General features: G+C 40.4%; 2 protein-coding genes across 8 annotated transcripts; one reads left to right on the top strand and one right to left on the bottom strand.

Annotated features, from left to right (window-relative positions):
• Positions 1 to 244: 244 nt before the first annotated feature.
• LOC145449858 (cadherin-20-like) lies at positions 245 to 3,496 on the top strand. The gene has a single exon (XM_080328302.1). It carries the CDS (start codon positions 324 to 326, stop codon positions 2,172 to 2,174), a length of 1,851 nt encoding a protein of 616 aa, XP_080184428.1. The 5' UTR covers positions 245 to 323; the 3' UTR covers positions 2,175 to 3,496.
• Positions 3,497 to 17,029: 13,533 nt separating this feature from the next.
• LOC145449852 (spectrin alpha chain, non-erythrocytic 1-like) lies at positions 17,030 to 68,325 on the bottom strand. Of its 7 annotated transcripts, XM_080328282.1 has the most exons (51): positions 68,174 to 68,325; positions 67,010 to 67,165; positions 66,772 to 66,897; positions 64,996 to 65,136; positions 64,776 to 64,916; positions 62,952 to 63,094; positions 60,446 to 60,590; positions 59,339 to 59,494; positions 58,358 to 58,486; positions 58,116 to 58,294; positions 57,099 to 57,255; positions 56,297 to 56,488; positions 55,100 to 55,255; positions 54,409 to 54,613; positions 53,610 to 53,791; positions 52,146 to 52,262; positions 51,958 to 52,084; positions 51,250 to 51,372; positions 51,027 to 51,187; positions 50,417 to 50,566; positions 49,742 to 49,873; positions 48,950 to 49,182; positions 48,071 to 48,296; positions 47,678 to 47,821; positions 47,125 to 47,154; positions 44,934 to 44,984; positions 44,734 to 44,825; positions 43,518 to 43,944; positions 43,124 to 43,272; positions 42,129 to 42,253; positions 41,201 to 41,381; positions 40,912 to 41,074; positions 40,814 to 40,831; positions 38,923 to 39,054; positions 38,731 to 38,868; positions 37,631 to 37,848; positions 36,425 to 36,532; positions 35,847 to 35,976; positions 35,122 to 35,276; positions 33,887 to 34,076; positions 33,089 to 33,223; positions 32,819 to 32,920; positions 31,977 to 32,113; positions 31,268 to 31,457; positions 29,837 to 30,138; positions 28,497 to 28,514; positions 26,801 to 26,885; positions 26,279 to 26,445; positions 19,722 to 19,922; positions 18,883 to 19,030; positions 17,030 to 17,273 (listed from the first exon to the last, which is right to left on the bottom strand). In XM_080328282.1, exons 1-51 carry the CDS (start codon positions 68,261 to 68,263, stop codon positions 17,148 to 17,150), a joined length of 7,629 nt encoding a protein of 2,542 aa, XP_080184408.1. In that variant the 5' UTR covers positions 68,264 to 68,325; the 3' UTR covers positions 17,030 to 17,147. The 7 variants fall into 7 exon arrangements, with proteins under 7 accessions (XP_080184408.1, XP_080184411.1, XP_080184410.1 ...); XM_080328285.1 differs by lacking the exon at positions 28,497 to 28,514; XM_080328284.1 differs by lacking the exon at positions 40,814 to 40,831.
• Positions 68,326 to 121,896: the final 53,571 nt, after the last annotated feature.

Below are 121,896 nucleotides of genomic sequence, written 5' to 3'. Positions count from 1 at the left end.
GCAGGTCTCTTTACCTAAAGAGGAGAACTGAGGCCAAGGAATGCTATTTTCTTTTGCAGTCGTTCAAGTTATTATAACTCAATAATCTATCGCAATTTTAATTCTGTGTGATTTGGTTAGTATTGATATAAAACTCAGTATAGACGTGAAAGCTATATGTTCTTTTATGCAACTTCGGAGAATTAGTAAATTGTAAAGGATATTGTTGTGATTAAAAAGTAATAGTGGTTGTTTCTTTTTTATTCATGATGTATAGCTATCTCGTGAAAATAGAGTCGACAAATATATAAATCATCCGAGAGGCTCACAAGCTGTTTGGTAGTATGGGACCGCGAATATTCCTCATAATTAGCACTGCGTTGCTGCTTGCTGTTAACTATGCAGAAGGAAAATGGAGTTATCCTGACCAAAGAATCTCTGAAGGACCCCTTAATGAGAAGATGAAAGTGGTAAAAATTCATTCAAAGGATAATTCAACCGCGACGTATGATATATCTGGTGATTTTGGTACCAAATTCGAAATTGATCGCAAAACTGGACAGATCTGGCAGGTGGAAGCAGTGGATAGGGAAACCAAAGACAGGTATACGATTACAATCGAATCCGCTGATTCAAATGGAAATCCAACCGAGGATCCGTTTCTATTCGACATCGTCGTTGCTGATATAAATGATAATTATCCTGAATTTGAGGAATCCAGTTTGACCGGAAGCGTAGAAGAACTCCACGATAAAGGCCCGGATTCCACGCCTTTCATGCAAGTGAAAGCCACGGACGCAGATATAGGTTTCAATGCTGCGATCCGATTTTCCATCGAAGAAGGTAGAGATATTCCAGAATCGCCATCCGGGAATAGATTCATAATAGATCCAGTCTCAGGCTGGGTACGAGTCAATGGTGATGATCTAAACTATGAATTCAACCCAGTGGTGAGATTCATTGTGATTGCCGTTGATAGCAATGGTGGTGCAGGTTCTAATGCAAGATCAAGAGAAGTCGTAGTCTCTGTCAGAGACTCCAATGACCACGCCCCCGAATTTGGTCCTTTAGCGGATATATCACTGTCGGAATTATCAGGACTTTATACGCCACTGTATATTATGTACGCCAGTGACATTGACGAGGGTGTTAATAAGAAGGTTTACTTTGAAATACTTAACGGGAACACAGGCGGACCATTCACAATTGTCTCGCAGCAGTCAGAAATCGACAAAAATCTCGGAGAACTGCAACTCGTCAAACCTTTAGACTTTGAAAGTGGTGTCGTTAGCTACGAATTGAAAATTAAGGCGTATAATAAGGATGCGTCGAATGCAGCCGATGTGACGTATGCTTCTGAATCAACTTTATCGATCACAGTGATAGATGCAAACGAACCCCCTATTTTCAGAGACACTCCTTACAATTATAGAATCACAGAAGGTCCTGCTCCAGCCCAGCCTGTTCCCATCATACAAGTACACGCGGAAGACATTGATTTCAACAAAACTCAAACTGTCACGTATAGTTTGGAGGATCCTGAGAATTGGTTTGATATAGTTGCAACAACAGGGCAAATTACTCTGAAAGGGGCTGTAGATCGTGAAGCGACCGCAGACGGTGTGTACCATCTTAAAGTCATAGCCACTGATAATTACGACCATGGACATCCAGCGAGTGGCAGTGAGGAAGTAGCTATTACGATCGAAGACATCAATGATAACCCGCCTGCGCCTGATTGGGGTCCAGAAGGTGCTACTACGTATGTTTGCGAGAAGCCACGAAACAGAACAGCGAGACATATCAAGGCTACTGATCCGGATTCGGCCGTAAATGGACCCCCGTTCACGTTCCGCCTTCATGACTCCGTGGATCAAACCAAGTGGAGTTTGGAAACAGTTGATGATGAAAGTGTAAACCTAATTGCTGAGTTTTCTGACTATGGTTTGAGTTCGAACGTTTCGCTCATATTCACAGTTGCAGATTCAGGGACTGTTTCAAAGACTGGCACAGCCACTTTAACTGCGACTATATGCAAGTGTGGTGACGATGGTGAATGTACCAACCATTATGCATTCCCATACACCCGGGGTCCGCAACCTTTTACTAGTCACGGGCCAACAATTGAGTGTACAACTCTTTGGCGGGCCGAAATTTTCATTTTCCCCATAATTTACACTCACTTCAGCATATAACGCTACATTGCTGTAATCTCAATAATACCAATCATAAAAAGAGCAAAAATATATGCAGTAACGCCACAACAACACGGCATTAATGTGACTCCTTATGCTGCCTGCTTTGTGAAAAATTTTAACATCCGGTAACAAGTCAGATGAAACAACAGCAAGAAGGGAAAGGGAAGGACGAAGTTTATTTTTGTCCTTGATGTTGTTTTTTTTGCGGCATATACACCGACTCATGATACACATACACACGATCTGCGCACATTCATGCCATGCGTGCATGATGTGCATATGCCGCTGGACAAGGAAGTGCCTTTACAGCTTTCTAAGTCATGCACCACCCCTATCCCAGTAATGCATGAGCGCGAAGCAGGGAAGTCATGGATACCAGTGTTACTAATCAGGTCTTTGGTCCGACCTGGCCGGGGATCGAACCCACGACCTACCGATCAACAAGCCGGACGCTTCACCATTACGCTATCTTGTGGTAACATTTTGTAAATGGGCGTCGCTCCATTCGACGTTGCAATGCGTTTCAATTAGTTCCATTTGAAATCTTCTGGAAATGGTATTAACGTCCACACCAAACTCAGTACTGTACTGAATAGACTGAATTAATTTTGTAGTAAATGAATGTCGTACTAAACGTGAGGAAAATTCAGTAATCAAATTTCGTATCAGAGTGACAATGCAGTGTTTCTACTAGTTTTGCTCTCTTCCAGTATAGGAAAGTGAGCATAATTTTCCGAGTCCAGTTGACATTCTCAGAGTCGCAGTTCTGTTTCAAATATATGTATATTATTCTGCCTATTTATTGGAATAGCAAGTTATAGGCCTAATGTAATGCGGTATATGATATAGTGGTACACCCTTTAAAAATTAAGGCACACTTTCCGGTGTACGATACTCCCCGATGAAGAGCACCGGTCTAATTTACGAATTTCCTCCACAGACAATCTCGTACTTATACTATCTATACGTCCTACGAGATGCTTACATACCGCCTGTGTCGATCAGACAGTTTTATGGCGTGACAATAGACTGTTATGACGTATTTATATTGTAAAAATGCCCTACTATTTCCAAACAGTGCTAACACTGCAGTTCGGAACTCGATGAGAAACGGCGGGCCGAATTCTCGGACGATTTCGCTTGGCGGGCCGAATCCGGCCCGCGGGCCGTATGTTGCCGACCCTTGCCATATACACGATGGTTACCGTTGTTGCTATTTGTGTGTTGCGTTCTCTTAACCAGTGGTTCTCAACCGCCGGTCAGCGACTACTTTTCTGCCGGTCCGCGAGGAATACTAACATTTTATACCTTAATTTCAAGATGCAAGATGTTGAAGGCTTGTCCAGTGGTAAAATAAATTAGGCGTCATATTTTAAACTGCTGCAGAACTTCGTGAGGTAAGATTAGGCTCGGAAACATGTTGGATTTGACTTGAAGTTCAAGCTGTCTCCGGTGACGACATGCGAGCGACTCGCCAAGTACCAGCTGACTGGCTAAACCGCGATCATCATTCGTTTTCGATTCATAAATTTTGTGGCCAGGTTCAGGTTTGTTCAGGTGCCATGTGTTTTCGTGCGGCGCATTGTACTCGTAGTAGGCAACGGCTGATAGTAGCGGGAAATGAGCAAGATACCTCGACAAGGTACTTGGTCTTACTCCAATACGCTCTCTGGATATTGTCGAAGCGAGGAATATTATTCTAGTTGGCGCGGTCGATTAATCCATGGCCTGCGGCGCAATATTAGCCTATGTTTATTTGTGCAAGTCAATTTTACCTCGATTCGGCACTCAACAGACACTACCATAAAATCACACAAATACCATCATAAACATATTCAATTACGAACAAAACCCTCAAAATGTCACTCTCTAGTACAGGAGTGGCCAACTTGCGGCCGTGGACACGTAATTCAATTAGTGTGTGTTGGCGGCCGTCGACATGAAAATTGAATTCACGAATTGACTCCCGAATATTTGAGATATTTTAATTATTCTTGAAATTCTTTTCGCGCTGGGCGCGATTCAATGCGAATTCATTTTTCGATTTTAATATAGTCGTAGCGCCATTTGCTATCTGAGCCCCACAGTACAGATGCAAACAGCGGAGGAAAATGATGCATCCCATATACAAATATCAATTGGGAATCATGCTCTCCTCACGAAAGAAATTTGTTTCTGGTACGTTTGGGAGATTCCAATGTCTTTCCACTATACCGAAAATCCTGATGGGAGGTCAAGAAATAACCTGAGGTGGTCAAAGTAGTCAAGAAAGCTACGCAAGTAGAAGTAGAAGTAGCGACGAAAAAATCTACTCAAGTACGAGTAGAAGTACTTCTTCCATAAGCAACCTAAAACTACTTGAAGTAGAAGTATAATTAACTGACTTTAAATCTACTCAAGTAAGTAAGTAGTTGTTAAAACGATCGTAATTCGTTCGCATGGATTATCAAAAGGTGCACATTGAGCTATGCGAAAGGTGCCGAGCTTGATTCATATTGATGCCTACCTGGAGGTATCCAATTTTCCACAGCATAAGTATTCGTCCGCATCATGGGATGAAAATGATAGTATTGATATGGAAATGCGATACTAATCCTCTGTTTACTCGAACAGCACGTTTAAGAAAATATCATGGTATGGGGCACTCCCCCATATTATAAGACTCGTGGTTTAGTCAAAGAACAATACAGAGAATTTACATAGGATATGGTGTAAACACTTTGCGCGATTAGTAAACGTTAATAAAAAATATGGTGGACCGTTAAAATGCCATATTGTGTAGCTTTATTTCCAGAAATTGAAGGCATTACTACACTTGCTTTTATACTTCAACATGTATGTTATCCAGAAAGAAGAACTGATATTAATTAGAACTCCAAGTATATGATACTGGCAATTGAAAGCGAAATATGAATACTACTTCTAAAAGCGGGAAATGTATTTCATGTCTTTAGACCAGAAAGTTTCCAAGGGGGTATGCTAAAACAGCTCTAAAACTAAAAAACAATTACAGTCCACTTTTCCAGATTAGGACACGCCACGAACTGCTGGATTACGATATGATAAGTAAATGCTAGATTACGAAACATCAGTTTCAAACGTTATGATGAGCCATATATACTGTGAGGAAATATTTCATTTGGGCGAAGGGTGACAATGCGGTCTGAACGGAACCACGCCAACCCGTTACCTTAATTATATTCACCGATACTTTTGTGAAATCAAACTGATTATTCCGTATCCACTGAGCGCGACGAAAATTCTGGGCTTTACTCAACTTTTATGAAAATTAAATGTTAATACCATTCCATACACAGACAAACGATGTTCACATCACTACCTCTTCAAATATCCTGAAATTTGGTACACGCAGAGATGAGCTTATTCCAGACAGGATGGACTTTATTTTATGAAAATTGGACTGTGCGGTCAAAAGTTACGTCACTTTGAAAATTGACAATTTTCTGCTAATTTCGGGTCTGCACATCTCAGGTTTTATTAATGAAATATTCAAGAAGGATTGCTCAAAAACGTATTGAAATATTTTGGAAAAAAACGATCTTAAATGAAAGTATGCTTCAAGGAGAATTCGTTCATAGCTGCTTGATTTTGGTTTTGAAACTGTGAAGTGATGAAATTGCAGTTTTAAGAGCACACTTACTTCATTTGTACATGGAAATGCAGTACTAGTAGGGCGTGTTCGGACATCGAGTCTGGGGTGTGTGCGGGCAACATGTCTGGGGTGTATTCGGACTGTGTTCCCATTCGGACATCATATCTGGGGTGAGTTCGGACTGTTTTGCCCCTCGGACATCGTGTATGGGGTGTGTTCGGGACATCATGTCTTGGGTGCGTTTGGACAGTTTTGCAACTCGGATATCATGCCTAGGCTGTGTTCGTAATGTGTTGCCATTCGAACATGGTGTCTAGGGCGTGTTCGGACATCATGTCTGGAGTGTTAGGACTGTGCTGCCACTCGGACATCGTGTCTGGGGGTGTTCGGACATTATGCCTGGGGTGTGTTCGGATTGTATTGTGACTCGGACATCGTGTCTGGGGGGTGTTCGGACATCATGCCTGGGATGTGTTCGGACTGTGTTGCCATTCGGACATCGTGTCTGGGATATGTTCGTGCTGCGCCAGACATGCCTCAGACCTGATATCTGCGCACTATTTTTATCCGGACATATGCTTCGGTGCTGATATCTGCGCACTAAATACCTCCAGGCATGGTCCGGACCGGATATCTGCGCGCTTAATGGACGACAGACATGCGTCAGACGTGATACCTGCGTCCTAAACGACGCATGACCTATATGCAGGGTTGCCATACCGTCCTTATTTCTAAGATTTGTCCTTATTTTGAAGAGTCACGCCTTAGAAAACTCAACTGTCCTTATTTCTAAGAAATGTCCTTGTTTTCGACTTGCGTCCTTATTTTGTCTTATTTTCAACAACTACAGAACTTCAATCATTTTCCTCTGGTATCTGTGTTGCAATATCTGCAATTGTGACATAGACCTGGAGGCCATATGAAAAGACCGATATTTCAACTTATGTTGATACCCCAAAACGCAAGAAGTGTGTCAGCTGCTGCTGAGGATACCTGGGGCATTCCACGCTGACAAAAACCAGCAATTATTCCTCACCAACGATTGCACATCGCAATATTCCCCGATTATAACATCGCAAGGAGTTTGCTTCGGTCAAGACCAAGACTACAAGCTTTGTTACTGGAGGTCTTGCTCCATACACTCATAAATGGTTTTGTCTGAACTTGGTGTACAGCCTTTTCCCATATTGGTTGACGCCTCCAATCACAGCGACGTGAAGGCGTTTGGTTTATCACCCTATGGGGGCCCAATACCATCGTATTGCTTGTTTTTTTGGGGGGGGCAGGGTGGGTGACGAAGTGCTGTTTCGGCCCTGAGTAAAGGTAAACCTAGACCTGAGCGGTCGTGAGATCAATGAAGCACTTTCTGATAACAAGGAGTTGCTGGAGCAGATTGTTTCTGGCGAAAGTATGGAAAATGATATGCCACGCCTCGTATGAAAAGACAGTCCGAACACACCCCGGGCATGATGTCCGAACAACTCCCTCCAGACGCGATGTCCCAGTGGCAACACAGTCCTAATAACACCCAAGACATGATGTACGAACACGCCCTAGACACGATGTCCAAATGGCAACACATTCCGAACACACCCTAGGCACGATGTCCGAGTTGCAAAACTGTCCGAACGCACCCAAGACATGATGTCCGAATACACCCCAGACACGATATCCGAGGGGAAAAACAGTCCGAACTCACCGCAGACACGATGTCTGAATGGCAACACATTCCAAACACACGCCAGGCATGATGTCCAAACACCCCCCTGACACGATGTCCAAGTGACAATACAATCCGAACACACCCAGACACGATATCCGAGTGGCAGCACAGTCGTAGCACCCCAGACATGATGTCCGAACACGCCCTAGACACGATCTCCGAATGGCAACACATTACGAACACAGCCTAGGCGCGATATTCTATAGTTGCAAAACTGTCCAAACGCACCCAAGACGTGATGTCCCGAACACACCCTAGACACGATGTCCGAGGGGCAAAACAATCCGAACTCACCCCAGATACGATGTCCGAATGGCAACACAGTCCGAACACACCCCAGACATGTTGCCCGCACACACCCCAGACTCGATGTCCGAACACGCCCTACTAGTACTGCATTTCCATGCACAAATGAAGTGCGCGCTTAAAACTGCAATTTCATCACTTTACAGTTTCAAAACCAAAATCAAACAGCTATGAACGAATTCTCCTTGAAGCAAACTTTCATTTAAGATCGTTTTTTCCAAAATATTTTAATATGTTTTTGAGCAATCCGCTGTCTAAATCGTGTAACGCCTGACTGATTTTAGATTTCCCCCTCAATTTAACCTTTGACCCTAACCTTCAGGGTATTAAATTTCACTTGGATATATAGACGATCAGACATGCTTCAGATAAATCCAAGGGCCGTATCTCAACTGTCGTTCAACATCTAGCTACATCTTCTTGAATATTTCAATAATAAGACCTGAGATGTGCAGACCCGAAATTAGCAGAAAATTGTCAATTTTCAAAGTGACGTAAATTTTGACCCCAAAGTCCAATTTTCATAAAATAAAGTTCACCCTGTTTGGAATAAGCTCATCTCTGCGTGTACCAAATTTCAAGAGATTTGAAGAGGTAGTGATGTGAACATCGTTTGTCTGTGTATGGAATGGCCCTCCGTGAAAACAGCCCCGAAATTCCTCAGTCTGTCTTCTTGATTGGAGGATCAAACGACTTCTACTTGACAAACTGAAAATAGCGAAAAGTAAGGAAGTAGATCACAAAGTATTACGAAGTAGAAGTAGCGAAAATTAGATCTACTTGAGTAAGTACCAGAAGTAGATGAAAACTACTTGAGTACTTCGAAAAAGTAGAAGTACTTCGTTACTGATCACCTCTGGAAACAACACACGCCACAAAGTGACTACACTAACAACTGGCCCAGCCGAAAATGCATCATCATTTATAAGTTGCCCTAAATTTTCGAAAACACTCCCTCCATCAACTTTACCGATGAATCTGGTCGCTTTGGCTGAGAAAAGATAAATATTTGATAGTAATATGTGAAACTACGAATATTAATGACGAAATTCATTCGTACGACCATAAAATCGATCCCATTAATTACACTGGTCAACACATATTTTTAGGCAGACTAAGTAAGAGTGGTTTTGGGGGTTCTGAAGGGCACTGATTCCGAATATGACCTTAGTTTTTTCAAATTGGCTATTGTTGTGGAAATAACCCATGGGGCTATTTTGACCAAAATCTCCCATTTTCGCGGTAATGACTAGATATAAAATCGGCTTAGTCGTACTATAAAGTTTAGAAATTCAATCTACTTGTTATTTTTACACACAGAAGACTATTTTAAATCAAAATACAGCAACACCACTATATTTAGGGGTATTAGATTTATCATAGTTACATACTTTTACTGATATCATGTACATAAATAAACTCCAGTCATGTATATGAGTATTTACCTAGATACACAAATAACGTGGCGTTAGTTCAATCAGTTTTACGTCCACCACCTATTGTAAATTTGAAATGATCAGTTGGAATACAATATTATTGATATATTTTAAATCGAAATTGTTTTTGTACGATTTTCGCCTGTAAGCTATTTAGTGCAGTTTCTTGAAAGGTTCCGCAATGGTCTGACATAATATGTTCAATGGTTCATCTCATCTGCCTTGGTATCTTTCTTTTGTTGTTCTGACGTCTTGTTTGAACCTCTCCCCTTGCTAATCTACGAGGTGATCGGAAAATATATCAAGATGACTGAACAGGAAGTGAACTTTTATGCTCATGTTTGTTCCAAGTTTATGATATGCAGATACGAATTTTCGGACCAACTGTTTGCAGTTAAGTGCTTTGTGATCAGCTAAAAAGTTTTATTTACTACATCTTAGTAGAAATTACATGCCGTGAACTACTCGTAATGTGAAATTGGAATCTTTCATCGGTATTCGAATATACCAGATACCAGATACATGCTTCTCGTTTGATAGGGTTACTAGGTATACCCACTTTGTTGACTCGGTGGAAAATTATCCATTTACCAGTCAAAAGAAATGAGACACATATGAGTATAGTAGTTAAGCCTTTCAAGGACAAATTTTATAGTTTTATACTCCTCTTCAATCTTGGTAGAATAACCAATTGATACAGGAGAAGATGAATTTCCGTTTTGGAAAAGTACAATTTTTAGGCTTGACAAACTGCCTTTTTGACAAACAAATATTTCGCATCATGCCATGTTAATATTGATAGATTGACTTGGAATGACATGAGGGCTCTTCATGGTCAGTTGGCCATTTATGCGCTGTATAAAATTAGAAAAAACTGCGATTTTTTCTCCTACCAAGGGAAATATTTGAGGGTAAATACAGTACTTTTGGGATTTTTTAGGGGTATAAATATATCTTCTGACAGAGAGCCAATCTAACAAAACTAATGTGATATTCGTAATCAGCAACCTCAAAAACCACAGAAACGGCTCTCAGATGTTCTGCCTAAAAAATTATTTTTCATTTTGTTGACCAGTGTTATCAGTGTTGGGATCAAGTCACTACCTTCGAGTCACGAGTCATTTCGAGTCATTGCACATTTTGACTCGAGTCAAGTCAAGTCAATCGATTTTCGAAGGTGACTCGAGTCAAGTCAAGCCACTCGATTTTTGGAGGTGACTCGAGTCAAGTCGAGTCAAGTCAAGTCAAGTTTCGAGTCAAGTCAAATTTCAAGTCAAGTTGCCTTTTCGAAGTATTAGGCATGCTTACGCCATTTCATTTTGCTAGCTCTCTGAAATACAGATTGACTGGTCATTGATTCTGAACCGATAAACGAATATGAAGGTATATGTATGTATACACGTAAGAAGGCGCTGTATCGCTTACATGTACGTAGAAATGCTAAACTGCGTTAAGTAATTGCATAGCCTCAGTTTATAGTTACCAGCCAAAATAGAGAATAGATAAATGAATTGATAAGATGCAATACATTACCCATTTACAAATTGATGATTCAATTCGAGCCTGCGACAATGGTCGAGGACTATATAAACTATATTCGAATTCAATTTCAATAAAACAAAAGGTTTGGTTCAGGTACAGAAAACAGTAATAGACATTTTTCTATTAAATTGCTTCACTATACCAGTTTACGACAGCGTAAGCTGTAAGCTTCGATCACTTCGTAAGCGGCCAATTTATTTGTGAGAGAACAATGGAATAAGTGGTCGCTCTCACGCGGGTTCCACCATCGTTTCGCGAACAATCCGATTGCAAGATACAGTGATTCTTATCGACATCGATTGCTTGATGACTTGAAATTGACTCGTGAATTTTGCTTCGAGTCACGAGTCAATCCACATTTTTGATACGCTGAGTCAAGTCAAGTCATACGAAAAAGGTGACTCGAGTCTGACTCGAGTCAACTCATGACTCGAGTCATCCCAACACTGCTAATTATTCATAACATCACCACGAGATAGCGCTGTGGTATAATCCGCGGCTGCAACACCAATGGGTGCGGGTTCGAGTCCGACCGAGGTCGACTTCCGAATTCCGATACCTAAGTGTTGGTGGTTTACCTAGGCTCCTCCTCGCCACCTCATCCGCGTCAGCGGTGTCTTACAAAAGCCTAGAGGTGGGCCGTGCTATAAGTCGGCAGTTACGGAAAATGTGAAGAATATCGGCCTGGTGTAAATGACCATAGCAGTCGACAAACACCATGAATACCCCAAAACAAACAAACAATCACCCACCACTATGTAGCGATTTCGGTGCGTATAGCAAGACGACATGAAAAAGGTGATTAATCTAGAGTTCACCAGAAATGGACAATGGACATGGACAGTATAACATAAGTCTAGAGCAGGGGTGTCAAACTCAAATTGCGTCGCGGGCCGGATTCATGTCTTGAAATCGCTCGCGGGCCGGACCAATTGACTGAATCCAAAACTCTGAACTGCGTGCGCACTTTTTGCCTTCTCGAAATTGGGTGTCAATGTCACCGACTTGTTTCCAGTGGTCACTAGAGTGAAACCACGAGGCCGTAGTCGGGTGGTTATAATGTGACCTATTAAACAAGCTCGGCATTTGCTATCTTGAGGAATATTTGAAGGAAGTATTCCTTGCAAATCTCAACATTTGTTACTAATGTGATGGATATAATATTTGTTCTTTCTACTCAGAATTGCTTCGCGGTCCGGATGAAATCGTCTGGAGGGCCGGATGCGACCCACGGGCCGTAGTTCGACATCCCTGGTAAAGAGTGTCCAGTTAGTACATCGCGACCATGTCTTGGAATAACGCCATATAAGTAATCGAAATGCGGCCGTGAATAGCAAGAAAGGTTGAACACCCCTGCTCTAGTATCATACTTGCAAAAAAAAACGGCTGCATACATCACCTTTGGGGTTGATTTCAATTATCTAAGGTCCACCGGTCCGCCAAATATATTTTGAAATTTTATCGGTCCGCGAGGTGTAAAAAGTTGAGAACCACTGCTGCTCTTAACCATCATGCTTTACTGTGCGAAATCTACGTCGGTGGCTCTCAAACGGGGACCCTGGTACATAGGGCACTCATGATTTGCGGTAATGGTGAATTGGATTCTGAAATAAATACTATGAAATCCGTTTTTCATGCCAATGGCTATCCAGAACACATTGTGAAAGTAACCATAGAACGTGTAATGCAAGATTTGCGTGAAGAAAAAGCCTTTTGGACCGAGACGGTGCCCAGTTTTTTTGCATCTGCCGTGGATTGGCACAGTTTTTAACTGTGTGAAAAACAAATTAGGTGAATCATTGTTTGCCACATGTGGAACCCCGTGTCGTATTTACTATCCGCAACGCGAAAGGATGTGCATCCTAGCTGCGATTGATCAGGATAACATAATTTACCAATATAGCCTTCGTGCCGATGCGACAGTCGGTATGTGGGTCGCACGTCTCAGCGTTTGCAACAAAGAATTCGTCAACATGTTCTACATCAAATTAGAAAATCGCAGGATGATGACATATTTCTTCATCATCACAGTCTCTATTAGTAACCATGCGGGATTATGAACAAGTAACAGCATTTAATTCTGCCTTCAAACAGCACCTTTTGAAACACCCCGAGTGTGCAAAACATAATCGTTATCAGTTTTCCATAGTTGTTCGTGGTCGGTCTCGTCCTCATTTAAGGCCGTCGAATCTACAATTATACAACTGCTAAAGCCGATCCTCTGCCGCCAGAAGTAGCATCTGCATACCCTGCAAATATTTGATTAGTGTTGTGTTGTCATTCGGCTATTTTGCAGTCGGATATATGTCTGATATACCGTATTGTGCATTGCTATGTACCGTTCGCGACTCTGTGTACTTGTCATGATTACGTCACAGCGACAAAATTCGAATTTGATTAGGCGAATTTCTGACGTTCGCTCCTGATGAGAGTCAGTCGAAAAGCTTCGAGTGAAATAAAATTGGCAACTTGAACGTATTGTTTGCTGCAATATGATAACTAGGGCGATTTTTTGACATTGCAAAAAAGCGAAAATTTTGTCAAAATTATAGCATTAGGTCAAAATATTGTCAAAATTGTTTACCAAGTCCAATTTTTTTTTGCAACCTGCATTTCGTTGGTATCGTAGATGTTTGCACTGTCGGTGAACTTATCATTTGACATTTTACAACAGGGGTCGGCAGCCCCGGGCACAAATGGCACGCGACATGATTTTTTATGGCACGCCAAATGATTTAACGCAAACGACATATAATAACAATGTTTTTGAAAAAAGGGGAATAGAAGTTTTTAAGATGAATAAAGCTGGTAGGCGACCAAACTGATCTCGTAAATCAACATAAACCAGTGTCTTTAGGGGAAGATGTTATTTATCTTGAAAATTTTTACGCGCTTCGCGCGATTTATTGGTGCCTGATTTCTTGATGTTAATTTGGAAACCCCAATATATATATAGAAAATAATTTTCAAAAGTATTCATAATGTACATAAATTAGGGTTGCCATACGTCCGGAATTTCCCGGACATGTCCGGAATTTGACTGTTCAAGCTAGCGTCCGGGAGGAATTTCTAAAATATGCCAAATGTCCGGAATTTTGAAGAATTGACGTAGGCTCATAATTTTTTCGTAAATCAACATATAAACATTATTTTATGGGACTATTTATGCTGATGCATGATATTTTTCTTCGCGCTGCGCGCGATTTACTATCACATATATTGATTTTAATATGGAGACTATAACCCCCGCAAAAACTGCAATAAAATATAAATAAAAATAAGCTTCATTTACTGGAATAAGCCTTTTTGTAATCGCAATTATAGGAGAACGGTATATTCCTTCGTTAAGGCCATTAAAAAATGCTTTATTCAAATATAGTGGTTCCAAACATGGGGGTCGTTTGCATTTATTCTGGGGTTTACTAATATGTTGAACGTAATCTGATTCCAAAATAGCCGGTGAGTAAGTTTGGGCAAAGGTGCTGATTTCATTCAGTAATCAGCTCGTCAAATTTTGATCTGGGGCACGGAACGTTTTCCAATTGGAGATGGAGTCGCGACCATAAAAGATTGGAAACCACTGGATCCTGGATCAGGGGTGGTAATAAAGCTCCGTGGTGTGCACCGGCATAAGGCTGATAAACAATCTTATCATAGGACATGAACTGACATATTTGAACTCATCATCCTCCACCAGCTCTATCGCTAACTCTGATCATGTGGGCGGAGAGTAGTATCTATGTAGTAATACATGGAACAACCAATATTATTGACAGAAATCAGTCAAATAATTGAACGACAAGATGCATATAGAAACCAGATTCATATAGCAAGCACCCCCCCCCCTCCAGAAGTTGCATCTATTACCCCATAGTGTGGGCTCAAAATCATTGTTTATTTGGGCGGGACTGGGCTGAAAACATTTGCTTTCGGTCCCGGTTACACAACACACAGCCACATACTCCTGAACCGGGTCGTCACCATCTTTGGTCTATGGGGAAAGCTTTGCTAGTGTGACGTCATAAATATTTTTTAAATCCGCTAGGGGCGCTGAAGAGTGTCCGGAATTTAGGTCGCGGAAATATGGTAACCCTAACATAAATCAGGCAAACCGTATTACCAATTACCAATTTTGAAAGAACACCAACCTAATATCGTATGATTCCGTTTGGGTGCTTTATAGTAGTGTGCAGCCTGCAGGAGCGTGACTCTTATATGAACCGGCATTTCGGTACTGGGCATTTTCACGCCACAGAAGACACGACCTAAACATAAGGTTTCGGACAACATGCGACTCCATGCGGTGTGTGCGCCGTCAAAATCATTGGCGGCGATAAAACCTTGAAATAAAACAAGCCGCCGCACGTTGGCCAAAACGCTTGACATCAATATGTCCACTGTCTAGTTATAGATAACTAACCGTAGGTTAGATATCTATAGTCTAGTGCGGCAGCGACCAAAATGAATAACCTTCGCGACTAATACTATAAGAATCACTGACTTAATTGACGCCGTTGCCAGCTGCAGAAAAGCGGTTGGTGGGATTCAAAATGTATGGAACGCCAGTTGGTGATAATGTGACATTTTGGCACGCTTCATACAGAACGTTGCCGATCCCTGTTTTACAGCTTGTAGTCTAAGGTCTACCGTTGTAGACGACCCATTGTTTACTCATTTTGAATCAGAAAGCGTAATGGTGAAGCGTCTGGCTTCTTGATCTGTAGGTCGTGGGTTCGATCCCCGGCCGGGTCAGACCAAAGACTTGGTTAGTAACACTGGTATCCACGACTTCCCTGCTTGGCGCTCATGCATTACTGGGATAGCATGGAGGGGTGGTGCATGACTTAGAAAGCCGTAAAGGCTATATCTGCACTTCCTTGTCCAGCGGCATATGCACATCATGCACTCATGGTATGCATAATTGCATATGCAATATGCACAGATCGTGTGTATGTGCATCGTGAGTCGGTGTATATGCCGCAAAAAACATCAAGGACAAAAATAAACTTCGTCCTTTCCTAAACGGTCAAATGAAACGAATAGGTTGACATGGTGGTATGCTTAACGTACTTCAATATCCTAAGCGCCAACAATTGCTGCTGTTGAACGTTCTTTCTCCATTCTTCGCAAGCTACTTAGTAAGGACAGACACTTCCTACCGGAGATCGTATGAAAGTATGTTTCTTTGTAATCCGAAAAACTTTAATTATAATGCGTATGTACTACTGGTATTCTTCATAGGGCCAAATTTCGTTCAATACACCACAAAAATTGCGATACAATGAAAAGATAGGCAGTTGTCGAAACAACTTACATGGAGTTGTCTTTGTAATCAGATACCCACCTTGGCCTAGCCCAGGGACGGGCAACATGCGGCCCGCGAAGGGATTTTGACCGGCCCCCCGGGGAGTTTATACCCTGAAAGTGAAATTGATAGCAATATACATGCAATTCCCGATCATATTGACCGATTCAATCATGGAGTGTAGAAATTTTTCGCGCCGAAGCCCTCCTCCTTCCCGAAGTTTGGTGTTTATCACCCTACAGGAGGGGCCAATACCAACGTTTTTGGGGCTGACGAAGTGCTGTTACGGTTCTGAGCATAACCCACAGTGTCGGCATCAATAGCTAACCCACCGTCTGATCTCCATAATTGGCTTTATTGTGAGTTCAAAAAACAATGTTTTTACTCTGCTTCAAACTACCGCTGTTGAATTCGCAATGACCTCATTTTATTAATGTTATTTCCAATTTTTCAATGCTGCTGTGTCGTTGTTCCTGTGCTTGCATTTTAAATTATTTTTCATTAGGTAATCTCTATGGTTAATCTTAAGTTTTGAGGGCGATGCTCCTGGCATGGGCGGCTAAGCTTTGATGACCTTGTTTTATGAGTCTTCCGTCTATCTCTATACCATGCCCATGTAGATATCGCATTTCACCGCAACGTATTTTTGTCATGTATGTCATTGACTTGCAAGATTCCCGAATATAATTCTCTCTCTAAATCTTCACACACCACACTGTTCCAAATCGTTTCGACTCCGATATCTTTTCATTCTATCGCTATCCAATGGTGTCATGCGCTGATGGAATTCTTTTCTTTCTTATTTTCATTGTGTCGCAGTCTTGTGGTGTTTAGAACTGATGAAATTATTAATAATCTGATACTGACTGATACAGATAATAAACTAAACTACAGTCTGGCTTCCAGGACACCAATTCGACACGCAAGTAAAGGATACACACAATTTATTAATCCTATTACTACTCCTATTAGTACACGATTACACTATTTTTATGCAGAGACTCCACATACGTGTGCGACACAGCTACAGATTTGTGGATTTTCGCTAATCCATAAACAACTGCCTTGTGAAAGCGGCGTAGTCGTAAGCGTTGAGAACCTCGATACCGTGCGAATCGGTGTAAGGTGGCATGTGCTTGATACAGAAGTCGGCCTGTTCGCGGGATAGGTTCTGAAAAAATACAACCCAATCAAGAAACATCGCCGATGTCACAGGATGAGAATCGGAAAGTCCCAGGGTTGTAACCAAGTCACAAGGCTCCGAGACACCAGTCAATCGCACTTTTACAGTTTTGACTCAAGTCAAGCCGAGTCATTTTCAGTTCATCACAGAGTGAAGTCAGCGAGCAGAGGGCAGAGTCTGAGTCATTGCGTTGACTGCTACAGCCTCGAGTTAAAGTCTTGGTAAAACCACTTTTTATAACTCTGTTTAGTGATATCGAATGGTTCACATTTAAAATCTACTAATTTTCCTCACTTTTAACAGCTTCTGGTCGCAGTTTCCAATACCAATAGGCGAAATACCAACAGTGTGGTTACTTTGCTATTCTTAGAAATTACAACGAAATGTCGGTCTTAGCCGTCTGAGTCTCCAGTCATATGACTTGGATCGAGTCATGAGTCCAAGTCGAGTCAATACACAGATTGAGTCAAGTCGAGTCATTTCCGTATTTTGAAAAAATGACTCGAGTGAAGTCGAGTCATCAGAAAATTATGACTCGTGTCGAGTCATTAAAAGCCTGGAAAGTCACTATTAAGCAGCTTTTAACACAGATGGATCAGCGAGCTAGAGCAGTTTTGTATTGGCCAATTTTGGTTAAACAGATTCCGGTAGCATTGCGAAATGTCCATGAAGCGGAAGTGTGTGTATGGGAGTGGTAGAAATTACTTGATATTACTTGAACAGACGAACAGTATTTACACATTTGATATCGAACAAATAACTATACAAATGAACCGCAGAGAAAATACCAAAAATTACCGATAAATACATTTTTGAGTAATCAAGAAGGTTTCTCTTTCTTGTACTGCACACTCGGATGGTGGTATTTCCAGACTAATTCTACTTGATATTTTTATGGCAAAACCACTCACTTTCCTTTTGTAAATTTGTAATTCTGCAAGTTTTCGTTCCTTGTAAGGGTGATCGAAATGCCCCTATATTGCAGTAACCGAAAAGATTTTCGAAAGCTGCACTCATTTTGTAGTGGCACTTTGTCGTTTTGTGTTAGTCGCCGAAATCCATCCCGCAATTTCAGATGCAGCGAACTCAGAGCAACTGCTTCGTCGTTATCTACTCTCTGAAACTAACTCTGTCGAGTACTTTAATTTTAACCTGGAATTCCAAACTCTTACTTGTACAAGACTTCAGTAGATAAACAGTTTAAACACACTCACAGCCGAACAAAAATCTATTCAAACAAACCGTGGAAACGCACCGATACCATAGTCGTTTGACGCCTACCTCCGCATAAAACTAGCTTTTTACCGTTTGAATGCCTACTGGTTGCTGACGAGTTTCAGCCGCAAACATTTGGGCTCATTTCAATAGTAATATTTTGTTCCATTGTATATTGAAGTATTATTCCTCCAAGACTCTTTACAATACGCATGTTGATGTACAAAGTTCTTTGAATTCTCTACTAGCTGCTGACGATTACCTCTTTTTGGGTTCATTTCAACATGAATATATCATTCAAAATACATAATTTCGGCATAGCATCGACGAAAAAATTCGAATTTCGCAGTACGAGTGCAGAACAATGAAACGCGATAATCACCTGACGCAATTCCTCCCTGGTAACGTACGGCTTGCCTTCGGCGCTAAGCGCGGAAAAGGCGCTTTCCACCTCCTGCAGAGACTTTACGTTCTCCGTTTCCCTGCTGATCATGAAGCCCATGTACTCTTGCAGCGATACCACGCCGTCCCTGAAAAGAGATAGGGTGACTATCAGACAACTAGATCATTCGAATTAGACACTTTAAAGCAAAATACCGGTAATCTAGTTCTAATCTAACCTGTGAAATGTTTCTATGCTCTAATTTCAATTCTAATCAAATTTGAGAACTGTTTCAACGCTCTAATTTTACTTCGGTTTTCCGGAAAACGCTACAGGAGAACTCTATAGTGCGAAGAGCGAAAGTGCGAATGCGAATAAACTCTAATTTAATGAACTGAGCTTAAATTGCGTTGTATGTCTCTCCAATTTGGAATTAAGTTCAAAGTGTTTACAAATTAGATTAGAATTACTGAATTCGTAAAGACTTTGAACTTCATTCCAAATTGGAAATGCACACAACACAATTTCGTAAAGTCTTTCTACGCTCGCCTTTTAGTGCTTATCTAATTACTGGTTTTCCAGAAAATGGTACAGCAGAACTGTATGGCGCGAAACCAGCCAACCTCGGTGTATTCGCTATTCTCGTGCTTTCAAGAATATACTACGATTTGATCGAAAATTGAACTGTGTTGTATTTCTTTCCCATTCGGCATTAAATTCAATTACAAAGTTTTTGTGAATTTAGTAATTCAAATTCTAATGTTATTTGGAAAAGCGGAAGATTTTCTAGTTGTCCGACTCTGGCCACTGTCTCAGCCTGGCGGCGGTATAAAGCCCACCTGTTAGGGTCGACCATGTCGAGAATGGCCTGAAATTCGGGGTCGTCGACGCCCTCGTCCACCATGGGCAGGTCGTACCCGAGCGAGCGCAGGCACGACTTGAACTCGTGATGCTCGAGCTTGCCCGTCTTGTCCTTGTCAAAGTGCTTGAACATCATCGAGATCTCCTTCAACGTCTCCTCGCTGACTCCCGTCATGTTTCTGAAAAAGAAAACCTTGTAGTTAGTATGATAACGCAAGTTTAACGACTAGAGCTGGGCGCAATGATTTGAGTACCTAAATGATACGCTCCTTGCTAGTAATAGCTGATTTATTACCGTGTAGTATTTTCAATGCTGTTTTCCAGTGAGAAAGACAGTGAACCTCAATTGGTTGCAACGCAGCATGCGAAACATGTAGCAAAAAGTAGAGTTCAGCAGCGGAAATGACATTTCTCTAAAGTCGTGATCAATCCACTGCATTGTCACAGAGTGCAATGAAATAAAGAACCTCGGCCTGGTGTAAATGACCAATGACCATGTAGTCGAAAAACACCATCAATACCACAAACAACAAGTGCAATGAAATAGGTATGATCGAAAATATACCCAATGTAATGCGGTGTACAACTGCCATGATATTTTATGCAGTCGCATACATATCTGAACGTTCCCCATCATTCATACTATTATGATGTCATCATGATACTTGACTACTAGACTCGAAGTCTAATATAGAACCGTAGCACTCAGATACGCGATTCGATACCGAGTCGAGTATTACCGTAATTTTCCAAGTATAGTACGCCCCCATGTATAATACGCACCCCTAAAATAACATGTAAATTCTGGGAAAAAGCATGTACCCATGTATAGTACGCACCCTGCATTTCAGTACATGAATAGTTCCGATTTCGTACACGATGTCATTTTGTTTTGCGATGTCACTCTTGAACAATCATTACACAACGATCGCTAATCATTATACAATTAGCGGGATTGTCTTTAAACGATAGTAGATAGCAGCCAAAGCCTGCGACGCGGGCGGCGCGATGGTTCAGGCTAGCGACACGACATCTTGAGCACGAGGAGACCTTTTACAGATGCGATTGCTAATCATTATACAATTAACCTTTACTGAACGGCGGGCCTCTATGCGAAAATTTGAGTGGATTCACAAAAATATTCATAAAATCCGAACGCCAGGACTTGAACCAACGACTAAAGTATCGCCAGAATCTGCGTTGCAATACGCAACCGACTGATCTAATTTGACGGCGCCTACGTCGGGATATCATAGTGTAATGATCCCGAGTGTTCTCGATTTCTCATCTGAGAAAAGAGAAAACTTGTATTCACTTGGTCGTGACGCCATTTCTAATCCTTATTATGTTATAGTGACCGCTTGACCGAATTCTCAGCTATATCATCTCTCGAAAGAGTCCTGAGTGACGTGTTAACCTTATGTAGTTCTCTAGTAATGAACTCAGAAGTACATGCGATTTGAGCGTGCGTGTTGCGGTTTGCGTAAGATGACCCACACCGCGTGTCGATTACACAACGCGGCAATCACTTCACAGTCACAGCTATTGTTTTTGTGATCAATGATAACTAATAAAGCATTGTTATCCATGACATTAGACATCTAGCAAATCTGCCTATTCGAAAGACAATCATAATACAGGGCATATTGTCTCACATAGGTGACACGCGGGCGTCGTTTCTACGCAGTACAGTGATGTTTTCTTTCATATCAATATGAAAGGCAATACACATCACCACGTGCGATTTATTGGCGTCAATATGATCAGCATATATCATTGCCGGGAACAGCTATAGTGTATGACATCCAGAACTTATGATATCGCTGTTTATTGCGCGTTATTATATACACTAGTCGGCTAAATTACGGCATAGTCTGCGGGCTCATTTGTACGGCCTCACTAGTCACGTTGGCAATGTTTTGTTACGCTAGTGTACAATAGATTGATAGTAATGAATTCTTTTGAATTGCGGCTATCTATTCGCATAATTTGCAAGTGCCTAAAACTCTCATAAAAGCAAATATGTTGCCATATCGGAAGGGTGTTTGTGAAAATTCAATCATGCCTGCCGTGGTCGTTAGCCGCGTAATGTTTTGCCGTATAGAACCTGCACATTGAACAGGTTTTATGATCATAAAATAGCTTATAAATGGCTTGATGCATGTGTGTCGATAGAAGCCATCCACTGCACAGTACTGCAACATCACAAGACCATTATAACGCATTATATTTCCGATTAGGTGAAGCGTGTTCAGGGAAGACTTTGCATGTCTGGTCTTGTCGACACGCGCAAAATTTGTTTTTCTGTATTCAACCAGCATTTGAACAGGTTATACATTGCTTGTGTTTATGATATATAGCTTGATGCACGTGTATTGATAAGAGTTATCATTACAAAAAGACTAACCGTCTATGACCGGTACAACGCCAGATATCTTAGATCAAAGGAGGCGTGTTAGTGAACAATTGCGTCCATCTCACGGCCGAGACACCGTATCGATCAGGTTAACGGTATTGTCTCTAAACGATAGTAGATAGCAGCCAAAGCCTGCGAGGCCGGCGGCGAGTCAGTTTAGGCCAACGAACCGACATCTTGCGCACGATGCCTATTACAGATGCGATTGCGCCTAGGCTAACGGTTATGTCATGCGCAACAGGTCTGTTGGAGATGCGACTGATTAGTGATTACGCAAGCGATTATATCTTGCGCACATGGCCTCTTGTATATGTATAAATTGCATATGCAATTGTTCGGGCCTGTCGTTGACGCGATGAATTGGCGAGAATTGCCGCGCGCGAGTGTCTCGTGACGTAATTTTGCTCGCGTACAAACGGCAAACCAACTCAGCAGGAGATCGCGTGCTTGTGCACACAACTCTCGTTAATTGGCAACACGCTTCCCACTAATTGGCAGCGCGTTACACTCTATGAGTGATAAGTGATGCGCGATTGGAAACAAACATGAAGATAGGTGTGATTTCAAGTTTTTTATCGAGGGAGATTTTTTCAAGGCTTGTTGTACCCATGTATAATACGCACCCCGCTATTTTAGGGCAAAAATTCGTGAAAATTTTGCGCATTATACATGGAAAAGTACGGTACTCACCATCACCCACAGAGAAAGAACTTATTCATCAAGATAACGTAATGGTGGAGACAAGGTTGTAACCAAGTCACAAGGCTCCGAGTCACTAGCAGACATGGGGTGATTACTTCATGATTGTAATCGATTGTGATTACGATTACTTCTGAATGACGCGATTACGATTACGATTACAGCAAAATCATGAAGTAGTCGATTACGATTACGATTACATTGGAAAAGTAATCACGATTACATTTATTTTGCATCTGGGAAGCTATGTTAGAAGACAATATATGGATTGCGCTGAAGAGGCCTGATGAGATAACAAACTCCCTTTAAAAGAGATGCTTCATTTGCTTTTTACGTCATAATGTACCCATTGCCCATATTTATAGAGTTCAATTTATCGCGCCCAATGATTTGCATTCTTGCCTGGGCCATAATTGCCGCACCCCAAATTTCCCAATAGGGTGGGGAGCGAGCTCGAAGGGGACTCAAAAAGTATTTCGTAAACCGTAAAGTTATAGACTATTTTCGAGTGATCTAATTAACTTGAAAATCCTCTCTAGATCGGTGATTCCCAACCGCGGCTCCGAGCTAGCCTACTTGCGGCTCCCATTCGCGTTGGAAAATCAAACAGAAATATTATAAAATCAATTAGGAACAAACAAAAAAATTAATATTCAAAAATTACACTTGCTTGGCTTGGAATCTGGAGTTTCTAATTAAGGGTGGAGACCAATTCCTTTGCTGTCGAGTAGCGATTGTCTATACTCAGCAACGATTTCGTTACTCAAATCACGTCAAAAAGTATGCTCACACTCAAATGCGTTTGGATCGTCACTCAAATTTAAGTCTGCTCATCATCAGACTAAATTAAGTGCAGGTGGTGTTGCAACACGTTTTACAACGCTATCTGACTATCAAACCAATGGATCATTTGACTTGATTGTTAAGTTCAACGGCCGCATTGACGGACTGAATGCTTTTTTTCCCATGATGAAAATGTTTTCCTGTCCTATTGTAGTTAATGTGGCCACTGACCATGGTAATTTACAACTTGAGTTGCTAGACATGCAGTCAGATATAAAGACATGACGATTTGTTTGTGCGTCTCACGAAAGTTTTTCTTCTAGTCTGCTACGCTTGAGTCACTACAATATCGTTTGATTATATAACAAACCGGAGGTCACGAATTAACAACATACACTAAAGTAATTATAACAAGATACCAGAGGTTATTATGAATTACGTGCCCCAGCTCTACATGTAGGTGATTCTGTGGCGAGATAGCGCAGTGGTATAATCCACGGCTGCAACGCCATTGGGTGGCGGGTTCGAGTCCGACCGAGGTCAAATACAGAATTCCTTTCTAAGTGATGGAGGTTTATCTAGGCTCCTCCTCGCCGCCTCATCCGTGTAAGCGGTGTCTTACAATAAGCCTAGAAGTGGGCCGTGCTACAAGTCGGCAGATTCGGAATCAATCATGCAGAAAATCGGCCTGGTGTAACTGACAGTTGTAGTCGACAAATACCAAGATTACCTCAAACAAACAAACGAACAAACTCTGCAGGGTAATCTGACCATTGGGGGCTGAGAGAGAATTAAAAATCAATAGCAATATAATGCAATTTGCGACGAAATTCAGTCATCAACTTGCGATTACCACCCTATAGGGGACGACTTGCTGTTTTGGTCCTGATTCCAGCTACAACCAATGCTAACATATATAAGCCCGTGGCCATGGCGGCAGGTCCCAATGTTGAGTAAAGAATTGTGAAATAACGATTGGCGCCCTTTCAAGTAGAGTCATATGAGAATTAGAACATAAAATTCTGCCTTCAACTTAATACAGATATTGTACTGCAAGCTGCCGTTACGAGAAACGACAAAAACGACTCGGTTTTCATGTATGTATATCACCAGCTGTTGATTTGTACTGCTTCGTTGTGGAAATCGCAATGATTTATTTGACGAATACTAAATTTCAAATCTTTGTCCGGTGTACGTACGTAGCCTACTAGATAGGCCTACTGCTCGCCAAGCAGCTACGGTCAAATTGCGTTTACCTAAGCATAAGCATAACCAAACATCAACCATAAGTTATTATTTGAAACTAGGCAGAGCGGAGATAAATTATGCTGCTGCGAGGTAGTGGCGTGTGAAACGTGTTGATAACCTGATATACAGCACGGCGGGTGTTCTTACAATGACACGAATGTACGACGTACGTATATCGAATATCTATTTAGTGTGGATACTTATTGCGTAATGACGCACAAAGCTAATAGGCTGTTTCCGACGTAATAATGAGCTCTGGCGTTTGAAAATCAGACGTTTGTGCTGTCACGAGCCTGGTATATCTCTTCCTTGTTCACGAATGTTCATTGTTCAATTTATGTCATAGTCCTTGCAAAAATAAAAAGTAATCGTTCTTTCACAGAGAAATCGATTAGATATGGGAAGTAGTCGATTACGATTGCGATTACGATTGCTTGAAAATGCTGTAATCGTCGTAATCGATTACGATTACTAATCGCGATTACCCCATGTCTGGTCACTAGTCAATCTCACTTTTATTGTTTTGACTCGAGTCAAGTCGACTCATTTTCAATTCACCACCGAGTCAAGTCTGAGTTCAAGTCGGCGAGCAGAGGGTCGAGTCCGAGTCATGGAATTATGACCCGAGTCCTAGTTCAAGTCATCGTTATGACTGCCTAGTTTCCAGCTAAACTCTTGTTAATCCCACTTTTATAACTCTGTTTAGTGATATCGAATGGTTCACATTTAAAATATACTAAATTTCACACGTTTAGCCGTTTCTGGTCGCACTTTCAAGTACCAGTACCAATACACGAAATCCCAATAGCGTGTTTATTTTACTATTCTACGAAATTACAATGAAATGTCGGTCTTGGCCGTCTGAGTCTCAGGTCATGACTTGTGTCGAGTCGAGTCATTTCCGTATTTTGAGAAAATGACTCGAGTCAAGTTGAGTCATCAGAAAATCTTGACTCGAGTCATTACAATCCTGGGTGGAGCATCAGGCTTCCTTATCGGTAGGTCGTGGGTCCGACCAAAGACCTGATTAATAACCATTAACCATGACTTCCACGCTTACCGCTCAGCATTTCTGGGGTAGCATGGAGGGGTGGTGCAAGACTTAGAAAGCCTTACAAGGCTATATCTGCACCTTCCTTGTCAAGCGGCATATGCAACATCATGCACTCCTGGTATGCATATGCACAGATTATCTGTATGTGTATCATGAGTCGGTGCATATGCCGCAAAAACATAAAGGACAAAAATATACATCAACATACATCCTATTCATCATCAGCACCTATTTGGTTACGTTCCAGATCCCTTTCTACTTATACTAAAAGTAATACAGGCATATTTGGGGAATCGCTATTCTACTTGCAATTGAATAATAATTTAAGCTATAACCTTGCTTGAATCTGCTGCTCCAGATTGTGCTGCATTCTCATGCCGAGCTGGTCCAGTTGATCCCACTGCTGCGCCAGTCCCACGGTGGAGTGTTCCGTGTGGCTGTTGTCCAGAATGAGGGCCTCTTCCATAAGGGCGCCAATTTCTTCCACCACGTCCAGTTGGCTCTGCACACAGAACGAAAAATATTATAAATCAAGAACCGAATGCCCCCTATACGTAACAAGAGTTTGGCTGAGCCGAATTTTTATAGTATTTTCTAAAACACACTCCTGAGTAAAACATGTTAAGAGTCATTTTTTGCCACAAGTGTCATCAAATAATGTTATTTCAAGAGTTTTAAAGTTTCAGCGCTCTGTTTTTCAAACACCTATTCAAGGGCTGCAATAAAAGTCACAAAGTCGAGTCGATACGAGTTGATTTCTTTTCCATCTTTATGGAATTGACTCGTGTCAGGTCGAGTCATTCAACTTAAACCATTCAACAAAATCGTGCAAAATGTTTAATATAATGCCGCGGTACCTTAGCTTCTTTCACTTCTTTTGATTTCAATTTGGTGGCTTCCAGCTGAGATTCCAGCGTCCCCGATTCTTCCACCATACTGATCCTGCGATGGTTTGTAAATTATAGCTCAGATTCCACATTAAAACAACAGTTAACGACAGAGGCGATCAGAAACGAAGCATTGCTTTTTCCCATTCCTATCATCGAACAGATCTGGACGCCTAGATAATTCTAGTTCTTTAATTAGACTATTTGAAGCGATAATATGCGATATGTTTGTATGCTTTAATTTTAATTCTGGTCTAATTTCTGGGTTTCTTGAAAATGCTACAAGAAAACCGTATAATGCCAAACGAGCCAAGCTTGGTGTACAATTGTACATACATTTGCAATTTTCATGTTTATATGGATGAACTCCGCTTTCATACCAGCTGAACATCATTTTGCTTGTATATCCTTCCAATTCGGAATGTAATTCAATTTCCAAGTTTTCGTGAATTCATTAATTCCAATCGTAAGCTAATTTGGAAATGCTGAAAATTTTCTAGTTTTCCAATTCTGGCATCGATCAATCGAAACAACTTATTCGAGTGGCTTTCTTTTGGGACACTTCTACTTCAGACTGGTTAAAAGCCAAAACACTTTCCAACATTCTAAATTTTGTGCCGAACTGAGCAGTTTCTGGACAAATTCAAATGATTTTCGTACTGAGAGATAGGGAGCAAATATAACCAATAACGAGCATAATGTCTGTATTGCGATATAATGCCTTTTAGGTAACACATCGTGAAAATTTATGTTGCCATCTACAGCGTTATTTCTTGTTGCGGAGCATCACTGAAAATCGGACCGCCTCTGATTAATATATCAAACGTACACGAAAAAAATTGATGTCGCTACATAGCATTCTAAACACACACACAAAATACAAGCAAAAGAGTTTTATTGCCAGGAAACGGGCCGCTTGGAGTGAGTTTGAAGAAGTTTTATCAGTTCTGATTAGTTTGAGGATTTTTATACAAATTATCTCATCGATAAAATAACAGGAATTGATCCAGCACAGTCAAGCCTAGTGGCGGTGCTGAATTTTTATAAACTTTTGCCTGCTACATAAAAATAGTAGGACTTGACGACATATCGTCGCTGTGGAATCAGAGTAGCTAAACTCGATTCATCACATTTCGAGAGAACCAAGTTTTTGTGAAGTTTCTTTTGGCAATATCTTTGAAACAATGTGACAAACATAAAAATGGCCAAGATAGGGCCAAAAAAATATGAAAATTTACAAACACTGGATTTTCTAGCAATTTGAAAATTGGATCTCGAAATTTGAAAAATGGATCCAAGCTACTTTGATTCCACATCGACGATATATATGCCAAGCTCGGTTAATTGAGATTACTCGTTAGGAGCAGAAAGAAAATTCAAACAACATGCAAAACTGAAGACCAGAGAGTTAATGCACTCTCGCCAAACTCTATCAACATGACACGGCAGAAAATATCGCGTCCATCTGTACCAAAGCCGTCTCTACACACATCGATTCCAAAGTAATTGTGCGTTACTTTACGCAAGAACACACGCATTCGCCCAGGCCTACATGCTCTGAGGCCGGCGTTAGTCTGTCGCAAAATAGAAGCTTCGACACGCATCAGCACAAATCTAGTTAGCAAACATTTTAAAAACATGCATCGGCAAATAAAACCAAGTATACCCATCGAGTAGCTGCAATCTGAGAAGACAAAAATATTCGTCATTGCGATACCAATATACCGACTCGTGTTGTGAACGAGCCTCAAAGTGAGCCGATCGAAACCAACGCGTATCTTAAATTACAACTCGGATATTGTACGCATCAGTAAAGCACCGCAACCAGCATTGATGTGACAGTAGCCCACCAAGGATATCAATCGGAACTCAAGCAAAGAGTCAGGATATTGGGGTCACTATCAGGATATTGAGAATAGCAAGTAAGTCAAATTTCGGATGTTGCAAAAAAATTATTCGGTGCCCGTAATCCTCAAGATTGCATACGATGTACCGTTTTGAAGGTTTACAGTGAATTCAGCACCTAATTCTTATCCTGACGTACCCATTCCCAAATACCAAGTTCCGAGTTCTAAATTGACATGTAGAATTCACCAAATATAAAACAATTAATGTTCGTATGTAGTCAAACATACATTTTCGAATTTATTAATACAATATTGATATGTTAGCTACATTATTGTTACAATGTCCTTTTCGATTCTCTACTAGTTGCTGACTGACTGATTGGAGTAGGGCGATTTTTATTACCTAAATAAGGGAAGATTTTGACCTAACAAATCAAATTATTTTCCTACACTCTCAGGCAGAAAGTGTCTGTCCTTACTAAGTAGCTTGCCAAGAATGGAGAAAGAATGTTCAACAGGAGCAGTTATTGGCTGACAACACCGAACTTGTGCGTACACTGCTGGTGACAAACCGTGTTGCTTCATTCTGGCAATGGTGTCTACATCACAATTTTTCATCATGCGCTTCTCGATATAAGAACCATGCAATGCCCACGCGGTCTTGCTTCAGTTAGGATATTGCGGTACGTTGAGCATAACACCATTTCAACCTTTTTGTTTCATTAAATCCGTTTATGATTCACATTGAGCAGATAATGGGCCGTCTACAACGGTAGGCCTAACGATAAGTTCACCAACAGTGTCACAAACATCTATGATACAAACAAAATGCAGGTCGCAAAAAAAATTTGACTTTGTAAACAATTTTGACAATTTTTTGACCTAACACTACAATTTTGACAAAATCTTGACTTATTTTGACATGTCATAAAGAAATCGCCCTTCTGATTACCTCTGAAGAGTGTCAGCCGAAACTATTCGGGTTCATTTCAATATGAATACACCGGTACATTTCAATATGAATACACCGGTACTTTTCAATTACGATATCGATGCATTGCTTTCGTACTAGTAACAGTTATTGCATTTCTAATGACAATTTTACCAAGTCACGAATTCAGCTTTGAATTCAGCGTTCGAAGTTAATGAAAATACAAACCTGGTCTCAGTGAGCCACTTATGAAACCCGTTGGCTTCATTCGCGAACCGCAACCTCAGCTTCTCGTTAGCCTCCTGTCTCACTCTCTCCTTTTCCAAGCCGCCGTCTCTCTCGTCCGCCAGGCGCTGCACGTCCTGCCACATCCCGTCCAGGTCTTTGGCGGTGAACCACGTGTACGGGTTCGATGGCGGGTGTTCGCCAGTCAATGCGGACAGACGCTCGTCAAGGTCCTGGAGGCTTTGCAGGTCGTCGCGGGCTTGCTTCAGGGAATCGCGGAAGTCTTGCTGCTTGCCAAGCATGCTCTGAAATCGAAAGGAAAGTCTTGACTGCAGTTAGACAACTAGAAAATTTTCAGCATTTCCTAACCATAGATTAAAAATAGAATTAGCATTATAGCTAGTAGCTACAAGGGTCGTTCATTTTTACATTAAGTCCAACAAGTGGTGTATGATTACTAAGGTGATTTTTTTACCTAAAAAAGGATAAATTTTGACCGAAAAAAACAAAATTTTGACTTTTTGAGACCTAAACAAACTGAATTTTGACCTAACGTATGCAAAGGTGTTTTCCCACATGATCATCATTTCTGGTTGGAACTGGCTGTCCTAACGAAGTTGTTTGGCCTGAAAAAACGTTTTTGGCTTGGAAACAGGCAAATTTTTACATCAAAAAACTAATATTTTAACGAAATCTGGCCATATGAAGAATTCCAGCAGTTACAATACGTATTATGGTAGAAATAATTAAAATTTGTTGTAGTACAACGAGTGATACTTTCCTAAATTCTTGGGTAGAAAGTGTATGTCCTTACTATGAAGCTTGCCAAAAATGGAGAAAGAATGTTCAACAGCAGCAGTTGTTGGCTGACAACACTCAAATTGTGTGTACACTGCTGGTGACCGTGTTGCTCCATTCTGACAATGTTGTCTACATCACCATTTTTCATCATGCGCTTCTTAATATAAGAATGATGCAATGCCCAAGAAGTCTTTCTTCCGTTAGGATATTGCGGTACGTTGACCATAACATAACACCATGTCTACCTATTTGTTTTATTTGACCGTTTATGATTGACAATGAGCAGACGATTGGCCGTTTACAACGGTAGGCCTATAAAGTAGGCTACAAGCTGTAAAATATCAAATGATAAGTTCCCCGACAGTGCAAAATCTACGATACAAACGAAATGGAGACGTCAAAAAAATTTTGAGTTTGTGAACAATTTTGATAAATTTTGAATTAACGCTACAATTCTGACAAAATTTTGACAAATTTTGACATGTCAAAAAAAATCGCAATAACGATTACTTGTGCATTCTGAAAAAGGTTAATTATTTCGTCACTGGCCGCCTCTGCTCAGGATTTTAATTACCCAGCGCGATATTAACAAACCCATTCCGCAAAGCCCCGCGCGACAAACTTGTGCCTCACCTCTATTTCCGCGATGGAATTGCACCGGACCGGGTCGGTCAGGTCCTCCTCGACATTCTCGAACCACGAATTGAAAGCCGACGCCCGCTTGGCGAACTGCAGGAAGAGGTCGTCCACGCCTCGGGATTTCTCGCGAGACTCGAGCAAGCGGGCCTTGCGCTCGGCCGACGCCTTTTTCAGATCCTCCCACCTGAGAAAAAATGTGGAAAACGACATGAAATGCGTTTTAAACTGTACAGTTGGCTTGCTCGAGAATTACTTACAAGAATTACAAGTTTCCACTGGCTAGTTGATAAAATAGTTAAATTGTGTAAAATAATGTCGTATATCAAATTCGCCTCCTTTCTGGCTGTAGAAGCGCATTTATTACAGCAGAAAATTATAAATTTTAAAATAGTATTCAAGCATTCAAGTAATTATTATTCAAATATTCGAGTATTTACGGTGAGAAATTCTATCATTTAGCTATGCTACACCAATAATTTCGCTTCTACGGGTTGGAATTGATTCAAAATTGTTATTTCTAGTTTCCTTAGCCATTCAAATTTGATGAAAAAATCTTTCAAATAACGTAACACTCCAATTATTATGGTTAGAAGGGATGCAAATTTGATGAACAGAGATTTAATCAGGAAACCTAGCAATTTTATCCACTGGCCAGTAGAATTAGTAAAAAAAAATTTACTGTACATGTGGGGTATAAACTCACCTTTTGATGAGAGCGTCGTGCCTGGCTTGGATGTCCTCGGATTGCTCATGACCCGAGTCGAGCAGCTGGTTTTTGAGCGCGGAGATATTGGCGATTCTCTCTTGTTCGAAAGCCGCCAGACCGGCGTCGAAAGTTTCCTGGTTAAAAATTTGACGTTACTGGCCGCGTACTGCACCGCAAGGAGAAATTCAGCGTTGATGTTATCGCAGAGGCAACCAGAGACGGAGTCCTCGTAAATTCCGACTCAATCATAACTAGAAGGATCCATTTGTGAGACATCCCCGATTCCGTCTAGTAGAAGTACAAATGTAGACATGGAAAATTTCCCTCGCAGGAATTTCATGCCCCCATGGTAATTACATAAGTTCGTTCATGTTAAAGCTTACGGTGCAATGCCGAAATATCACATAGCTATTGTGGGGAGTGATTTGATGACATTTCACGCGATGGACACATACAAATCACAATTCAAGAATTTCCAGTGAAGCCATTATATTCTATAATGTAATATCAGAATATATACAGGAGTAAACAACGTGCTTGTCATTAGTACTCAAGTAGCAGTAAAAGCAATATGAATTTCTACTCGAGTAGTGATTTCCAAGCAACCAAAAAAAGATAAGTATTACAGGCCCTGTTTTCCTAAATATTCAACCAACTGTTTAACAAACTAGAGGTAGAAGTCCAGATTCACAACCGCTTAGGCAAGTAGTGCAAGTAGACATTATCCAATTCACGACTCGAAAATTACAAGTAACTCGTAACTGACCACCTCTGATAATATATGATGGTTTTATATAATATTAATAGTTTTTGTATAAAATACATTCAGCCCCACTAACCTGCTTCGTAAGCAAACTCTGCACAGAGGACAAATCCCGTCCGAAATCGTCAGATTTCACCACTTTCTCTCGTTCCGCTATCCATGATTCCACGACGTCAGCCTACGGGAAACACCAAATACAATCAAAACAGTGGTTGATCCGACTGACGTGAAGCGCTTAGCTAGCAGAACGTAATATCAAAATCACATACAAGGATTCTATTCACGAGAGCCCAATGCAAATTTTTGGCCGCGCCGCGGACGTTTGAAACTGCAAATAAAGTCTCACCTCCCAGTTGAACTGCAGAAAATCGTGGATGTCCTGCAGTTTGGATCTTCGCTTGCGCGCCTCTTCGTCCAGCTTCTCCTCCTTGTCCTGCAGGTCGTCGAGAATCTCTTTCACCTCGTCCTTCTCGGGATTGTCCTGAATCACGTTTGTAAACGATTGAAATAGGATCTCGCGTGGGAAACAATCGCGCGGGCCGGGCTGTGTGTTGAACTCGGCTTTGCATATATATCATTTCCACTAGCATGCGTAGCTTTGTAACACATATTTGTATTCTGTGATACGACCAAGCAGCATATACTATCAAAACAACAATTAGGCAACAAAAATAACGCCCGCAACACGCTGCAGACGTCTTTTCATGAGTATGAGTATTCATAGCTTTGTGGCAAATTCTATTAGCTAATTCTGATCTAGTTTGAGAAATGTTTCTGTGCCATAATTCGAATTCGAATCCAACTTCTAGTTTTCCTGCAAATGCCACAGGAGAACTGTATCGTGTGAAACAGGCCAAGCTTGCTGTAAAAACATTTGCCAATATCATACTTATGATAATGAACACGTATTTGATATGAACTGTGCTTAATTTTTGTTGCATTTCTTTGTAATTCGGAAGTTTTTGCGAATTCATAAATTCTAATTTTAATCGACTTTGGAAAAGAGTTTTTGCTATAATTCTAAATCTATTCCAATTTCACAGAGCTGAGAATTCGTAAGCTGTCCTGGTTTAGAAATAATAACCTTCATTCGAAAAACGAAGACGTCAGATTTAAGAGAGAGACAACCCCACGGAGTACCTACCTCGTCGATCAATTTCTTTCCCTCCTTCTCTACGTCCTTGATCCTGTCCTTGTGCACGGCCAGATCGGTTTCAAAAGCCTCGTGCTTTTTGAGCAAGCTCGACGCGGCGGCCAAAGACTCTGGCGATTCCGGCTTCACGAGCACGCCCATTTTCTCGTTGATCCAGCTTGTCTCTTCCTCGCAGTCAGTTCTGAAATGGGGGTTGAGAGGCACAACCTTCGAATATACTTTCGAAATATCCGGTCGTTATAACAATTTCACAAAAATATGTGTTTTGTGTAGTCTACAACAGGTATAAAAACTTGCACTCGCAACTGTCATACAACGCGATATATTGTTGGTGGTGAATTCAAAAACCAGGCGACATGCGTCCATGAAGCAACGAAACACAGAATCTGGAGGTTGGAGTAAATATCAATACAATCACGATCATTATATCTATTAATTTTTAATTATAACATTATAATTATACAATTGAACAGCATATTCATATTGCAATGAACCCGAATATTTTCGTCTGACACTCGTCAGGGGTAATCGTTAGCAACTAGTAGATAATTGGAAAGAACATTGTGCTTATGAATATACTATTCACTTGTATATTGTAGTTCTGTACCTCCAAGAAGATCTTCAAATATTGTTGTTATACAATGTTCTTCCCACTTCTCTACTAGATGCTGACGATTACCCCTGGCGAGTGTCAGGATGAATATACTATTCAATTGCATACCAACAATACTATCTCAAAAGATGACGTCACCAGCATGAAATTTCGAATAAGAGAGCGTTCAATGTAGGCCTACTATTTTTAGATGGTACACGAACTATTTTTGTTGACACAGCCTTGGCTGGCGTATTTTGATAAAAATTCGACTCCAAGGCACCTTCCATCGACGCGAAATCTGCCGTCTGGATAATTTTTCGCATAACCGGGATCATTCAACAGACGCCAGCCAATGGCAGAATTGTCAACAAAAGGAGTTCGTGTACCATCTTAAAATAGTACATTGAACGCTCCCTTATTCAAATTTTCATGCTGGTGACGTCATATTTTGTGATATGATTGTTGATATGATGTTCTTTCCAATTCTCTACTAGTTGCTGACGATTGCCCCTGACGAGTGTCAGCCAAAAATAGTCGGGATCATTTCAATATGAATATGCTATTCAACTGTATACTGAAGTTCTGTACCTCCAAAAAGCTCTTCAATTACAATTATAATAATCATAGGCACCTGAACTGCTGATAATCCTTTGCCCGCTGCAGCCTTTCCTTACGTTGCTTCGCCAAATCCTTTAACTGATCCCAGTTTTCGATCAAGTCCTCGACACGCTTCTCAATCTCTTCACGCTGATCTTTCGCGTCCTCCGCCAACTTCTCTCCTAGATCCTGCGGATGAATACAAAACACATGGTAATGAAAAACAACTTCGGCCTTGCAGGGAGGAAATCAACCTCCTCACAGACTCCCGAGTACCCAAAGCGGTCAATGTATGCAAACATGAAGTAGGTAAGATCCAGATGTGGCCAGTAACGAAGTACTTCTACATCTTCAGAGTACTTAAGTATACTTATGCTTATAAACTATGTCAACTTGTCACCTTTGAAAACAAGACTACTTGCTTTGAACACTTTAGACTTTGTATTGTAAAATTTAGATTTTGGATACGTTTGTGTTGCTTTTACGAATAAACTAAATAGCTCCTGCATCATCGGACGTTGGTAATTAATTTTCCTAACTGCGAACTTCGAAATTCTGATGAAATTTTCAGAAAAGGCAGCTCTGCACCGCAAGCATGTCTCGGCGGGCAATATCTAATTACGAATTCGAGAAGCTTGGGATCTGATCTTTCTATAACAATGAAGCAAAGGCGATTTTCGGAATGTGAACTTAACATCAATTTTTAAATGTTTGTAAAATTACCTGAGCGCATAGCATGTTCCTATGAAATTGCCATACCTTCAATCGTTCCACGTTGGGCTCATGCGAAACGATCTCCCCTTCGATACGCTTGTGCCGCTTCACCAGGTTGCTGACGCTGATGACGTCGCGGCCGCAGTCTTCGCTGCCCGCTTGCAGTCTCTTTTCGCTGGAAAGATGAGTTTTAAAACCGTATGCCTGCACACTATACAAACACAATAACATTTAACACTTTCAAATACAAAGCCTAGTTCAGATTTGAGTACTGTCATGGCTTCATTGGATAGCCGAGTTGAAAACCTTCAAATCATTCGTTTCTCGAAGTAAATCAAGACCGACTTTTCAAATCGATTTTATGACAAATCTGCTACATCGTTGACTATGGGCTTGATATCCACGGCATGAAAGAAAGTGCAGCTAGTAGCTAGTACCAGCTAGATTTAGTATTTTATAAAGAATTAGGCTTCGATTTGGATCAAACTCGGATAGATTTTAACAGTCATAACCGAAACCGGAAGTGGATCCATGGTATTAAACTCTGCACATCATTTGAAACTGACACTCGATTTAAAGCAGACGTTATCGCCTAATCCCTTGTGTAAAAGATGAAAACTTACTTGATCCACGCCTGTTCGTCTGCAACGTCTTTGTAAAACTGGTGAACTTGCAGGGATTCCTGTAGTTTCGCGCGACGTTTGCGAGCCATTTCCTTGATCTTTGCAAATCTGTGAAATGTAAAATCCGATAAGACACCGTGCTGGTTAGCGGAGCGAAGACCCCCAAGTTTCAAATTTGCCTGTTGTGAAATTGGATGTTTCGTGATACAGGTGGAGCGCATGAGTGCATAATTCGATGTGTGATCATGACAGGTCAATTGTCAACCGAGGTGACAGTCCAATTGAGGTACAAAATTGTGATTTCGGCAGGGTTGTAACCAAGTCACAAGTCAATCTCACTTTTATTGTTTTGATTCGAGTTAAGTCGAGTCATTTTCAATTAACCACCGAGTCAAGTCCGAGTCCAAATCAGTGAGTAGAGGGTCGAGTCCGAGTCATAGTGTTTTGACTCGAGTCCGAGTCCAAGTCATTATGTTCACTGTTCAGTTTTCAGTTCAATCCAGTTCAACCCACTCTTTTCAACTCTGCTCGAGTGATTTAGAATGGCTCGCAGTCATAATATCGTAGTTTTCCTCAGTTTTAACAGTTTCGGGCTCCATTCCCAAGTATCAGGACTGATAGACGAAATACCAATATTGTGATAACTTTACCGTTTTTCGAAGTTACAATGAAATGTCTGTCTTGGCCGTCCTAGTCTAAAGTCATGCACAATGACTCGAGTATAAGTCGAGTCACTATAAAAATTGACTTGAGACGAGTCATCTCACGCATTTGAAAAATTGACTCGAGTCAAGTCGCGTCACCAATAAATCGCGACTCTAGTCGAGTCATGACTAGAGTCATTACCAGCCTGGATTTCGGCGATGACACATTAAAAAGTGCCTACTTTATAGCTTCTAGTGACAGAATTGTGGAAACGTGGAACGTGAAAAGTGGCTGTTTTGATGACTTTAGTGACATCAAGTTATTTCGAGCGACATAATTTAGTTGAATCAATCAAGTTTAAGTGTTAGCCTTAAGCCTTATGATCAGCAATGGCACTCAAGTGATCTATCATTCAAACAAATTTGATCGTGTTTGACAGAACTTTATTGATAATTTGTATTACTCAGATGAGTTGAGCTAATACCCAAAATCATGAATATATTATATTCCCAGTCAGACCGTAAGCTCCCAAAGCAAACCAGCACAACATATCCCACAAACCTGTCGTTGATTTCATTTTTCTTGGCCTCCACGTGAGCAGGGTCGAGGGCGTCGGACTTTTTGGCGTTTGCAAGCAAAAGTTCAGCTTGAGAGGTCAGTTCTTTCACCCTGTCTTCGTTAGCGGCTACATCAGACTCGACGTGACGCTGATTGGCGAGCAAGTTATTCACCGACGGCACGTCTCGGCCAACGTCTTCCGAAGCCAAAATGGTCTCAACCTGCACACAAAACCCGGAAATTGTCCTGTGGCTATATCCAGACTTCGTCAACTAGATATGTCTAGTTGTCCAATTAGACTAGATAAATCAAAATGCCGGTGGTCTAATTCTAATCTGATTTGTGAAATGTTTCTTTGCTCTAATTTTAATTTTAATCTAATTTCTGGTTTTCTTGAAATGCCGTAGGAGACAATGCAGCGTGAAACGAGTCAAGCTTGCTGTACCGGTACAGCCATTTGCTATTCTCATACTTACGAGAGAGAACTCTGAGTTGATATGAGCTGAACTTCAATCAATGTCCAAGTTTTTACGAATTCAGTAATGATAACTAATTTTGAAAAATCGGTGCAGCTTTAATTCTAATTCTAATCTAATTTGGAAAAAGCTGTGTAGCTATAATTCTAATTCTATGCTAATTAGGCAAAAACTGTGTAGCTATATTTTCTTAATTTAGTCTAATTTGGCAAAAACTGTGTAGCTATAAGTTTAATTCTAGTCTAATTTGGCAAAAACTGTGGAGTTACAATTCTAATTTTAATCTACATTGGAAAACACTGTGCAGTTATAATTCTAATTCTAGTCTAATTTGGAAAACACTGTATAGCTATAATTTCTAATTCTAGTCTAATTTGTAAAAAACTGTGTAGTTATAATTCTAATTCTAATCTACTTCCGAAAACACTGTCTAGTTATAATTCTAATTCTAGTATAAATTGGAAAAAACTGTGTCGCTATAATCCTAATTCAATGCTAATTAGGCAAACACTGTGAAGCTATAATTCAAATTCTAATCTACTTTGGAAAATCTTAATATTTTGTAGTCTAAGTCCAACCAGCGCAAGCAAAGCATATGTCAGTAAGCCAATCACCATCAAAACCCACCTCAGACATCCAAAACTCTAAATCCTTAACGGCGGTGATAAAATTCTGCTGCTGATTCGCCTCCTTCAGCTTCAGCGCCTTCTCGGCCGATTTCTCCCTCAAATCGGTCCACTGGTCGGCCAGCGATTCGATCCGTGCCTGTAACGTCACAACATTAAGCCAGCTTCGGAGAAGAACATTCGCCACACTCACTTTCACGGCGTCCTCAGAGCCAGCGCATTGACGGGCGTCGATAAGTTGTCGGCCGTTGTTGATCACCGAACCGACTCGGTCTTCGTTGGCGTCAAGCTCGGCTTCAAAAGCTTGATGTTTCTGATGTTTGCTCTGTGCGGGACAGGTCAGCGTAGTGTAAATGAGACGAAAAGGCAGACACTGCAGCAATAGCTTGATATCCTAATTACATTGCTTTGGCTTAAACAAGGGGATGGTGCATGATAGTACTTTCGCCATAAATGTTACTACTACAGCAAATTTCTACATATGTTAGCTGAGTTATCATGATGACATTTGTCTCCAAGAAATATCAGAATTGGACAGCTTTATCAAGCTTTCCATACGAAACTATAGAGTGGTATATTCATATTGAAATAAGCCCGAATATTTTCGGTTGATAGTAGAGAATTGGAATAACATCAAGTGTATGTTGCATATCCGGGTTTATTTCAATATGAATATACTATTCAATTGTATATTGCAGTTATGAACTTCCAAGAAGCTCCACAACTATTCCAAGCGATAGGATCATCGGTAGCATATTGTCAAGTTGTGATACTGGCGGGAGTTCGATTCTCGCTGAAAAGTTGTCTTTCTCTAACTACAATATGCATCTGTGAGACTGGAAGTGCCAATTTCTTACTCGTTTGAGTTTGATGGTAAATAAATTACAAATATCTTTCGAAACATGTCAAATATTTTGTTATCGGCTGAAAATTCTGATAACAGTCAGGCTCTAGTTGTATTAATTAGACGGACAATACACCGCATATTGATATCGAATGAGTTACCACAATATCCAGCACAAGCTACATTTCAAATTGCTTCGTGACATCAGGTATCATACCTAGTGAGTAATTATAGGACTACATTGTGCATGCAATGCTAAGTGTGAAAATGGCATCGAGAACAATTCGTATTTGCACATATACTCCTGTATGCAGCAGTGTCACAATCAAGCTCCTCCGAGCAACAAGTCTTGTCCGGCAAATTGAATGAGTAACATGCAAAAATTGTTGGGCCAAAGCAAGTAAAACTACTTGAAAAACTGAGGTTTGAATAGGACACTACACAAGCAAAATCTGTCTGCTGTCAAAAATATTATACAGGTTCACTTCTAAATATGAACTTGGCTAATTCATATCACTCCGTCAGCATACATCGTGCAGTCTTCGATGTGTCCATAAAAGTTATCGCTTCAATGGCTTAAGGTACTATCAGATTCATATGTGCTCATATGTGAATCACCAAGCAAGTAGTAATGAAGGAGCATGCTCCACCAGAAAAATATGCGAAAATAAGAGGCCACCAGCAAAAGCTCAAAAAACTGAGCATAGAACAGTAGCACTTGTTTTTTAAAGGTACAGTTATCGTAGCTTTTTGTCACACCACATAAATATGCAGATAAAATCAGAGGTGGTCCGTAATGAAGTATTTCTACTTTTTACGCCTATTTGTACAACTTACTTCAATCAAGTGATTATATTTTAGGATCATTTCCACCTCTAAATTATGCAGTTATGTCTGGAAAATGTTAACACCACTTTTTCGAGTGAAATTGTGGACGAAATAGCCGCTGTATCACGATCTTATCAGCAATTTCGCGTTAGTCGCAAAGATGCCTCAACTGATTTCAAAAGCAGCGACCCTCGATTAAGCACTTGGAAATATGCTCCAACAATATCAAATCTATCTTTATCTCCCTATGTGCACTTGAAGTAGTTTTGACAAAAGTTCCAAATAATTACTCCAAGTACTTGAGCAAGAATCAATTCTAGATTAATTAGCGAGATGACGCACTACCATCGTTAATGACGAATTGAAAGTGCGATTCATATAACGCAATGCCATACCACCAGATATATCTTACCCATTCTGCGGTGGAATTCTGTCAAATTCGCAGCAAGGTTTACGGGCTACAGTTCAAGAATGAAAATTCAGTTAACCGCAACTTGACACCGGGCCTACCTGGATGTTGGTCGGGTCCTTGTAGCTGTCGTCGGTGGCGGTCTGCATTTTTTCGGCCATCCACGCCTCCAGTTCGTCGGCGTCCCGGCTGAATTGCTGCAGGGTCTGGGTCTCGCCTAGTTTCGAGCGTTTGTCGATGAGGGCCGCCTTCAGTTTCTGCCACCTGGTACAAAACCGGCACATTAGTTTTGGCAGGTCTTTGAAATATCTACATCTACGTGTAATTGCACGGAAATTTATGCCATTAATTCTGCTCAAGTAATAATTCTGACCACTTCTGTGCAAGTACCTGTCGCGAACTTCATCGGCTTTGGCTTCGATAGCGTCTGCAGCGTAATGAGGCGGGTCCTGCTCGCAAAGCTTTTCGGCCGAAGACTGCAGGGCCTGCATCTTGTCCTCCCGCAGTCCGATGGCGCGGTCGAAGTCTTCATGTTTCTTGATCAGTGACTCCACGGAATCGAGGGTGTCTCCTAAAAACACAAACAGTTTTGGGTGGGTATATCTCGTTTGTTGTGCTTGAAATTTGCACACGGCATAGATGGAGCAGTTATTAGTCATCCTGTATGCTATTTTGGGTGGAGGATCGCGATTTTGGGGGGATTTTGCTCCGAAGAAGTGGGTAGGACACATCAGAACAATTTGACTGGGGCGCACGGGTTCATTGATATGCCAAGACAGATCCTACAAAATATATAAAAATCAACGGAAGAGTGCGCAGAAGCAAGATCGTCGCCAACAAGGTTATTTGTGGAGCAACGAAGTGGCAGTGATCTACATGCAAGTTTCATTACGATTACAGACTTCGGGATGTAAACAAAAACTGGTCTTGGACACCTGCTGATGAATCCTTTTCTTCGACAGTTCTCAGTTTCTCACTACTGATGCGGTGTTAAATTTCACTGTCCCATTTCCCCCGTCACTTGTCCCATTGTGCCCCGCCTGTGGAGCACAATGGGTCAAAAATGGTACGTTTTTTCAAACTCTTTATTGATTTATGAGGACCATGGGAATGTGAGTTCATCACTACTTGGTGAATATTTTAATGGGTCGGGTTTCCAGTACTGCTAGTTTGCATGTAGGACTCGAATCACTAATTTCTTACTCAGTTAAAGCTTTATTGTAAAGTAACAAAGTTAATATGGGTGCGTTTTTCAAATTGCCGCCTCTAAGATAAGATTAATTAATTCTGCCCGGTTAGAGTCAAGAACTTCGCGCACCTGCTTGGTCGCTGGCGAGGGAGTCCTCGCGGGCCTGCATCCAATTCTCGGCGTTATCGCAATCACGCAGGAACGAATGATACTGCGAGCACTGCTCGAGCAAGATACGTCTGGCAGCCCATGCCCTGCAGACAGACAGACAAGGTTAACAAAAGAGAGTGTCCACATTTCTGATATCATCGCGACAGCGTAGTGCTGTGTGAGCAGGATTTGCAGTGCACACACTCACTTTTTTCTGTCTGCTCAGCAAAGCCGCGTTGTTGTGATTCACAAAATCGTGCAGCCAAAATACGAAATAGTTACCAAGCAAAGACCGCTGAGCTGCCGACTGTCTCATGCAAGAATTATGCTACTATCTTATTAATAGGTCGATTATTTTTTTACCTAAAAAACGGACGATTTTGCACTGAAAAATCAAAATTTTTACATTTTTTGACATTGAAAAAATTTTACTAAATTTTGATTTCAAGTGTTGAAATTAGCCATTGTTACTCACAACGCCATAATTTCAGTACATTTCCTGGTTGAAATTGTCTGTCCTATTGGAATAGCTTGGCAATAATAGAGAAGAAACGTCGACATTGTAAACAATTTCGACAAAATGTTTGGCTTTTTTTCGCAGTGTCAAAAAATAATCGCCCTACTTAATGTCAATGAGCACTAAAACATCACATTCAACGGACAATATCATCAGCAAGGAGATTTGTTCTTACCAAAAAACGGAAGATTTTGAACTAAACAATCAAGGTTTTGAAAAAAACTTAATTTTAACGAAATTTTACCCTCATGTATGTAAATTAGGTGTTTTCGCACGTGGTGTAAGAACTGTCCTAGAGTGCAAATATCTACGATGCAACAACAATTTTTGTACTTGTTGAAGAAATCACCCTAATCGTCAGCTTTCTGGAGTGTATGAAACGAAATACACTTGGTTTACAGGCTATTGAAGTCGATGCGACTAGTTGATTGTGACAAAAGAATGAGCCCATGCTCACTTTTCAAGTTCTTCGCGTTCTCTGAAGGTCTCCTGCAGCGCTGCGTCAACATCGCTAGCCGCGTAATGATCGGCTTGCGCCAATGCGTCCGCTTGTTTCTCCAAAGCGCTGAACGCCGGCGCCCGAGCGTCGATCTCCGAACGGTGTTCCTACGAAAAAACATGGCACCCACTTTATGATATCATCATTCATTCTATCCTTGCAAATTCAGTCAGAAGAGGAGTTTGCAGATGAAATGTTGTCACTAAAACTATTGCACTCCGCAGATTATGCGACCAGCAGTAGGTCTGGCACAGTTTCATAATAATAATGACTCAAGTCGAGTCGAGTCAACAAAAATTGCGACTTGAGTCGAGTCATAACAATCGTGTCATCAATTATCGCCCAAACTCACTTGATGCCTCTCCAGTAACGCCTCGGCGCCAGCCATATCATCAGCAACCTCATCGGAAGAAACAAGTGTGTACATGTGCCTCATCCATCTCTGAATCTCCCTCCTGTCCGCCATGAACCTCTGCAGCTCGTATGAGTCTGCTAGCGCTTTCTTCCTACATGCAGACTTGTTGTCAAGTTCGCGCCAAGCCTCGTTGATTTCCTCGCGCTTGTGCTGTATCGCGTCCTCCTGTTCGGGGTGTTTTTCGGCCAGGCGGGAGGCATCCGCGTCCAGAGTGCGTACGTGGTCGCCCAGGGCGGTGAGGTCCCGCTCGAGAGCGTCGTGTTTTCGCTGCAGGGCCTGGACAGTGGGCAGGTCCGTGCCGAGGTTGTCGGTGTCCAGCGCTTGGCTCTTCTCGTCGATCCATTCCTTGGTTTCGTCGGCGTCTCTGTGAAATTGGTTTGAAAAATTATATAAGTTGAATAATTTGCCAGAAAAGACATTGGGTTAGTTCACATTGCAGGATGAAGCATAAAATATTATTCTCCACGATTCAAACCATTTTCTTTTTTATACGAAATTCAGAAAAAAACTTGGAAATAGTTAAAAATACGTTGAATAGAATGATAGTGTCCCTGATTCAAGCTGTTTTTGGTCTTTGCAATGGCGTGAAATTTAGTAAAATAATCTTTAAAAGTAATAAAATACGTTCCCTGGGAAATCCGCAAGTGGGGGCCATAACGCAGTGAGGAGAATAGAAAATTATTCACCCCAATTCGAGCTGGTTTTTGCCATCGAAATGGTGCGAAAATTCAAGGATCTATGAAATTGATATAATACATTGAATAATTCCCATGGAAAGTTGCAAGTAGGGGCATAGGGGAGCATATAATATTATCATACTCAATTCAAGCCGGTTTCGACTTTGCAATCGAGTGAAATTGATAAAAAATAAACATTATCGGTTGAATGTTTTCTCGGAAAAGCCATGAGTGAGGGCCACGGGTTCATCTCGCCGGGCACAGCCGGCACAATTCAAGCTGTTTTCGTCTTTTCAATAGCGAGGAATTAAGAAAAAACTTCTTAATTAAATAAAACATGTCCAATAACTCCGCTCCGATAAGCCTCAAGTCGGGCCCAGGGTTTCACCCTGCATGGCAAGGTGGAGCGAAATTAAGAAAAAAAATTATAAAAATCAAACGTTACTAGTGATGCCGTCAATCCTTGTTATGCGTACCTGAAGTAGCGTTGCACTTGATGCGCCGATCCCAAACTCTCATTCCTCTCTGTCACCATATTGTGCAGAGATTCCCATTGTTGGTTAAGATCCTGAGATCAAGGCAACATCGTCATATATCAAGTGACGAGCAAGCCCAAACAGGACCGATTGACTTTACAACAACTACCAAGTAATACCGATAACTATACACCAAGTACCTTCATGAAAATGAACCGTTGCGTGTAGACAACAGTGGTTTTTTTCACAGTCTTTAGCAGCATGAAAACAACGTATTAAATAAAGTTAGACATGGATTGAAGTACTCCAAATTATCTGAGGTGCCAGACGCACCACACATAATTTATAATCATAAGCAAAAGACATTCAGCACATGTAAATACTACAATACGATAATTTGCTTGTCTATTGGAATTAGCGATGGAGAATCATCCATTTTAACGGCGTTTTCGCTTTGATGGTCGTGGTGACACACTCTGACACTTGGAGTATGATTGGCAATACTTCAGTTTCAATCTGTCTTCTATAATAATCAGAAAATAGCAACAAATGCAACAAGACAGACAGGCCCTACTTTTCGACTGCATATTTACACGGGCAATCCAACCAGATAACCTTATTAGCAGATGTTGTATGTAACTATGTAGGCTACTTCTATTCATGCTTGCCGATTACTACCACACTTCCACTTCTGAATTTTCCGACCTACCCGCTGACTTTTTGCCCCTTAGATTTTGTACAAGTACAAAGCAGTGTTTGGAATTTAGATTTTCATTACTTTAATTAGTGAAATTTTCATAAAAAACAGGCAATGTAACACGTTTACAATGTCAACACAAAATAAATTTGGGAATTCCACCAATTTTTGGCACCATTGCTCATTCTACTTCAGTCGAAAACATGTGTCTTCAAATTCCAAAGGCAGTCCCCAGAGAATGACCACTGTTAAAATATTCTGTATCCACAAGACTTGAACAACAGGACTGGGAGATTTCTACTTCTACTCGTAATCGAGTAGAAATTTATGGCATTGCTACTGCTTCAACTTCTACTTGAGTGTCATCGATGACTAACTTTGATTAGCTCTCTTGATCGGCTGTAACGCAAACCTTACAGGCAAATTCACGAAGAATTCAGGCAATCGTTAGGTTATAGAAAGTGTAATTTGACAAAGTTTGATATCTAATATTGGCCAACCAAGCAACGCAACGCAAATACACCTCTCGTATATTCTCAACAATCAGCATACCTTGCAAGTTGTAACATTGGTTGAAATATTTTAGCAGACGGTAGCAAAGCAAACGAAACACATTTAAAATTTGCAGTGTAGAGAATTGAATGTGCTATGCTGGAAACAGGCAGTGATTTCATTCTACAGTCATCAAGATATTCGTAGCTAGCCAAACTTCATTGCTGTGGAAACAGGCATATTATCATCGCAAAAATATGTGAAAAAAGTGATCGTAAACGTCACAGGATATTAATCCATCTTGATGGGTTCATAACTCTATATCCCCCACTCAAAGTATAAGGTTACGCGCGATGATTGGTCAAGGTGTCCCAAGTCTTCAATCAAGTGGCGTTATCTGTTGCATTATAATGCGAAAACACGTTGTCAGTTGTCAATTTGTTGAATGAAACAGCAGCCTGCTGATAACAATACTGCCACTGTAATAGGCAGAATTATCATCATCGCCAAATGAAAGTCGTGTTCAATTTGTACGGAACAGCTTAGAAACGGATTATAGAAAATTGATATCGCTCTGAAATGGCGGGTACATAATTCGTTGATTGTTTAGTGAAACCATTACCTGGGAGACAATCGGCACGATCATTATCGGAAATATTTGCGCGTAGGAATGGTACGCAGTTTTTATAGATACCTAGTTATCTATAGTTTGTTCCGGATTGTTAAAACATGAGATTAAAACAATAACTTTATGCGCTGATATCAACCGATTTCCTTAATCCTGGGTTGATAAATCCTGAGGAACGCTATAATCGACTTTATGGCTAATCCAACTTTATTATCTTCACCCTTACATATCAATTCAATACGATACAATAATGTTAACAGGCTAGTGGTTGGTGCTGTCATGTCTAAAATTAGTTGCACTGATCTTCGAGTAATCCATTGATTCGTAGTAACCGGACCGCAAACAATGTGTACAATCGTACACTGACGACAAAGCAATTAGTAAAAATAGCAGAGACAGTTAACTTCAGATCAACATGCATTCAAAAGACTTGTGCAGCTACAGTTGTAAGGTAATATAGTTAGTAAGCAACATTTGCCGTGCATCATAATAATTGAACGGGTGACATTTGAGGACGGTGTCGCGTCCTTCACGTGGGGGATACAATCATACGCAAGCGCACAAGTCTACAAACCTGCAGACGCGTTGTGGTCGCGAGTAGGCCCTTCAAAATCGATTCGATATTACGGCAACAACTTCAAAAAGACGGTTGCCCGACATTTGAGCATTCGACACAATGATTAACAGCAGTTGAAATTGCGACATTTGAGCATGTGACTTTATTGCCACAAAACTAATGCTAAGATAGACACTTAATATAACACAGGGGTGTCTTAAACCTTAGTTTCAAGGTGTCCATGACATTGATGTCGAAACTACATTGTCCTCTTTTCGATGATCTAGAATCTAGAACAATTTCGTCAAGTTGAGATTTGGCAAATAAATTCGGAGCGAGAGACATAATGGTCTTACTATCGAAGGCAAATAATTAGAACCAACTGATGATACCTAATTTACTCAATTCATATCAGAATATCACAAAAAGTTAGTACTACTAAGTTTTCAGTTGATTTGTCTTGACTAAAGTAAAACGTGTACAGCACCGTATGATTCAAAGTATGTGAAACTTTGAAGAGCAAAATACGTCCACAACACACACAAGTCCGTAATACAAATACAAAACCTACCTCGACTTTTTTGGCCACAATCTTATCGTCATCATCGTCGTCGGAGCTGTCCGAAGACGAGGACGATGAAGAAGACGAGTCGCGGTCCAGCGCTTTTGCCTCCGCATTCAATTCCTCCATTCTCTTCTCCTTCGCTTTTAATTCCTGGGATCGCAAAATATAGGCGATTAAATCGCAGGCAACGGAGGGAATTACTTTCTCACAGGCACGATAATGGCAAATGTCTGTACACCAATCCTGGCTCGTTTCACACTATACGGCTTTCTTGTTGCATTGTCAGGAAAACCAGAATTTAGATCAGAATTAAAATGAGGGTATAGAAGCATTTCACAAATTATAGTAGGTTAGAATTAGAATACCACTACAAAAGCCAAAAGGCTACACCAGCGTTACCTTTTGGAATTCATCCAGTTTTTTCTGCTGCTTCTCCACGGCTGCGAGACCTTCATCGTCGTCGCTGTCTCTCCCTTCGTTTTCTCTCTCCTGTTCGGCGGCCTCGGCGCGTTTCTCGTCCATCCATTTCTGCAAATCGTCGCACTCTCTCGACAGAGCGTGACGACGGCGCGACTTCTCCAGCGCGTCCAGACGTTTCTTGGAGTCGATTTTCAAACGCTCGTACCTGAAAAGAACGGTGTTAGTGTTCACTACCGATATGAATTGAATTGTGGAGTTTTAGGTGAAACTTTTCATTACAATATGTTCCCAGCTTCCCAGCTCAATTGCAAAAATCATATCAGATATTATTACTTTATTCCCATTATGAAGTTGGCAACATCCTATCCTCTGCCGTCAGAAAGAACATATCCACATTCTACACACTTGGAATGTTTCATTGGTGTCGTGCAGTGATTCGGCTATAGTCAAACTTGTCCTGTTGTACCGTAACTGTGCGTTCTTACAAGCCGTTCGTAAGCCTATATACTTGTCATTGTTATGGTTGTGCAAAATCATTTATATGTTGGTTGAGTATTCGATTACCCTCAATATGACACCGTAAGAGTATGGATACAATGTCGAGTTTAAATAGGTACCTTTTCATGAGATTATCAAGAAAATAATGCAAGTTCTACGTCACATTATAAAGATAATTTGGTATTCTACCGACCTTACCCTTTTCATTGCACATTGAGACAATGATACAGGTTGATTATGACTTCACAGAAATGTCATTTCCACCGATCTGGTTAGCTTGCCTTACATGTTTTGGATGTGATAATACGATGTAATAATGTCGTAAATCGTAAACAAGCTGATTTCGGGAAAACAACTTACTGGTCTTCGATTTGTTCCTGTCTCTTTTTAAGCGTAGCCGGGTGCCCGCTTTCTTTGACACCATCAACCTCTTCTGCAGGCCGAGATTTCGCTTCGTCATCGTCGCTGCCACTGCTGCTGCTGCTGCTACTGCTTTCCGAGCTGCCAGACGATTGCTTCTCGTCGGAGACGGCTTTCAAAACGGACGCCGGCACAAAACCTTGCCGGTCCGCAGCCTCTACTTTCCACCAGTCCTGTGCGTAGAGAATAATATTTATCGATAAGAAAAAGGCAAGGGTTGATCCTTCATGTCAATTTCTTGAGACGTCAGTGCAGCATGCTAAACAATTGAATTTCCGAAACAGGGCCGGGAACAAAATTTAACTGCTACCAAGTCGCTGTCAAGAACGATCGATATCAACCGCCGCAATGTATTTAATAATTATTGTTTTTGTAATTAATTAATAATAAGTATTATTTAGTTTTGATTCATCGATCACTATTTCAAGAGAATATACATTATTTGATTTTCGACTCGGTATCGAGCCACCAAGCCTAGCCTTACCACTAATGGAGAACTTTTCAGTCCATTTTCTACTGCCCTTCGTAGCGGTTTCAGTTCGTCTCGGCTATCATAAATTCACTCGCAATCCAGCAAAAAGTCGCAGCCTTTCATCTATTTCTACCCGGTAGCATTTTTAAATAACAGGAATGAAAAACTAATAATCAGGAAGGTAATGATGACCTGATTAGCACTAGACTATAAAATACACCATAAACTACTTTCACAATCTCCGAGTGTAACACCATTACCTTGTTGTGCGCAGACAAGAGCACGAGAACGTCGCCTCTCTTGACAGACAGCTCTCTGGCAGTCCCGGCTTTGTAGTTTTGTGTAGCGACCACTTTCTCAGACTTTTCGTCGCTGGCCCAAGGATCTTGCAGCTGAGAATACACGGTTTCAGAATGACAAGGACAAAGATTTTTACAATGTGCAAACTATTGGATTTTTAAAATGCACAACTAGAACTAGAACTAATGACCTTTAAAAATCCGCACTAATCAACTTAGACACAATTACCTAGATTCAATTCTGAATATTGGAAATGGATTCGGCAATTCAAAAGAACATATTCTGCGTTTGAAATGGGAGGGGGTTTGACCCCCAACACCTACTCCCTAGCTAGTCCACTGTTAGTAGTGATGACTTCGAGCTAGCAATGGCTGCAAGAACATCGCACAACAGAACACCGGGTCACGATTCACACCAAACAACAACAAGTGTTTTCCAGTTGTTCAGCAAATAATTGTGATTTTCATGTCTAACCAGTACTAGAAATAGACCTACGGTAGCCTAGTCATTTTTCGAACTCTTCAACCAGAACTAGAACCACCCAAAAAAAAAGTATTTTGTTGACTGTCAAGGACTGGATTGGTAGTTTGTTCAAGTCTGCCAGGACTACACAACGGTACATAACAGTGAATTACCTTGCAGGCGTCGGCCTGTCCGTGCAACGCCTCGACCGTGGTGGAAAAAGCGTCGACGTCAGACGCCAGAGCCTCCTGTTTTTTCAGGAGGGAATCGGCCGAATCTTCGTCTGCGCCGAAATCGGTGGACGCGATCAGCGCACCTTTTTCCTGGTTGGAAAAAATATCGAAAAATTTGCATCGCAAAAGTGCCTGATTAGGGCAATGCTGAGATAACTATAGTTAGGTCAGAGTTATGTTTTTAGAAAGACTCGGCTCACTGCAAGATCTAGAACTAGCCAGCGTATACTGAAATTTGAAACTCGAAATTGATTCAAAAACCCGAAATCTTGAGACGACTAAAATCTTAACTAGAAGCACTTGAAAATTTGAATGACTAAACTCGTGAATTGAAAAATTTCGAGGCATAATAGTTACTACAAACGAACTGCGACTCTCAGACGGTGATTGATCTCAACCCTGGATCAGGGTCGTATATTGCATGACATGCACCACCAAAAACCATAATTCGAGAATTGATAAAATCGTGTTTGCTGCTATGACAGTTCCGTTCAAAAACGCCGGTCGGCACATTCGCAATCATTAACTCAAAGTGACTGCATCCGCATACCTCCATCCAGCTTTGAGCCTCGCTAGCATCAGCCAAATACTGCTGAGCCTCGAGCGCATCATCGAGATTACTCTTCCTTTCCTCCGCAGACTCTTTCAAATCGTCCCAAGCATTCTCCAACATCTTTTCCTTGGCGTCGATTTGGTCTGCCTCGAAATGACCTAAGAAGGGAATTCCGTGGGACCCGCCTTGTCTTGTTTTGTGATCAAATGCGGGTAGCTACCTTCTTCGATTAGTTTTCCCGCTTGATCGCATACGGCTTGTATCCTGGCTTCGTGCGCCGCCAGTTCGGCCTGCAACGCGGCATGCTTCTTCACCAGATTGTGCGTGCTCATCAGATCTTTGCCTGATGTGCATTTTACAGTATTCAGGCCGGTGAAAATCTAGTAGGTCAGACTCGATTTTCGAAATGCGCAACTAGAACTAGAACTAATGACCTATAAAAATTTGCAACTTGCTAAAAACACAACTACTTAGATTCAATTGAAAAAGGAACTCATTGATATTTAATTCATCAAAATCGGATCGGTTTTCCACATGAACATCGGTAAAACTTTGACACGGGAGGAGATTCGACCCCAAAAGCCACCCCCCAACTACATCGCTGTTAGTAGTGATGACTCTGAGTTAGCAATACCTACAAGAACATCACACATCAGAACAACGGTATCAAGATTCACGCCAAACGATGACTTGGTGTTCCAGTTGTTGTGGCTATTAACTTTTTTTTCAAATGCGCAACTAGAACTAGAACATCATCCAAAGTTACCACATTCACGAGGGTCGCGCATTTTCCTCTGTGGGCCGCAGGTTGTACGTCGATAGGCTACTGAATACACGGAATATACTGAATCTTTAAAAATCCACCTTAGTTTGGGAATACTAGGATGACTTTGCCGACAAATTATGATTAGCAAGACGGACGTCAAACCTGTGTTAGTGGCAGTAACGAGCGGCCGCTTGTCCTGTATCCATTCCATTTCGTCCTGAATATCGCGAAACACCTGCTTCCCGACCAAAGAGTCTGCCAATTTCTCTCCCCTCTCGTCCATGGGAGCCTGAATTGAAGCCGCACATGAAATACGACAGTATACGGCCGCCGCACCTGTTTACGCCTACCTTCATCTTTTCGTAACGTTCCGATAACTGCTCTTGCTTTTCCTTGATGGCGTCTTTGTTGAAGTGGTCGTCGTCCTCGAATTTACGAGCCTGGACCTCGACGCCGTCAATTCGGTCCTGTCAACATGTCAAGATATTGTTTATAAGCGAAAAACTTGATTTCATTTCCAAAGAATCGGTGAATATTAATGTCACCGTTTACGTTTATGAGTGTACCGACATGAAATTTCTCAAAATCAAGACGAATACGGCAATTATTCCCAATCAATTGCTTATACTATATTACATTTTAGAGTTCCCAGCCTGTGGACCATGGCCCGGTAGGGGGCCATCAAATTTTTTCAGGGGGACCATGACATGACAAGAATTTGAATACATTTATCATCTTCAATTTTACTCCGTTATAACTAAAGAAATTATTTAAAATTTAATAAAAATTACCAGCATAGCAAGGAGCTACTTCTTGATCTTAACTTTACTTTCTTCCCTCTAACACCAAACCAGCAATTAGGACATTATCGGAGCAAAAACAAACTAACTGCCATATCAGCAGAAATAACTAATTTATTCACTATCATGTTTATTGTCTGCTGTGTTTATATCATTTTATCATTCTAACTACCGGATATCGTATAAACCAGTTCTTTTTTTATTAAAATAATGTTTCTTAATTTGTTTAAGGTTGAAAAAGTGGGCCACGGTGTGAAAAAGGTGTGGAGCCTCTGTATTAAATTGCATACTGTGCCGCATACTTGGAACAGAACCTGGAACCACTCAAGTTGAATAGAATAGAACAAATACTACGATAGTAGCACCGCCTATGTAATAATTGATTTTGTGCTACTTACCAAGCCAAATATTCAACGATTGAAGTTTAAATCAGTCGGATGGCCGGCCTTGGCAATGATTCATGGTTTCTTTGGATGAAGCTATACAAAGCGTTTGGGATTTTCCAGTTTGCGGAATAGCATCAGGGGTAATCGTCAGCAACGAGTAGAGATTTTAAAAGAACTTGGAATATCAACATACAGACAATTGGACAATTGGCACAGCTATTTCTCAGGGCAGGGGTTCTCAAGCTTTTTTTAACAACGTACCCTTTCGAATTATGTGCATGTGTGACGCGCCCCGTAAAATTAATGTTGCCCGAAGTGTATGCAAATCATAGTGGCTTACATTTATTACCAAGCGCTCGGCTTCTGAAAGACCTGATTTGTAAATACTGTTTTCCATGGCTTCCCCGCTTGGCGCTAAGCATGACCGGGGGGTGGGGTGGTGCAAGACTTATAAATCCTTACAAGGCTATTTCTGCACCTTCCTTGTCCAGCGGCATATGCACACAATACATTCAAGGTATGCATATGCACAGATTGTGTACGTGTATATCATGGATCAGTGTACCCTGTACATGGCGCAAAAACATCAAGGACATTAAAAATACGCAACGACCAAGCGTCCACATACTTTGTGTACGGCAATATCCGCATCCATTAGCTGATGGCGTTTCATGAGACTTTCAACGGACTCCACGTCTTTCCCGGTGTCTTCGGAAGCTAGTTGAGCTTCTACGTCGTCCATCCACCGGTGAAGGTCAGCCACCGTTCGATTGTAAGCTTGCTCTGCACAGGCGGCTTCCAGAAGTTCGCCTGATGTTATTCAATGATGTTAGTATCTTTTGTAATGATTCCACCCGAGTAGCAAAAAAACGAATAACAAAAATCTATGCTTTCACAGCAAAGAATATACTTTCCATACTTTATTACCATTGTCAAGTAATGATAGGTCCTAACAATGGTCACAACGCGCTATGATATAGTTTTGGATGATGTGTCACTGGCATTATTTCCTTGTGGCCACAAAATAAATGCAGATTAGAACTTTTCGAGTCATTAGTACTGTCATGGCGTCAAAATAGGTGGTACTCAAATACTTGACTCAAAGTTTGGAATCATACCTGTCGCTAAATTCTTGAAATACCAGGAATGGTTTAGTAGAAGAGTTGTTTCCAGCAATGAGTGCAGTAAACCATGAATAACCACATTTTTCGAATGTCTCTTTTTTGCAGTCTAGTCTCTTCTTATTTTTATATTTATTTACTTATTTTCACTGTAAATCCCAACACTATGCATACTCCTACAAATGGGAACTGTGTATTTAGACTTCGTGGCCCCTAATTTTTGTTGGTGTGACAAAATTAAATGAATCTATCAATCAATCCATCATTTTTTCATAATATCACAGATGCGAGATAACAACACATCACCTCTCTCCTTGGCGCGAGCCAACAGCTCGTCCCATTCCTCCTTGACTACGTCAGCATCATGTTCAATTTCCCGAGCCGCGTAATGCCCATCCTGCACCAGCTGTCTGCCGTTGTCGCGACATTCCATCACCCGGCCCTCGTTCGCCAGAACCTCGGCTTCGAAAACAGCATGACGCTCGGATTTACCTTCCAAATTAGACGGGTCCTGTTCGAAACAAAATGGTGGCCTGCTAAATTGGAACTCTTAGAGAAAAAGATCTTCAATATACAATTGGATAGTATATTCATATTGAAATAAACCCGAATATTTCCAGCTGACACCCGGCAGTTGCTGACGACTACCCCTTACGAGTGTCAGTCGAAAACATCAGGGTTTATTTCAACATGAATATATTATTCAATTGAATCAGAACTGCATTGATTATGGAGTCTGTCTGCGGCACTCGAAAAATCAGGAGCCCTTCTGGTGATGATTGTACGTCCAGCAATGGAACGTGAATCGGACATACGATTACCGACAGATTTCATGCCTTCGGTAACGTATGGCATGTTACTTGAAATAGATGACTGAAAGCAAGACAATTTGTGGATTCGTAGATCTGGCATTACAAATGTAATAATCGACAATCAACACTCGACTCAGATTGTCGCACCCAGCCCTTATTAGAAATAATCAAAATCCTGCACGAACCTTGTGAGCCTCGTCGGCCGCGATCTTGCTTTTGTCAGCAATCCAGGAGCGGATGTTGCGGACGTCCCGTTGAAACGATTGTAATTTCATTGAGTCTGTGAGCGCCGCCTGGCGTTCTCTCAGCAGTTTCTTCAACGCTTCGTGCCGACTCAGAATCTGAAGAAGATTGTCCCATGTCACCAGCAGATTGAACGTGTTATTGATGATAATTGATAACACTAGAAATAGGTACAATCTCCGAAGATGTTATTCGAAAAATAATATTAGATATTCAGTTACCGCAATGCAGGTGCGAATTCGTGCGGTTCTTATGACAGTTTCACTCTGTGTGTGATGCAGAGATATCCCAAATCAATTTTATACTTTTCACATTCCTAAGTGTATAGTGTTGATTTTCTTATCTATGAAAATTTATTAATTACGGAGATACATGGGCTATTCCACCCAGTTCTTGCGACAATTACGTTTATAAAAGTCACGCGAACTCATCCTAAAACCACATTTAACTTTTAAAAGTCCGAATTATATAAAAAGCATGAAACTTTGCCTAAAATCTTGTCAAGCAGAAGAGGACGTAGTAAAAAACAGACCCGCTCGAGTAAATAGCGGAAGCAAGCCTCGGAAGTAGGCCAAGCCTAAGGGGCTCCATCACTAAACCCCCCTGCTCATTAGGGGTGTTCAAAAATGACTTTTCTCTCTCAAACTGTACTGGCTACTTGATAAAATTGTTAGGTTACCTACTTTAAGCCTACACACCATATTTGGTTCAATTCCAGCCAGTAGCCGCACTGCAACAGAAGAAAGTTTCAATTTCTTATATAATAATAACTAAACAAAAATTTCAAAATTTTCTTTTCACCCCGTGAAAGTGTTAGGTTGTGTATGGACACGATGTTCACCAAATTTGGTTCAGTTCCAACCAGTGGAAGCGAAGTTAATGCCGTCGAAAAATTGGGATTTGAATAAAACAGTATTTACAGTGGGCACACTTATAACAAATAATTAAAGAATTGGTCACCGTGAATACTATTTTATTGATAATCCAAATTTTTCGACGGCAATAACACCGCTTCCACTGGCTGGAATTGAACCAAATTTGGTGTGTAGGCTTAAATTCGGTAACCTAACAATTTTATCAAGTAGCCAGTACAATTTGAGAAAAAAGTCATTTTTGAATTTCGGTCGAGCGCTACTTACGATGTCCCGTCTGGCTCCGATTTCATCAGCATCATAATGCCCGGCGTCAATCAGCTTTGTGGCGTGCTCGTCAACAGCTCGAATCTTCTCTTCTTGAGCGTCTGCAGATTTGATGAGGTCGTCGTGTTTCCTTAGCAACGCCTGAACGGAGTCCAGCGAGTCGCCGAGGTCGTTTTCTTTCAACAGAGACTCCTGCAACGAGAAATTGATGATAAATCGTGGGAGAAAATCTGTCAGAAAGCATATTTGGAGAATTTTCAGGCACAGTCGCGTAGTTTCCAGCTACACTACCTACATGGATATTGTACAAAGCACTTGTGCGTTCTCCTTGTGGTTTTGCCTCCTTCAAAAGTGTCTACTCCCATATAGGCTCGAGTAAATTATTCAAATAAAGCAACGATTCAAGAACTGTGTAGTCTTGGTCAAGTAACAATTATTATTCCAGTCGAGCAGTATAATACCTTGATTTTACAAACACCAAAAAATCCAAATGACAAAGAACTATTTTATCAACATGAATGATCATTTTAACTTCATGGATTCGTGAATCATCTGTTGGCGTTCTTACAGTATTCTAATATGTAGCATAGCAATAACTATTTTGCATAGTCGGTTTGTATTTAAAATTTAGTCTTACAATGTATGACATTGCGAATGGTACTCAAAAGCTAGACTTAAAGCTCGATACTCCATCTCGCCAACTTCTAGTAAAGCATTACTGTACTCTATCTACACTGGTATATTTGAAGACCACTGTCACTATTACAGTCTTGCATAGCAAATAATAGTCTCTCCAACCCACCTGAGCCGTCAACCAGGCCTCGGCGTTATCCGCGTCTCTGTTGAAGAGCGCAAGATGTAGGCATTGGTCGAATAGCGACTGTCTCTCTTCCCAGACGCGCAGCACTTCTCGACGTCTCTCCTTCACTTCGTTGAGTCTTACCGGTATGAGAGCGGGCCTGCAAATATTGGGGATTGATGTATGACCATAGCAATGCCAAGTAAAAATGGACAACTTGAAAATTTCAATCTTTTCCAAATCAGATTAGACTTAGAAGTGTAGCTAGTTCTTTTTGTTTTTTCAAATTAGATTAAAATCACTGAATTCGCGAAAGCTATAAAATAAAATTACATTATGAACAAAAACCAAGTTCAGTTCATATCAAACAGAGTACGTTTTCATAAGTATGTGGACGATATTAATTGATCTTTATGTGACGTAGAACTGGCCACTATCTGCTTTGCGTTCACATTAAGGTCCGTACTTCAGGTTTGTAATCAAGTCACAAGGCTCCGAGTCATAGTTTTGACTCGAGTCAAGTCGAGTCTTTTTCAATTCACCACCGAGTCAAGTCCGAGTCCAAGTCATTGAGATGAGGGTCGAGTCCGAGTCATAAGTCCGAGTCCAAGTCATTGTGTTGACCACTTAGTTTCCTGTTGGTCGCATTTTCAGGTATCAGGACTAATAAACAAAATCCCAATAATGTGATTACTTTACTATTCTCCGAAATTACAATGAAATGTCGGTCTTCAACGCCTGACTCTCGAGTCATATGACTTGGTTCGAGTCATGCGTGATGACTCAAGTCAAAGTCGAGTCATTTCCGTATTTTGAGAAAATGACTCGAGCCAAGTCGAGTCATTAGAAAATCGTGACTCGAGTCATTACAACCCTGCCGTATTTGAATTTTCTACATCATCCATTCTACTATGACATCATAATAATTTATACTGGAATACTCAACTCACACCCTAATACTTGATTCAGGATCGAATCACTGAGGTACTCGATTTTGTTCAGCCCTAATATCAAACGTACGCTGCTGATTTTTCCCGCTCGTCATCAGATGAGGAGGAGCTTGATGAGCTCGAGGATGAACTGCCAGAGCTTTTCCTTTCTCGTCCGATTGGCAACGAAGCAGGGTGCCCCTCGTCGATCAAACGCTCGCCAAACGCAATCGTCTGATTGAAACCTCCCTCGTGAGCACCGATTTCTCCCTGAACGTCGAGGAAACGGCAGGTTTAAGACATGTCGGCAACATAGTTTTCAGGGAAACGAACCTTGTACTCTTGGTGCTTGTCCAGCAAAGCCTCGGCGCCGACTACGTCGTGGACCAGGTCGCTAGCCAGCATCCGGTCTTCCATGTCTTCGCTCCACTGGACCAGGTCGCGGCATTCCGCCAGAAATTTCTGAAGAAGTGTAATTTACTGCCAATCTCAAGTAGCGATACGGGATGTCAAGCTACGACTCGCAATACACGTAAGTGATGCCGAAAGCCGTGAATCTCGTCAATAAATATTACCTCAATTTCGCTCCAAGTATTTCAATTTCTCTAAGCTTCAATTTTCGAAAATTTTACCCTGGTCGAAGCCGCTTTCGAAGTAGATCACAAGTCGGGATTTTGTTTCAATGACAATAATTTAAACATACTGCATGTAAGACCAACTTGGTGTACAATTGAATAATGTATCCATATTGAAATAAACCCAAATATTTTCGGCCGACACTTGTCAGGGGTAATTATCAGCAACTAGTAAAGAATTAAAAAGAAGAGCGTCTATCAAGAGAGCGTCTATCAAGTGTTATCACCAATAATGATGTCACAGGCATAAAACTGCGACTGTAGATATATTAGTGCTGACAACTACCCCTGAAGGGTGACAGCTGAAAATATTCATGTTTATTTCAATATGAATATACTATTCAATTGCATATTGAAGTTTTGTGCCTCCAAGAGTCTCAGAATTGGTTGTGTCATAGCATTCATGAGTATGAGTATGTTAATCTTACTGAAGCTACTTCATCTCAGATACCTACCTTTCAAAATAGATATCATGGAGATATTCGATGAGTCATGCATAGCATAGCAAAAACGGGGACCACCAGGTATTTGTGTTGAAATAACAAGTTGATTTGGATAGCAAATTACAGAAAGTACTGTCAGAGTCAAATTGTGCTATTTTAGTTCCATCATGGTCAGAGTCGGCCTATTTCGATTCGATCCAAAAGTTTTAGTGAAAACGGTCTCCCGACGAGCAAACCTGTAGATCGTAACTCTCGTCCAAATCCTTCTTCCTTTTCTTGGCTGCGTCGGTGACACGTTCCCAGTGTTCGTTGACGGCGTCCTTCTCCTTTTCCACAGACAGATCGTCGTGTTCGTCTTCCAGTCTGTCGGCCTCGGCCTGGAGCTCGGCGACCTGAAACGCGGACGGTGGACAGGTTTTTGCCACGATAGAATTGGAAAAATTCCCAATGATTAAACAAAATTACACGAAACTTTCGCCATTACCAGGAATACAAATGATTTGGAAATTGCACTGATGAATATAGAAATTTTCAGGAATATAACAACACACTGGGCCTGGCAAATCTCACTCAAATTGTAGCTCTGACATCTGAGATAACAATCGGTTGTGGAAATGTCATCAATAGAAACTATTTACAGACACAGGCCGGTAATAGGTCCAAGGTTATCGGATGGATATAAACCAATTTCCAAGATATTCTGGACGCATGTTACAATTGTACGGTGTCGGTAGAGGTTTAAGCAAATAAGTGACGCATCAGCACTGATGTCTTGTGTCAATATTGATCGAAAGATTGTGCCGTACGGCGAAGATACTCGAACAGTAGGCTACATAAAAAATGCTATTCATCATAAATCGGTAAATCGGTATCATCAACTACTAAATTTTAATCCATCATTTGAGGAAAGGTGAATACCACTTTTATTGAATATTGCTTTCACGACGGCAATAATTGCAGTCTGATTTATAACCTCGAACAATTTTCGTGTTGCCCTTATCTAGAGTTACGGCTTCTTATTGTGACATAAACTCGAGGGGCACACAAAAGGGGCCTACTGCAATGAATGTAGTCCCGAAATCAATATTCAAATTTAGTACCGCCAGTCACATATTTAAGTACTTTTATTGAGAAATTAAACCTGTTCGTAACAGTCGCAGACCATTTTTCAGCGCATCCCAGTCAAGTTCAAACACACATTACTTTCCAAAAGGATTCAAACCGTACAATAAGCAATGGTACCGGATAGGGCAGTTCGTTTCTTAATCAATGCCGTTGAATATTTCATGGCAAACACCACCTATGTGGTATACTTCTGCGTCAATTGGAACAAGATTACATACCTTCTTTTCCAAAGCTGCCAAATCTCTCTCCACGCCTTCATGTCTTCTTTGCAGAGCTTGCACGGAGGGAACGTCGTGCCCCACGTCGTTCGACAGAAGTACTTTTTCCTTTTCGTTCATTCTGCCGATCGTTTCTTCCACATCCCTACGAGGAACACAAAAAATTTTCAGAAGTTGCAAAACATTGAAAGCATAAAGTAAAGAGAAACTGATTAGGTCACCAGACAAAACTGGCAATAACATTGTTCAATTATGGTTATGCCTCAGTCAGACATGGACACTAGGGTTGTCCAAAATTCGGAAAATCTTACAAATCCTCAGTTGTAATGTCTTATTCTATAGATTATTGATAAAAAACGACACTGAGCCTAAAAGAAGCTCACAGGAAGGCCGTTAAGATTTCGTGCAAAGCGTTTGAAAGTAGCTGCCGAAGAACGGGCGTGCCACCGACCATAGAACGGCGAGAAGACTAGTAGTCACGAAACCACGGCTCTTGATTGGCTTATCGGCAATGCTTCAATGACCACGACAGCAGCAGCTTGCAGATTAGGTGATCAAGGAGTCTGCTACCGGCGGCGATTCTGAAAGCGCATTGCATGTAGGCTGACAGATAACGATTTAGGATTGATTCAGGGTATGTTGAGGTACGAAATACATGATGAACAAACAACAGCTGCTTCACAAAAACGTCCAAAGCATGACCGCTTTATTGTGAAGGAAACCGCCGTAGCCTATATGCCTTGTTTTCAACGAGGGAAAGCATAGGCACTTATGCAAGTGGCGACGGATTCCTTGTTTCAGAAAGGATATATCATTATTGAATACAAATATAAAGCTTAACAATGACACTATAATTTGTGTGATCTTATTGGGCTCAGGTTGTAGTACATAGTTTTAGTTTTGAAAGCTCTAAGGATCGGCTGAATCAGCGGGTTATGCTTTGTCAGATGCTTGCATCAAACTGTATTCACTTGCAACTGTTGTCAAAGTCCTTGATGATAACGCAGAAAAGAGGTGTAAAGGTGAGCACATACTATGCTGGATATGTTATGTCAAAGTCCTTAATAATCGCGCAGAAAAGGGGTGTAAAGGTAAACACAGACAAGACAATGCTGCATAGTGCACAGTAACCAGCATAGTTTGTATATCATATCAAGCATAGTCTGTGCTCAGTTTTACACCTCTTTTCTGCGTTATCATCAAGGACTTTGACAACACTTGCAAGTGAATACAGTTTGATGGAAGCATCTGACAAGTGCCCAACATAACCCGCTGATTCAGCCGATTCTTAGAGCTTTCAAAACTTCAACTATGTACTACAACCTGAGCTCAATAAGATCACACAAATTAGAGTGTCATTGCTAAGCTTTATATATGTATTCAATACTTATATATCCTTTCTGAAACTAGGAATCCGTCGCCACTTGCATAAGCGCCTATGCTTTCCCTCGTTGAAAACAAGGCATAGGCTACGGCGGCTTCCTTCTCAATAAAGCAGTCATGCTTTAGACGTTTTTGTGAAGCAGCTGTTGTTTGTTCATCATGTATTTCGTACCTCAACATACCCTGAATCAATCATAAATCATTATCTGTCAGCCTACATACAATGCGCTTTCAGAATCGCCGCCGGTAGCATACTCCTTGATCACCTAATCAGCAAGCTGCTGCTGTCGTGGTCATTGAAGCATAGCCGATTAGCCAATCAAGAGCCGTGGTTTCGTGATTACTAGTCTTCTCGCCGTTCTATGGTCGGTGACACGCCCGTTCTTCGGCAGCTACTTTCAAACGCTTTGCACGAAATCTTAATGGCCTTCTTGTGAGCTTCTTTCAGGCTCAGTGTCGATTTTTATCAATAATCTATAGAATAAGACATTACAACGGGGGATTTGTAAGATTTTCCAAATTTTGGACAACCCTAATGGACACACTATCAATCTAAGTCATTGTGGTCAATTAACTACTGGTTTATTTAGTTTTAGTTGTAATTCCAGATTCTAGTTCTAGTCGCGTATTTAAAGAAAACTTGGTTGTCGAACAACTAGTAAACATGTATTATCGTTATCCGTGAAACCAGAGTTCTATTGTGTGATGTCCTTACAGCAATTGCTAGCTCACAGTCATTACAACTAATAGTAGCTAGGGATGAACTTTGACGGTCGGAAACCCTCCCATTTCAAAGTCGAATGTTATATCTTCAATATTTCATAGCTCAATAGAAATTGAGAATTGAATAAAGTTAGCTGTGTTTTAGTTAGATAATTGTGGATTATTAAAAGGTCGTTAGTTCTAGTTGTAGTTGCGAGGTAGTTAGATAATTGTGGATTTTTAAAGGTCGTAAGTTCTAGTTGTAAGTGAGTAGCTTTAATTCTAGCTAGCATTTGAATATCCAGAAGTTGGTACATATCTGGCCACATAACCTCATTGAAACAGTAATGTTAGATTCTTTTGACCATGACACTGGTTACTGGCCCATGGTTACACGAGCATCAGTCAGAAACCCACAAACCTTTTGAATTTTTGAACTTCAGCGTCCGCCGACAGGTTATCACTCTTCTCCTTTGCCAACTCGTTTAAATGGTCCCACGAGTCGGCGACTTCTTTCTGCTTTTCGCAGATTGCGTCCGCTTCAGGGTGATTTTCCTCCTCAACCTGTATCGATTTCGGAAGATGAAATGGAGTAGCTTTGCGCTCGATCCGAAGCAGAAGATGTCGATTATTGGATCAGATGTTCAAAATGATTAGGACGCGTCAGTACTCGGTATTCCACTCCAGAGTTGGATCAATTACATTATTTCAGTTCAATTACAATTACAATTACAATTACTTTCATGAATGTTTCAATTACATTACAATTACAATTACTCCATGCTAAAAATATCAAATTACAATTACAATTACAATTACTCCTTGCATGCTTCAATTACATTACAATTACAATTACAATTGCTGCTTTTGAACATGTAATTTTATAATCATAAATTCAACCGTAGCGTCGTATTTAACAACAATTCAAGTCTAGTTCAGATTGTGTAGTAATAAATGCGTTTATGTGCGTACATAGTATGCTATGTGAGATGTCATTGTGGCGTAATATAAGCGTGTTTTGAATGCTCGGTAATTATGGCTCACGTAATTGGAAATTTAAAATGTTATTTACTTAATTTCCTATGGGTTAGGATTACGGATAGGGTGCAGTATGTCGTTGAAAAAGTATTATAATATATGCACGTGTTGGATTTGCGTCTATAGTATATAATTAAAGAAATAATATTATTTTTATCGAGGGACGTAGGAATTAGGATGAGGAGTGAAAACAAAACCGAGCTTTGTCAGATAAGACGTTATACAATATCCAGTGGTCTGGTTAGTTGGCCAGACGAAATAACGATGCAGCATCGTGATCTGAAATCGTATTGTAGATTGCCAACCCACTGATAGATGCGCAAGATGTGAGTCAAGGAGGAATGCACTGACAAACATACTGCAGAGCCGGCTAAAAGCAGCAAACTTTGTAGTCCTAGAGCTGGCGATCCATGCGTCCAAATTTGATGCATCTGGTCTTTATCGTAAGCTATTGATGAACTAATTCCGAAAATACAAAATAAAATCTCGTCAGGGCAATGTAACTGCTCCAAAATAGCCGTTTAAGGCCGACTGTTCTGAAAAGTGAGAGCGCTGCAGCAGCATGACCACAACAATTACCAATTACGCGCAGCGATTTTTCAGAACAATGCCGATTCCCAGACTTTCACGACTATTTTGGGATGGCACCATTGCCTGGAAATATACTTTTATTACGGAATCAGTGCGACACTAGCTTTCGATTAGGACCATACGTATCAAATTTCGACGCTTGGATCGCCAGCTATGGGAATATTAATTCTGCTGCTTTTAGCCGGCTCAGCAGTTCGCTTCTCGGCGTATTCAATCGTGAGCCACGTGTTGCGAATCCATCCGTTGGTTAGTAATCTAAAAATTGTATACAATGGCAGCCGAGGCCAGCATAGCGGTAAAAATAAAAAATAAAACATCGCCCGCAAGGGCGCAGTCAAGGGCTTCCGCGAATGGATCCAACAAATTCCTTGTCGACATTTAAAGAGAATGCATTATAAGTCAATTGTTTTATGTTGTGCTTGTCAGGTCTCAATAGCAATTTAATGTAATTGAAATTGTAATTGAGCAAAATTTTTGTCAAATTACAATTACAATTACAATTACACAAAATAATAATGCTTCAATTACAATTACATTACAATTACATTGAAAAATGTAATTAATTACACTCAATTACAATTACAAATTACAATTGATCCAACTCTGTTCCACTCACCATACGGTCCGCAGTTTCGTTGACTTCTTTGACTCTGTCGCTTTGAGCAACGATTTCCGCTTGAAGCTCGTCGAATTTACGCTGCAACATCTGCACGTGCTCCACATCTTTGCCTTCTTCTCCGGACGCAATTACCGCTTCCTTAAAGTGAAATCATTTATATTAATTGGAAATGTATGGCAAATCAATCTAGCAAATGCAGCTTTGAAAAGGTGCCGACCTTGTCTTTAATCCAAGATAAGACTTCGTCGCATTCCCGAATGTAATCAACGAGTGCACGCATTTGTCTGAGTCTTTCACCTTGATACTTTGAGGCCGCGAGCAATTCGTCCCAAAGCTTGTGAAGCTCCTCCAAGCGATCCTGCGGCACGAAGGCGGAATTTCGAGTAAATTGGTAAAATGAAATACAAGAGAACAGAAATGTCTTATCATGATATGCAGATACAGGCCGAGCCAGAAAGAGTGGTAAGGTGAGATGTCGAGGTACTTGAAATTGAAACTAATTAAGTGATATCGGCCTGAGCCTCTAATCGCAGGAGTGTGAATTCTGTGCTTGGTGAATTCGTCACTTGGCTGCCACTAATCCTAGCCTAAACCTAAATCTAACCTTAACCCTAATCCGAATAAATAAATACATACCATATGATATGCACCAAGTGCTAAACTCAAGATACCTAATACACCAAGGGCCGAATTTCACAATTCACGCTCAGTCGCTCATATTAAAGTGAAACATTCACATTCAAATTTTTTAATACAGTATTGATGCATCGCTTCAATAATAATAATAGTTATTGTAGTTCTGATACGGTACCTAATTCATCATGTGCCCAAATTCAACATGCCGAATTCATCAAATAACATATATCACAATCCACACTCAATTTCAGTGAAACATTAATTTTCAAACTTATTAATACAATATTGATACATCGGTTTCATAATAATGATTGTCATTACCTTTCTAGTTCTAAATTCACAGGTAACAGGTAACAGTTTTTGGCTGCAAAGTGCTTTAACGCCATTGATGTTTGAAGTGTCAATAAAAAATCAAATCATCATTGGTATTTGGCTTTTGGACTGCACCTCAAGGTTGCACTATCAGTGATCCAGACTTGGTTGTTGGGATTCTATGCACCATCGAACTGATACTTCAAAATCGTTAATTATTCAGTAGTGTAACCCGCACTACATTGAGAGCACGGCTGGGAGTAACACCCATGCACTCAATGCCACTTGAAACACTCTGAAATGATCTTGAAATGCGTCATCAGACACAAGGCAGATATGAATCATTCCAAACTACCCAGACACCAAGCATGTGCTATCAGCGACTGCATCTGTCATACTTTAGCTTCACATCATTCAGTGTTGAAGCTTGCAGAAATACGTTTATGTTTTAAAAACAGATTTATACAAACTATCCGATGTTCAAAATTCGCAACTAGAATTACTCACTTCTCAGAAGTCGCAAGTAGAACTAGAAATCTTTAAAAATACGCCACTAACTAACTAAAACACAACAAACTAGATTCAATTTCAAAGCAACTTGTTAATTTCATTTTGTCGGGCCGACTTTCCGCATAAACATCCTTACAAGTTTGAGTTTCGACCAAAAAAAAACACAACCTGGCCACGACATTGTTAGTAGTGACGGCACTGAGCTAGCAATGACTGCAAGAACATCACACAACAGAATCCCGGCATCACGATTGAGCCAAAAATATTTTACAGTTTTTCGGCAACAAATTTTTCTAAAATAGGCAACTAGAACTACTCCCTTTTCAAAATCCACAACTAGAACTAGAACTACTCATATTTCAGAATACGCAACTTGAACTAGAACTACTCATACAAAAGGTAGTTTGTATAAGTCTGCTTGAAAACAGTGCGCCTAAACTACTATAAATGTTATAAGCTTATTAAAACAGGCTTGAACAACGTAACACCAACACATTTCCAAAGTAAAAAAATGTCGCGGACAAGAAAAACTTACAGTTACGCTGTCTTTTCCAAAATGATCCTTTTCGATCATCTCCTGCCCAGCGTCGTCTAGCTTCTTCAAAGCTCCTGCATTCGCGTTGATTTCCGCTTCGAGCGCGGCGTGTTTTTGCAACCGATTCTGGAGAACATGAAAAATTTAGAGACTAAAGCCTTCATATATCATAAAAAGGGAAATTTAGAAATAAAATTGAACTCTTGGTAATTGAACAAATTTTTCAGTAATTTGGCACCTCTAAATTGGTCAAGTCCTTCCAGTTCTCATCGTTGACAATCGCCATCTTCTCGCCAATCCATTTTTCCAACTCATTCGCGTCTCGTCGAAAGTTTTGCAGCTCAAGGACGTCCTGTAGTTGCTGGCGTCTCAATGCCAGAGCATCTTTGAAAGCCTAATGGAATACAGATAGCGTGGAATTTTTATCAGAATTATAATTATATACTGGCACAACAAACATTGATAACACAAGGATGAGAATGGCCCGGATGGGCTAGGAGCGGAGTTGTGATCAAGTCATGAGGTTTCAAGTCTCCGCCATTCTCTGATTGCATTGCATTTTAGGGTGGAGTGAAAAAATTCCGAAAATTAATTTCAAAAAGCGGTCCGCAGTCGCGCTGTGGAATAAAAGTAGCATACGTTCAATTTTCAAAAATCAAGTTTTTAAAAAATATTCAAGTTTTTTCGGCCATATCTTGGCCACGGTTATTCTCGTTAATTCACGGTCCGTCTCATTAATTCAAAGTTAATCAGGGCCGATGAATGGCTGAAAGAAGATGAAAACTTTACGTAAAGACAATTTTCTCAAAATGTGTAAAATGGACATAAGTCACTTTGATACCACTGCGACGATATGTCCATTATATACATTTGAGAGAATTAAGCTCTAGTAAAGCTTCCGTTTCCTTCCGGACAGATCTTAGACATGTTCAACTTTGAAACAATGTAGCAAACGTAACAATGGCCTAAATATGGCCCAAAAAACTTGATTTTCTCACAATTTGAAAAATGGACATAAGCTACTTAGATTGCACAGCGACAAATGATAAATGGCCCTAAATGGCTAGGAGTAAATGTCACATTGTGCAAATGAGAGATATTATATGATAAACTCACAACAAATACAGGTACTAAGAAGCCTTGTGCTAAATAACTTTTATTATAAGGAGCATAGGAACAAGTGCATAGAGGAATTGATATCAAAAATAAATAAATAAACTACTGGTAGACTTGGATAAATCAGTAAACGATTCAGTCCTCATTGTTCTTTCTACAGAAGATATTCCTTCACGACAAGATGATCGCAGCCACATGTCTACTGTATACCAATATATCTCATGTTGTGAAGAATGTCAGTCAATATATATCTTCGATACGTCAATCAATCTGCAGAGCCACTCACCTGATATTGTGACAATACATCGTTTCTTCTCTCCGCTATGTCGCTGGCAGTCTCCAATGGAACAACATTAACTGCAGTTGACGTACTCATATTCTATCAGTTGTGTTTACAATATGATACAGTTGTCTGTATAAGAGACTGTGAATGTCGTGTTTGTGAGGATGCAATTGGCACCGGTCCGCTACAACAAATTTGTCATCACGACTGAAGGAAGTTGTTAACTGTCAGATCATATCCTTGCCGGTGCGTAAAAATTCGATAACAGAAGCTGATAGCATTAGAGTTGATTGCAACAAGACTAATATGATTTTGTACCACCAAGAATATCCAAAATCTAGGGTTGTATGTAAGGTAACCAAATCACAAGGTTATGAGGGTTGGAACGACTCGAATCATGACTTGAGTTACGATTTCTAGCGACTCGACTTGTCTCGAGTCATTTGTTTCAAATGCGTTAAATGACTCGACTCGAGTCAATTTGTGGATTGACTCGACTTGTACTCGAGTCATTGTGCACGACTCGAACCAAGTCATTTGACTCGAGACTAGGACGGTCAAGACACTCTGAAGAATGGTAAAGTCATAAAATTGTTGATATTTCGTCTATCAGTCCTGATAATTGGAAAATAGGGCCAGAAACTGTTAGGACTGAGGAGAATTACGCTATTACGATTGCGAGCCACTCGAGCAGAGTTGAAAGAAGCGGATCAAACTCAAAACTGAACAGTGAGCATGATGACTTGGACTCGGACTCGAGTCACAACACTATGACTCGGACTCGACCCTCTACTCACTGACTTGGACTCGGACATACTCTGTGATGATTTGAAAATGACTGGACTTGACTCGAGTCAAAACTGTAAAAGTGAGATTGACTTGTGACTCAGAAACTTAATTGTGACGTGGTTGCAACTCTGATTACAAGTCAATTTGACCTATATAGTTTTGACTCGAGTCACGCCGAGTATTTTCAATTCACCACCGAGTCAAGTCCGAGTCCAAGTCAGGGAGCATCGGGCTAAGCTCGAGTCCGAGTCGTAGTGTTCACTAGGCCTATGTTCATGTTCCGTATTCAGTTCAATTATCATCATTAAATGAGAACCTAAATGGTACACCAGCATAAAACCTACCTATATGACACAATCAATAAATAAATTTGAATAGTATATTCATATTGAAATAAACCCGAATATTTTCGGCTGACACTCGTCAGGGTTAATCGAATCGTCAGCTAATCAATTGTATATTGAAGTTCCGTACCTCCAAGAATCTCTTCAAATAAATACAACAGATATTTATCATGGAGAAATTCTTTCGCAGTAGACAACACACACACAGCACGTATACAGGCGTAAGGGTGCAGCATACATAAGATGCGTGATAAATCCGTTTCCAACAGAATTCAAAGTCAAATTGCAAATCATAACTGATATACGTGGAAGAACAGAGAACAGACGAACTTATCGCATATTTATAATCGTGACTGAACAATATTGATACAAAAGTACAAATCAAAACAGACCCAACTCAACCAATTCAACAGTCTGTTCCCTAAATAGATTGCTACGGAATTGATCAACTGCCATATCGAACCCTGCAGAATATAGTAGCAATACATAGAATGATTACGCTACCGCTACATATTACTTATCGGATATTATCACTGCCAAATTTACACCCCGCTGAAATGTATCTACTATATTATAAATCGCATCTCATGCACCACATTTTCACCCACGACGCTGGAGCCCCATCCCCCAAATAGCATCTCCCTTCTCCATGGCCCCGTGGATATACTCAGATATCGCAGATATCGCAGGTATCGCAGATATCGCAGATATCACTACTGTGGATATACTCAGATATCGCAGATATCGCAGATATCATTGTGGATATACTCAGATATCGCAGATATCACCAAAAACCGCAGACATCGAGGTCATATAAAGGTCACGCTTCGTTTAGAGCGCAGATATCACGTCTTAAGCATGTCTAGGTCGATTGAGTGCGCGATATCAGGTCCGGACCATGCCTCGGGGAATTTTGTGCGCAGATATCAGCTCTGGAGCATGTGCGGATACAAATAGTGCGCAGATATCAGGTCTGGACCATACCTGGGCTCTTTTGGTGCGCAGATATCAGCTCCGGAGCATGTCCGAATACAAATAGTGCGCAGATATCAGGTCTGGACCATACTTGGATTCTTTTGGTGCGCAGATATCAGCTCCGGATCATGTCCGAATACAAATAGTGGGCAGATATCAGGTCTGGACCATACCTGGGCTCTTTTGGTGCGCAGATATCAGCTCCGGAGCATGTCCGAATACAAATAGTGCGCAGATATCAGGTCTGGACAGTCCATCCTCAAGATTACCGGACCACGACTGACCTATCGATCTCGCTTCCCATGACATGCCGCCCTATTTATTGTCGCTTTCTTTTTCTATACTATCTTCTTTACTTTCATTCAGTGTGCATGCCTCCTCTTTATATCGCCTAGGCCAAGGTGGGTGTCAGATTCCATAGACTGCTCCTTGTCGCTTCGACACCTTCCTGTCTTTTCATTGTATCGCATTTTTTGTGGTGTATTGAACTGATAAAATTGCTAATAAACCAATGATGATGATGATGATGATGGACCATACCTGGGCTCTTTTGGTGCGCAGATATCAGCTCCGGAGCATGTCCGAATACAAATAGTGCGCAGATATCAGGTCTGGACTTTACCTGGGCTCTTTTGGTGCGCAAATATCAGCTCCGGAGCATGTCCGAATACAAATAGGGCGCAGATATCAGGTCTGGACCATGCCTGAGTTCTTTTGGTGTGCAGATATCAGCTCCAGAGCATGTCCGGATACAAATGGTGCGCAGATATCAGCACCTATATGAGCATTGAACATATAATGCCCTAACCAGTGCGCAGATATCAGGTTTGGCGTCTTTTTCATGCGCAGATGTTAGCTTCGGAGCATGTCCGTATACAAATAGAGCGTTTCGACGGTCAACTTAATCGAATACGCAGGTAGGGCTAGTCGACAAACATGGTAAATACTGTTTAAACAGCTAAATGAGAAACTCCGACCATCTGCGCTTTGTTCGGCTCACGCATTAGCACGAAATCCGAGCCGTGTCGGATTCTTCGGGAATTGTGAATATTGGTAGTTAATCCGAGAATTATCAACGAAAAACTCAAATAACTCCGCTTCTACTAGTTGGAATTGATTCAAATTTGTTTTGCATCGTCTTTGAAGAAAATTCAACGATTTCGGGGGGTTGACAGGAAAATTTGAAATTTTTAAAACATTTTTTCTAATAAATTAAAAATTTTAATTGGCTCTGCGGTGGCTTATATACTTGTTAGAATTGAACCAAATTTGGCGTGCAACGGTTTTTAGGGTAACCTGACAATTTAATCAGTGAATGGCTGGATTCCGGAAAAAAAGTTATTTTTGAACGACACTGTACTCATGACACACAAAACCTGAAAGTACCTCAGATTTAAACCGCGGTATAAATACAGTAGCCTAGCCTACAACATTTTAATCCAAATTCTGCATGCTCATAGTAACGTAGAATGGTATGCACGTATAGGCACGTAGGATTTATGACCGCTATGTAATTCTTAGTTAGGTTATGTTTTCTTGTACCACTCTTCTCCGCCCTTCGGGTGTGAATACACACTCTTTTCGCAAGGAGTGTGAGGCTATTTGAACATTTATCATGGCAGTTATTCTTATAAACGTGATAGAAACATGTGCCAATGCTACTCTCTACTTTACAAAATACAAAGTGTAAAAAAGTATTATTATTTCCTTAAAATTTTTTCAAGTAGAATTGGATGTAGTACAAAGATATAAAACCACTAGAGCAGGGGTGTGAAACATACGACCGGACGATTTTATCCGACCCGCGAAAAAATTTCGATTTGATGGAAAAATGCTTGTATTATCCTGCATATTTCTAACAAATGTTGAGATTTTTAGTCCGTGAAACTTCTATTAAACAATCCCTCAATGCAGCAAAGGTAAAATATGTGCATAGGCCACATTTTACCTATTATTTTGTGGTTTCACTCTAGCAGTATTACCAAAAGTTCGGTGACATTGACACGCAATTCCGGGAAGCCAAAATGGAGAACACTGAGTTCAGAGTTTTATGGAAAAATTGACCTAGAATTGACCTAGAATTGACCTAGAAGAAGCGAAAACGCCAATGTGAAATCGTTGCATGCATGAATATATGGAGAATATAGTAGTTACAAAAATGTAATTCAAATATCTGCGTTCGCACTACTGTATCACTTCTGACTGAAAAGGTTCCCGACCACCAGAGGAAAACGAATCGCGATTTAAATGAACCGAATTCCAACGGCCACGTCTACAGTTAAATCTTTTGTATTCCTCCCAACGCATACGCAGAGTTAACGCCAGATTACGACTGAAACAAGGCGATCATAGAAATATGCTGACATCGTCGTAAGAGCCCCTGTTTTAGCGGTTTGTAACTATATTCAACCAGTCAATATTTGTATTTTTGCAAATTCCATTGTTTGCGAATAAACGTGTCGCTTGAATAGAACCCCTAATCCCCTATGTTCTGAAGGTTTGAATGCGGCCCGCGAAACAACTTGAGTTTGACACCCCTGCACTAGAGTAGCCTAAGTGATGCAAGCAGGCAAAATCTGCCAGAGGACTCCAAAATAACTGTAAGTGGTTTGTTACTGGTCAGCTCTGACCAGTGACCAGGCCTGACCATTTCCATCCAGACATGATGTGGAGTTGATATCGACCAAAGAAATACGCTCAGGCATGGTCCAAACCTGACATCTGCGCAATATTTGTATCCAGACATGCTCCGGGTCTGATATCTGCGTATCGCTTGGCGTCAGACATGCTGCGGACCTGATATCAATGCACAATTAAATAGTATATTCATATTGAAATGAACCCGAGTATTTTCGGCTGACACTCGTCAGGGGTAATCGTCAGCAACTAGTAGAGAATTGGAAAGAACATTGTATATCAACAATCGTATCACAAAATATGACGTCACCAGCATGAAATTTCGAATGAGAGAGCGTTCAATGTACTATTTTTATTATCAATGCAGGAAACAGCGCCAGGTATGGTCTAGACCTGATATCTGTGCACTATTTGTATTCGGACATGCTCCAGAGCTGATATCTGCGCACAAAATTCCCCTAGGCATGGTCCGGACCTGATGTCTGCGCACCAAAAGAATCCAGGTATGGTCCAGACCTGATATCTGCGCACTATTTGTATTCGGACATGCTCCGGAGCTGATATCTGCGCACCAAAAGAGCCCAGGTATGGTCCAGACCTGATATCTGCGCACTATTTGTATCCGGACATGCTCCAGAGCTGATATCTGCGCACAAAATTCCCCCAGGCATGGTCCGGACCTGATATCTGCGCACCAAAAGAATCCAGGTATGGTCCAGACCTAATATCTGCGCACTATTTGTATTCGGACATGCTCCGGAGCTGATATCTGCGCACCAAAGAATCCAGGTATGGTCCAGACCTAATATCTGCGCACTATTTGTACTCGGACATGCTCCGGAGCTGATATCTGCGCACCAAAAGAATCCAGGTATAGTCCAGACCTGATATATGCGCACTATTTGTATTCGGACATGCTCCGGAGCTGATATCTGCGCACCAAAAGAATTCAGGTATGGTCCCGACCTGATATCTGCGCACCAAAAGAATCCAGGTATGGTCCATACCTGATATCTGCGCACTATTTGTATTCGGACATGCTCCGGAGCTGATATCTGCGCACAAAATTCCCCCAGGCATGGTCCGGACCTGATATCTGCGCACTGAATCGACCTAGACATGCTTAAGACGTGATATCTGCGCTCTAAACGAAGCGTGACCTTTATATGACCTCGATGTCTGCGGATTTTGGTGATATCTGCGATATTTGAGTATATCCACAATGATATCTGCGATATCTGCGATATCTGAGTATAACCACAGTAGTGATATCTGCGATATCTGCGATACTTGCGATATCTGCGATATCTGAGTATATCCACGGGGCCCTTCTCCATTCAGCATTTCGGGCTTTCGGCGCGCTCTCAAACTATAGATAACTAACCTACGGATAGATGGGCAACACGAGAGTCACGGTCGAGTGATGCGACAACGGCATATTTGTTGTCGCTTCAAAGCATGAAACGGGAGCGTAATTGCTAAGCCCATAGATGACGACTCAAATACCCATCGGTCTGCTTATTACATTTTAAAGATTCTCTCCGCTATTGTGTATACAAGAATATACTTCTCTTAGTAACCAATTTCTCGTGAATTCCGAACCACATTGACGTGTGTTAACTTCTGGTATTAGGTGATAATATCATTTTCATGTCTGATAATACCACTTGTCAAGGTGATACAAACGTAAGTTCAAGCTACTTTAATGTTATTTCATTCAATTAACTTGTGTTTATCATGAAATTACTTGGATTATGCTGAGTTTCGCTATTAAAAAACACTGCAACATGATTGAATTAATCAAACACAGCGCAAATAATTACAAATCGCCTGCAGTAGGTATTCTTTTATGATATACGAAGGCGGATGACACGATTATCTTATAATACTCTAGTAATTCATTTATTTATCTTGTGTTAATTATGAAATCACTTGGCTCACGCTGTAAATTACACTACAACGTGAAAAGTTATTATATTTATTCTCATAAGTTACAGCTAAATTTGAGCTCGTTGGAAAAATAAGATTCAGTAGGCCTACTTGATTATCAAATTAGATTTACTTGAGTAAACGTGACGAGTTATAAGTTATTCTACTGGAGTTTCTACGAGGTGAGGTCCTGTCAAAAACCACTAACTTGATTATTTCGGAATAGAATAGACGATCAACTTCATTCGTCAAGCGGCATAAGACCCCTCATACTTACATACACAGTACACACTTACATTAGCTGATTGGGGCTGTCTATCCTTACGAGGATGCTTGGTAAAACGAGGAAAAGGCCTTGAACAGTAGTTGCGGACTTACTTGCACTAATTACTAGCTACATAATACAACAAGTTACCACTCGTTGATGTAACTGTCCTCATTTGTATGCATAGCCTACGAGCAATTGCCTACTGAGAGAGGTACTTTTTAGAAGATTGCAACAACATATAGGCATATATGTATTTATCCCGTATACACAATATTTGTGTAACACGATATTTGAAGGTGGTGATGAACTAACGAAATTTGGTGTCCTGGTAGATAATTTTAAACTGTCGTAACTTCGTATCGCTATGATGTCATATAACACTGTTCCAAGTCCCAGGACTATCACTGAAGAGCTCGTCGAATGAATATCGTTAGTCAAGATGATCAAACAGAACGAATAGAAGCTCACCGTAACATACACTGCTATTTGACAGACTTCAAATATAGCGAAAAGTAATTATGTTAGTCATACCACATGGTCAAGTGTACAAGTACGTGTAGAATTAATAATAAATGAGATTTACTTGCTACACTCAAGTACAGGTTAAAGAAAAGATTTCCGAATTTGTGAATGAGCTAGTTTTTTATTCCAAATTTTGTCTAAAACTGAAACTGTCAAGAACTGATAAAATACTCTAAAACCAAGTCACTTTTTACGTGGAGTGAGTCGATAGCGAAGTACTTGCACATTTTGGAGTACTCAAGTATAGGTTTGGCCTGCTTGCGCTATACTTAATCAAGTGATTAACTACTTACACTGCATCTACTTCTATTTCAGAGTTGTCGGTTTTTCGAGCAAACTATACCTTCAATACTTACTTTTTACCTCACTCGGAAATCATCACTTCTTGTCCTTTACTAAGAATTTACTGCTACTAAAATGTTGAAATGTACTTCCTTTCAGTGGCCTTGGTGAGCGGTGTCAGTTTCATCTATATCCTACGATGCATTATCGCACCGCAGAATGACTTACCGCAATAAAAATACCAAAAATACATCGAGAGTTTGCGAACTCTCACTGTGCAATATTTGAGTTTTACGAAGTACCCTTCAAAGTGAGCCTATATGTTGGATATTATTCAAAACCTCATAAAATTACGCGTCGAGCGAGGAATCCTTCAAAATAAGATAGAAGTAGTCATTTCCGAGTAAGTAGAACGTTAGTACTCCAGATATATTTCTGCTTAATACTATAATTATCATGAAGTTGAAGCACTCCGATATCATAAGGACTTGAGAGTATTTGGTGTATGTATAGCCAAAAAACCTACTTGGTATACTCTGAAAAAGTACGAGTACTTCTTTACAGTGGAAAAATGTGTCGCACACTATTTCACCGAGATTACAACCCTTTCACGGATATTCGTTGGTGCTATCGATACGGTGAACAGCACGTTATGTATAGCGATATCTTCATAGTCAAATACGCGAACCATGCACAAGCATATACCCCGACTTTCGTTGAATATTCACGACACCAACAAATCTGTACATCTCCTTTCCCTCGACATCAATGATAGAATCCTCATCCCAATGCGCAGTACGAATGGTGGGTTCATCGGGTGTAAAATCCAAATCAAATGACACCAAGGTCTGCTTTCTCATTTTCAATATTTCCACCACCGCATCTTGTCTGTGTCTTAGCACTACCGTGTGAGGATGGCGAAATCTGTGGGTGGTAACACGGATGGACATGATATTCTTCGATATGATCAACTGAAACCTCGGATGTGGTGGGTTAGAGTCTTGTCGTGATGGTCCGTTTCGAAATGCAAGCGGATGAACTAGACCAAAAGTTTCGAAGATGCGTTTTATAATTGCTCTAGGTGTGAAATAGACATCGCACTCTAATTGCGGGGAAACAACACGAATTCAGTCTTCACACCGCAGAAACACAGCCGCTTGGTTAACATCACAAAACCGCAATTGAACTCAAAATTGCCATACACGGAATCGCTGTTAACGATGTCTGACTGCGGCGTTTCGACGAGTAACGAATTCTCGTATTTAGTATTGGTTGTGACACATACTCAAAACAGCGACAGTTTTCACAACCCGGTACATACATTGAACCAACTGATGTAAGGTGAAACACTACGTTCGCAGCAAAAAAGTTTGCCGGGTATGACCACCACCAACATATAGAGTAGTGAGTGAGTAATTAAACTACATACCTCGATTTTACTATGTTACGAGATCCGGATCACGATTCAAGTCTACCTGAACGATTAAATACATTGCGACGATGTCACTTGGCTCTTAATTGGGTTGTTTCATCTGAAAGAACTAATTTTTTCTGTTATAATACTTTATTAGACTTGTATGGCGAGGCGTCTGGTATCGAGAAGTGAGATCGCAAGCAATCATTGAGTCAGTCGTGATGTCTGGTTGGGAGTGTCGACCTCTTATATCCAGCAAGTGTAATGTGCCATATTAGGCCGTAAGTATCGTAGGCCCCGCGTGAAGTGTACAAATTTCGATGTTGCGCAAATACCACAAACTTTGCTTGCTTTCAGAGCCGGCAACTAAATGCAAGACAGAGACTTTACCTATGATATTCCTGTAGGCCTACTTGCACAAGTTACAAACGCGGTATTAGTATATATTACTAAAATACAAACTCGGACGAAATCATGAATGCGTAGGACCTTAAACATATATTGTGTATAAACAACTTTTTACAAGAACTATAAAATTCCACTCCAGGCGCTGCGGCTTAGCTCAAGCGAACAAGTATTTCGGACTTTAGGAGTCAAATTGTCCGTCTTATGGTAAATTAACATAGGGAGAATTAATCAGAAAATTTTGTAGAGTATACTCTATACTGTAGGCATCGATACATTGAGTGAAATGGGCTTCCTTAAATTAAAACGGGTATAGAATAAATCGAAACAATTTGCAAAGTCCCGTAGGCTTCAAGACATAGCTCAGGCTGAGATCATAGCCTAATAACGAGGGCTTCGAGTGCGATGTTATAGGAAGCAAGAAGAATCGTTGTAAAAGTGTTGAAACCTAATTACATCTGTAATTCCGTCATTAAAGTTGACTACGCATAGGTATGCGCTAAGCTCCCGCAAAACAGTTTCACGCAAATGTCGGTATAGAACTGCGTTAGTTTTCAAGTTGTTCAATCATGAAATGCGTAACAAAATTTGACATGGTACATTGTCATAATGTCTTACAACCGCGTACCGAGTTTCAGGGTGGGGATTTGATTATTAGCATGGTAATTCCGTTATTGAAGCTTACTATGTATAGGTACGTGCTACGCTAGCGAAACACAGATTTACGCAAAAGTGTATAGAGAACTGCGTTAGTTTTAAAGGTATTGCATCATGAAATTGCGATCAAATTTGGTATGATGCATTGTTATTACTTTTACTTCTATTTAACGGGTTTTCATATAAATCTGCTTACTTTTGTAACTTTGTTTTGTGAAGTAAAGAGTAGTTTACCGAATAAGTAGTTTACAAATTCCTACGATTTTTCTTGTTGCGTTCCGGGATAACATGTAATTTTTCGCTCTTTTTTATTTTTTATTTTTTAATTAGTATTCATTTTACAAAACGTCGTGTAAAGGTAAAGTACTTGTACATTTCGTAGTGCTCAAGTATAAGTTTTTAACCTGTTAACTTGACAAAACTTTCAAGTACTACTTAAAGTGTTATAAAATGTGAAAATGTGTACAAGTAGAATTATTATTATGTCATGAATAAGTAGTTTACAAATTCATACGATTTTTCTTGTTGCGTTCCGGGGATTTGCATAAGTTTCATCTATAACGTACAATGCGTTTACGCGGTCCAGAATGACTTATGGCGATGAAAAATAGCAAAAATGGTCTCTTGAGCATTGAGCACGGTTCAAGAACTATGATATTCCTGTACTTGCACTTCGAAATGGTTTACTGACCGTCGGTTCATTTAGATACCTAAGCTACTTTAAAATTAGTACTCGAGTATTTGGCTCAATTATACTATCGGGTAGTTATAGCCAGAGGGATTCGATGGTGACGTACTAGTATAATGCACATTTTGGAGAGATTAAGTAAAGCAATGATCTCGGATAAATCCGTTAAATTAAGGCAGAAGTAGCAATTTACGAAGAAAGTTAGCATTCTAGGCTTATACTTCTGTTTAATACTGAAAATGTCATGAAGTTGAAGCGAACTTAAATCATAAACACTTTAGTATTAGGTCCATATACGCGATAAGCTACTTTAGTATTCTGATGGTTTGGGATAAAATGTAATTTTTCGTGCTTTTTTATTTTTTAATAAAATCAGTATTCATTTTACAGAAACGTCGTGTAAAGGTAAAGTACTTGTACATTTCGGAGTACTCAAGTATATGTTCTGGTTAGCTAAATTTCGATGTCATAGAAATACCACAAACTGTGCTACTTGTACTTCTTCAGAGTACTCAATTAGGTTTTTAGCTATATGCAACAAATACTTTCGGGTGTTTTTGATATTGGACTGCTTCAACTCCATGATAATTATAGTATTAAGCAGAAATGAACCTACAATACGAACGTTTTACTTAGTCGGAAATGACTACTTTTACGTCAATTTATAAAACTTAAGTAAAGCTCACGAAATCAATAGTGTAAACGTCTCTAATGCGCTGAAAAAAGCAGAAAAAGTACTCAATACGCTAAATTTGAATCTAAAAATATTAATTCTCGTAAACGTAGTGGGTGTGGGATTCGAACCTATGTGAACACTTGTTCATTGAAACTTAAGTCCAACGCCTTAACCGCTCGCTGAAGCCAGTTCCGTTGCTACGATATCTGAGAAATCTATTAAATTAGGGTAGAAGCGTAATTACCATGCTTAACATTGAATACCAACTCTAAACTTGATACGTAGTTGTAGAGCCTTATGGCAATGCACCATGCTAAATTTCATCACACATCTAATGATGGAGCACCTTTGAAACTATCGCAGTCGAATACCGACTTTTACGCATATCTGATTTTCGTGAACACAGCATATACCCATACATAGTCAATTTCAATAACAGAATTAGCATGCTAAACATTAAATTCTCACCTTGAACGTTAGTACACAGTTGTAGGACATAATAACAATGCACCATACCAAATTTCGACAGACATTTCATGATGTAACACCTTTAAAACCAAAGCAGTTCGATACAGACTTTTGGCTAAATCTCTTTTTCCGTAGCGTAGCACGTACCTATACATAGTCAACTTTAATAACGGAATTACCATGTTAATATTCGACTCCCCACCTTGAAACTCGGTACGCAGTTGTAAGACATTATTATGACAATGCACCATGTCAAATTTTGTTATGCATTTCATGATTGAACAAATTTTAAACTAACGCAGTTCCATACCGACTTTTGCGGGAGCGTAGCACGAACCTATGCATACTCAACTTTAATTACGGAATTACCGAGCTAAACATTGAATGCGCAACTTGAAGATTGGTTCACAGGTGTAGGACATTATGACAATGGAACATTTCGGAGTACTCAAGTATCAGTTTTGTCAGCTTATTATATGCTCAGTATATATTATACGTCACGAATTGCGGAGCATTTACGATGGTGCTCCAGGGTGCTCTTCATTGAGTGTTCGTGGTGGGTGATAAGTTTAATTTGTAAAATTAGTGTGATCAAATCAGGCCTGTCGCCAACATAGTGATGTCGCATTAGCCCTAAATACACATAATAGAATATAAAGGAAAAGTATCATCTAACGTATAATGAATGTTATCTATTTCTCGGAAGCAAGTTATTATCAAAACATAGTGGTCAAAATTATCGCAGAGCAATACCGATTTTGCGTAAATTCCGTTATGCGTCTGACTACGTTACTAGAGATTATGTAGTTAGTTAAGGAATTAGGAGTCCTATCTTCCCAATCGGTATGGAACAACATCAAAATCATCACAAAGCAATATCGACTTTTGCGTGAATTGCGTTTTACTACGGTAGTATGCGTAGACGTGGACTTTCTACTATATTCGCTCCTAACATTATAGCAGCACCCGACGCAGCTTACATTATTACGTTGTAAGACGCCGGTGGCGTTTCACTGTCGGTTTAATCACCCTTATTCTAGTGACATGAAAAGGACTGAATCGTATGAAATGTCGTCACTACAAGAATCGAGCGAAAGCGTTGTTTCAATCCGTCTTGCATCGGTCACGATTAGTTTTACTTTTCAACTAACTTGGTGTCTGTCGTTATATTCATTAGACTCGCTTTCATGCGACTAATTTGGCCCTATCATTATAACGTCGGGGATTGCGTACCTGCGGCGAAGGTGTTCGTTTAATTATAGCGACGAGAACCGGGCCCTGCGGCTAGTCCGTTGGCATTTTAGTGCTGAGTTAAATACCCTTATACTCGACATGCAAACATTATACGGGTAGCGGTTGTACTGCGAGCTGATAATAAGGCTTAAAATGTGGAGACCTCGGAAATCGAAACCGCGATCTGCCTGCACTCAAAATCGCTATGAAAACCCGTTAAATAGAAGTAAAAGTAGCATGGAAACATAACTGCTTACTGAAAAATCGTTACGTTGAAGTTCGGTTGCAGAGACAGTAACTTGTATACATAAAATCAAGTTTAAAAATGTGGACGGATGAGTTATCTCTGACCAATAGAGTAATATAACCGCCTATAGTTTGGTGGGGTATTGCTATAATGTATATCCAAACAATCGTTGCAGACTCTGAATGTTACCTAGGTCCTTATCACAAAAATCATGCCGTCGATTCTAGCCAAGGTAAGTTTTGACGTGGAAATCATAAGTCGTAAAATGTGGAGACTGCAGAAACCGTAACTTGTACACATAAAATCAAGTCTAAAAATATGGACGGATGACATTAGTCCTAAATACACAAAATAGAATATCCGAGAAAAGTATCAAGATGCGGCAATCAATGCAGCGATGATATAGCAATGGACGGATGATGTGGCAATAGGTGTGCTATAGGTGCGGCAATGGGCGGATGATGTGGCAATGTAGGCGTGGCAATTAAGGCGTCGTGGCGTAATTTGATTGGCCTGCACGAAACGATTCCAACTACACTACTGACGGTGTGTATCATCTTAAAGTCATAGCCACTGACAATTACGACCATGGTAGCCCAGCGAGTGACAGTGAGGAAGTAGCCATAGCTATTGGAGACATCAACGATAACCCTCGCTTTCGCCTGATTGGGGTCAAAGAGGAGCTACTGCTTATGTTTGCCAGAAGCCAAAAAACAGAAAAGTGAGACTTATCAAGGCTATTGATCCGGATTCAGCCATAAATGGACCAGCGTTCACGTTCCGACTCGGTGACTCCGTGGACACATAAAAGTGGGGTTTTGAAACTGTCGACGAGAACAGCGTAAATCTAATAGCCAAATTTTCTGACTATGGTCTGAGTTGGGGGTCGGCGACTGTCTCGATAATATTCACCGTCACAGATTCTGGTTCAGTTGAACAGACTGGAAAGGCTAATCTCACAGTGATAATATGTAAGTGTGGCGGCGACGGTGAATGTACCAACAACTATGCGTTCCCATACACGATCGTTATCCCCGTGACGATTGCCATTCGTGTGTTTTGCGTTCTCTTAACCATCATGCTGTACCGTGCGTTATCTAGGCCGGTTGCACTCAACCGGGATTCCTCAGGCCCCGGGGAGTGCACGGAACCTCTAAATTTGTAGCATGAATGATAACTATGGCGGTTTTTTAGCATTGCAGAAAATGTCATAATTTTGTCAAAATTATAACGTTATGTCAAAAAGTTGTCAAAATTGTTTACCAAGTAATTTTTTTGCAACCTGCGCTTCGCTGGTATCGTAGATATTTGCACTGTCGATGAACTTTTTTAAGGCCAAGCTACTTCGTAAGACGGACAGTTCCAACCAGTGGCGTAGCAGTCACTTGGCGCTTATGGCTCTGCGCCATGGGAGGCAGGCTGCTAGGGGCGCTATGGGCGACAGCATATATGCTCCTACGCCCCTCGTTCCAACCAGAAATGAAGAAAAGTACAATTCCTACATTATAGGCGTAAATGGCCAATTTGTATACATGAGGGCAAAATATTGTCAAAATTAAGATTTTTAACGTCAAAAAATGTCAATAGTTTCATATGTTAAATGCATAATCTTCCGTTTTTTGAGGTAAAAAAATGCCCTATTTATCAGCTGTTGAATCAGTTGGTGCGTTTTTAAGTCACTCTATGCATATCGGCTGGTCTTATTTCGAACATTTCTTATATAAACTCGGTTCCAGTATTTTAAGATTTTCGACTTATTTACGGTACCTAAAGTACCTGACGTATCCTAACAAACTTAATTGCATGTATCTAACTCGATTGAGAATTCACAACTAATTCAATTCAATTCAATTTATTATTACAATTTCATTATTTCAATTATACAATGAAAAGATAGGTGTCTAGTAGTCTTTGAAATCGGACACTCACCCGGACAGCTGCGGACGCATGGTCAACGCGCAGCCAATAATATTTGCTTAGCCACCATTGTACTTCGGGCACAGCAAGTCCGTTGCGGTCGATTGATAGTTTACACTGAAGGCGGAAGCTCAGTTTACTTACTATAATATTCAAAGCAACATTTCGCTCGATTTCGCTTCGCCCCAAAACGCTGATGCAGCGCATTCGCAATGTGGACTTCGTGGATGCAACTGGCTTATCACGATAACGGTACCGTAGAGCAGACCTCGCAGGAAAAAGTTACTGCTGTTGCACTCCACACAGCGTGAGAATCGCTGATCTATATCTTCATTCAAGCATCGTGTTTATCATTCTTTTCCGCGGAAGCACACTATTTAAGCTTACCATACTTTGGAAATCAAAAAAGAGGACACTTTTTCAGAAATTTGCAACTTGCAAAACCGGAGTAAAATTCTCAAAAACCGGTTAATTTTTCCCACTTTGTGATCGCTTGACTAAAAAAAAAGGTCGTCTTTTCGCTCAGAGCTAAAATCACCGTTTTTCACTCCGAAATACCCGCCGGAGCTTCACTTCTGTGCTAATATGCGGCATATCCCTCGCAATTTGCTCTAAATCTGCCTAAATTTTCAAAAAAGAGGACAAAATCTCAAAAAAGAGGACAAAAGGGCGTCCTCCGAGGACACTTTCAAAAAAGTCAGAAAAGAGGACAAATCCTCTTAAAAGAGGACGTATGGTATGCCTAACACTATTGAGCTGATGACCTTACGGGTGGCATCAGAAAAATGGAGCGTAATCCACAATGTAGGCATCAATATAGCTAACCCGCATAGTTATCAACTGGGCGAGCTATTATGCTACTTTATTTTGATGTAATCTGTTCCAGATACGTTTGGATACTCACAAACATCAATATTATATAAGATCTTACTTCAGCCTGAACCTGTTCGTGCAACATCACCCTACCTTTATGGCGTCAATATATAAACCAACTTACCGTGCGATCTCCATAATTTACTTTATTGTGAGTTCGAAAAACAATATTTAGACTCTCTGCTTCAAGATGCCGCTGTTAAATTTGCAATGACAATATTTTATAATTGTCATTTCCAATTTTTCCATGATGCTGTGTGACGCCGTTTTTCCTATGCTGCATTTTAAAAATATGTTTCATTAGGTAATCTAAAGTTTGAAGGCAGCGACCTCTATCGTACGATGCTCCTGGAATGGCCGGGTGGCTCGGCTTTGATAGTCGTGTTTTATGAGTCTGCCGTGCCTACGTAGATATCGCATTTCGCCGCAGCGGATTTTTGTCATGTGTGTCGTATACTTGCAAGGCTCACAAATAAAGAATAATAATAAATAATCTAATCTTCACAAACCATCCACTCACTGTTCCAAATCGTTCCACCACTATATCTTTTCATTCTATCGCTATCCAATAATGTCGTGAGCCAATGAAATTCGTTTCTTCCTTCTTTTCCCTGCGTCGCAGTGTTGTGGTGTTTAGAAGTGATGAAATCATTACCAAACTGACTGATACTAACTGTCACAGATAATAAACTGAACTACCGGCTGGTTTCTTGGACACCAATTATACAGATAATAAACTGAACTAATAAACTCGAATATGATGAACTGAACTTAAATTGTGTTGTATTTCTTTCAAATTTAGAATTGAGTTCAAAGTCTTCTCGATTTCAGTAATTCTATTCTAATTCGTAAGTTGTTTCTATATGCTCTCATTTTAGTTCTCATCTAATTTCCGGTTTTCTTAAAATGCTACCGGAGAACTGTATAGTGCGAAAAGAGCCAAGCTTAATGTACATACATTTGCCATTCTCCCTATATTTGATTTGAACTGACCTTGACTGGTTTTGTATGTCTCACTAATTCATCGGAATTTAACCCAATTTCCAAGCTATTGTGGGCTCATGAATTCACATTCTAACCTAATTTGAAATAGAACTGTGTAGCTATAATTCCGAATCTAATCTACTTTGAAAAAAACGGTAGCTTTCGAAATCTAATTTCACTTGAAAAAGCTAAAAAAAAAATTCTAGTTCAACCCTAGTCACTATCTCAATCTGACGGCAGTAAAATGTCCATCTGTTAGGGTCGACCATGTCGAGAATGACTTGAAATCCGAGTCCTCAACACCCACGTCCAGAGTGCAGAGCATGGACCGGGCCGGATATTTGTTTTATCAATTTTGGCCGGAGCCGGATCAGTACTTTTTCGATACAACCAGAACATTTAATAATAAGCATGACTTCTGTAACTAAATAACTACCAACCAACCAAACCAACCGATCAACCAACCAACCAACCAAACACACGTAAGTAATCGCCAACCAGTGCGAAAATATGCAAACCATATTTGTAAATTCACGGAACCACCGTACCGTGTAGGACGGAGCATGGCCGGACCCGTATTGGAAATGCAGCTGGACTTTTTCCATTGTGACCGGAGGTGGATCAGTACTTCACCTGATACGTCGGAGCCGGATCAGAGAATCAAAAAATCCGCTCCGGGCTCGACGTCCACCATGAGCAAGTCAAATCCTAATAAGCGCGGGCACGTATTGAACTAGTTGTAGTAGCGTGACTGACGGTCTGTCTAATATACGAGACGTGAGTCCTCAAGCAGCCATGTATTCAGTGACGACCAAGCACCGAAGCACCTGCGATGTCGTCACACCCTAGTGGCGCCATAGAGCTACCACTACATCTCCCTTCTCGGGACAAGCACAAAAGCTTATAAGCAGCACAAACATATACAACGCAAGCACAGAATGAAGACAATAAACAATCCGAATTGAGGCAGTTAGCGGTACAAAGGTATGAAGCAATTGGCAGGCAAGAGGTGAATGAAGACACAACATATTTACACACACTACTCCTATAACTACATCAGTACTCCTCGATGTATCTGCGAGGTGCGGTTCTGTTCCGATCCGACCGTCGGACTATCGCCGCCTCATGATGGTCATCGCGATCGACACTAGTAGCGCTCGAACTGCTATCTCATCCCTGATCGGGAAATTTGAAGAATTCAGCTGCCTCACTGGCGGTAATGTCGACGCCTTCTTGCGGGGCATTCTCCGTCTGGTATCTTCGCACCATTCGGCGATTTCTTCTGAAGGTGCCACGCCCAGTTCTGATAACCAAGGATCTGGGTTGAGTGTCAGTGTGAAGTTTTTCCACAACACCTTGCGATTTGCAGTCCGGAATCCAGACGCGATCTACCACCTTGAACTCATCTCCAGGTACTACTCTGTGTCTTTTGTTGTAATCACGAGTAACTCTGCGTCGGTAATCTGCTTCGGCTTTCTTCACGGCGGTTTGGTCGACAGACTTGGGCAGAAGATCGTCTGGATGACACGGTACCCTTGTTCTTGGTTTGCAGCCCATGCTCAATTCTGCCGGCGAGTAGCCGATAGCCAATGGCGTGTTGCGGTATGTGAGAAGCGCCAGATATTCATCGTCACATTGTCGCAGAAGGTTTTTGATGGTCTGAACACCAAAGGGGATCACAGCCTCGGAAATCCAGCCTCGGAAAATGACGGGGGATCCGAGCCTCGAATCGGTGAATGCACGCGTACACACTCACGCGCAGGCTAGATGCCAGTTTACCGCGTCATTGTTAGATACTCGATTTTGATGGACGAATTACTACTCCGCTAATTGAGACCCAATCACGAAACTCATAACAGTGTTAGCCAATATCATTAAGGTGTAGCATACCAAATTTCGTCAACCATTTTAGGATGAAATGCCTTCAAAACTAACGCCGTCCAACATCGACTTTTCCGTTACATCTGTTTGCGGTAGCGTAGCACGCACCTATACGTAATCAACTTTAATATCGAAATTTGCCATTTTCCCAACTCGAAATTTGGTACGCAGTTGTAGGACATTATGACAATGCAACATACCAAATTTCGTAACATATTTTATGTCGGAACACCTTGAAAACTAACGCAGTTCTATACCGACTTTTGCGTTAATCTATTTTACGGGAGCATAGCACGCACATATACACAGTCAACTTTAATATCGTTACGGGACTGTAGCACGCACCTATACATAGTCAACTTTAATATCGAAATTTGCCATTCCCCCAACTCGAAATTTGGTACGAAGTTGTAGGACATTATGACAATGCAACATACCAAATTTCGTAACATATTTTATGTCGGAACACCTTGAAAACTAACGCAGTTCCATACCGACTTTTGCGTTAATCTATTTTACGGTAGCATAGCTTGTATAGGCCTACCTATACAGTATACATACTCAACTTTAATAACATAAAACCACTTAGCACAATTAGCGTTAAACAAAATTATGGCAAAGCCGAATATGACATCTCGTAATTATGAAGGTGCCATTATATGAACAAAGAGATGTTGCAAAATACTTTAATGATTATATCCGCTCGTAAGCTGCTGTGGGATTTGAGAAGCGACTTTCAAAGTTTAAAAATCCTCACGAGCGCGAGGCGAACATGTATGACGAAGTAGCGTGAAGCCAGATAGCCTATTCCGCGTCATTACATAGCTATGTAAGACAATCCTAATTTCGCTATTGGTCTGACGCTGAAGTATCATCTAGGTTCTGTGCATCTGAAAAAGGCAGCTATCTTCGTACATCTGTTATAATTGGTTAGGCCAGGTCGTAGAGGCTATAGCGTGTACCTTTACAAGTGTAAATACTTCGATAACACACACTGTGTAATCAATGTTTAATGAAAATATTACCAAAGAAAAAAATATTGAATCACACTTATAGAAACAAAATGTCATCAGTGTCCTTTCGCTAAAATCGAGCAAAATGCCAAGTAATCTGATTCCAATCTAATTTTTTAAATGTTGTTATGCTCTAATTCTAATTCTAATCTAATTGTGAAATGTTTTAAAGGTGTTCCATCATAAAATATGTTACGAAATTTGGTATGTTGCATTGTCATAATTAGGGCTGGGCACAATGATTCGAGTACTCGAATCTGAATCGAGTATTAATTTTAATGATTCGAGTCGAGTAGTAAAAGACGAATTTTTCGAGTATTGAAATTATACGCTCCTCGCCACTGAAAGTTAATTTATCAACGAGAATTATAGTTTTGATACTAATTTTCACTGAAACATTGATTGGCCATATTGTAGCATACTTAATATATAGCATAAAGCTAGGAACGTTACTGGAAATAGCACATTTCCGAAGTCATGATCATCCCACAACATTGTCACGAAGCGCAATGAAATCGGTATGGTCGAAAAAATACCGAAGTATGTTTAATGTGATGGATAACAGGCATTATATTCTTTGTGGTCGCATAAAAGGTACATATTTGAACTCCGACATATTACATTCTGGTATGACGTCATAATGAGTGATACTCGATTACTCGACTCGACTCGAAGCATATTACGTGATTCAGAATCGAATCACTCAGGTACTCGATTTTGCCCAGCCCTAGTCATAATGTCCTACAACTTCGTACCAAATTTCGAGTTGGGGGAATGGCAAATTTCGATATTAAAGTTGACTATGTATAGGTGCGTGCTACAGTCCCGTAACGATATTAAAGTTGACTGTGTATATGTGCGTGCTATGCTCCCGTAAAATAGATTAACGCAAAAGTCGGTATAGAACTGCGTTAGTTTTCAAGGTGTTCCGACATAAAATATGTTACGAAATTTGGTATGTTGCATTGTCATAATGTCCTACAACTGCGTACCAAATTTCGAGTTGGGGGAATGGCAAATTTCGATATTAAAGTTGACTATGTATAGGTGCGTGCTACAGTCCCGTAACGATATTAAAGTTGACTGTGTATATGTGCGTGCTATGCTCCCGTAAAATAGATTAACGCAAAAGTCGGTATAGAACTGCGTTAGTTTTCAAGGTGTTCCGACATAAAATATGTTACGAAATTTGGTATGTTGCATTGTCATAATGTCCTACAACTGCGTACCAAATTTCGAGTTGGGGAAATGGCAAATTTCGATATTAAAGTTGATTACGTATAGGTGCGTGCTACGCTACCGCAAACAGATGTAACGGAAAAGTCGATGTTGGACGGCGTTGGTTTTGAAGGCGTTTCATCCTAAAATGGTTGACGAAATTTGGTATGCTACACCTTAATGATATTGGCTAACACTGTTATGAGTTTCGTGATTGGGTCTCAATTAGCGGAGTAGTAATTCGTCCATCAAAATCGAGTATCTAACAATGACGCGGTAAACTGGCATCTAGCCTGTGCGTGAGTGTGTACGCGTGCATTCACCGATTCGAGGCTCGGATCCCCCGTCATTTTCCGAGGCTGGATTTCCGAGGCTGTGATCCCCTTTGGTGGTCTGAACGGCACGCTCAGCCTCCGAGTTCCCCTGTGGATATCTAGGTGAGGACATGATATGTTCAATTTTGCAGCTTTCGCAAAATGACGCAAAGTCACGGGAAGAGAACATAGGTGCTCCATCTGTGACCAAAGTCTCGCAGATGCCGTGCCTACTGAAAATCTTCTTTAATTTCAGAATCGTCTCTGCTGCGTTCACTGTTTTGGAGACAATGCAAATCTCAATGTCCCTGGAGTAATAGTCAACGGCTAGCAGGTACATGGAATTCTGGTATTGAAAGAAGTCGGCACCAACACGGGACCAGGGTCTCTCTGGGAAGGATGCTGACAGCATCGGTTCCACCCTTTCTCGCTGATGCTCCGTGCACTTTTCGCAATTTCTGACGGTTTCTTCAATGTCCTTAGAAATTCCAGGCCACCAGCATGACTGTGATGCATTGAGTCGGGACTTTGTCACCCCTTGGTGAGCATCATGAAGGTATCTTAAAACGTCTTGTCTCAGCGTACAGGGGATCACCAAGCGATTCCCTTTAAGCAGGAGTCCGTCATAAGTAGATAAACAGGCTCTATCATTCCAGTATGGCCTAAGTGGGCCATGCAGCGTCTCTTTGCATTTCAGCCACCCTGATGATACATATTGCATCACTGTGCGCAATACGTCATCTTTCTGGAGCTCTGAGCGAATTTCATCCAACCGTCTGCAAGACGCAGGAAGGCTGGATGTGACGGCATTGGCATAAGCTTCTGTCTCATTATGAAGGCCATCAACGTCCTCGAAAGTTGGCAACGGAAAACGAGACAATGCGTCCGCAGTATATAGCAGTTTCCCCGGAACATGAGATATGGTGAAGTTGAACTTCATCAGCCGCATTCGGAATCGTTGCACTCTGAGCGGAAGCTCATCAAGAGTCTTTGTTGACAAAAATGGAACTAATGGTTGGTGATCAGTCTCCACGCGAAGTTGATGCAAGCCGATCAGGAGTTCCTTCCATCTCTCCATAGACCACGTTATAGCAAGGGCCTCCTTCTCGATTTGAGCGTATCGTCTCTCTGTCTCAGTCAGCGATAATGGCTTCGGGTGCAGTCCTTGCAAGGCAGTATATCCACTAGCCATAGTTCTGAGTAGCTAAGTAATTGCTATCAGCTGCTTTTATAACGCTGCCACCATGTAGTAGCGTGACTGACGGTCTGTCTAATATACGAGACGTGAGTCCTCAAGCAGCCATGTATTCAGTGGGTTGCCAGTAAACTCGCCCCAAAGTAAATTCGGCCCATGCAAATTCGGCCATTACATCAGTAAATTCGGCCCACCGAGAATATTGTATTAAAATGTATTACCAACCGTTAACATGAATTAATTACATAATTATACTATTATTAAGTGATTTGGATGTCAGGGTATGCGTAGATCGCGTAATCACGGGAGATAGCGCGGATATTCACGGGGACCGAATTTACCGACGGCCGAATTCACCGGTCAATTCACTGGTTACTTGGTCAATTCTGCCCTCGGATAATTTTTTATAAAAATGTATTACCAACTATTAATGTGAATTAATTTCATAATTATAATATTATCAAGTGATTTGGAGAACAGGGTATGCGTATAAATATATATATGTATATATATATGCCGATGTTTATGGGGCCGAATTTACCGACAGCCGAATTCAATCGGTATATTCGGCCCTCGGAGAACATTGTGTGAAATTGTATTACGAACTAATAATGTGTATTATATTACATATAACCCTAATCCTAACCTAACCCTAATCCTAACCTAACCCTAATCCTAACCTAACCCTAATCCTAACCTAACCCTAATCCTAACCTAACCCTAATCCTAACCTAACCCTAATCCTAACCTAACCCTAATCCTAACCTAACCCTAATCCTAACCCTAACCTAATCCTAACCTAACCCTAATCCTAACCCTAACCTAACCCTAATCCTAAACCTAACGCTAATCCTAACCCTAAACCTAACCCCTAACCTCCAATTATCAAGTGATTTGGAGGTTAGGGGTTAGGTTTATGGTTAGGATTAGGGTTAGGTTAGGGTTAGGATTAGGGTTAGGTTAGGTTAGGTTAGGATTAGGGTTAGGTTAGGATTAGGGTTAGGATTAGGGTTAGGTTAGGATTAGGTTAGGATTAGGGTTAGGTTAGGTTAGGAATAGGGTTAGGGTTCAGGTTAGATAATGGTATTGTAACTGTTGTTGTTACTCTGGCCCTGGCCGAATTTACCGAGGGCCGAATTAACCGAGGGCCGAATTCACCGACGGCCGAAGTGACCGAGGGCCGAATTCGACGGGCCGAATTTACCTTGGGCCGAGTTTACTGGCAACCATTCAGTGACGACCAAGCACCGAAGCACCTGCGATGTCGTCACACCCTAGTGGCGCCATAGAGCTATCACTACACTAGTAGTGCTCGAGCTTGCCAGTCTTGTCTTTGTCAATGCTAGTAGATATATCAGCGAGAAGTCCCGATAGTATTTTCCACCGTGGAAGAAGAAGGCTGTACAGTGTACACCTTGATCGATCGTCTCGCAGTAGCCTATACGAAACATGTAGTACAGAGTTACGCACGTTATTGGAAATGAGATATCTCTGAATTTGTCAGTAGGGGTCTCAGCTTTCCCGTGGCCACTTACTGGCCACAGATTTTTTTGTGGCCGGCCACGAATATCCCTTATTAGTAAAGACGGCACGTGAACGTCAGTTAGATTGGAACGCAGCTTCGTCTTGTATATGTTCATTGTCGAAAATGCTCGCACACATATGTATGTCGCGACCCACGGGCCAGAGTATCATGGAAGACCTGAAACTGTCTGCGGGCCGCTCAATATCAAGTATTTTTAATAATTTTCCATTTTTATTCCATTTTCGAACACCGGTCGAGTCATTACCGTGTTTGGAGTTGGATGCGAGCAGTGAGCACGATATGGCAGAAATTTTGGATTTGGATTTCAAAATCAAGTCTGGAACAAGCTTTGGATTTGAAGATGTGAATTTCCCTGGTTTGTGTTTGGTCTATGACTCTATGTGCACAATTCTCAACTTGATACGGTTGTCAAAGAGTTCGTGGAGTCGTGTCATTTATTTCTCTGAAAAACTTGGCATTTATATATATATTTCTTCTGATTTAATGTTTGAAATCAATCACTTGCTCACTACAAACATCGCACGTGGTGCACCAGACCGTTCTCGGTGATTAGATCTACTTCTTTTTACCATCTATTCTTTGATGATCATACAAATAACACAAATCAACACATATTTTTAGGCAGACAAAGTAAGAATGGTTTTCGGGGTTTGGAGAGGGGGGGGGCATTGATTCCGAATATGACCTTGGTTTTTTTGAAATTGGCTCTTGTTTTGGAGATAACCCATGGGGCTATTTTTGACTAAAATATCACATTTTTTCTGTATGGGCTGATGAAAAAGAACTCAGTCGCATAATAAAGTTCAGAAATTCAATCTATTGATTTGAAATTCAATCGCTGACGACTGTTTTGAGACAGAATACTACAACATGATTATATTTAGGGGTATTAGATTTATCCGAGATGAAGACTTTCACGGATATCATGTGCAATGTGTATAAATAAACTCTAATTATATGTATTATTTTATTATATATGTGTATATATATATATATATATATATATGCGATTGAAGCGCAAAATATTTCCAATAGTAAAATCTCAATCAGAAAACAGCGACCGGACTTTGACCTCTTACCATGACCGTAACTGCCGCACCCAAAATTGTCCAATTGGGGGTCCCGAAATTATGTCAGTCAATGAACATAAATTATTTATACATCGCTTATCGACAATTTATGCAACTGTTTTCAATTTTTTTCGCGCTGGACGTGATTTCAAAATTTTGATTATGGAGTACCATTCCCCCACGGAAAAAGACATGATTTATAGAAAATAAAAATAGACATTTCCGCGTCGACCATTACCACGCCGCGATGCTCGAAAACATACGAAGTATTTGCCAATATGGTACTCTGAAAAGTTGGCCAATAGATCGCCTGCGAGAAAACCTTAGCCGAAAAGGATTGCCCTTATGTCGACCGAGAACTTCGAAATAAATATAAGCCTATCTAATTGTCCATAGCTGTCTAGATGGCTCGTGTCTAATTATTCTATCGTGGCAATCTGAACCCCACAGGTCAAAGAACATTTCTCAGAGAAGAATTATTTGCCAGTGAGGAAATACGAATTTTCGACAAAGCCTCCACAAACGTAACTTGGATCTCGCATGGTTTCTCAATAAATTACGGCATGGTGTGTGGATGTACGTCTTATGGCCATTTTATTAATTTTTCTGAATAGTTGTGATCAGCGTTTCACAATTCAGTTTCAAAGGATGACCAATTATTATTATAGTGTCCAAAGTAGGGTTGCATTTAAAACAAAAGGTGTTTTAAAACATTAAAAAAATAGCATATTTTAAACAAAAGTGTTATTAAAAAACAAAATTGTATTTTTTTCAAGTTATAAAATTATGCCATAATTGTGTAAATACTTTCCAAAAACATGTTGTATGAGCACACGGACAAATACCACCCAATTTAGCCGACGTATATCGTCATGGGGTGGTTGAAACCCTAAAACATAGTCGGTTCAACAGTTGCAGTACAGATATTTTGTCAAATGGGCTATATTTGCCCTTTATTTTCAATGGTCAATTTCAATCCATTATGACCTCAAAATTGAATATTAGTGACGTCATGGCTTACAAAAATGAAAAACATGTTTTAAATCAGGGCCTTGTTTCAAACATGTTTGTTTTTAATTGATTTTTGTTTTAAATGCAACCCTAGTCTAAAGGGTGTGTGGTACTATCACTCTCGCAGAAATGAGCTCCCGAATGACACAGTGAATCTCCAGTACGATAGCCTTTTCTACACTTAACACAAACTGCTGTTTCTTTTTTAACCAAGCACTATCTAAAAAAACAAGCAAGGTAATTAAAACAGACCATAGTAAGTAAACAATAGCATAATGAAGCTTTAACGGACAACGACAGCTCTACTTGCGCCCCCCTCCCCCCCCCCCCATCCCCCTGTCTTGCTCACTCCTACTCCCTGAAACAGATATATAATTCTATTTTATTTTCATATGATTCTTTTGCATCTATATCCTGCTTTTCTGTTGATAATTCATTAGTTTCTAGCATTTTGTTCATATTTTTATATAATAATTTTTCCTGATTTCGATTTTTACCCCTTGGCAGGTCATAACTTTTTTTCCCTAGGTAAAAAAGTGACAAAACCTATCATTGGAAAGCTGGTAAAATTATCTTTACAACAGTATATAATACGTCTTTATAAGAATCTTTTCCAGGTTGAGCCATTTTTAGACCAAATCCTACAGGACTATTAAGCGTAAACGCAAGCTGTGATCATTTCGTTGGCGATTAATTTCTTTGTGATGTAACAATTGAGGATCCGTAAAAATGCGATTAGTGAATGACTGGTTGCTCTCAGTGTGACACCGGCGTATTACGGACAATCCAAACATACACAAGATAAAGTGATTCAATAATCGACACCATGTATTTGATGACTTGAAATTGACTCGGAAATTTTGCTCCGAGTCACGAGTTTTCGGGGACATTTCGGGGCTGTTTTCACGGAGTATCAACATTTAATTTTCACAAAAGTTGAGCCCAGAATTTTCGCCGCGCTTCGCGCGCAGTGGATACGGTGTAATCAGCATAATTTCACGAAAGTATCGGTGAATATAATTTAGGCAAATGGTTGGCGTGGTTCCGTTCACACCACATTGTCGCCCTTCGCCCATGTGAAATATTTCACCACACTATATATGGCTCATCACAACGTTTGAAATTGATGTTTCGCAATCGAGTATTTACTTATCATATCGTAATGTAGCATGTCCATGGCGTGTCCTAATCTGGTATAGTGGACTCTGACACTTTGTTTTTAGTTTTATAGCTGTTTTAGGATACCACCTTTGAATTTGAAACTTTCTGGACTAAAGACATTAAATTCATTTTCCGTTTTTAAAAGTAGTATATATCAGACATGGGGTGATTACTTCATGAATCTAATCGATTGCGATTACGATTACTTCGGAATCACGCGATTACGATTACGATTACGATTACAGCAAAATCAGCAAGTAGTCGATTACGATTACGATTACATAGGAAAAGTAATCACGATTACTCACGATTACATTCATTTTGCTTGTTAAAACTAATCTTGGAAGATATATTGAAGACAATATAAGGTTGCGATGAAAAGGCCTAATGAGATTACAACTTTCTTTATAAATGATACGTCATTTGTTTGTTACGTCACAATCCACCCACTCCTCCTTTGTAGGGGACGATTTATCGCACCCAACGATTTGCATTCTTGCCAGGCTCGTAACCGCTGCCCCCCCCCAATCTCACCGATGGGTTGGGAGCGAGCTCGAAAGGCACTCAAAAGTATTTCGGAAATGAACAGAGAGTATTTTCGAGAGATTAAATGAACTTTAAAATTTTCTTCGAGTGTCTCTAGAATGATGCTAGAATGTCTCTAGATAGCTTGATTTTGAAACGCATACCTCTCCCGTTCAAAAAAAAAAGCATGCATAAATTGTAGGCATATAGGCATTTCGGTCCCAATCATTACCGCGCCACGAGACACCAAAAGATATATATGCAGTTTCGGCCAACATGCGACTCCACACAAAGTGTGCTACCAAAGCAAGACGCTTACCGAAACATTGGGTATGTAGCCAATCCATTGTCAATAGCAGCGGTAGCTGGGCGTGACCAATAATCATGATCCCCACAATTCAAATGCCATACCGGGCACCCACGGAGAAATGAAGACATGATAATTTGTGTGTGCGTCTCACGAAAGTTTTTCCTTTAGTCTGCTACTTTTGGGCAACTACAATATCTTTTGATTATATAACAGACGGAAGGTCACGAATTAACAACAGAAGAAAGTACTTATAACAACACACCAGATGTTATTATTATGAATTACGTGCCCCCAGCTCTACATGTAAACTGACCATCGGTGCTGAAAGAGGATTAAAAATAAATTGTAGCATCACGCAATTACCAATATTATTGACGAAATTCAGTCATCAAATTGAAAATTGACCACCCTATCAGGGCGTAAGATCAACGCTTGGAGTGGGGGACAAATTACTGTCTTGGTTCTGATGCTAAGCCACGGTCCATGGACATATAAGCATGCGACATTACAGCATGCGAGACTTCAGCATGCGACAATTTGGCATGCGACACATGAGCATGTGGGTTAAATTACGGGTTAGGGGTAGGTTAGGGTTGGATTTATGGTTGGGTTAGGGTTAGGCTTTAGGTTAGGTTAGGCTAGGTTAGGTTAGGTTAGGCTATGTTTCAGGTTAGGGTAAGTTTTTGGGTTATACAGTCACATGCTGAAGTGACGCATGCTGATGTGTTCCATGCTGACTGTCGTTTTCCATTGTGTCGCATGCTCATTAGGGTTGTTCAAAAAAAACTTTTTTTTCCAAATCTCACTGGCCTACTGACTAAATCGTCAGGTTGTCCAAGAAAACGATGCACACCAAATTTGACTCAATTCTAACCAGTCACGGCCGTGCAATCTTGAATTGAAATTTTTAATTTATTAAAAAAAATAAAAAAATAAAAAATCTCAAATTTTTCTGTCAACCCCATGAAATTGTTGAGCTGTCTTCAAAGACGATGCAAAACAAATTTGAGTCAATTCCGACCAGTAGAAGCGGAGTTATTCGCGTTTTTCGTTGATATTTGTCGGATTATCCTTGAGCCGGGGATTATCAACGAAAAACTCAAATAGCTCCGCTTCTACTAGTCGGAATTGACTAAAATTTGTTTTGTATCGTCTTTGAAGACAGCTCAACAATTTCATGGGGTTGACAGAAAAATTTGAGAAATTTTTTTTTTAAATTTTTTTAATAAATTAAAAATTTTAATTGGATCTGCGGAGTCCTATACTTGTTAGAATCGAACCAAATTCTTGGACAACCTGACGATTTAGTCAGTAGGCGAGTGAGATTTGGAAAAAAAAGTTTTTTTTGAACAACCCTAATGCTCACACGTCGGGCAACCGCTAGCCACACCCACGCTAACATGGTGTATAAGAGGCCTACTATGGCGGCAGGTCCAAATGTTGAGTAAAGAATTGCGAAATAACGATTGATGCCCGTTTAAAGTAGAGTCATACGAGAATAAGATATAGTGATATAAAATTCTGCCTTCACTTGATATAGATATTGCTTGATGCTGTTACGAGAAACGGCGAAGAACGGCTCGGTTATGAAATATATCAGCAGCTGTAGATTTTTAATACTTCAGTTCAGTTCATTAATAAAATTTCATCATTTCAAAACACCACAAGACTGCGATTCAATGAAAAGATAGGAAGGTGTCGAAACGTCTTGGTGAAGTCTTTGAGATCAGACACCACCCTTCGTTGTGGAAAGCGTAATGTTATGTCTTATTTGCCGAGTACAAATTTCAAATATTTGTAAGATGTACGTACGGTCAAACTGCGTTTAACTACGCATACCTAAACACCAATACATCCGTTACTATTTGAAACTACAGGCAGAGTGGTGCTTATTATGCTGCTGCGAGGTAGTGACGTTTCGAAGGTATTGATAACCAGATATACAGCATGTCGGGTGCTCTTACAATCACTATCGGTATCGATCACATTCGATACAATTACACTATAAAGTACAAATCGAATATCTATTTACTATGTGTAGATACTTACGCAATGAAGAGCAAACTAATACTTGTGACGTAATAATGAACAGTGGCGTTTGAAAATCATACGTTTCTGCTATCACTAACCTGGCAAAATATCTCTTTCTTGTTCACGAATGTTTAGTTTATGTCATTGCTCTTGTACAAACACAAAGTAATCGTTGTTTCACAAAGAAATCGATTAGATATGTGAAGTAGTCGATTACGATTACGATTACTTGAAAATGCTGTAATCGTCGTAATCGATTACGATTACTAATCGCGATTACCCCATGTCTGGTATATATGTTTCAATTTCAATTCCCCGTACCATATACTTTGTGTTCTAATTAATATCAGTTCTTTTGTCTGGATAACATACATGTTGAAGTATTCAAGCAAGTGTAGTAATGCTTTCAATTTCCAGAAATAAAGCTACACAATATGGCATTTTTACAGTCCACCATATTTTTTATTAACGTTTACTAATCGCGCAAAGTGTTTACACCGTATCCTATACGCTTTCTCCGTGTTGCTCTTCGACTAAACTACGGCTTTATAATATGGGGAGGGCGCCATGCAATGATATTTTCTAAAGCGTGCTGTGCGAGAAAACAGAGGATTGGTATCGCATTGCCATATCAATACTAACATTTTCATCCCATGATGTGGACGAATGCTAATGCTGTCAAAAATTGAATACCTCCTGGTAAGCATCACTGTGAATCGAGCTCGGCACCTTTCGGGTAGCTCAATTTGCACCTTTTGACAATCCATGTAAACGAATTAGGATCGTTTTCATAACTACGTACTTACTTGAGGTAGATTTGAAGTCAGTCAATTCTACTTCTACTTTAAGTAGTTTTAGGTTGCTTATAGAAGAAGTACTTCTACTCGTACGTGAGTAGATGTTTTCGTCGCTACCTCTACTTCTACTTGAGCAGCTTTCATGACTACTTTGACCACCTCTGCACATGCAAGCGACTCGCTAAGTACTAGCTGACTCGCTATATATTGCGCAATTACTACGATCATTCGTTTTCGATTCAATAATTTTGTGGAAGGCCAGGTATCACTGTTACCAGGTGTTTTCGTGCGGTGCATTGTACTCGTAGTAGGCTACGGCTGATAGTAGGCTAGTGGAAAATGAGCATGAGAAGGATAGCTCGGCAAGGTGCTTAGTCTTACTCCAAAACGCATCATTAGATATTGTGTAAGAGAGTTGTTGCGGTCGGTTAATCCACGGCCTCGGCGTGAAATTAGCCTGCCTATGTTTATGCGGACAAGTCAATTTTACCTCGACTCAGCACTCAGCAGACACTACCGTAAAATCACATGAATACCATCACAAACATATTTAATTACGAACAGAACCCTAAAATGCCACTGTAGTACAGGGGTTTCCAATCTGCGGCCATGGAACGAAATTTGTGCGGCCAACAATGTGCGAGTCGGAGAAACGTTTTAGGGTAGGCCTACTCACATAGCTCGCAGCGTTCTCTACAAAATTGTCAATTACGATACAAACTGTTTGGCTATGTTGTTAAGCTACCCAGCTTTAAATAGTAAAATGGTGGAAGTCTTGAAATCAAATTTTTGAAAGGTGCACTTTGAGAAGAGTTAGGAATCTGTCAAATTATACAAAATATTTGAGCAAATTCTTTGACATATTTCATCTATTGGGACTCGATCAACATAAAACAATTGTTGATCATTTTATACAATATATTATATTTGTAGTTGAAGTATAATAATAAATCTTATGTTTACCGCACTTGTAAGGAATCACGGGCCATTTAAAAAGGATATGTAACTTTCAAATTGTCATGCATTTAGCAACAGTGTTGGGATCGCTCGTTTTTTGGAGGTGACTCGAGTCAAGTCAAGTAAAGTCACGAGTCAAGTCACAATTCAAGTCAAATTGGATTTTCGAAGTATGAGTGATCATTTAAATTCATTATATTTCACTAGCTGTGTTAAAGAGATCGATTGGTCATTTATCTTGAATCAAATAATGAATTCAAAGTTAAATATACATGCAAAAATGCGTTGTATCGCTCACGCACACGTAGAACTGCTAATAAAACACGTAAGTAACTGTATAGCTACATCAGGGGTGTCAAACATACGACCCGCTAAGTGATTTCATTCGGGCCGCGAAGAAATTCTCAGTATATGATGTAAATTGCGTGATTTTATCCAACACATTTCTCGAATTTGTAGTAAGAAATACTACTAATAAATATTTCTTCAAGATGGCAAATTTCGGGTATGTTCATAGGCCACATTAAAACAACCCGACAGCGGAGTTGTGATCGTAGTTATCGTCAGGAGAAAATCGCTGACATTAACACCCAATTTTGAGGATGCGAAAAAGTGCATATATTGAGTTAAGTCTTTCAAAAGTTAGTAATATTTTGGAATCATTTGACTATGGTGTGGCCCGCAAGTGATCTGTATATTTGAATTCGATCCGCGACGTCAGTTGAGTTTGACAGCTCTGAGCTACATGCTACATTCTCTTATTATCAGCCAAAATAGAGGATCGAATACGAAGCCTCGAGAAGATGAAAGAAATTGATATCGACATAGTACAATACACTAGCCATATATATATATTAGGCTTACCATACGTCCTCTTTTAAGAGGATTTGTCCTCTTTTTTGACTTTTTTGAAAGTGTCCTCGGAGGACGCCCTTTTGTCCTCTTTTTTGAGATTTTGTCCTCTTTTTTGAAAATTTAGGTCAGATATAGAGGAAATTGCGAGGGATATGCCGCAAATTAGCGCAGAAGTGAAGCTCCGGCGGGTATTTCGGAGGAAAAGCGGTGATTTCAGCTCTAAGCGAAATGAAGACTTTTTTTTTTTTTTTTTTTTTTTTTTTTTAGTCATCCACCTAGCAAAGTGGAGTGAAAAACGTGTTTTTGAGCTCTGAGCGGAAGTGATGACCTTTTTTTTTTTTCATCCACCTGCCAATGTGAGAATTCTACTCCGGTTTTGTATCTTGCAAATTTCTGAAAAAGTGTCCTCTTTTTGCATTTTCAAAATATGGTAAGCCTAATATATATCCATGAGGATATAAATGCATAAAATATATTTGTTAAATTCAAATCATATAAGAGGGCTGGTAAAGGTGAGCGCCGTGCAATGTAAGGACAGAGCCGTCCAATAACCAGTGATACGTTGCTATTAAATTAATCTGCTACTACGACAACGCCAGCTGTGATCATTTCGTATGCGGTCAGTGTATTTGTGATGTAATAATGTAGGATCAGTGAAACGTACAATCAGTGAATGACTGGTTGCTCTTACAAGTTACAACGGCGTATCGTGAATAAGCCGAACATGCACAATGATTTAGTCGACACCGTTTACTGGATGACTTGAAATTGACTCGTAAATTTTGCTCCGAGTCACGAGTCAATCCACATTTTTGAAGCGCCGAGTCAAGTGAAGTCAAGTCATTTTTGCAAAGTGACTCGAGTCAAGTCAAGTCCTTCGAAAAAGTTGTCTCGAGTCTGACTCGAGTCATATCCCAACACTGTTTAGCAACAACATTGTTCGCAATTTACAAGGTGACGACAACTGAAGGAAGAATCACCCTTAAGCCGCGTCCGACACTTTCTCTCCTCGACCGGGCGCGACAAAGAAGAGGAACGAAATGAAATGAGGAGCGGAAAAAGCAAGAGCGTGACAAGTCGCGTCCGCTCGCTTGCGTATTTCCATCCGCGAAGCGTTAAGTAAGGAAAGGAAAGGACGTAGTTTATTTTTGTCCTCGATGTTTTTGCGGCATATACATCGACTCATGATACACCAGGGATCAGCAACCTTTTGCTAGTCGCGGGCCAAATTTCGGGTGTACAACCTTTTGGCGGGCCGAATTTTCTCTTAGTACTATATTTTACGCTCACTTCGGTATATTATCCCACATTGCTGCAATCTCAATCATACCAATCCGAAGAAACATGTATTTACACTTCAACGACACAGACTAATTGTGACAATTGACGCAGCTTGCTTTGTGAAAGGATTTCAACTTCTGGTAACAACTAACAAGTCAGATGAAACAAGAATCAGACCCTGTTCAAAATGGACGTCCGAAATACGTGATCTTAGCTTGCTCTTCGTGAATTTCATTGTTCAAAACTATTGTTCACATGCGTACGTGCTTCCAAAAATCGATGCAATTTCTTTTGCATTGCTGGTCAAGCTGGGATAAAGACCAATTTCAAGAACGTACTCTTTGTCAATGTCACGCAGCGATATGCTCTTTGTATGAAATTTGTCATTCAATTCAACTGCATCGCATTTCAGAAAGGCCCATTTGAAATCTTCAGGCAATGGTATTGGCGTCCCCATTAAACAGAGTACTGAATAGTCAGAATTCGTTTTGTAGAGAAGGAATGTCGGAAAAGAGGGGGAATATTCAGTACTTAAATTTCGTATCACAGCTACAAATTTAGTGTTGGTACTAGGTTTTCTCTCCTCCAGTATAGGAAAGTGAGCGTAATTTTCTTTGTACTGTTGACATTTCCAGAGTCACAGATTTGTTTTGAATGCGCCTCAACATCTCATGTATGTAGTTGTTTTCCCCCTGAAGTTGCAATAAGTTCAATTTGTTCAGATGTGACGTTAAATGTACCAGGAAAGCAAGATGAGATACCAATTTTCGATTACAAGATTATGAGCAAGGTTCCCTCTAAGCTGCGCACGTGCGCAAATGCGCAGTGCTGAAACGGTGTCTGCGCACAGAAAATCTACGCTGCGCACAAGACATTATAAATTATGTTTTTTTTTTATAGTTGTTGCGCACTGTCGTCCAATGGACCACGCAGGCGCGCAGATTCGTGAAAATTAAGATAGAACATTGCCAGGGCCAAATAGTGTTATCACTGAAGTCTGGAACCGAGGTACAAGTGCGCCCCGCATAGGTAACTATTGCGCTCCGTGAAGAAATGAGAATTCACAATCACGTGGGACTCACGGAAGATATTTTTGTATGGCCTCGTACGCGTGAGCGATACTGATATCATTTCAATAGTGCATTATTTTCTGGGAATGACGAAATAACATGGTTTAACAAAGGTATAAATAACAATGGGCTATCTCGAAGTTAATCTGCGAGAAACTAACGAATAGTCTTCTCCGCGTGGCATGAACATTGCGTAAGATTTACTCAGGACCGTAACTTTCGCACCCCAAACCACCCAATTGGAGGGGACGAGCTCGATGGGGGTCCAGAATTATTTCGAGAATTAACATAAATCATGGTGTATTTTTTTGGAATTTTTCAGGAATTTTTTTCGCGCTGCGCGCGTTTTATTATTGTCAGATATCTGATTATTCGGTAGTAGTATAGTACAGTGCTCTTCAACCGGGGTTGTCGTACACCCTAGGGCAGTGGTTTTCAACCCTTTTGACCTCGCGGCACCCTTTGGAAATGAAAAATAGTTCGCGGCACACCATCACAGTGGTTCTGAACTTTTTTTGGCTCAGGGCGCCTGCAAACTACCAGAATAGGCCTACTTATTATCACCCAGTAGTAACGCCGACTAATGTGACTAATTCTGCAGTCAATCCAAAATATTTCTGTGCTCCCGTTTTTTTAAATAAACTAAAAGTAAACTTTTGTACGGAAAGCGTCCATCATATAGCTTACTAAGCCGTGATAGAAAGTCGTCGTTTTCATCGGGCCAGAATATCGTTCCTTCGTGAATACAACAAACAAGGGGTCATTTTGATGTAGGCCTACGACCTCACAGAAACTTGGGCTGCCTTAGACAAGATTTCATAAGATTTGTTTGACAATAAATCTGCCACTGCCGGATTGGGTCGAAGAGGTAAAGCACGACCGCCGCTAACGAATACTGAGGCGTTGAGGTGCAGGCTATGCCGGGCTATGCAATGCATTTTTACGCAGATCGTGTAGGACGCTTGAGGATAGCCATTCCTCAATAGTTCTACTGGCATATACCCGCAGTTCAATTATATTTCCAACAAACCAAGATTATAGCCTCACCGGCGAAGCGAAGAGGTTTGTTACCTGATAGAATTTGGTCAAGCTTACTTCTCAATACTCATATTCGTCGACAGTAGCAGAACGTTGTGCTACAAGCCTACATTTTACGGAAGTGCCGGCTCGATACCTAACAATCACAATGTGGATTGCCACGTTGGAAATTCGAATTTATAAACGCGAACGTCAATTCCAAATGAGTTCATTTCTCGCTGGTGATTGGGAAGACAATGAGGATTAGCAAACAGCATTGTCGTACAGGCGCCGCTATGTCTGCTCTTCTCTTCTCTGCGTGTGATCAATAAACGAATTCTGCAAAACTGAATTCAGCCTTCAAGGCAAAGCGATCTGCCCGGTAAAGCGAATTCGAGGAGGATATTGATTACGGGAATAATATCAATTTTGATTTGTCAAATGTACAAACTTCACATCAAGCTCAATTTGGATTATTGATCATTTGCTATGGACTAGAATTATTTTGCGCATAATTTCGAAATTCCGAAGAAATCGCTCGCGGCACACTTGCGAGACGTAAATGGCACACTAGTGTGCCGCGGCACACCGGTTGAGAACCACTGCCCTAGGGTTTACCAGAATTTGCAAAGGGTGTACCACTCGGGTGGGGTGTACAGGGGTGTACCAGATCCGAATTACAATGAGCCGATGGCTAGCTATCACAAAGGCAGGTTTATGTGTCAGTACAGGTTGACGCACAGGTTAATGAGCAATATGGTACGATGTTATCTCAAAGGTAATACTGTGCACCGCTTGATTGTGATGTCATAAGCAAATATTTCTCCTATTCATTTAGCCGTCTGCAATAAGACCAATGGTTCCGTTTGGGGTTGGAAAGTAACAACAGTAACAGTTAACAAACATGTGTTCAGCTATAGTCATTTGTCTTTTAGTGATTTTTGAGGAAACCGCTGCGATAGCCCAGACTTCTTGAATCGGTACTTCCTACCCGACGTTAATAAATACCGCAATGCACATAAATGAAGTGACGTAGCCAGCCAGGGTCGAAACAGCTTCCATGTTGAAATCGAAACCCTTTTGTTATAAAATGCCGATTTTATGTCCAATATTTCGCCATACATTTGCAATTTAGTATTTTGTTATTAGTGATGCCAATTAGCGACAATAAACTGTGTATAGTGGCATACGATCTGAGGTTAATGACATCTCTTCCAGCCCATGTGCTACTATCGACTGTGTGTGGTGTGAGGCAGGCCTGATACGCAGTAGGCTGGTGCGCCTGGTATCATCGCTGATCTGAATTACCGCTTCTGCAGCAGTAGCTTTACGTACTCTCTCCCCAATACTGTTACATTTAGGTTGATTATCGTTCGTAATGTCATGCTGTTTTGGGGCTGACACGAAATAAATTCCAATTTGCGTGGCGGGCGGCCTAACTGGCTGCGAATAGACTCTGTCACCAAATGCTATTTTATTCAAATCCAATTTTTTGACGGCAATACCTCCGCTTCTACTGGTTGTAATTGAACCAAATTTGAAGAAAATCATTTTTATAGACAACCCAATACTTTCATGGGGTGAACAGTAAAATTTCACATTTTTCGTTATTTATTTTTATATAATAAATGGAAACTTTCTTCTCCCGTAGCCATGCGGCTACTGGTTGGAATTGAACCAAATTTGATGTGTAATCTTAAGTTAGGTAACCTAACAATTTTATCAAGTAGCCAGTACGATTTGAGGAAAAAAGTCATTTTTGAAGACCCCTAATGAACAGGGGTGTACGAGTTTTGAGCAAACGTTAAAAGGGTGTACCAAGTCGAAAAAGGTTGAAGAGCACTGGTATAGTAGATCGCTCGTGGTGTGCCATTGTGGCTTATGGGCCCGCTCGACCGGTGCCGAGAAACCGGGGGTGGCAAGGTGACCCTTATGTCTTATGGCGGGTGCGGTGAGTCGCCATGTGTTCTTATGGGTGCGGTCGTGATTCGCCCTTTCAGGTATAGCTCGTGGCGGTGATTCGCCGTGAAAACTCGTGGTCGTGACTCGCCTTTTTTGCTATAGGCGGTGGCGGTGATTCGCCTGTCGTGTATTCTTACGGGGTCTGTGGTGACTCGCCATGTGTTCTAATGGGTGCGGTCGTGAATCGCACTTTCGGGTATAGGCATCTCTCGCACTCTCTCACACACAACTCCATAAAAGTGTTTACTTTCTACAACATAGACATTCCGATGTAGTTAAGAAATATTTTTATTAATCAAAATCATCGATTTCTGTTCACGGCGTTAGTGTGTGCATATCATACCTGTTGGCCCCGTATTAAAAAAGACACGACACGACTGAATGTAAGGGGATAGAAGTCTTAGGTATTATCTTGTGAGCGATCGCGGGATTTGTAACCTATTTCACACCTTTTTGAAGTGTTAGTTTGCGAACGCGGCTATTGTTGGTATTGGAACCACCGTCTACGCCGGCTCCGTGACAAACTAATTTCCAAAATATTACTTGTGCGTAATTCCTACCTTTGTAACATCAAACCACCAGAGATGGCTATTCTGATGTGTTATCTTGTGAGCACTCGTAGGATTTTACAAATATTTCACATCTTTTTGAAGTGTTAGTATGTGAACGCGGCTATCATCGGTATTCGAATCGCCGTCCACGCCGGCTCTGTGGTAAACTAATACCAAGCGACTGATTCCTAGATTTAGCAAACTATTTCACACCCTTTTTTGCTGAAAGTACGACATGCGGCCCGCAGTCTATAAACGAAAGTACGAATCATCGCCGCGTCCATAAGAATAACGATATATCATTGTCGCATTCACCGTAAACGTTGGGCTCAACTCGAATCGGTCATATAAAATAATTTGGGATATACACATTAACTGAGGATTAATCACGTGATCAATATACCTGATACATTTTCAACACCGTGCGAGAGATGCCTATTCCCGAAAGGGCGATTCACGACCGCACCCATAAGAACACATGGCGAGTCACCACAGACCCCGTAAGAATACACGACAGGCGAATCACCGCCACCGCCTATAGCAAAAAAGGCGAGTCACGACCACGAGTTTTCACGGCGAATCACCGCCACGAGCTATACCTGAAAGGGCGAATCACGACCGCACCCATAAGAACACATGGCGACTCACCGCCCCCGCCATAAGACATAAAGGTCACCGTGCCACCCCCGGTTTCTCGGCACCGGTCGAGCGGGCCCATAAGCCACAATGGCACACCACGAGCGATCTACTATACTACTTTCGGTACCCCTTCCCAACAAAATTTAAGCATGATTTATAAAAATGGGCAGTTGGGTGTCGGCCATTACCGCACCATGACGCGCCAAGACATATGAACTTAAAGGCTATGTAACATGCGACTCCAAGAAGTGCGCCAGAACAATCAGCAGCGAGAAAACCTTGGGTGAAAAAGACTGCCCCGGTGCTGACCAAAAACTTCGATATATACAATTGATACGAATATCTGTGTAATTGTCCATGTCCACAGTCGCCTAAATGGCTGGCGCCGAATGTTCCTGTCCTGGCGATCCGAGTCCCACAACAAGACAAATGCCATATCGAGGGAACATTATTTTCCAGTTAAGAAATACCAATTTGAAATCGTGTACGTCCTTTACTTTAGTACGTTTTGGCGATTTCAATATCTTTTGACATAGCAGATAGGGGGTCAGGAAATAGCATCATGTAACGAAGTCATTATATCAACGGGTGCGCCCGAAGATGTTTTATTATTATTTAGTGGGCCAATCTATTCCAACACACCTCACTGGATCAGCTCTACCGGGAAATCTGATTATGTGAGCATTATTGATAGCAATATATAGGGAATTCCCGATCATACTGGCCGATGCAATCATTAATTATAGAATATTTTAGCGCTTCAGGCGTTTAGGGACGCTACTACCAATTGGGCACCCAATATAGATGACAATTACCGGAAAAAGCCTAGAGTCCTAGGGGGGTCTGGGGGGCGAAGCCCCCCAGTAGTCAGTTTTATCACCCTATTGGAGGGTGGTTGGGCACTGTTGTCCGAGGGCCTGCGCAATGAGTTGGTGTGTTTGCGCAGACTCTTGAAAAATTAGAGGGAACATTGATTATGAGTCGGCGATATTTGTATTTTCGAGGAAAGTTGCTATTTCTTTCCTCAGTTCATACACTCGTGTAAGCATAGCTGCTCGACTCAATGAGTGAACATGATAGATATAGGCCTACATGACATCGCCATATTGATTCTCTGCTTCTAGTAATATCTGGCGTAACTGATTCAGTTGATGAGACAAAAATCATATTAACAGTTTTCACCATTGTGGCCGAAACACTATTCAGGTTTTTTTTTCTTGGCACACAATGCCTTCTGGAAAATCAAACTATAGACAGGCTAACTAACATACGGAGGCTAGTTATCTATAATTGAATAGTTTGAAATTCCGCCATTGCGTCTGAGACGCTCCATGCGTTTTTTGAAGCAAAGGAAGAACACGTTTATTGTCACACCCCGTTAGAGTGATTAACCCTTTAAAAAGGCATGGAACACCTTTGGTTGCGAGATACACCCGATTGATAAGCACTGATCCAGTCTAGTCTATCTCCATCTCCTACTTCAACCACCTTCGTTTTATGGCGTAACAATAGACTAATACGATGTAGGCTACTATTATATCCAGGGTTGCCATCGACATGAACCCAAAAATAAGGACAGTCGAAAAATTAGATTAGCATGAAAAAGCGTTTGCGTACATACTTTGTATTTATACGAGCTGTGGCCTATCACATTCCATACCTTTCGTCAGAAACAATAAGCCCCAGCAACGCCTTGTTATTGGAAAGTGCTTTATGGATCTCACGACAGCTCAAGTCTAGGTTTACCTTAACTCAGAGCCGAAACAGCACTTCCCCCAAAAAAAACGTTGGTCTTGCCCTATACCCCCACCCCCATGGGGTGAAAAACCAAACTTCTTCACCTCGTTGTGATTAGAGGCGTCAACCTAGTTGGGAAAGGGCCGTACACCAAGTTTAGACAAAATCATTTTTTGAGCGTATGGAGCAAGAACTCCAGTAACAATGCTTGTAGTCTTAGTCCTGGCCGAAGAAAACTTATTGGCAATGTTGGAATCGGGGAATATTGCTTTGAGCAATTGCAATTGTGCAATCGTTGGTGAGGAATGATTGCTGGTGTTTGACAGTATGGAATGCCCAGGTACCCTCTGCAGCAGCTACCTTGTAGTCTGTGGTCGTTGGTGCTGATCGACTTGTGGAAAAATTATTCATCGACCGGCTAAAATTAATCATTGTGACACACTTACTGTGTTTTGGGGTATCAATGTGAATTGAAATAGCGGTCTTTCCTGTGGCCTCCAGGTTAATGTCACAATTGCAGATATTGCAATGTGCGAAACACTCGCCCTTCAAGTTTCGTTAAATACCTTTGAATTCTCTCTCATAATCGTCACGAAAAACGTTTTTACGCCTGCTCATTTTAACTAATCAGATTCAGCCTTACTAGTAGCTAAAACTATATGCGCAAGTGCAATATAAGTTAGATAAATTTATCAATGATTTATGGCTTTACTACTTTTTAACCAATGTGTCGACTGCACTGCGCCTTTTTTCACTACGCAATAAATGCTGCCTTCCCACAGCTTGAGCTTATTCTGCTGTGGACCAAACAGCAGGAACCTGGTATTGCTGTTTACTGCTAAAATGACGTCCGCTGCGATAGCTTGGTATAGACGAAACTGTTATACCACCACTCACTGCCCTATCTATCGCACCACTTAGAAGTCAAATCTTGTGGTGTGTAGCCTACGTCACGAGAGCTCCTTTCATTTATGATGTCATAAAATCTCAACGCGAAAGCATAATGTTAGAATATTATGCAACACAGATACCAAAGGAAAACGATCGAAGTTCAGTAGTGATTGAAAATAAGACAAAATAAGGACGTAAGTCGAAAATAAGGACATTTCTTAGAAATAAGGACAGTTGAGTTTTCTAAGACGTGGACCTTCAAAATAAGGACAAATCTTAGAAATAAGGACGGTATGGCAACCCTGATTATATCGTAGCAATGCCGCATTTTTTTGATGCAGCGCTGCACTGCGGATTGAAAGCCATTATGAAGCGGCGGGCCATATTCTTGTGATGACTAATTATTATGTCGCGGGCCGGACGATTTCGCTTGGCGGGCCGGATCCGGCCCGCGGGCCGTAGGTTGCCGACCCTTGTGATACACATACACACGATCTGCGCATATGCATACTATGGTAGTAGTAGTGGAAAAACTAATGGGGCGTTTGGTTACCGCTTATATAAGGTTGCACTGGTTGACTCTCCTGCGCTGTATTTGCCAAATGTCGCGGTGAAATAGGGTTGGTGTCATTTGGTATCGATATTGACGAATAAAAGACCATTTGTTTGTGGTCATGGATTTGTTAGGCCAGTATACAGTACTTTCTGGTGGTCACTTCCCGGGCTTCTGTTCTCTAATCCCTCATGATAGTTACTCTGCTTCTAGTAAGACTGTCGATTCTAATGTTTTATTGTATCATTTGTCGGAGGTTTCGCTCGCTTTATTTACAACGTCTTCTCTCTGCTTGGCTAATTACTTCCCTGGCTGAGTATCACTACAGCCTAAGAAACTGCAGTAATTCTCATTTTAATGTCTTGTTGGTTATCTTGCTGTTAATTTTAATAATTTATTTATGTCTATGCCAGTGCAGCCACTCAATGTTTTGTTATCTGTACACAATATTGTTAGGTCTTCAGCTTTCCAGGCAGAGTGTCCTTCCACTTTCTAGACTTGAGTATCTCTTCAACCTAATCCACATGCAATGCACTGTGTCATAACTGATACATAAACCTTTCTGTCGCTAAATCCATGCAATCCGCTGACCTCAGTATCTACTTTCGTACTTTTTGATAATATGTTGAAATTTGGGTGCTCTTGGTTTGGTCTATTGACTATATAGTCAAATTGTCATGTGCTGTATCCTAATATATATCAATATTTCATTCTAAGCTGCATTTTTGTCATACTACCTGAATATTTTGTTTCTGCCTACACTTGAATGTAATCTTATAACTCATTACATAGACATATTATCCACTGAGTTATGTTTCTTAATCCTCATTTTATTGTATTGTTAGTTGTTCTGGCTTTTCAATAATGTCAATTCTAATTTGTTTTCCCTTCTCCAACTCATTACATGTTATTATCTGTTTTATGATCTTTATATAATACGAGGTAGTGGATACCATTCCGTATGTGACGGCATGCTATTATGATCAGGTATGCCTAAATAGGTTAAGCAGGAAGGGTGGTCAGGGTGGTCTTTTAACCAGCGGACCTACATCCCGCGTGCTGATAAAAAAAACGCTGTAGTATCTGCGTAATATTTACATGAGTAAAATACATAGAAAAGACATTAAATTGAGTCGACACAAAATCCCCCTTTCTACTAACCCGCCGAGCTCTCATATCTATCAAATCACAATAACTTTTCCACATCTCTGGTCCGTAAGTTGTTTGCTGGGCAAGTAGGTGTGGTTAAGCTAACTACTGTCACACTAACTATAATCTAACTGCTGTAACGTGATTTGACTGCTTGCCATCAGTTTCTTAAATCGGTCAATACTTCTGCCACGCGCAACATATTGTCGAAACAAATTAGCATCCGTTTGGCCATCTCCCCGTGTTGTGTGCACTGTACAGACGCATTTCCCCCGTCCCATTGCCATCTGCCGCGTGCCAGTACCGCCAGGTGGTTGATAGGTACGACACTGCTCAAAAACCAAACGCATACAAAAAATTAATCAATAATCACCAGGATACGCAAATTTAATTTACGATGTTATTCAAATATTCATGAAACACATCCTGTAGTGGTCGTTGATCCAATGCGGTCACATTCGAAGGTGTCGGCACGAAATTAGGGGGTAATTGCCTATTCCAAGTCTGCTCGAACGGTTCCTTGCCATACTGAAAGCGAATAAATATTGGTATTTTACTTCAGAAGTTATGCATTGTCGTCGCCTACATGCGGAACCAATGGAGCCTGTGATCTAACTATGCCGTTTTCAGATATGAGAATGCCAGACGGATTGAGCAACACATAGTGCTGTCCTCCGCCGCTAGTGGGCGACGGGCTGAGCTACGACGAGTAGGGTTACATTTAAAAAATCAATTTAAAATAAACATGTTTAAAACAAGGCCCTTGTTTAAAAAATGTTTCTTATTGTATTTGTATGTTTTTTTAGGACATGACATCACGAATATGCAGTTGTGGCGTCATAGTGGATTAACATTGACAATTGAGAATACAGTGTAAATACAGCTCTTTTAACAAAATATCTACGTACCATAGCTGTTGAACCGACTATTTTGAGGGTTCCAACCATCCCATATCGTGAACGTCGGCTATATCTGGCAGTAATTGTCCGTAGGCTCATATATAATGTTTTTGGAGAGTATTTACACAATTACGGCTTGATTTTACAACTTAAAAAAACACATATTTCAAAGTGGTCTTTGTTTAAAACACTGTTTAACACAGGGGTCACCAACACGCGGCTCGCGAGGTCAAGTTTTTCGGCCCGCGACCTGATTTAGAGAAATTTCGGAAGAACGCTTAACAAATTCAGTCATGAACATGAAAAAAATATTGCCCGCATGCGACTACAGGAAAAATCCCTGTCGCTCTTCATACTGACGATTACGGTGCGCATAGTAAGTCGATACGAGCAAAAAGATTAGTCCGGAGTCTACCGGCAATGGACATGGGCAGTTTAGTGTGACATTACGACTATGCACCGGAATGCGGCCGTGGGCTACATCAGTAATCGAAATTTGGCCGTGAATAGTAAAACGGTTGGCCTCCCATGTTTTAGTTGCTACAGAGTGTTGTCAGGTATCGTGTGCAGCTCATAGTTCAAAATATAATGAAATTGATGATCATGATATTTTTGTTGATTTTGTGTTCCTTCAATAAAATGTCATATCTTTTGTGGTGAATATGCCCGTCGCCCATGTTAAAGAGCACAACATTGTATACCATAGAGTTATCATACGGGGTTGACTACGTTATCTATTTTTATCTCGATATTGAAATCATGCGCCCGTGGCCTCTAGGAATTTGGAAAAGTGGCCCGCGACCCATTTTGAGTTGGCGACCCCTGGTTTAACACATGTTTTAAATGAAGTGCTTTAAACGACCATTTGTTTTAAATTAGGCTTACCATATTTTGGAAATCTAAAAAGAGGACACTTTTTCAGAAATTTGCAACTTGCAAAACCGGAGTAGAATTCTCAAAAACCGGCTAATTTTTCACACTTTGTGATCGGTTGACTAAAAAAAAAAGGTCATCACTTCTGCTCGGTACTTAAAATACCGTTTTTCTCTCCACATTGCCAGGTGGATGACTAAAAAAAAAAAGTCATCTTTTCGCTCAGAGCTAAAATCACCGTTTTTCACTCCGAAATAACCGCCGGAGATTCACTTCTGTGCTAATTTGAGGCATATCACTCGCAATTTGCCATAAATCTGACCTCAATTTTCAAAAAAGAGGACAAAATATCAAAAAAGAGGACAAAAGGGCGTCCTCCGAGGACACTTTCAAAAAAGTCAAAAAAGAGGACAAATCCTCTTAAAAGAGGACGTATGGTAAGCCTATTTTAAATGGAACCCTAACGACGAGTGACTTCAGAATACCTCATCCGCAAGTGTTACATCAGTGGTTCCTTATGGGGGAGATTTGAGCTTAGTGTTATCCTTTTTTCGCGCCGTCCAATTAAATTACGCCACGTCGCCCTAATTGCCACGCCTACAGGACGCCCATTGCCACATCATCCGCCCATCGCCACAATACCCAACCCTTATTGCCACGATTATATGACGCCCATTGCCTCGCCTAGATATTCTATTGTTTTGTGAATTTCAATACCGATTTTCCATGTGTATTTAGCAATATGTATTGAATAACTTGGTTCCGAGAAATAAATAACATCATTATACGTCAGATAAATAAATTCCGAGACTTTATAATAACTTGCTTTCGAAAAAATAAATATTATTCAGATTATACATAAGTTTCGAAAAATATGATGTCTATGCAAGGCTATATTCGTCAGACAATATTATTATGTGTATTTAGGACTTTGTATTTTCGCGGATAACATGAGCTCTCAGATAATACTCACCAACGTTGAGCAATAGGTGCGGTTTTATGATGATTACGTTAAAAGATTAAATTACGAAACTTCATGATAATAGCTTGCTTTCTGGATATAAATAACATTCAGATTATACATAAATATCGAAAACTATGATGTCAATGCAAGACAATATTTGACAGATATTTAGAGATAACACTCATCAACGTTGAACTAGGCGCGTTTTTTTACAATTTCCACATTTTACGACTTATTTTCATTAGACGCATCCAAGCGATTCCCAAGGCCGGGGCTATTGAAACAAATCAAGCATGAGTATATGATTCTAAGGTCGTACCAATCCCCTACCTACCCCTGAGGCTATTTACGTTCATCGCTCTTCGCCAGACTATCGTCGTGAGTAGTATAGTAGATCGGTCGCGATTCGTAATGGGTTCTTATGGGCGGGGTCGCAAGCGGCTGGGAAACCGGGGGTCGCAAGCGGCTCTTATGTCTTATGGCGGGGGTCGCAAGCGGCTCTTATGTCTTATGGCGGGGGTCGCAAGCGGCTCTTATGTCTTATGGCGGGGGTGGCATGCGGCTATTGCGTCTTATGAGGGCGGCGGTGATTCGTACGTTCGGGTATAGGCTGCGGGCGGAATGTCGTACTTTCAACAAAAAAGGTGTGAAAATAGTTTGCAAAATCTAGGAATTACTCGCATGGTAATGTTTGGGTAATTAGATTACCCCAGTGCCGGCGTAGACGGCGATTCGAATATCAACAATAACAACAGTCACAAATTAACACTTCAAATAGGTGTGAAATAGTTTGCAAAACCCCGCGATCGCTGACGAGATAATGTCTCGGACATAGCCATCTTTCGCGACTTGGTGTTACAGGCATATCGATCGCTCACGCGGTGAAATTTTCGTAAGCAGTTTGTCACAGAACTTGATTTCGCTCGTAAGATTTAATAAGTAACGAATAATAGACCGTCAGTGTCGGTAACTTGAATAGCAACAAATTGTCACTTATTTCTGCTCTAACCCTTTGTGAAGTGAACGCTTATTCAAAAAGGTGTGAAATAATTTTAAAATCCTACGACCGCTCACAGGGTAATGCTCCAGACATAACGATCGCTCATGATTTGGTGTTACAGACATACCGATCGCTCACAAGGTAATATTTCCGTAATTAGTTTGTCACAGAGCCGTCGCAGACGGTGATTCGTAAACCAACAATTTGACACTTTCTGGTGGTCGCTATATGTTTTGACACTTCGGAACGTGGTTGACTTTAGTTGTATGATAAGAATCATGCGAATATTCAAGCAATGTGTCAATTTGTCAACTTGAAATGATACTTACTAACTACACAGCTCAAGTTGATTCGTATCTGAATGTGTTAATTCGGTAGAATTCTAATTAATTTGAGAAATCTTTTAACGTGATCTTTTGATTCGACCGTAACCTGAATATTACTGACGCCGACTTTCAGCCACATCGAATTATTCGCACATTCCGCGCCGCTGTTTTCACACCTATCGAATCAATACCAACTATAACTCTACAAGAATCAAGAATCACAAGTATGTGCATTATACAGTTATTGTCTTTATCAACTTGAAATCAAACTCTTAACAAAAACACGCATCTTATCACTTGTCAACTCCATCATGAAAATCCTCGAACCCGTATTATTAAGAGTGTTATCGTACGGCGTCGGAATCCACTCGCGAGATGTACTAAAGGTAAATTGAGATCACCCAAAATGAAATATTTTGACTTTGGCATAGTGTGAATAGAAATAGGTTTGACAAACATGACTACCAACTTTGATCCAGTCACATTTCAAGATTATACTTTGAAACAATCCTTGAAACTTACAACTCCATTCACGACTGAGTTTTCCGTTTATCAAATAGAGTTTCAGTAAATACTACTTCGGGACGTGGTTGACTTTAGTTGTATGATAAGAATCATGCGAATATTCAAGTAATGTGCCAATTTGTAAACTTGAAATGAAACTTACTACACAGCTCAAGTTGATTCGTATCTGAATGTGGTAATTCGGTACAATTCTAATTATTTTGAGAAATCTTTTCAACGTGATCTTTTGATTCGACCGTAACCTGAATATTACTGACGCCGACTTTCAGCCAAATCGAATTATTCGCACATTCCGCGCCGCTGTTTTCACACCTATAGAATCAATACCAACTATAACTCTACAAGAATCAAGAATCACAAGTATGTGCATTATACAGTTATTGTCTTTATCAACTTGAAATCAAACTCTTAACAAAAACACGCATCTTATCACTTATCAACTCTATCATGAAAATCCTCGAACCCGTATTATTAAGAGTGTTATAGTACGGCGTCGGAATACACTCGCGAGATGTACTAAAGGTAAATTGAGATCACCCAAAATGAAATATTTTGACTTTGGTATAGTGTGAATAGAAATAGGTTTGACAAACATGACTACCAACTTTGATCCAGTCACATTTCAAGATTATACTTTGAAACAATCCTTGAAACTTACAACTCTATTCACGACTGAGTTTTCCGTTTATCAAATAGAGTTTCAGTAAATACTATCGCAATATTTTAATGTGTTACTACACACAATAGAATCAATCAATGAAATATCGCCCGTTGTTGTAAATATCTCTAACTTGACAACCACTTGTCCATACAGCGATCGAGTTGTGACGCGATGAGTTAAATCGGAATATTTCAATCTCTTTGTCGAAACCTTGAACAAGCTATCATGTTATTTTTTGTTGCAATTGAGTGAACGGAGATAGTATTACGTCTCGATATTTTAACATCTTACCACACCCCAACGAGTCAAATACGAAAACCTTGTCAAGTAAATCCGTTTGTGACGTATCAGACCAGCTCAACTGTATCCGTATGAAAAGTAGACAAGATTACGCGAGTAATCGCTACAATCTAAAATCCATAGCAAGTTCGGTTTTAGGCATATACCGACAACTCGTCTTTTTTTTTGTTCAACTGTAAAAGTCGTTACTATTCTGCAAGACAAAGAAATTACTATGCGGTATATTTTGTAAGACAAAAGTAATTACTTCTCGGTGCCGGTGACTTGAGATTAACATAATATGCTTGAGTACACGAGATTTGAAAGTCTGACCAACGTAGTTGAGAATTCATTTCTTACAATCGAACGCATGATGTAAACATAAGGATTGATACATTGAATTGACATATGAGTAGTAAGGATTGAATCGTTTGGCGCCGCCCCTCAGGCTATTTAGAATGTAAACACTCTCATAATATAATTAACGTCGGACTATGCCCGATCCATGCTTCCGAGAAATAAATAACATTCATTATACGTTAGATGATACTTTCCTTAGATATTCTATTATGTGTATTTAGGACTAATATTCTAATATGTGACAGCGCTTTCGCTCGAGTCTTGTAGTGACCACATTTCATACGATTCAGTCCTTTTCATAATTAATATAAAATGCGATTTTAAGCGCTGCGACTTGAAAATATTAATATAATAACTTACTTTTTTGGATATAAATAACATTCAGATTACACATAAATTTCGAAAACTATGATGTCAATAGAATACTATATTTGCCAGATATTCACAGATAACACTCATCAACGTTGAACTAGGCGCGGGGTTCTATGATGATATTAATTCATATAAAATGCGATTTTGAGCGCAGACAGATCGCGGTTTCGATTGCCGAGGTCTCCGCATTTCATGACCTAATATGAACGGTCACTACAACTGAATTCATTCCAATACCTGCAAATTTACTTTGCATGTCGAGTATAAGGATAATTTAATCAGCGCTAAACGCCAACGGACTAGCCGTAGGCGCACAATTCTCGGCGTTACAGTTAAACAAACTTTTTGCGGCAGGTACGCGATTCCTAACGGTTTCTACAGTTTCCACATTTCACGACTTATTTTCTTTGGACGCATACAAGCGATTCCCAAGGTCGAGGCTATGGAAACAAATCAAGCATGAGTACGTAAATACTAACTTTTATTCATTAACGTAGTAAAACGCATAACAGAATTCACGCAAAAGTCGATCGGTATTTGCAATAAAGCCTAAAAATTAGAGTCGCATCTTTTCGCAATTTATGAAGCTATTCGCGCAGACTTTGCCGCATTTGCTGTATCTGAAGTAGAATTTCAGCGTCGTTATTCGCTATAAGCCGGAAAATGCACCTTCGCGCAATTTATATAGCCAAACGCATTAACTTTTCTGCATCTGAAGTAGAATTTCAGCGTCGTTATTTGCTATAAGCCGAGAAATGTACCTTCGCGCAATTTTTACAGGCAGTCTCACCCACTTTGCTGCGTCTGAAGTAGAATTTCAGCGTCGTTGTTTGCTATAAGCCGGGAAATTAGAGTCGCTGCTTCGCGCCATTATACAGCCAGTCTCACACACTTTGCTGCATCTGAGCTTCATACTAATACATGCATAATTTTTGCATGACGAGAATACGGGTAATACTGTCAATAAACGCCGGAGGCGAGTCATTTAAACCTTGTTGCTAGATAATAACGCTTTCGGCTACAACAAAGTTGCCCTGCAACAAAAAATAGAAGCCCTAATGATCATGCAGAGGAAAGTTCAATTATACATCGAATTATTCGAATAGACTATCTACATTGTATAGGTATGAAGTGAAATAGAACGGAGTTTACGCAAAAGTTGCTATTGATCATAGACCAAGCTTGCTTTCAGAGCTGGAAACTAAATGCACATGAAAATTTAACTAGGTTTTCCCCACACGCATCAAATGTAGGCCTACTCAAGTGTTTATGAGGTGGCGAATAGTTCGAAGGTTGTTGGCATGCAAGGACGTCACATAGAATTGTGGAGTTTTCTGTAAACTATAATCCAGTGATCTATTTTCAATCACTATACTTTTAATAATCTAAAGTAAGTAGCCTACTTGAATGTCATTAAAGAAAGCAGATTTGTATGAAAACTCGTTAAATAGAAGTAAAAGTAGCCTAGAAACATGACTACTTACTGAAAAATCGTTACGTAGAAGTGGGGTTAGTCTACGAACATAACCACTTACTTACTTTGAAATCTCTACTTGTACTTGTATTCGTACTTTACCTTTACACGCCGTTTTTGTATAATGGATACTAATTTTATTAAAAATTAAAAAGTGCGAAAAATTACATTTTATCCCGGAACGTAGCAAGAAAAATCGTATAAATTTTGTAAAGTAGATGGAAAACTACACTATTCCGATGCAGTAAAGACTCTTACACTCTGGATTTTGTGCAGTATATACTAATTTTACATTGCGGAGTATTCCATAAACGTTAATCCAGTGATCCTCCTTCTATTTTCAATCACGATCCGCTTATTATTCTAGGCTTCGAACCCCACACCCAGTACGTTTTATGGGGATTAATATTTTTAGATTAAATATAGCGTATCGAGTCTTCGTGAAACTTACTTGGAAATAGTTATTTCTACCCTAATTTAATAGATTTCTCAGATATCGTAGCAACGGAACTGGCTTGAGCGAGCGGTTAAGGCGTTGGACTTGAGTTTCAATGAACAAGTGCTATAAGTTACTCATGTTTACAACACAACCTAAACGCAAAGTGCACGAATTTCCATATTGATCAAATACCACAAACGTTGCTGGCTTTCAGATATCGTAGCAACGGAACTGGCTTCAGCGAGCGGTTAAGGCGTTGGACTTAAGTTTCAATGAACAAGTGTTCACATAGGTTCGAATCCCACACCCACTACGTTTACGAGAATTAATATTTTTAGATTCAAATTTAGCGTATTGAGTACTTTTTCTGCCTTTTTCAGCGCATTAGAGACGTTTACACTATTGATTTCGTGAGCTTTACTTAAGTTTTATAAATTAACGTAAAAGTAGTCATTTCCGAGTAAGTAAAACGTTCGTATTGTAGGTTCATTTCTGCTTAATACTATAATTATCATGGAGTTGAAGCAGTCCAATATCAAAAACACCCGAAAGTATTTGTTGCATATAGCTAAAAACCTAATTGAGTACTCTGAAGAAGTACAAGTAGCACAGTTTGTGGTATTTCTATGACATCGAAATTTAGCTAACCAGAACTTATACTTGAGTACTCCGAAATGTACAAGTACTTTACCTTTACACGAAGTTTCTGTAAAATGAATACTGATTTTATTAAAAAATAAAAAAGCACGAAAAATTGCATTTTATCCCAAACCATCAGAATACTTAAGTAGCTTATCGCGTATATGGACCTAATACTAAAGTGTTTATGATTTCAGTTCGCTTCAACTTCATGACATTTTCAGTATTAAACAGAAGTATAGGCCTAGAATGCTAACTTTCTTCGTAAATTGCTACTTCTGCCTTAATTTAACGGATTTATCTGAGATCATTGCTTTACTTAATCTCTCCAAAATGTGCATTATACTAGTACGTCACCATCGAATCCCTCCGGCTATAACTACCCGATAGTATAATTGAGCCAAATACTCGAGTACTAATTTTAAAGTAGCTTAGGTATCTAAATGAACCGACGGTCAGTAAACCATTTCGAAGTGCAAGTACAGGAATATCATAGTTCTTGAACCGTGCTCAATGCTCAATAGACCATTTTTGCTATTTTTCATCGCCATAAGTCATTCTGGACCGTGTAAACGCATTGTACGTTATAGATGAAACTTATGCAAATCCCCGGAACGCAACAAGAAAAATCGTATGAATTTGTAAACTACTTATTCATGACATAATAATAATTCTACTTGTACACATTTTCACATTTTATAACACTTTAAGTAGTACTTGAAAGTTTTGTCAAGTTAACAGGTTAAAAACTTATATTTGAGCACTACGAAATGTACAAGTACTTTACCTTTACACGACGTTTTGTAAAATGAATACTAATTAAGAAATAAAAAATAAAAAAGAGCGAAAAATTACATGTTATCCCGGAACGCA

Source organism: Botryllus schlosseri, chromosome 11 (assembly GCF_051294905.1).
Source record: "Botryllus schlosseri isolate E-star chromosome 11, Bs_hap1, whole genome shotgun sequence".
NCBI classification, from domain to species: Eukaryota; Metazoa; Chordata; class Ascidiacea; order Stolidobranchia; family Styelidae; genus Botryllus; species Botryllus schlosseri.
Note: the sequence above shows the minus strand (reverse complement) of the source record. Positions and strands in the feature narration are given on the sequence as shown.

Excerpts from the sequence above, each read along its gene's own strand:
- LOC145449852 (XM_080328282.1), bottom strand. The coding sequence starts at position 68,263 with ATGAGTACGTCAACTGCAGTTAATGTTGTTCCATTGGAGACTGCCAGC. Across the intron at positions 50,567-51,026 it reads AGGCTCAAAGCTGGATGGAG|GAAAAAGGTGCGCTGATCGC; the intron begins GTATGCGGATGC and ends TTTTCCAACCAG. Across the intron at positions 49,183-49,741 it reads TCTTGTCTGCGCACAACAAG|GACTGGTGGAAAGTAGAGGC; the intron begins GTAATGGTGTTA and ends CTCTACGCACAG.
- LOC145449858 (XM_080328302.1), top strand. The coding sequence starts at position 324 with ATGGGACCGCGAATATTCCTCATAATTAGCACTGCGTTGCTGCTTGCT.